The 144,179-nt window shown below is 32.5% G+C and overlaps 1 protein-coding gene across 1 annotated transcript; it reads left to right on the top strand.

Moving 5' to 3' along the window:
• The first annotated feature begins 34,999 nt into the window (after window positions 1–34,999).
• On the top strand, window positions 35,000–91,536 carry LOC128992806 (uncharacterized). The gene is made up of 2 exons (XM_054416547.1): window positions 35,000–35,038; window positions 90,499–91,536. Exons 1-2 carry the CDS (start codon window positions 35,000–35,002, stop codon window positions 91,534–91,536), a joined length of 1,077 nt encoding a protein of 358 aa, XP_054272522.1.
• The last annotated feature ends 52,643 nt before the right edge of the window (window positions 91,537–144,179 follow it).

A 144,179-nucleotide genomic window follows, 5' to 3' on the forward strand; every position in this document is an offset into this window, starting at 1 on the left:
AAGTGTAACTTACTCAAGTCAACTTTGAGTGCTGCATTGTGGGAGCTGTGTCTCATACAACCTCTTCAATCGCTGCCAAGTAAGTATATTATCAACTTAAGCATAATTAAAAACAATACTATTAAACTTCTTATAAAAACAAGGCTTTTCCAAATCAACCATTCAAACTTGCTAAGACATTTATTATGTAACGCAAATTAAACAAGCAACAATATTAACTAAAACGTAACATCGTGTCTTTAAATACCAGCTAAATGGAAACAATAACTCAGTAAATAATATTACCATAAAACTAAGCGTATGTTCATAATTAATTACTGAATGTTAGAATATGTATTTAAACGTTAAGCAAAAGGTAATACTTTGAACATGAACATTGCACTAAAGTAATATTAATAATTGTTTACATAAAAATTTATTTCGTTGATTTGATTGATAGTATCTTTCATTATAATGCACTAAAGAATATTGCAAAAATATCAACAGTGCACTTCCTCATCGAAAGTTCCCCCATGAAGCCTTTACAAGTAACCTGTTAATCGTGCACAAATGGGTTGTTTGTCGTAACCCAATACTGTAGTTCCTGCGTAACCTTGGTCCGTTTTCCCGCCAGCGTGGGACCTCTCCCTCCAAAACGCCGCCCCCAGCAGCGGTTTTTGCTCCCCTACTTAACCTCTGTAAGCGGATATAGCCGACAGTAAAATTTCAATCTTTTGACCATTTATCAGTGGCCTGACTAATGTTTCTATAAGCCTAAGCCCTAAAGGCGGTGAATAAATTCTAATTTGAAACTAAACGCTACATAAATCAGTCATACTAAGTACTTGGAGACGTTATGCTCTTGATTACGATGTTATTTATCATTTATAACGAGTTTTATCGACGTTGACGACTGCTTTTGTGATGCTTATCGTAAAAAGGGTGGTTCTAAATAAGGAGCACGTGTGAACTCTTGGGGAACTTCACAGTAGGAACATCCCCTAATTTTATTATAATTAGCGAAACTGAACCTAATCAATCTTTGAAATCCTATAAACTTCACTAACATTTAGGAACGAGCTAGTCTAGGTGTAGAGTGCGGGGCTTTGGTCTCAAAAGTCTCGGGTTCAAATTCCACTAATCACTGATGTATTTTTATCCGTGTTATTTAAATTTATCGTGCCGCAACCCCTGGGCCTAGTCTGAAGTGGAATGAAAAACCATCCCGAGGTTAAGCCAAGTAAAAAAAATACTTCACTAAAATGATTGAAATTAGATAGCCTTTGAAATTGAATAATCATTGGGCATTTTGAAATGGGAAAGTGATGTAAGTAAAGACTTATTTGTAAAGACTCTCGTGTATTAAAGTTCAGTCGCGGTGTTTACTTATAGTTTCGGCAATCATAAGGGTTCAGGTAAAATTCAAACAACAATAAATGTCTTAACAATGCAGTAATATGAAAAACTACTCTCTCATAATGAGTCGTCTATACTCTACAAAAAATGTCACCGTTATCTTCAGAACAGAGTCTGGTAATGTAGGAAACCATAGCAATCTTGTCCTGTTTATAAGTCCAAGCACACAATTAATTAAAATTTCAACACAAACTCGGCTAATCGCACGACAAATAGCATCCTTTGTTCAGGATTAGCGAAATGCGGGCCATTATGGTTATAAAATATTTAAAATAAACCAATTTCCTGCGAACCCTGTTATTAGGCTAATGGGCGAAAACGTCTTAATTTTATAATGATATATTGGACCGAACAGTAGCGCTCGGGCCGAACATCTCGAAATTGCTCGCCATCTGATGAATACCCACGTATCAAGGGTTAATAGGCCAGGTGGCTCACGCATGGGCTCGCTTTGTAGGTTTAGGAGCGCTGTTGTTATAGTTTATTTGTATTTCTGTTTGGTTAATTTTTAGAAAATTATTTCTAAGGATGAGTAATGAAAGGAAGAAAGAGTTGAGTTAATATTCAGATTAATTTACATGATTACACAATGGCTACAGGATAGTGTTAAAATTATATTGATTCTAGTGTAAATGTTATTTTAATCTTGTGTTTAGTTGCACTACACTATTGGCGTTCGCTTTTTTGTAAGAGAAAGGTCTCAAACCTGAGTTCCTTTACAAACGTCTTAGATACTAAATCTTACCGTATTTAGACCTTCGGTATCACAGTGTTAATAAAAAATAATCCTTGAATGGCCCTAACTGTGATATTTTTCTTTGAACACGATGTGTATTGATTATCAATACAAATTTAATGGGACACAAATGTAAAATAACAGATAAATGTTTTTTTCGAATCCAGTAATTAGCCACTGGTTTACCAAACGCTCGTTCACGTGTCTCTCTACCTCCAAAACTATCGGAAATATTTTACATGCCAGAGCCAAAATATTGCATTTTTAGTTTCATTTGCTTTTGTACCTTTTGATGGAAACTATTTTTGATTAATCTTGTAGGCAAATATACTTTTAAATGTCTTAATTTAATTGTGTTTAGCTATTATTGTGGCTATACATTAACTTTTGTTATGGGTCAAAAACGAAAATTCTGTCGGTAATTTACCTTTAAATAAACTCCTCAAAATTAAATTTACCCACAGCAGTTTCACATCAGAGTTTTGCTATCTTTACTATTCTATCACATTATTCAACTCTACTTTGTGTTACACAGTTAAATCTACCTTTACATCACATATTGAATTAACACCTCAGCATAACCTTTACACAACAATTCACACCCCGAGTTCAATGACCCCGGGTGTTCCACTTATTAATGATCCCAAACAGCAGAGTCACCCGCCAAACCAATGGTTTTGGAGGGAGATCGCGACTCAAATGTCAAAAATCGCGGTCGCAGCCAAGTAGGTTAGGTTAATTGAAAAGCCGTGTCGGAGCCGTCGGCATTTCGCTCATTCCTCCATATGGCATTGTCCCACCACTTTTATTGATCTTAGAGATCTCACGGTCGGCTAAGACACTTAAGAGTTTGGCATTTCGTCTGTAATCTCTGTGGACTGTGCGAACAGTGAGTTTATTGGGTCAATGGGATTAGTGATATTGGCGGTTTTTAAGCGCTTTGAAAAGTCAGTCTGCGTGCAAATACGTAATTGATATTGTAGATAAACAGATTGTGAGGTGTAATTTTTCTAATTTTGCACTCTGGTTTTTATTTGCTTATTAATTACTTGCATAACAGTTGTTAGCTTTGACAAACTAATCGAACAAAATTAATTTACAGAGATGCAATAATTTTACTAGAGCATCACCTTGAGTCATATGTTTACTGAGTCATTTGTACAGTTACGTATTTTTTCATTGTCAACATATTAGAAATATTTAGCTCTATACATTTTTACTTTTTTTAAATGTTCCCTCAATTAAATTATTAGATTTTAATCTACTCAAAATATTTCCTCTTGATTAAAATATTGTATATATGAGTCATCACAGGCATTTTATTCCCATGCCATACTACACTGCCCTTACCAGACTAAAAATAATACTGAAGCTCGTCAAACAAAAAATTCTGTAACTACTACAACAATCAAAGTCAAGTTATATTCAATAACCACCCTTAAAATCACACAACTAATAAAACCGTACTAAATGTGTAACTTGATTTACATAAATATAAAACTCGTGAAAAACAATAAACAGGGACGATATGGCGTGGCAAGCTATCAACACATACACACATTTGCATGTTCACGAGTACGAGGCGCGTATGAAAGCAACATGCGAACTTAGAGTGCACAGTGCAAGAGTTTAATAATTGAAAAACTTCCCTTGCTGGAGAATTCATGGCTCTTTCAAGTACGAGCGCAGCGCGTTCTCTAGTGCCGCCTTTCAGACAACACGTTCTTGGATGAATTCGCCATGGGCCTACTCATTATTTTTGTGCATCAATGGAAAGTATCTTTGTGAAGTGCTTTTATCATTAGAGATCATCTAATGACATTCTCACAATACATTCTCTGGTGTTTCCCATACGTTGTGTTAGGATTGAAGGATTACTACTAGATTTTTGGATTAATTTAAATCGTTTATTAAAATACAGTAACCAATACTAATTAGAAATGTGATTATAAACCGAATATTACAACTCAAAACTTTCACTAATTATTTTACAAGTAATATTTAGGAATGCCTAAAAATGTGAATTTTCAAATCTTAAATAAGGTACTGAACACTGTTCATAATAACATGTAAATTAATTTAAACAATTTTAACGATTGGTGTGAGCTTAAGCTAGTGGAAGGTAGTTGGAATTGAATTAGGGGAACTGCAGTTTCGTTTATTCTAGTGTTGTCCAAAGACTTCTAGGTAAAAAAACTAGTGACTCTAGATCCATTAGTTTCATCATAGGCATTGAATTAATTAATATCGTAGTTTTAAGTTTATTCCAGGTGTATTGCCAGCTTTTTCTGTAATGTACTTTGACGTTTATGGTGGCCAAAAAAAATAATCAATGGTAAAATATTTCAATAAAATGCCTTCTAATAATGATAAATATTTTATAGAAAGAATTTGGGTAATAATCCTGTCATACGAGTACATAACGAAATTAATCAAACTTATAACGTCTAATCTCCAAGGGATATTACTCCACTTCAGTCCAAATACAGGTTTCTTCACGTAACCGTTTAATAGCTTCCATTTTTCAAAAAAATTTCTAAACCAGCCATTACTACTTCCGATCTACCTGTCCCGCCTTGATGCATTAAACCGTCGATTAACCCGTATCAGGAATAATTTGTATGTAAAGGATGTCCACAAAAAGACGCCTAAACTCCAACAAAACCAAGATGTTTATTGTGGCTAAGTGGGGAAGCTGATGTTTGAATTTTGAGTATAACTGATCATAGATGTGGTTTAGTAGTGATAAATTAAAATTATTTTTGTATTTTACATCTTAATTGACCGGTATTGTTGACACAATAAAGCTACGTGAATACTGAACACTTTTTGTAACGATTTAATAATAAGGCCAATACGGTACGAATAATATTTGTACCTACACAGTAAATGCTAAGATTGACACATGTTTAAAGTCTACAAATCTTCTTTATCATTATGCTTTTCATTTACGATCTTGCCTTAGCACCTGGCCTTTTTCAGCAGCAAACAGACTTATCCAATTCTGTAGTAGTATGCAGAATCACACTTCAAACACCAAATCCACAAACTAGGACACCACTCACTCAAAATTTCTAAAAGAACTGAATAAAATATTAGTCTTAAACATTATAAACACATTTTTACACATTTTTCGCTTAAGGGTGTTAGAGAAGATAATATTTTCTAAAATATATTTAAATCTATGAGAGTTTCCAATAAAATCTTTTATCAATGTAGTAAAATATGTTTTGCAATCGGTAACGACTGAATGCTAATTTGACAAACTTTAATTATTTACAGTAAAATGAAGTTTACGTATCAGCAGTTTTCACACTTAGTACAGGGAACATTTTCCGTTCACGTTACCGGAGTTTACCATAATTGCATCCGCCTCTACTCACATGCTGAGACCACATCTTGCAGGAGGCATCTTAATTGAAATCTTTTCATTATTATTAAATTATGCAACTCAATTGCGACTTTTTATTAAATTACGGAAACTAAACACCTTGTAAGCCGCCGAGTTTGTGGCAACAGCGAAAATTAACTTTGGAATAGTAGTGGTATGCTTAAATGTAACGATTTGATCACGTAATTGTACCAAGAGGCTTAGTGTGTATATTTTAATTTACTATAAGATAGGGTTGATTTAGCATATTAAGCAGCTATTGACAGACTATTACATTTTTTGGCTGCTTTTATACCAAATTATTTACGTAAAATGGAAAAAAATTACACTTCACAGTTTTTAAAGCATAAAGATTTTCTGACCAGGCCATGGTTGATTCCTTAGGACGATATGTACTTAGAATCCAAATAGTTTGTAAAAAGTTACAACCAATTAGTTGAAATATGCAAGAAGGAAAAGCTGTGCTTCACCCTACATTTCCTGTTATTTGTCAAAATATTGATCGGCCTTTTGGTTATAAAGAACGAAAAACTCTTTGGTAGCAGAATATTATAATTTGATTTCACTCTTAAGAGTCTTCATCAGTGGTAGCCATATTGGATTTTAGGCCCATAAGAACAATGTTAACTTTGTAACAGAATTAAAAAACCTGTTGTAATAAAATAATGATTGAGGATTTTAGTTTTGTAATTTTTCCTCCACCTAATAGGCCTAAGTCAATGATTATTAATCAAGCCTTTAATTAAATAGTTTATTAACAAAAGACAAATTAAAATATTTAAAATATCATTACCTTATTCCCTAGTACTCTATGTTATTAACCTAATAACTATTCAAAACTTTATATATAACACCGACATGCAGCTTAAAATAATGCCATGTTCTGTCAAATTAAACATTGCTCTTATGGGACTAAAATCCAATATGGCTACCACTGATGAAGACTCTTAAGGATGATTGTAGGATAAATAGGTTTTGGGTTTTTTTGGAATAAAAAATAACAAAAACTATTACCATCAAAAATGTTTGTTTTATATTTGTTTAGACCGACACGAGTTTTTGTAAGGAGCATTATGAAAAATCTTAGGTCCTTGATTTTTTTGCAGATATAATGATACGAAAGTTATACATTTCTTGAATGTCCCATTACTTAAAACCGACGACATTATACAGTTTTACTGATTCGCCTAACTGAAAATACTAAATGATAATCAACATATCGTTTACTACACGATTCACAGTTAACAAAGATTTACTTAATCCAGGTACATAATCTTTCTTTAAATAGAATAAAAATACATCTATTTTCTACGTAAGGACATTGTCCTTTAGTTTCCATTTTGTATTCACATGTACCTGGTTCAGTCATGGTAATTGGCGTTATCTTAATTGAAATCTTACCGTGGATATTAATGTGTTTTTAAAATGAGAGTTATGAATTTAACACCTTGTTAAGAGGTGAAATGCGTGCTTTTTGCACAATTCTTGTTATAAACTGTTAATGCAGAAAGTAGAGACTTCTAAGCTATTTGATGAGATTGGAAATTTTTCAAAATAGACAACACAAATTACTGTTATTTACTTTACTTAGATATTTAGAGGATAAAAAAATAATTGTTAGTTTTTAAACAAAATAAATGTTAACATTTACTTTCAAACTTTTGTCGTAAGCTTATACACGTCCTAATATAATTTAATGATTGTAAATAATCCTAGAAAAACCCATCCAAGTTATAAATTAATTTATAACTTGAAATAGTATAATAAATAAAAGAAAAAAGAAAATTATTTTGTCAAAAATTATGATTAGCCCAGTTTAAATATTACAATAGTTTTGACCAGAGTTTGTCAACCACGTTAATATAAAATTATTTCGTTAAATAAATCATTTTTATTTATTGAATTTATTTGAAAATATTTTTTCATTATGTATTTACTAAGTCCTCATTTGGTGACAAGAAATAAAAATAAACAAATAAATAAATCCAGCAAATAGATAAAAATATTTGCTTTTGTTCCTTTCCTTTCTTGACATCTGATCATTCAACTTATACACCTTAGAGTTTAGAATCAATGGAGGATTAAATTTTAAGAGAATTAATTAGGGTAATACTGATTGATAAAAGTGTCAATAAGAAAACCCTCCGAGCTATAAATAATCAAGCAAGACCTAGTTAGAGATCAATTAAAGACTTGGCCGAATCAATTGACGTAGTTAACATTACTTCTGCATAACAGGACTAATTACTGAGTGGCTACAGTTTTATAAACAACTAAATTGCTTAGTAATTTGCAATGAAACAATCAGCTTGTTGTCAAGTAAAAATTTTCTACCGAAAAGAATTGGAAGCTATACTGCCAAAACTCTAATTTGGGTGACTATAATATATATAACATATTTAGTAACTTATATTTTCTTAAAAGATAATTATAAATAGCTTAATTTTCATATAACTCAAACGGTTATGTATTAATTGAAAATGGAAGAAAAAAACCCCGTCTTTAACACCTGAAACATGGTCAGTAGGATATATATAAATAAAAATTATAGAACTGTTTTTATGTTTTGCTTCAAATACTTTAACGTTTTTGTTAGGCAGACAAAAAAATCATTTACCTAGCTACAAAATTATAAATAAAGTAATTACAAATATACAACAGTATAAAGATATAGCCTCTGGATCGTTATTGATCATATTTAAATCCAAGGCTTACCTTACGATCCAATTTATAATTTTAGTGGAGACCTAGGTCCAACAATAGCATTCTTAACAAAATCAAATCAACTAGTATATTAGTCTACATTTCAGAATTCATCATTTGATTGTATATTGGATAATTTTTTTTTTTTTTTTTAAGAAACAAAATAAAAACAATTTCAATGATTAAATAAACACGAGATAAATAAGTAAGATGTTTGAAAAAAGGAAAAACATTTACAAATCGTGATGGTTGTAGGAAGAGCTAATTAACGTATTGGCAAGAAAAATCAAAGTGTTATATTTGCTTTTTTGAGTCAAATTTACTTTATTTTCGTTAGCTTCAGAAAGCGTCGGTGTAGCGCTGGCCTTAGGCCGCGTGGCCCTGGCACGTTAGATGTAGATTAATGGTCCCAGCTCTGCACCTTACTCGCCATTTTACAAAGTAAATAAAAAAGTAAGCTTTTTTCACAAAAAAAATATATTTTAAAAAAATCTGTAAAATCAATAGAGTCAAAAAATGTATCTAATTTATTTTGTATTGGTAATCTTATTCTAAGACATATTTATTGTTAATTGAAAATGGAATAAGGAAGATAATGTGATGCTTTTTACAATTTACAAATTGTTTATACAAAGGAGGCTTTGATTGACATATGCTATGGATTCATAGAGAAATGCAATCATTAAGTACTTTCCACTGACCACTACTTCTACCTATTACCTATTACTATTTATCTGGAGGTACTATTAAGCAACTCTTTTCCAGTTGTTTGAGATACAAATTAAAATTAAATTAGGCTACGATCAAATTTTCAAATCTAATACAAATTAAGTTTTTTTCGGATTCTAACACTTAATTGGCTATCACTATATTATTTTTACCTTTATTCAAATAGTACAGACGTTTTTAATCTGTTAAATTAACTTTACACAAATCTAAGTCTATGGTTGTATATTTAAAGTCAGACAGTACCTTAAAATCCATATCAGCACTTTTCAGAACTTTTTTTAAACTCGACCAAAATAATTTATAGCAACTTAAAATGCCTAAAAAGTCACAATAACAGCTGCACGTAATTTTTTAACAATTAAGCAATTTAAATGAAATTTTTGGTTTCATTGAAATAGTAAAACATAATACCCACAAATAAAGAAAAACTATCTTCAGCTTCGTGCATTCAACCAGTGCTAAATATTGAACTGGGACAGCTAAAGCACAGGAATAATCTGCATATATTTATGCAATATCTCAGCACTAAACAACAGAATTGGGTACGTGTGTAGTGGACATGTGTTATAGTGCATATTGTAATGCTAAGTGCAGAAGCACTGAGCTTAACCTCATTGCCATTGCATACATTAATTGGGATTTTATTGACAATGTTAAATCTTTGAAAAAATAAAGTAAAAAATAGCTCTGCTTTGAAATTCCTACAAAGTGTCAATATGCAAACCCTAATAGATTTTTCGATTACAGTACTATTTAAATCTATTATGACATTTGAGATTGGAGTGGGTACCAATTCACATACATAAAATGAGAAAATCGTATAGGTAAATCATATATATATTGAAGTCAAATAATAAAACATGGAATAGTTACAACAGCATAATTATCATTAGATCACATGTTTTAAGTCAATTCCTGATTACAGTTATCATACTTCAAATCCCTTATCACTACATCTCATAGTTGAAATTTTTTATTACGTTATATATCAGCTATTTGGTTACTATGTGAAAGTAATTTAAATGTATTTCAGGTATACTCAACAAAGAGCACAGCATTTTTAACCGTTACATGATATTTTAAATTATGTGCTCTTTGTTGAGTACACCTGAAATACATTTAAATTACTTTCACATAGTAACCAAATAGCTGATATATAACCTATAAAAAAATTGCAACTATGAGATGTAATGATAAGGGATTTGAAGTTTGGTAACTACAGTATAATCAGAAATTGACCTAAAATATGTAATCTAATGATAACTATGCTATCCAAACTATTCCTTTTTGGTACACCATGTCTTCTTAAAGGTCGAATCCTTCAACATCTACACAAACAACTTCTAAAAAAATCCATTTATCCACTAAAAATACTCCATTGAATCCCCGAATTGAGCAAAATCATGAGTTAAAAAATGAGTTAATCAAAAACGAGTTATATCTGGAGGTAAATGTCCACCCCTACACACCATCAACGCCATCTATCCTGGACATTACCACTGTCAGGTCCCAGTTTTTCAAGAGCTCTTTCACCACACTTGCCCCACAATATTAAGTGACCAGTTTTTCCAACAAAGGTCCAGCAGGGGTTAGGTAAGTGCAATTATGTCGTTTACCCCCTTGCAGCCTAATGGACACGTGTCGCTGAAGAATCTGTATTTTCTCTTCTGTTTCCTACCTCTTTGGCCATTTGTCACCATTTTCTTCAGCCGTATTTGTTGAAGATTTCTAGGGAATACAAATCCAATATATGAACTACATACAGAGTTTTTTGCATGGGGAAATATGTACAGCGTGTGTGCACTGTTTACCGACCGATAAGTTTTGTGAGGGTAAAACGGTTATTTTTAATTACCCTGGTACCCTAAAGATTGTCGCAAATGACAAATTTCAAATTTATATGTTCAAGTGCGAATTCCTACACAGCGTATATTATCATTGAGTGATGCGTCAAAATGTAAAACCCTAAGGGGTCATTTTATTCAAAACTCTTAAGGTATTTTGTTACATAGAAATACTTTTTTGTTTGCTATTCTATTTTATAAGATTTTTTTTGTGACTTGGCTTTGAAGCAAAGTTGGGAATAACATTGAAGTGTACAACACACAAGGTTAAGATTTTGTATAGTGTGCCTCAAGTAAAAGTCCATATTCCCAACGCCACTATTTCTGCCAATTGGTTTTACTAAACTCTAGTAATACAAGTTATTGTGTGAACCAAACCAGTGATACTTATATTAATTTAAAATAAGGTTTGGTTACGATATTATGAGCTAATAACATCAGAACAACTTTTTACACTTGCTTCTTACTTCTGAAGTCTTCTCCGCAATCGGGTGATTGGGGAATCGTCAACACAATACAATACATTGTTTATTAAAATGTCAGAAAAAAGTTCTTGATCAGCATTGTACGTGTTATTAAATTTACGGAAAGTAAATAAAAGAAACTTCTAATAACACTTAAAACATATATTTACGCTTATATTGTTACTCAAAAGACGGTAAATATACAAAAAAGATGTTAAGTGGTGATCGATTTCGATTAGGCACTCCAATCATCATCAGACCCAATAGGCGAATGACATTGATCGCCCAATAGGCTAGGTCATTTGCCTATTGGGTCTGATGATGATTGGAGTGCCTAATCGAAATCAATCACCACTTAACATCTTTTTTGTATATTTACCGTCTCGTGAGTAACATTATAAGCGTAAATATAAGTGTTATGAGACGTTTATTTTATTTACTTTCCGTGAAAAATCAGAAAATGCTACAAACGTCTTCAATGAATGTTTTCTGTTTTACAACCACTTAAGTCGAAAAAGAAATAATTAATTGCACTCATAAAATAGTAGCAATATACATTTAAAAATACGCATCCTTTTTGTTTAAATTTAACGAAACTGCTATTATAATTTAATAGATTGTTGGAGAATTGCAACGCGGAAGCAACGACTAATTGGCGAGTCGTATCAGTGCACTGAGTTGTTGATTGGTTCAGTCACTGATGTTTAAAGTTAACCAAGTCAATTGGACAGTAATTGGAGTCTGCATCATCAGCTGGAGAGACCAATCAGACGCATTGTTGCACCATTAGCGCCGGGGTCACGTGATCTGGTCACGTGATACGGTCACGTTCAACTCACTCTCACGTCGTTGTTATCTGGTGCAGCGTTGGATTTTTAACATTGAAATGGCTGAGCATTTATTATATTCAAATATGGTTCTCTAGCATATTTAGCATTACTGAACTAAATGTATTGTTGTTTCATTTACTCACCAACAAAAACGTCCCATTTTGTGACATCTAGGTTTTAAAACAGGTAATCCAAACTTTTAAAGAATTTCCAATATCTATATCTATGTCCATGTCTAACAAGACTTTTTAACTGATAAAAATACCTATTAGTGAGACCACTTTTCACTGTACATCGAAAAATAGAAGAACATTTACCTCTACATACAGTGTGTGAAAGAAGTCCTTTTACATAACAGAAGGAAGATTATTCTCAGTCTCCGAACGCAGTGTCCATTTATCACCTTGATACGAAATCCATAAAGTATCGCAGTGCGTTACGTGCCAAGGGGAGCGACGTACCCTTAGTTACAATCTTGAGAAAAATAGGGACAATCTTCTCAGATCCATCATAAAGACACAGTTAGAAATCCTTAGTTTCCGCGAGAGTTATTCAAATTCTCTTATAGATTGGCTGAAGTCAGATACAGTTACTGCTTTTCTTCAATGTTATGTCTATGACGTTTTACCGAATTTCCTATATATAGGAATGATCTAGAATGATCATTTAGCACGATAACTTTAGTCAAAAATCATCCGGTTTTTTAACGAAATCCGGTTCAAACGTGTAATAGTGTTTATAGAGCAAAAATTATGTGTCCCAATTTTATCACTCAACATATAAAATTATGCAGTTTCATTCCAAAACATTTTGTAGAGTAATGAAAAAATAATAATTTAGAGTATCGTAGCATCGTTGTAAGTATAATGGTTACGATGAAGGTTACCAAAACTAGAAATAAAAAATACCCATTGAGAATAAGTAAACTGTTGTAGGTTAGATTTTATGAAAATATGTGGATCAAATTTTGTTAATATTTATTTGTTACCAAGCTATTGACATTTTAATGGAAAACAAATTTTATATAATTTCTTGTAGCAGCAAATTTAGGTAATTACTTTAAATGATATTATTTAATAAATATAACATACTTAAGGGAATATTGCAGTGAAAGTCCTAATAGACAAATATAAAATCGATTTGACACCATGTTTGTTGTGGTGGGGTTATTTGTGCTTGTCACATGGAATACAATTATTCTTTTTAAATTCTTAACGCTATCGTACAATGTTTGTGATAGTGAATTTTAAGTACTTTTAATTGACTGTTTGGTGTAGTTTCTTCAAACAAAGTTTTGCGTTGGAAACAAGAAAGATTAAAACAATCCTAAGTCTTGAGATCAGTTGTCAAACGCACAATACTCTGAAGGCATGAGTTTCAGTTGAAGCCAATTAAGTAGGCAACCAGATCTATTGACCTTGTTAACACTAATTTGCATTGCTCATCCAATCGATCTAATACGGAAAACAATAAACTGACTAGAGTCCTGGGAAAGTTTTGAGCTCAGTTGCTGATTGTCTTTGGGCATTTAATTAATTAATGATACTTTATAGCAATTTTACGATGCAACAGAAAACAACCGAACTCTTACTTTGGTGCTTAAAACAGCAACCAACACTCTACAAAAATCTTATACCTTTTATCGATTATCTTTCCTGTTTATTCAATGTAATTTGAAGTTAAAAAACACGTTATATTTTTACATAGTGTGATCAAACTTAAATATTTTTATATTTATTTACTGGTTAATACAGGATGAAACCCCTTTTTTGACATATTTCAACTTTAGTTACAACAGAGGAGAAAAATTATCTATGGAAACTGCCATAACTGCATACAATAAAAAATCTATAAAGAGCAAAAATTTCAATTACTATTCGAATTAGTTTAAATGCATTTTTAAATTTGGTTAATCTTATACGCATTTACAGAGATTTTTACGTTACAATCAATTAAACAACTCAGTGTTTTCTCATATTAACTTTTCACACTTATAAATACACCTTACTATTGTAATGCAATTTTATAAGATATGTCTTGAAGAAATCCACACTATCGACTATTTAGACAGTTATTTGGTATGTGTAACTACCAAAATCTATTTGGGCTGATTTATTCTAAAAAGGTTATGGTTTTTAATGGTGTCAAATTATATTGTCAAATTATATTCTTCAATTTGAGTTACTGGAATTAGGTTAACGAATTTTATCATAGCAAATATGTGAAAAATCCCATTATTGTGTGGATATTCAACACGAAGTATAATACACAGTGGTATTTCAATGTAACGTAAGAGGTATTGTTGCAAATGGAGTATATTACAGTGTGAAGGGCCCTCGATGATCCACGAATGATAGAATCATTTATCAAACAGACTCCGAATCCCTAATATACCGCATAACATTTCACTTTGTTTTTCAACTTACGTAAATGTTGGTAAATCCTTCTTTAAACGCGTTTGTGATTTTGAAATGTCTGTAATTTTTCAGGGTTGGAGTAGTATATTGTTAATCGTATTTTCAAATTGTTATCTTTGTATTTTCAATATTAATTAACACTTAATTATTTTACTAGGAGGGTATCACCGGTTTGAGCTTCAGTCAACAGTTTTTTTATTGTTTGACCCAGCTATTGTTATGCTTTTAATTCTTGATCTTGAATTGCGACCCAGCTGATCTTAGTCAGGAACAAAGCTAAGCCTACACAGATCATTTCATACCATTCCACACTCACCTTGCGTTCTAATTCAGTTATATATACGTACAAAAAGTACGTTCCTAAAGTAATGAAGTGACGAACTTTAAGCATTGTAAGTCCGTTTTAGGTCAATACGAACGTACGATTAGTTTAAATGGACCAGATGATCTGTTTAGCTTTGTCAATGAATAAAATCAAATGTTGTTTTAATCATATTTTAATATTACTACACATACATAACGTTGTAGTTTTTAACAAAAATAAGTAAGTTTATTTTTTGTTTATGACAAGATAATAATCTATTTAACCACTTAGTATCTTATGTTTTTATTAAGTAACTTAGTTATTAAGAGTCCATAGAAAATGTCGAATATCTATCATTTATAAATTTTACTGAGTTCTTTTATACATAGCGTATGGAGAAATTATTGTTTTCGTAAAAGTATCAGAGCATTCGTTTTTGGGAGAAATATCCGTTTTGGGACCCCCTGAACCAAAATAAGAGGTTTTCGATGTCTCTGAGTATGTGTCTGTATGTGTGGATGTTCACAGAACTTCAAATTTTACTTGTGTTTCGATTTAGATTAAATTTTGTTTGTGGGTATCTCCAGTTTACCATTTACTTTCTTGTTCCTAAACTTTGATTTCTAATGGGGATTTTTCAATAAATCAACCCTATAATAATTGATTGAAAAGAAAAACCGCTCAAACGAGTTTGAGTATATTTTTATGGTATTGTCATTTAAATTCTTGTTACGACCCCCAATTCTGTAAAAATTACAGTTTAAAAGTGTTGTGTTTTAATAAAAGAATAGATAATTTATTAAAGGTGTAAACAGAAAACTAAACTGTAAAATCAAAACATAAACAATCATGATAAAATAATGATCAGCTGGTATAGCAATCCTCCCCCTTTATTTTTCTTCATATATTTACAATCTTATTATTTGTTTGTCTTAATAACAGACCACAAACCCCTTGTATCCCATCCTCGTCGCCATTTGTTGTGTTTTAATAAAAGAATAGATGATTTATTAAAGTTGTAAACAGAAAACTAAACTATAAAATCAAAACATAAACAATCATAATAAAATAATGATCAGTTGGTAAAGCAAAATAGTTATTGTAATTTTTGTGGGTTAAGAAATAAAAAATCATAGGAACTCCCAAAGCATACTCCCAAGCAAACAAATTTGAGAAAGTGTACATCGGTTTGCTCATACCGTTCATTAAATTATATAAAAACTTCACTTAGTAGCTTGTTTATATGTTATCCGTGTAGCAGAGAATATTATACACTATCTTGGAAGGGGTGGAAAAACACCCGCTTGCCGTGGGCTACGCGCTACGCATTGCGATATTTTATGGATATCGTATCAAAATGACAAATGAACCCTACGCTGGGAATTACGAGAATTTCTTAAAGAAAACTCTCTTAAAGATAACAAACTACTGAAAAGTTTTATTTCTTTAATCCAACCCAACCATGTTGATTGGAGTTGAAGTGAACAAATCATTGAAAAATACTGAGCTGTACTACTTTTTATCAATGAAAGTATTTTTTTTTTTTTTTTTTTTGCTTGCATTTGTAGTTGTGTTATTCAACGATCGGATGCTGAGAAAATAATAGCAGTGTAAACAAACATCTGTCAACTGTGGGAAATCGATTATAAGAAACCCCAATGGTGATTATAATCTATTATATTATAAAGCGATAGTCAAATTTGTTGTCATCGTATTAGGCTTTTTACCAAATAAAAATTTATGCATTTGACTTGTCAAATCCCAATAAAAAACCGTAGAATACTACTGAAGATGAAAGCGGTCAAAAATTTTATATTTTAAAATCTTTACTCTATGAACGTGTCAATATTAAAAATCCAACGCTGCACCAGATGACAACAACGCGAGAGTGAGTTGAACGTGACCGTATCACGTGACTAGATCACGTGACCCCGGCGCTAATGGTGCAACAATGCGTCTGATTGGTCTCTCCAGCTGATGATGCAGACTCCAATTACTGTCCAATTGACTTGGTTAACTTTAAACATCAGTGACTGAACCAATCAACAGCTCAGTGCACTGATACGACTCGCCAATTAGTCGTTGCTTCCGCGTTGCAATTCTCTAACAATCTATGAAATTATGATTGCCCTCGTTACATTTCTTTGTTTTGATCTAGCTAACGGAAAATGGTAATTATGAAAAGAAGTTTGTTGGAGCATTTTAAGGATCGTGATAACATCATAATTTGTCTCTTCTATCTTCTATTCTGTTCTGTAAGAGTAGTTCAGGATATCAATGTTATTTCATATACAGAGATCTCTAATTATTAATTCAAACTAGAAATGTATCTCTTGAAATTAAAGCTGATAGCTTAAACTTAGATAAAATAGAATTTGCTACAGGATTGAGTTGACACATGATTTTTAGCGGTTTTTACGTGGATTCGCGTATGTGTCAGCCCAGAGAAGTAAGAAAGTACTTTTCTGGTGTATTCGTAGATTACATTACTTATCTGTGGTGTCACTTACACAAGTATGGTATCCTAAGAAGCATAATATCTGTGTAGAGTTTATTAGTCTGGCTGAGTGCTTCTTTTACCACTTCGTCGGAAAATTCTTCGACAAATTATCCACAGTTTTTGGGCTAAAACAAAATGAAAAATGTAAATACAAGACAATATTTGGATGAGTTATGGTATATTTTTATTTGAAGATTTTTGTGTGAATAAAACATGCTAGATACTAAGGCTGATTTCGATGTAATGGTCAAGCAGGCATGAGCCTGACCACATGCATGAGCCATTTGCATGAGCATGGGGTGGACATGGTTCAAACCTTGACGATCACCAATTGAATTTGCCTCTGCCGTAATGCCCATTGGTAACTTATCAAAAGTAGAATTAGTTATGAAGTCATGGAGAACCCTTTAAATTCGAAAAACACAAAAATCGTACCATCAACGTAAGTGTGATTTTTCAAAGCTATTGTGCATCCAACACAAATATTGTGACGTAGCCTACGCGTCTTTTTCAAGGAGAATGGATTACCGAGCAGACTCGTGTTTTATGTATTCAGACCCTGTTGCCGCGAACTCTAGGGAGGCATTTATCAAGTTATATGAAACCCATATCTCACAGCTGCATTGGTAGCTACCTGGAGCCCGACTCTACTCTGATTTGGCTGAGAGAACGAAAAACTGTTTTGCACGGCAAAAACAACATTTCGGACGTATTGTGTGTGATGAACATTTTTTGAACTATTTTCAGGTTTGTAGGTTTTGACATGAACAGCAAGAAAGTTCAAGATATTTCAAGCGATTAATAATTTAAACTTGCAAAAAAATATCACAATGCTGAAAAACTTTTGCTACTTTGGTTTTATACCGACTACACCTAACCTAACCTAACCTAACCTAACCTAACCTAAACTAACCTAACCTAAGGCTTACCTATGTTTTAGGCTATGTTGGGTTAGGTTAGGAAGATTTTGTCATTTTAACTACTAAAATTCTTATCTGGAAGTCGATTTATCGGTCTAGTCTGTATAATCCCAACGTTTAAATAACTGTTATGTGTTTTCTGCTTAAGGCCGGGGCCACACTCATCTTATCTCGCTGAATTTTTTCCACGGGCGTTACCCGTGGGTTTGAGAGATACATTACGGTATATGGGGCAGGCCACACTAGAGTAAAAACGTCGTGAACGCGTTTGTCAGTCTCGCTGGTAAAACCAGCGAGACTGACAAACGGAATTGCACGTGTATTCTCTACTAACATTCCACGGGCGTTGCACGTAAAACTAGTCGCGGGGCATTGCGGCTTATGGCAGTGAACACACTCATCTTATCTCGCTGAACTTTTTCCACGGACGTTTCTAGTTTTAACCTGTACACTGTACAGAGAGCGTGGAAGGGGGGGAATGCGTATCGTATCACGGACACGGACGATTTTTATTGCCAGTGTGGCATGCTCTGTCAGTCTCACTGGTTTGCCCGAAAAACCTATCTCGTAAGACGAGTGTGGCCACGGGCAAACTGTTTCACGTGCGTCGCACGTGAAAACGGAAAAAACAGTCTCGCTGGTTGAAAATTACAAGTGTGGCCCCGGCCACACATTACTTCGTAATGTCAACACAGGCCAAACAAACATACCGTAATTTTCAAAACAAGCGATCTAATGTTCATAATTAAATTTTGCGGTATTCTGATTTGAAACCTCTAGCATTTCTCAGTTATTCGTAACAGCAAATGAAATTATTGTCAGAATGAATGGTAGGAAACATATGGGTTTGAATTTGTGGATAGGACGTTGGGGGGGGGGGGGGGGGTGCTCGCATCCAATTTTGACACGCTGCGGGCAGTTTCAATAATGGAATTCCTTCAACGACATAATGCTCCTGCTACACTTGCTTCTGATTTATTATCGTTCAAAATTATACGTTTGGAAATCGATGTGATTTATTTTAGTATTTTCCTATGTAAATGTGAAATACATATTTACACTTTTCTTTTTGAAACCTTGGGCATGGATGTTTACAAACTAAAACAAACTTCTCATTATGTCATTTGATTATTTTTCTCCCTCACATAATTTTACTCGTAATCGCCACATATCCATGCATTGTTGCACTGTTTTTACTCTGTTGATACTTTTAGTAAAATTGAAATGGTTCAAGCAGAAAAAGCAGGTATAAGAAATGACGTAATGGTTATGGTTACAAAATAAACTACTGAAGTTGATGATTAACATACTATGAGTAAAATACTGCTACAAGTAAGAGAAAACAAATAAAGGAAACTGAAACAATTAAATGGGATGTGTGGATTGCAGTTAACCCCATAAGAAATGTTAATTGCGCTTGTAAGTGTTGTAGGCAAATGTTGAAATATGGTAATGAAGTGTGTGGAAAACATTGACAACTTTGCAAGCATTACTCAAGGTGTGTGTTTTTACGGGCTGTTGAGCCTTAGTGCACAGTGCACACATACGTGGAGTACTAAACAAATTAACTGCAAGAGCTCGTAGCCCTGTAAGAGCAGGAAATACTAATTTTTTACTGTATAGCCCATACAGAATTATTATCTTTACAATATCTACCCCAACCCTAAAGTGGTTTAAAGTAGTCACTAGAAGTCGTACATTTATTTAATTGCTACATTGATACCAATGATTAGTGTACAATTCTATTTCAATGTGACACAGAAATATAGATTGTAACGATGTATTCAACATCAGTGGGTATTTTCAATTTGCGTTTGATTAAAACAGTTTCATACACAACTGACTTGTCCTGTTTGTGTACTGTTTTTGTTTGCACAATATTTCTTGATTAAATCGTCTCAGTAACGCTATAGTTATACAAACAACATCTTTAAAACATTGAATGACGAACTGGATATTTTTATAGTAATTTTTAAATATTTTATTTTTGTTGCTACAATGACCTTATAAAAAATAAGACCTTAAAAATCCAATATTTGTTCAACAATGAGTTCTAAAGTGATTTATTTTTATTTTCAGTGGAAAGAACTATAAATATTTGAAATATTGTAATAGAAACGTTTATTTCTATAAATTCAATGACAATGTCTTTATAAGATTTTCCTCTGACGTAGGCAAAACATATGATCAATTATGAGTTGAGATGATGACAGACATTTGGTAAAAATAGACTACGATTTTAGAAAAAAAATCTGTAACTAAGTTCAAAACATCTTTCTCTCAGAAAAAGTTACATTTTGGATTTACATTTTTTGCTTACGTTTTAAAAGGGACATTTTGCAAGTAAAGTAAAAGTGTAAGAGCCTAAATACATGCATGGTAAACTAATATTTGCTGCCATGACTTCTTACAGGTTTACCATCGTTTAATGCTGCAAGCTGAGCAGAAACTTGGTTAGTCCTGAGACAAACACAATCCTCGTAAAAACCCGGACTTGTCTTACCTGCAGTTCATTATCATATTTGAACATATTGTTGACGTGTTTACTTTCAGTTGACTGGATATAGTTCATTTAAATTTATTGTCTTACTTTTAAAGTTCATTTCTAGCTAAGTAATCTGTAAAATAACAGTTTATGATTACCTACGTAAATAAGCTCATTAAGAGAGGCGAAATAGTGTTATACAAGTTTATATGAATGTTGTTTGGATTGAGAATTATGGAAATCCTAATTTTTCCATTTATTGTTCTAGCTATTTACCTATTTAGTGTTTTATTTTATATTAACTTTTTACCTGGTGATTTATATAACTAACTTAAAATGCATGTTTATCTAATGTTATTTCCCATTAGATTAATTTATTAATATTTTTACCCTTTATGATTTTAATTTAAGACTATGATTTTTTATTCCTATCGTTATTCAGATCATAAAACATGTTAAGTAGTATCAAAGCCATTTTGGAAGTTTAAAGAAAACCACTTCTCATGTTATTCCAAGTCCATTAATCTCATTAGCTATTGCAGTAATTTCATAATGTACTTCATCCGACGACAGTTACCATAAATAACGTCACAGGAAGTTTTTGTTCTGAGTTAGTTCAGCAAAACTTCCTCTCGAGAAAAGATAACGAACAACAAACTTAGATAGGGGTTGTCTTCATAAACTACCCTTCATCGCAACACTGGCTGAGAATGCTTTGTATGACTTGTTCTTATTCATTCAATAGCTGTTACTATTCAATATCTGTTCTCATTAAATAACATTTCTTATTAAATAACATTCCTTATTAAATAACAGTTCTTATTAAATAACAGTTCTTATTAATTAACAATTCTTATTTTATAACCGTTCTAATTCAATCAATGACTGCTCTTATTCAACAACCGTTCTTATTAAATAACATTTATTCTTCAATAACAGTTCTCAATAAATAATAGTTCTTATTAAATAACAGTTCTTATTAAATAACAGTTCTTATTAAATAACAGTTCTTAACCGTTCTTATTCCATAACCGGTCATATTCAATAACAGTTCTTATTGAATAACCGTTCTTATTCAATAACAGCTGTTATTCAATAACAAGTCTTATTCAATAGCCGTTCTTGCTCAATAATTATTAGTTTTATTTTAATCTCTAGTTAATTATTTATTTGATTGCAGTAACCTCAAAAATTAGCATTTGGTGTAAGGGATAAATGTAATAAACGGATTATTTTTATGTAGCCTATTATAAACGTTTAGAAGTAAAAAAATGTTTTTGTAAATTAAGCCTTAAAACCTTTCAATCAGGCTATAACTTCGTATATCCGCTCACCTAACTTTAGTTTTGTACCAAACTTTTTTTGAGGGTTAATATTATGTATTGAAAAAATCCGTAGCTTCAAATTGCTATCATTAGTAAATAAGACTTCAGAATTGTCAACAATAAAAATATAATCAAGCATGTATCAAGAAAGTCATAACTAATATAACCTAAAATGGAATCATTTTGTTTTATTTTACTACGAAGGGCCATGGTCTAGCTAGAAAACACTTATTCGTTGTTACAATCTCACTTATTCGATACTAAATTTTTAGATAAAACTTCTTAAATACAGTATTTTTTTTTAAATAGTTATTTATTTATATCAAAAGACAGTAAGTTGAGCTTTGAAATTGACATGGAAGTTTTCACAACATTAGTCAATACCACTTAAAATTTTATAAAGTAAAAAAATACTTTTTAAATACTTGATGATTGACGAATGAGAGAGAGTTGGACAAATGTATGGACACAATGCCCATAAGTTCTCCACTGGACGTGATTTCTGGGGTGTTGTGATAAATGCGGGTGGCCGGCAGCACACTTACCGACATTTATTTCCTTGTTCCTTCTTATTGTGTTCATGTCTCAAACTGACATCCCGACAAAACTTATATTTCTTACCAAAAACATCTTGGGGCGAAAATAAGCTGTCCGGTTTAGACAGGATAAATGGTGACAATTGTGTTAAAAAAATATTTTGTCAGATTTCATGAGTAAAGAAGAAGTAGGTTATACTCGCATTATTTTTCATGTCGTAAGAATAATAAGGACTGTACTGTATGATAAGTGTTGCAGTCAAATGTCACCTATTTATCTTTACGAAACAAAATAATTGATTGTTACCTAAACTTACCTTTTAGTACTAATTTATTTCACTCCACGCATAAAAAAGCGAATAGTGACCTGCTTACAACATGACTATTTTTCTAATTCAAATTTCGTAACAGACTTTCATGTTTGATTTTTTGTAATCTCAATAATGACCACATCGCAGGAATAATATTTTCGCTTATCATGTTAGAGAATGTAATCAATAAAAGAATAAAAAGTTTTTGTTGATATAATTATTATTGAAAGAATTTTCATTGTATATAATATTCCTGTAAAACAGCATTATGTTTTACACTAGCCACACTTTACACTAGAATTGTCAACATTTGGTACTATCTGTATCTTTACAAATGTTGCAAACATTAACAAAGTAATTGTGATTGTAAAAAGTAATGCAGTAAGGAAATCTGAAATTCCATGGGGACTTGTAATAACCGACTTCGGGTGTAATGAGTGTATTACAAGATTCTTAGGAGCAGTTTCTGGGGTAATCACCTCAGAAAGAGGCAGTTTGCCTCGGGCTACAACATTAGGCATCATTTCTATATCTGCACATCTCTAACCTAATATTATACTTTTGCAAGGTTCTAACTGTTTGAGTGGTTAAACAACAAATATAATTGTCATAAATATTTGTCTTTATTATTCTTTCTAAAAACTAAGTACAAAATATGAGCCAAGTTGTTTACTAAGAACAAAATTAATAACACTTTGAATGTGCATAAATAAATCGTTTAAAATATGTAAAACGATGAAAATCGTAACTTGTTAGTTATTATTGTTATGTCTTGAAAACTTTACTCAGTTATTTTATTCTATTTTGTATTGAAGAACTGTGGGGTTTCATAGCTGGAAAACGCAAGTTTTAGTTACATCATATTTCTTTTGTAAATTCCACATTGGAATTGGGATTGAAAATAATTAAATAAAAAAAAAACACAATTTACAAGAATAATTGGCAAGAAGTGTTTGTTAGAAACAATTAAAAACGTTTTATTGTGCTGCGAACATATTTTAAAAGGATTGCAATGTAATATAAACAATTAACAAATTGGTTGTTAACCTAATTAAAAATAATTGCTTACATATTAAGTTCCATGGCTTAATTGAGTTTCAAAGGTCACTTAATTACGTTGCATTTAATTACGTGAGGTATAAAATATGACAATAGCTTAGTTGTTATAGTTAACAGGAAACTATGATTCTTTCAAAGGAATCAAATAAAGAAACAATAGCCACTTTATCAACTATAATTGACCACGATTGATTTACTGGTTTCGCCTACCAAGAACTATAGTTTAGTAGCCCTCTACACTGTAAAATTATTACACTTTTATAGTATAAAACTTTAGTATTATTCAGTGCAAAATTAAATTAATATCCATTTAGAAGAATTAATTATAACTATTTCTAAATAATGGTATTAAATGACTTCTAACCGTAGTAGGTGATTTTGGGGGAGCGAGCTGGCGTAGTGGTTAGAGCGTGAATAACAATCCCAGGCTTGTGCCTAGCGTCCTAGAACAAAAAAGTAGGTGATTTTAAATCGACTATAGAATTACTCTAGATCCTTGCAAATCAGTAAGAATCTGCACATAGATTTTAGGTAAGCAGTGGTTGAAGGGGTATTAGTAATATTGCTTGGCGTTAGTCCAAATATGCTCTTAGGGATTTAACTCCCACTCTAGATTTTGTATACTAAGTCAGAATACATTGAATAATCTTTATAACGAATATCCATGATTTTGACAGAAGATAGTATTTTAAACATTTTATGAGACAAAAATATCCTATGATGTCAGCAAACTGGCACACACTTTTCACAACAGTTGGTCAATAACTCTTGTAATAGTTGTGGAATTACCTATGGTATTTTATGGAAAATATCGAAAAAATCTATTTATTTTAAACCGGAATTTTTATAGCATTGATGCTCATGCCGTTTTGTTTAGAACTATGTTAAGGGTAAACCCACAATGGGTATAGGACTTCAAAAATTGTTACTCTGTGAATTAGTTTAAATAAAAATAAAGAAAAATCTTCAAAAATTATGAACTTTTGAAACAGTAGCTTTATGGGTAATATGAATGTGTCTTTGTAATTTGATGGTTAAACAGTTCGGTCAATGCTGACAAAGAGAAATATCTTTCTCTCCCTGGCGTTTATTGTGCTGTGTTGAAAAACTGGACAATCAGTTACCCTGTAGAAATATTACAGTTGGGTGTAACTCATAATTATAATATAAGGAATTGTACGGGCTTATCCGTAGTATTTTATGGTAAATTATTTGCAAATACATTCTTTTTAATGTGATTGTCTCATTCAGTTTTCTGAATTAACAAGAATAATTAAAAAAAACTCAATTTTTTTAAACAATTATTTAGTAATCTAATTTTAAACTAAATCAATACGTCTAATAACATTTCAAAAACACTTTTCGACATACTGTCTTAAGAAGTAAAAACAGAAGATACCTAAAAGGCGAAATTTTAATTTCACAGACTCACATAGAAACATCTCAATGCGTTTAATTGGACTAGCTTAGTCAAATAATCATCAAGCTGTAGCAATATTGACATAATGTCATCAATTAGTTAACTGTGTGTTGAGTATGGATATACGAATCAATATGGCTTATGTACGTACAATATTATAGGCCTAATTGAAAACATGCGGGTTATTGGACTATAAACATAATGTGTTACACACGAATCAAATTGCTACAAACACTTTAGTGCAGGAAGATTGATGTAGAATCTCATGGTAAACATATTTGGTGTAGGAAACTATTTGTTCATTTATATGTTGAAACGAATTCGATCGATTGGATGTAGTTCATGTTTGTCATTTACTTAGGCAAAACTTATGACTTTCACAGTCCTCTGGAAAGAATCCTCAGTCTGGGCAACAGTGATGTCGACTTCTTCGCCGACAGCTACACCTCCATAAGGCCTACCATACACGTTCCGGTTTTCCTTCAGTCCCGGACTGTACAGTCCTGGACTGAAGGAAAAACTGAACGTGTATGTCGATTCCTTCAGGCAGATCGTTGGCCGGACGGCTGGATGTGAAACACATCCGCCCAGGCCCGGCCTTGAGGCCGATTTGAACGTGTATGGCGAATCCCGCAGTCCAAGACAGTGCTGCTTCCCCCTCCCCCTATAAATTTTAAGCATTATCGCATTCGCATCCTTTCTTCATTGTGAGTCAACTACTGGTGAAAGCATAATCAGGAGCTGTGTTGTTTGTTGTTTTGCTTGTATAGTTTTTGGATTTTGGCGCTGTTGTGTTGTGTAGTGATTTCGTTAGTACTTCACATTAATCATGTCTACCTGGTCAAGAGACTTCACACTGGAATTCATTGAGAAATACCGAGGTCACGAATGCATCTGGAAAATTAAAAGTAAAGAGTACCATAACAGGGAAATGAGGGAAGCAGCCTATCAACAATTATTGGATTTTGCGAAGAAGGCGGACCCAAAAGCCACAAAGGACACTGTGGTTAAAAAAAATAAATAATTTAAGAAGTGCGTTTTAGAAAAGAGTTGAAAAACTCCAAACTGTGCAGTTCCGGACTGAGCGTGTGTGGGGAGGTCACGACTCCGGCCAAACTGTACAGTTCCGGCCTCAAGGCCAGGCCTTGAGGCCGGGACAGAACGTGTATGGCAGGCCTAAGAAGGACAACCGAAGCCTGGTGGAGATGTTGGACTAGCCTTGCCGCCTTCTATTGTTATATATATTCTTGTTAAATATTTTCTATTGTTGTATTTGCTCTTTGTTATATTTATTATTGTTATATCTATAGTCTTCGTTTAACTTTATTCATTGTCGTATTATTTATTGTATTATATTGAGTATTTAATTATTGTTCATCTTGTTTTTTCATCTATGTATTGGCTTAGCCGTTGGCATGTATAAATTACAAAAAAATGTTTTAAGCTTTGAAAACTGATTTAAAATCATTGTAAGAAATGAGGTTCTAGATGGGAAAAAAACTTAAATAACAATAACAGTCAGATGTCTGTTGAAAAGTACGAACGAAATCAACTGATACTGGTAAATTAACTCATAAATAGAACCAAACTGTGCATATATATATTAGTCAAAGTGGCCATAACTCTTTTCCAACACTAAGTATATATAGCTAACATTATTTAACCTTTATTTTAACACTGAAATTTAAATTCATTTAATTTTAAATTTAAATGTATACATAAATATAAGTAAGTTAGCAAGGCAAGCTTTACTCGTAAAGTAAATGCAAATGAAAATTCTTTTACTGAGATACATTATAAATTTATTGGTTTACATATATTTAACATGGATCAATCAGTAATCAGTATGTAAAACATGAACCAATCAAGAAACAGAACGTACGCTCCATTAGATGGAATTAACTGCTGGCTTTCGTTGTTCAGATTATTTTAATGCATTGATGATTTCACGGAAAACACTCAGCTTTAAATAGAATCGGATTACACTTTATCATTTAAAATTAATGGAAACAGCACTTAAAATAAACAGCGCCGGTAATAAAATGCTACGTCATTGCGAATTTTCCTGTATTAATGTTATGCAAAACAATATTAAAATGCATTATTGAATTTCTTTTTTCAAGGAAACTTTATAGGAAAAATGTGCTACAATCATTACGACGTGTTTATTTGTAGTTAATTATTATTTTCTGTACCAGGAAAATTTAGTGATACATATTTCATGTACCAATAAAAAAATTGGCGTGTTCGTCTTTTCAACGTTATGGTGCATAAGATCACATAGCTAACTAAACCAAACACAACGCAACCTTTTTTTAACTATAATCCATAATTTCACAATAATTAGCATAAGTTTGAACGACCATATAGCTGAGGTACAGGGTTGTATTCAAGAAAGATTTAGTGTTTGTTCCCCAGGTCAAAACAATAAAAGAAACATAGCATAATCTTGGGTTTTAAGTGCCTGATTTTCTGCCTGTCTGCCTGTACGTGATTTTACAAATAAACCCATAAACTTTAACCCCCTAATGCAATTTGGCCCTAATGCAATTGTGTTTACAAGCTTGGGAAAAAGTAGTGAAGTTTAGGGCAATCTTTGCTGACAGTATTAAAATAAATGTTAACAATTCAAAATGGTGATTATAAAAAAATATTCTATCCCAAATATCTTAATACTTCGAGGCTTTAAGCCAATCGCTTTAGGGGTTCAATAGTTATTGATACGTTTGTAAAAATTACTTACATACAGACAGTCAGAAAATCTGTCATTTTATACTCATTTGTATGCGATGTTTTTTGTTGACCCAAGGAACATTTGCACAACATCTTTCCAGTCAGTTTGTATACAAACTGTACAAAGCGTTTACATAATCAAATTGTCAACTAAGGTTTCTCCTATTAATTACATTGTTATCATCCAATTAATACATTGTTGGAACAAGGAGTGGACCATGTTACTGTTCATTGAAGAATACCTTGGAACAATAACAATATTCGGCTGACTACAGCATCTGTGTTCGACAGGGTCATTGCCTGTAATCTATTGTGTTACCTAAAATACTTGCTCAATAACCAAGACTATCAATGATTTGCGAAAATTAAATATACTTAGACTTTATGGATAAAATTATGTGCTAGTGTTAACTAAAAACAAAATGAATTTGTTAAACAATATTTTGGTGCTTTTGTTTGCACATATGGTAACTATATTAACAGTATGCATGAGGTTTGTTGTTTATACCACAACATCTGTTGTTTAACCTACAACATCATTAAATCATTTCAGTTACAGCAAAGGCTTTCTGATTAAACAACAGGTAATTAAAATGGTAATACAGCAATTGTGCATCATATTTGTTTAAGGTATGCATAGTTTACATAGATAGAGTTTTGCTACATTAGGGATGTTGTAGAATAACTGGATAAGGCTAGATTGTAAATGTACTTTAACAGACAAAAATTACAATAAAAGATAGTAAAAATATATGTATAATTTTGATACAAATTTATAATTACTACAATAAATCTATGAAGCATTATAACACTACTCTTGAGGTAGATTCGCAATTCACTAGAAGACATTCCTAGAATACAACATACAACATTACCATCAAAACTTTTTTATGTTATATATTTTCATTTTTATACCTTATCTCTAGGAGCTATACACCACTCTCACACGTTTTTGGCTTATAAATAATAATACTCTATATATAAATACTCTATGTATAAATTCTCTAAAGAGTAAATATAGACTATTTAACATCTAAAACTCACTTAGACAAAACATAAAAAGTTTTAAATAAATAAATAATCCCCAAAATCGTTATTTTGTTGGACCAAATGCGTTAAAATTATTAACAATTAAGTGACAATGATGCAAAAGTTTGCAAATCCCGTAAGTGTGTTTGACAGCCATCCTATAAGTAACCGAAGACATGAGTCGGGTAACCGCGAGTGACGTCAGGTTGACCACACTACGTTACCTGACAGTTGATAACTTTAACTGTTACAGAGCGAAATGTGTTTTGTAGCTTTGTGGTTACAAACTTTCGAGATAAGTTAGGTACAATTTATGGGTTGACGCCTCGAGAAGATTTGATAGGTTCCTAAAATGGATGTTGATCTAAAATTGTTTAAATTGTTTATTAAAGATGTTATTGGTGTTTTTGACATTGCATTATTGTGGATTTAACCACGTTTTTCAGCAATAATAAAGAGTTTTGTTTCAATGGACTAAAACATGTTTATAAAGCCAAAATATTATATAAACTTTTAAACGAATCAAAGCACTGTTAAAAGTATCAACAAAAGGTGAGTAGGTGGCTCAGTCGGTAATACATCGAACTTCAGACCCAAGGCGATGTCGTAGGTTCGGATCCTGGTCACTACCACTACCTTTTACCATGTACTGTACCAGATCATCCCTTGCTTTGCTGGATACGTTTCATACACAGGCTTCTGTGACCCATGTGGACGGACCAAAGGAGGCCTCCAATCTTAAAAATTTGCAAAAACCGGAAATCTGTTCATTGCAGTGGTCTTAGGTGTTCGGGTTCAAAATGCCATTAATGGTCAAGTTTACTATTTGAATGACAAGTTTTCTACTACAAGATAAGCTATGTAACGCAATGTATTTCCCTCTAAGCAGACAATCGTCTGTGCCTTTAAGCTCATATTACTTCAATTTTCCCTTCAAAGGAACGTTGGTGACGTCATTATCTGGCTCTTTATGGGTTTTACGTTTATTCCACCATAAATTTCATTCACGTGTGATCTCATTTAGGTAGTCCAAAACTAGTTATGTAGTACAAAAGATAAGGTTGGAAAAAACTATGTATAATTAAATAGTAGTATAGTTACCTTTACAAATAATTATGTGTTAATACAGATTGTCTTTTTGTTGTTCAAACGACACCTTATGTGTTACCTAAAATCGAATAGTAAAAAACAAATTAGTGACAACTTTCGCAAATAGATTTCCAAAATACTGCAATACATGCCTAAAACATTGCTATACAGCAACTAACTTTAAGATACTGTACATCAATAGCCAATTGTTTTCTGTCCTACCTTTCTAGTGTCATGTGTTAATGGCCGACAAACGGAAAACTTGTCTCCTGGTTTATAGTTATAAATATGTTTGTCTCAACCTAAGGAAGAGTTTTGGTAATACGTTCCAGAGAGTTCGGGACACTCTGTATTTATAAACTTTAACACATGGTGTTTCAAGCTTCTGGGGCTTCAAATAAAATAAGAAAATCGGTCCTGGGTGTAGGTCGACCTACAGTAATAGTGTATTACCCATTTGGGAAAGTCGTAAAAAAATCAAATTGGTCTAAATGACCGAAATATATTTGGTCCAACGATGAACCAAATTTCCGTGGTTTCCCGCTCATGGATATTGAGCTCGGTGGTATTTTGTCAAAGCGACCAAAACATGAGCTAATCCCTGATATGACCACACCTAATGAGTTGCAGTGTTAATGATGATCCGACACGGGGGATTTGTAGCTCAGTTGGAAATGTAGCTGGAATTGTATGATTTATTGCCTTGCATTGTGCCCACAGTATTTTGTAGACTCAGACAGCTCATCAGAGGATAATGACATGGTTTTAGTTCAAGAGGTTTTGACGTGTAATTTGTATGACTCGGAGGTGGACTAGTTTCGTTTATACTTGTATTTGAGGATTTTATCGCTTAACCTTCCCTTACGTAACACAAAGATTGCTAATACTACTACTTACCTACCTCCTTGGCCACTCAGACCTAAGAATGTTTTTGGCCTCGCCAACAAGTTGCCTTAACTGCTGCCTGTCTGCCGCTTGACAGATGGTGGGTTCTCTGTAGATCCTTCTGGATTTGGTCTTTCCACCGCAGCTTCGGTCTTGATAGCGGGCGAGTGCCTCTTGGTTGTAGTTAATCATTGTTTTTTGTTAATAATAATTGTTAATAATAGATGCCTTGTAACAAAATTAAAAACATATTCTTAATAGTGTAGAATCAATTTTTGGTACAGGCCAAATACGCGAACAATCGTATTATATATAAAATACTTATTTGAAATAAAAATTGAATCGGAATATGCCCTTGAGAATTATATAAAATTAATTTTATAGCAATTATTTAGGTTAATTAAAGCAATTGATGTGGTTTAAATATTACATAGATATTTGAAAGTGCCGAAAGATTGACTTTTTTATAAAATTACCCATTTAGGACGCTAAGCATGAGCCTGGAACAACGCCCGGCATCGTTGTTCACATTACTTCAGAAATGCTACAGGGAGTAGCTGCATTATCACTTGAATGAAATCCTTTAGTGATTTGGTGGGAGTGAACCTGGGACCTCAGGGACCGAGTATACCGATGCTCTACCACCAGACCAGCTCACTCCCCCAAACATTCATTTTGTATACCAATTTTTTAAATACATGGTGCTATTTTTTATTCAGCAATACACTTTTTTTATTTATTTTATTTTGTTTTTTTCAGTTGAACTGGCAACTGACACAAGGCCAACTGATACATCGAGTGTTACCGCTGGTAGAACATGTGGTAAATATTAATCTGACTTAAAAATTTATAATGAGGGAAAAAATTACCTTCTTTTCAACATCAACACACAAAGGAACAGTTTATAAAATCTCTCAACAAGAAGATCTTGGTCTTGACATAACAAGGAACAAGACACCTCTTTCTACAGCAACAATTATCCTCTAAAGGGTAAGTCTTATTTAATTAAACAGTATTTTATGAACAAACACTTTAATTATAAGCTTCACTTAAAATCATGATGGCTGTAAAAATATGTTCTCATACAAATATTGTTATAAGTAATGTACATAGAACAGGGCATTTTTGTTTACAGGCTTGAATAACAGTTTTTTTAACAAATATCATTAGGAAGACATTTTGAAAAAAAAAATGTATACTTTGATGAAGAATGTATTCATAAATTTCATTTTTGCTTGGGTTTATGACATAGTAATTGGGTTCAGAAATCTTAATGGGACTTTGGACAAAATATTTGAGACGATGCGTAAGAGTAGATTTGAAGATTATTTTCAATAATAGTTACAGCGAGTAAGCGAATGTAATCGTTTGAAACGAATAAACTCAGACGTTACAAACGTAAAACACGCATAACAAATTTAGATACAGTATTTCAATGGAGATGTCTAACTAAACCAATTAAATTATGAGTCATTGCTACAAATAGTTACCATGCTTAGAGTTTGTCACATTTAAACAAGCATGATTCTTGTAAGCGATTAGTACTGTATTTCTGCATTAGACGAACGTAGAAGTTGAGATGTAATCGGCTGTGTTATTCTGAACAGCATCATTAAGGACACTTTTGTCTCTGTACCCTCATGTCGACTCTGTTCGATACCTTCTAAGTATGGCTCACAAATAACGAATACAAATGTGTATAAATAGACTTTATTTTGTATGCTATGTACTGCGTCATTTGTTACATCATATCCAAAGGTGTTTAGCTTTCTATTTATGGAATCCAAACCGAAAAGTGCTTAGAACGGTGAAAATGTTCTAAATATAAATATAATTTTAGATTAATTTATAAATCATGACTAAAGTTTGTTTAGTTTTTTTGCTACAGTGCCCATAGTCAATCTAGTTCCAAATACAAATAAACCAATTGATATGGTAAAATGAAGACAAATTTACTACTTTTGATTGCAGAAAAATATCACCGCATGCATTAGAGTCAGAATAGGTCTAATTATTACTCCCATACGGGAAATTTGGTTTAAAACCCTATGAATGATACAATGACACAACAACAACACAAAAACAATGTTTAATAAGCTGTTATTGTTACTTTTAAAACTCTAAAGAAAGACAATTTTTCACACTTCTTTCTTCCTTCTACTGTATTTTATTGAAGGATGTTTCCATTCAATTAATCGTTGTTCAATTAATCTTGCAAGTTCATGTCTCAAATATATAGTTTTAAGCAATTAATGTAAATAGCAATTATAAATTTGTATTGAACACACCAGACGCATTAAACTAATCTCTCTAGTTCATCAAAAAACTTACTTGCCATTTGTATACGAGTTAAGTTGAACTTAGGACTTCAACTTAACCATCTCATGTTGCCGAAAAGCGATTGGAAAACCATTGAATGTTTAGTGTATTGGTTACGTCTCCGGGAAACTTTGGGGAAGTTTTGTCCCTCCGGCTCTCCCTGCTTACAACTTGACGAATTATTCTCTCTTACAGCTTTTATTGATATTAACTACGTAGGACTTGAATGTCCGGATATGAGCGCCAAATATGGACTTTTTCAAAAAAATTATATTGCGTGGGTTAAAAACAATTGCATCAAATACAGAGTTTTAGATATTACAAAGTTTTCATAAAACCGAAGACGGAAAGGTACGATTTTTAACGACAACCCTTCGATGGACGTTGGCAATTCGGGTCACTTATTACAATAAAAATAGGTACATTACATTCAATGAAAATTGTAAATAATTAAAGTGCAAGTTCAATAAATATACAAATTTAAAAGAAGGATGTTTGATGTTACTATATGTTTTATCCAAACAGTTTTTTATCAGGAGTTTGGAAAAAAAATATATAAATATTTCTCCATGATTTAAGAGATAATATTAAGTTTTACGTAGAAACGTGTTTTAATACCTATTTTTTTAATGAACCTGTTCTGTAAATGGACAATTGCATTATTATTATATTTTTAGAGCATCATTTACTGCATTTGCATGGTATTCTTAATTTGTTATTGAAGCAATTTTTGTTAACTTTCCAAATTGTACTTACATTACATATTTTGACAATACAAAGTAGGTACTTAGTTTTTGAATCAGTCTTCTGGTAAGTTACGGCGGCCGTAACGGTTTTTAGTTGACACATCATAACAAGGCATGGTACAAGAGGCTTCGAGGTACAGTAGTAGTAAATCATTTTTTCCGGTTCATTTTTGTAGGAAGGCAGGCTTTCACTGGAGTTTACTGGGCAAATTGGAATCTTTCTGGGGAAAGTATTCTGAAGAAGCCCTCGAAGAGAAAGGTATAATCGGTATTCGAAGGAAAGTCGTTGTATTAGAGCGTAAAGAGTTTGAGAGATTGGGTGTACTTTAAGTTTTCGGATGTTCTCTCTTTCATTTGTAGGGAACCAACAACCTTTGCTTTTCCGTCTCAAATACTGTACAATTCTTCCACAGTATACGTACAATTTACGTACGTTGGTTGGCGGATAAGTGAATAGAATGATTGAACGTGTAAGGACTTTTAAACACAAGGTTGTATTTATATATAAAAATAATAGTGATAAAAATAAGTAAGTTACCCAGTGGAGGTAATCTTTTCCGTACTTGGGAAATGTTCCTAAATTAAAAAATAAATAAGTTAATTTCAAACAGGGGAAAATGTTTACATATTCACATATTCGTCATGTAATAATCCTCCTTGTGTATTTGGCATCTATTTCCGCAATTTTTTGAACGCTATAAGCGAACCTTCTTAGAATTTCAAAGCTAAATGGAACAGCTGTTTTCATCCGTCACTTTTCGTTTTCATCTAAACTTAGCTTTTTTAACATTTACTAATACCTTACGACCAACAAGCAAGTTGAACCAAGATGGCTGCGGATATACACAGTCTCAAGGTGGCGTGTCATGTAATGGCTTGATGATTTATCGCTGACTTAATCATTTTGCAAAGTTCATCAAGTCTGGTCGCCATTGCACCGGACTGTTTTGTGGGGGCGGGTCCAGCCGGCGTCCAATTTTGACGCGCCAGAGGCAGTTTCAATAATGAAAATCCCACAGACAAAGTGCAGTTCAATAGGCTCTTTTTTACATTCATGAAGCTCCCTTATTATTGTTTGAATGCGATGAAAATGTTGAGTTTTTTTTATGAGTTCACAATGATGTAAGGATATTTCGTTGGACTTGTGGTGTATTGTTAATTTACAAATCTAATAGTGTAAATTTTAGTGAACATAAACGAACCATAAATATAAGATTTTTTTAATAAAACGAGTAATAAAGTACGATAGAATATCTAAAAAAAGCGGCAAACTATTATTTAAGTCTTAACATTTTTTTAAAAGTATTTATTTGTTTTTTTCTCAACCATGCTTTTAATACAATAATAATCCATTAACAATAAAAAAACATTATATTGTATTACGTCGAAATATTTATTTAATTTCAACTATTATGTTTACGGATGAAGTTTCAAAATAATAAAATTACAATTTTATGTTGAAAAAATGTAGCTACCTTAAGTAATTAAAATACGTTTAACAATAAAAACAATACTAATGCTAAAAGATTTTATGTACTTATAACGTTAAATCAGCTAAAAGTAAAAACAAAGCCACCTGTTTCCATCCCTCGACACGACGACACAAAGAAACAGCTCAAAACAACCCTAAGGAAGGCAGCGACTTGTTCTTATTAACAGGGAACATGCCACTTCTTTTGCCTGCAGCAATTATCTTTTCATTTAGGAAGTGTTTATTCTTTATTTCTAGCTAGTTATCTCGTTAACATGTTCATTACCTTTGACAGAACTTGTAGAAATGTTAACAATTAATGTTACCCATTTCATATTTAAGAAAGAAATTTATTAAGGAATGCTCACACATTTTAAGAATCATTGGTTTTGTTTATTATACATGTGTAGTAAAAACATGAAATTTGGTCATAATGAAGATATAACTACTATATTATTGATCAGAGTTTGGCATTATTGATTATTGATTCATTTGGAAGTATACAAAATACATAGCTGATAGCTGTTTATGTTTTCCAACAATAAGACATTAAACATAAACATTACGTAAACAATAATAAATTCAGTAATCGTTTCCAAGAAAACTTTCACATAAATCATATACAATTTGCAATATTTATGAAACTCAAATTTCGTCCTTCTACCTTCAGGGGTTTTTCTAAATTGGTATAATATTTGGAGGTAAACAGAGTGTTTGAAAACTGCCACGGGCGTCTTTCCTTATTTCCATATTCTGACATTGATTTTTAATATTTGCTTGTCCCTTATGATGGTTTATGTTGCCAAGAATATCAAAACATTAAATCGAATATTGGTATGAAACAAAATTATATTTTGTACACAAAATAATATTTTATTTAAATCGAATAATTTTATGTTACTTAACTTAATTTTTACACCCATTAATATGTATTATATTTAAACTTATATAAAACAATATCTAAGATACGTTAATAGTACTCCTGTATTATTCATTGTTCCTTTTTCCGACTGCATCAAACATATTACCGACTTCCTTACACGGAAGTTTGTCATGAATAATCAAAAGTAAGTAAAAAGGATCCAACAAGAAAATGTTCGTTTCCTTAGATAAATTTGATATCTGAGATTCGCCTCCATATCGAGTTTCAAATAGGAATGGGACTAAAAGCATTTCCTGGTAAGCATTAGGTAGGCTGAGCAAATGAGCTCCTTCTCCTAGGTGCGAAGTGTTGTGAACTGTGTTAAGATCCTTTGACTTAAGGATGCATTTTGTGTATTTTAAGCTAAAGTGAAAACCTTCCATTCAAGATTCATAAGTCAATCAAGGAAAATGTCTAATTTATTTGTATATGTAAGATAAATTTAACATAGTTAAATGTGATGTGGATAGTGGTAATTTGATTTTGTTTATGAAGACGATTTTTTTTTCAAATGATCTACGAATGATAATAAATTTTATTACTATTTTTTACTCTAAAAGTATTTTTATTTGCATAAAGTACATAAAATGATTTTAAAAATAAATACGTTCTATAAAATTTTATTTTAAAAGATTAAAATCAATCCGAGATTAGTATTAACTATGCAATATGTTTAATTTATTGTTTGTATTTCAATCATAAGAAAGCATAGGAAATTCTCTGTTAACTGTAAGTTCAACTGAATTATAAGCTTATCTAGCTTTAGATTCAAGAACTTCAAAACTTAGCTTTAGAACTTCAAAACACATTGAAAATCTTAATTAGCACAATAAGATTTATTATATTTAATTATTGTTCTGACATTTCAACCTAATGGTACAAACATTGCATTAAATGAATACACTACACATTATTACAGTATTAACAGTCATAAAACTATGTTAAGGCAACAACTTGTTATTTAACATGTAAGCAAATAGTTTGTTAGTGTTTTAAAATCAATTCCCGCATTGTACAAAGCAATTTTACAGTAAGTATTTTTACAGAAGGAAAGTATAACACAGAACGCAACACTTTTGTGACACGGTCCGGCCAAGTTCTGTGGTACATTCAATATTTAGTGTTTTGGATATTTGGACCCAAACTTGGAAAGTGTTCTCAGTGTCCGCAACTTTTCTATCTTGTTTCCGACTCGGTCTGCAACAATTTATTAAACCTTTATGGGAAATACTTTTACAACATGGCTTTAGGATATTGGTACAGTTTAAATATTGATTTAGTCGTATTTTAGGTATGTTAAAAATTTATTTTTAGACAATTTTATTATTGATTTCATTGTCTTTATTATTAAAATATCGATATATGAACCGTATTATTTACATATCTAAAAACCTCTTTCAGTCTCAACTAATAAATAGTTATTGGTAATATGTACCAAAAGAATATTTATATAAAGTATAAATATAGGCCTACTAACATTTAAAATAAAATAATTCATTGCACTGCAGCCTATAGCCTATTACAATCAAGGACATAATATGTACCCAAGTACAATTTTTTTCAAATATATTAAGATGTTGATATTTTTTCTAAGTTTGCATCATTGTATACCTAATTGTTATATTGATTTTCTGACCTTTTAAATCATTAACAAAATGTTTAATGGTATAATATCAAGGGATGTGATTCATTTTTTTCACAACGTTTCTTCGTATTAATGTTTTAGAAAACAAGGACAATACTACAATACTGTATATTTACAGCGAAGCACTATCCCTCGCCTTTTGCGGGTCGGCAACGAGGTCGGCGCAGTGTTGGATTTTCACCGTTCCAGCGTGGCTGCTTTCCGCTCCAATCTGTGTCGCCTCTTCTCTGTAAATAATTTGTAGTTAATGCTTACATCATGTTAACGGCACTGTGTTCAACCTTCGATCAGCTATTTATTTTTGTCACTTTAGTATTTATATCTGTTTTTGTCATGTAAGTCTTGCTTAGAGGATTCCAAACCGTGTATTTATTGTTTTGTTAAGTCTTGTTTTGTTATTGTTTTAAAAAGTTTATCATGGTTTCCATCTTCATTGTTATGTTTTTCTTGTTCTTGTTATTGTAATTTATTCAGAATAGCCTTTATTTGTTGTTAAATTTGAGTTTGATAGCTACTACTTACTGTACCTCTTGTAAAAATTGTGTTACCGTGGAAATAAATGAATTGAATTGAATTGAATTGAATTGAAGGAGGATACGAGGCTGCACTTTGGTTTACGTCCTACACTCATTCGAATGAAAAATATCGATACATACATTTTTTCGATATATCGATTATTTCATTCGGTTAGCTAGGTAAGGTTGACCTAATTAACCGAACATGATATATCGAATTAAATAATCGAGATATCAATCGATATATTCATTCGAATGAGTGTAGAATGTAAACTTAAGTACAGTTGGATACGATCCTCAACCTACATAGATGGTTTTGGCAATGTTAAAATTTGTAAATCGGATTCATTACTTCCACAACAATAACCGTCCACTGACCAATAAACTCGACACGCGAAATCAGTCTCGAAGATTTCTATTCTAGATATACTACGATTTATCAGTGCGAGGGTTGATTTATAATACACCCTTAAATGTGTTTCTTGTGGCTCATCCCTCCTAAAGGAAAGCACATCCACAAAATGAGCCCAATAAAGTTGTTATGACTAGGGCGGCAATAGCGGGGGATAGATGCCGAAAAGATTAGATAGGGCGACACTTCGTCGAACGCACTTTATGCCCGGGAAAGTTCTAAACAGGAGCTCGTTTCGGACTCCATAAACCCTGAAAATGTGCTTATCCGGGAAATTGCCAAGGGTCCCTCAGGGTCAATAGAGGCGAATCCAATTGATTTGAATGCATTTGGGAAAGTTTACTGTGGGCATTTCCCTACTTCATGAGGTTTACTGGTTCGCTCGTGTCTTCCTGTTTTCTTTTAGTGATGTGGTTGGTGGGAAACGATGTGGATATTTGTTTCGTGTTACTGTGGTGCGTTTCAGTTGGAGCGTATGACTACAAAAAAAAAAAAAAAACATAAACTTTAGGCCCCTTTGTTGCCATTAGCTGTATGGGCTATTAATTAACAGCTGTGTCTAAGGAAAGTGTCGGCCTTAGTCACTAACAAGATTACAAGATCGCGCCACTTATCCTACAATTATCTTACTTCATACTTGCCTTTAAATACCTAATTTGTATGGTCGCCGTTTCATAGTAAAGTATTAAAGTATAAAGTTTTAAGTTGAGTTAAAAATTACAATACAAAATTTAATCTACTTTGATTAAAATCAATTAATATATGATTATTTATTACTATACAGAATCACAATTGATACCAATTGGATGTGTGTATATGATTCTACATCAAAATTTGTCAGGCAATATTATAGCCTAATATGCCAAAGAAGCCTGACTTTTATAATCTACCCTATTATAATTTAATACTTTAATACTTTCTTATTAAATGGCGACCATACAAAGTAGGTATTTTAAGCCAAGTATGAATGGAGATGAGTGTAGGATGAGTGGCGCGATCTTGTAGTCTTAGTGACTAAGGCCGACATATTCCTTAGACACAGTTGTTAATTGATAGCCCATACAGCTAATGGCAACTAAGGGATCTACAGTTTACTGTGGAATCCGAACATTTTTGCCTTGGTATATACGAATTGGTCTAATTATTAGGATAGTACTGCGGATTAACCTTATTCATGGCCCTGTGTATTTAAGAAAGATTCCAATAGATTTACTGTACCCGGATCCGTTGTGAAAAATGTGAAAATAAAGTGATAAGTCCCCTACGTTAAGCAGAAGGGCTTATTAATAAAGCCACATTTTCTGGGATTACTCTTTTCCGGACCCTTTTTAAAAGTTAGGTAATTTTGATCTCTTTAGGGTTCAGTAATCCTCTTAAACTCAAAGAATACGGTGGATATTCTCTTTTTTTGTGACGCATATCTGCTTTGTACTGTAATGCAGAAATATATACTTTCTGAAATTTTCCATATTTTGCTGTGATATTTACGATTTTTAACCACTACTAGGTAAAACCTTTAAAAGGTACAATTTTTTGCTACCTCTTTACTACAAAGATGATTTCTTTACTACGTTACGACAAGTAATGTTGATTCTCTCCATCTATGAAGTGGTTGTTTGATTTTCTCTGTCATAATTTTTCATTTATTTGACAAAAAAATCTCTATAAATTATGTAACCTTTATTCTAAGCAGAGCCATTTAATTACATTTTTCCGCTTGATTAAGATGCGATTAAGTTTATTTTAATAGCTCTGTATCAAAGGAATTGTCGTGACGGCTTAAATACCCTGACTGAAAAGCTCCTTTCTTAGTATCATTTTAGTACAGTTTGTCATTTGTGGCTGTAGCTGCTAAAGAGGCCTAAGTCGAGATGGGCCCTAATGGTGACATTTGCTATTTCGCTTCCTTTTGTCTTCTAGTATAATCTTTGATCACTTGCAGCAGTGTATTTCAGTTATTTGATTGGTATGACTCTGAAAGCCAGCTGGTGTCACTAGGCGCTTAGCATGGACGAGTACCAACGCTGACAGCAGCCAAACATAGCCTAACCAAAGACTTTTGTGTAGGACTTTAGGACTATCAATGAAAGTTTGATCCATTTTTGAACCATATAAAGGCTACACATTTTGGACAAACAACGCAATAAACAAACACCAACACAAACTCACGAAAGCTATTTATAACCAACCCGAAAGGTGGTAACAAAAGCGAACTGGGTTTCATCGCCTGTAAACAATAATAATTTGTAACTATACCAATAAGATTTACTTCATCTAATCTGTAATCAAACATTTCACAATTTGATACTTTACCACCTAGTGTACCCAATGAAGACCCTTCATAACCTTAAAAAATCCAAACAGGAGTCAGGCTTACCAACACATTCAACATCATACTAAACACAGTAGACACGTGTACTGTTGTTATGTTTACACCACTGTTTTGTAAGCGACAGTCCCTGTAATGAGCCATTGATCCGAGTCTATTCCGGCAACAACAAATAGCCACTGGTCCAACAGAACAAACGGTTAGTTTACAGCACGTGTCGCAACTTGAAATGCACGTTTGTTCGATGCCGGTGTAAGGTGTTTAGTAAAACAGACAGTGTTTTAAACGTGCCAAGGCATCTTGTTGTTTGATTATTTCCATAGAAGGGACCATTGTTGGAAAGGAAATAATTGACAACACTATGATATAAATGCTAGTCACTGTTTTTGGATACTGAGGTCGACAAACCATCTACATGAACAAGCTGTTGCAATTTCTTACTTTGAACTATGTTGAATAAGCATTTATTAATAAGCCACTAAACAAGTTCCAATTTTTTTTTATTTCATCCAGTGATAATCTTACCAATATGTACGTATAATAAATGGCAAGACACAAAATATACTACTTAATTCATATTATTGGTAACATTTTGAGTTAATCACAATTAGAATAACTCATGGAAATGATGATGAAACGCGGTAATTGAACAGAACGATTACTTAACAGTTTATTAAAATTGTATTACAATTGGTAGCAAATTTAAATTAATTATAAAACAGTAAATCGGTGTTGTTCAAAGGTTTATTGAGGAAATTTTCCATCACAATGGTAAAAAACAATACACAACAACTCGGGATATGGAATCTGATCCCGCCCTCAGGTGAAAAAAAACTTAACCAACACATACCACTGACAATACACAAATCAGAAATCGAATTGCAAAAAAGGGGGTTTCAAGAATATATGATATTAAAATAAAAATAATAAGTGATACATGGATGAAGTTTAGTTCAAAGTTTTGTTGAAAGAGTTTAATTAATGGGATACATATAGTAAGCGAGTTAATAAACAATCCAGTTTGTTTGACTGTAGTGGAAAGTATAAAAAGAATACCATCAAAAACCTTATGGTAAAAATTACGCTTCCTAACATTTGTTAAGTTAATAATGTACGGTGAACATTTTAGGTAGACAATAACTATAATGTATCGAGATGAGTAGAAAGTGTTAAGTTAAACAACGGGTAAATATAACAAATATTGAAAAAAATAATCAGTGAAATATGCATTTTTAAAAGAGTACATATTATAAATAATAGAGTTTTTTTTTTTAATAAACATAATAACTACTATTTTAGAAATAGATCCAAACATTTAATAGAATATAATAACATCAGTTCCCCAAACCCTTTTATTATTCAGCGTGAAGTCAACAAGACATTACGCTAGTTTGCCGAAACGTTTGCCAAACTGTTTTAAAATGCAAGAAAAAGTAGCAGGTGTTAGGAAAGTGTCTCGAGCATTTGTTTGCGAGTTAGCAATAATTTGCGCTGAGAAGGATGGCAAACACGTTTCACTCTGTTCCCGCGAATATTTTCCCTCTGAAGGGTTTTGGAGGGTAATGGCTTCATACCACACCACTCTATCTACGCGCCCTACTGTAGGGAGGGGTAGTTTTTGCGGGCCGCGAAGAACAGATGCCCGCTTTTTGTCACCCTACGCCCTTCCGTTGGTGAAATAGTGAGTTAAGTACCTGTTCTCCAAACACAAACCATATTTGACAAATTAACCACTTAAGTGTAAATGTCTTGAGGTTGTTTTAGGATGATTTTTTTTGTTGGGGAGGGGTTGGGGGGAGGGGGTTTACCACCAAGTTAAGCTATGAATATTTTTGTCCTTAATTTTTTTTAAATAATTTAGACAGCATTTGATCGCTCTTTATAGCCTCAAACAAAATAAAATGTTAGTATTATTTTATTCAAGAACAGATAGTTTTACCTCGTGGTAGTATGGAATCTGAAAACCTTCATTTTCAACATTCCAATGACACTTTGTCGTCCTGTAATCCAGCTACTAGAAGGTCACGAATTGTGGATATTTATAGGCATGCACTGTGGATGCAATACTCCCTGGTGTGGATTAACGTCCACACGAGTGAGTACTACGACTACCCGCAGTGCTATCCTGATAATTAGACCAATTCATATATACCAAGGCAAAAAAATGTGGTTCGGATTCCAATATAAACTGTAGATCCCTTAGTTGCCATTATTAATTAAGAGCTGTGTCTAAGGAATGTCGGTCTTAGTCAATAACAAGACTACAAGATCGCGCCACTCATCCTACACTCATCTCCATTCATACTTGGCTTAAAATACCTACTATTTATGGTCGCCATTCCATTAAAAAGTATTAAAAGTATTAAAGTGCTTTATGCTACAGATTTTACCACAGAGAAAGAATACTATTTAGAAATATATTCCCTGCAAAGAGAAATGCGGTTTTCAAACGTCACATGTGTCTTTTGTCCCATCTACGAGAACAAACCCTGCTTATACACCAATTACGAGCATAATGCTCCCCTAAATGTTTGTCAAAAGACGAGCCCCAAACAAAACGACCCAAGATGATTCAGTCTTTAAAAACAATTTTGTGACAAATGTCAGCTTTTATTCAAGCAGCTAATTAAAAGGGATTCGCTGCGAAGGTGAAGCTACAGAAACACCGCTTCGAGCCCCAGGCGTGCCAACCCTTTGGAAGCTAATCCTATATAATTACACTCATTCTCCTTCTGCCCTGTGGAAATGTAATCAGGTTATGTTCTTTGGGACAATTGCTGCAGCAGGAAATATGTTTTTTTCTATAATAGGAGGGGAATGGGATAGCGGTTGTAGTACAAGTGCGGTTGTAGTAGTCTTACCCGCTCCACTAGTGTCTAGATGATGTATGATTGTGACCTGTAAAAAAAAAATAAATAGTTTCATTAAACGAATTTACCTCACAGGCAATAAGCTATTACCTTATTGGTAAGAAGTACCCGGGTACTTCGTACTTTAATGAACATTTTTCGTTTCGATGTCCCCAAACGACAAACTATTTTTCCATTCAAATTCATTTACGTTCGTTAACACTATAAACCTAGTATAAAAGATCCAATTTTAATTCAATTAGGTACAAAAAGTATACAGCTATCTTTATTTGGACTATAAGAACGAGGTATGATGTGTTAAAATAGGTGTTTGCTCTAAAACCCCATTTATTTCCATACCATTTTATAGAGATAAAAAACAAGTATTTTAGTAGGCCTATATTGAAGCGTTACTAGAAACTAAATAAAAAAAAACTTTAAAACTAACTGTGCCATTGTTATGTACCTACGAGTAAATGGTAGTAGTTTGTTTGTTTATGGATATGATATATTTTGATGAACTGTAGCCCTGAACTCAACTTCAGGAATTTCGGAAACCAGTGGGGTAGAGCCCAATGTTACTGTCAAAATAAAAAAAAGGTGCATGTCCATCCCTCGGGAAATATAGGCTCTATTCCTGAATAGTTTTAGCCAAATTAGTCCAGTCGTTTTCACGTTGACCACAGGACCAGCTTACAAACATCCATTCTTTCACATTTTGAATAACTAAGTAAGAAGTAATAGTACGGTAATTAAGATAAGATAAGATCAGCTCCCATTTCCTGTTTTTATAGCTATAAAACTAATTTAATTTCATGTAATTAGTATAAAAACATTGCATAGTTTATTTACAGTTATAATTACTTGGAATTGCAGTTCAATACAACAATAATTACAATTCAATAATACTCTTCTCATAATAAGGAACTGTATAAATTAATACATTGAGAGTGAATATTAGTAAAAAATAGTAAAACTAAAAACTAAAGGTTATTGCTGTAATTGCATAAGGAAAATTGATTTTCCTGATCAGTTATTGAGTTATCCTTACATCTTGTTTATCTATATTCAAGTTATAGTATATTGTAGCGTATACACATGTTGGCTAGTGTACTAACCAAAGACCATTTTTCCTTAAACAGCTGATTAGCAAGTCACCTACTCGCCTGACATGCTAGCGTCTCATTGGTTCATTGTTGTCTTTGTTTGCGTCGTTGAACGGTACAATGTATTTTCATGTTACTACGCGTTAGTTATGGTCATGTGTAGTGAGTGTAGAGTTTGCCATTATAATCAATCATTGATCTTTCGTGATATATTAGTATAACTATCGTGAGGTGTTCGTGAGTGTGTGTTGGTGGACATTTACTTAGTGTTGTGAGTTATTTCGTGGTATTTTTAGGCAGATTTTCCTGTGAAAACATGCATCTTTGTTCTGGAGATTCACTGCAGTTTGAGGTTTGTATTTTCAATTACTACAGTTTGCTGTTATTTACCAGGCTTATTGTTTTTGGAGAATAACTGATTATGCAATGCTCTAAATGCTATAATCCGATAATACAGGATGTCCCACGAAAAGGCCTACATTTTATCTTTGGTCTACATTTTATATTATTGTCCGTATATAGTGATAGTTTTGAAAATGTAAACGATTTATAAGGTAGGTTTCAAAGGCCAATATTTATTCATTTGTTGTTTAACTATAAGGATAGACTATTCCCATTTCCTTCGTAAGATTCTATATATAAAAATGTACACTATCACCAATAATCTACAAACTAGATTATCATCTGGGTTTGGTTAATCAATTGCTTTGATTGAAAACCAAAAATGGTTGTTATAAGTCAAATCAAATTAAATATCATTTATTCCATGATAAACAAAAATTACAAAACAGTACCTATTCCTATTAGTAATGGAACTTCCCCACATAGGCGAAGCCTGTGCGTGGGGAACGAGTTATTATCAGACCATCCATATTATACAATTTAACATCGTTTTAATAATAATTGTTGCCCTAAATAATAATTACACATTTACCAAAAAGGAAAAAAAACAATTTTACCAGGAAGCCACAGCAGATAACGAAAGTACCTATTATGGAAATATCTGAAAAGTGTAAAGATAGAGACAAATCTATTAAAACAAAGAAGAAAGTAATAATAATAAATAAATGATAAAAAACTAGTAAAAAGGGTACATATTTAATAATATAAATGAACATTTAATTTAAGTGTATTTAATTTAAGTGTGATAAATGAACAAATAAGTATTTTTTTTATTAGTTAGAAGATAAAATATGATAACACAAATTTTAATTCACTTTCAAATTGATTTATTTATTCATTTCCATCGGTAAACAACATTTTACAAACTATACATAAATAAAAGTGCAGACATGAAAGTGAACTAGCAAGCAGACGGCAAAGGTAATTCTAAAGTATATTTACTGTCATTAAAATTAATTAAAAATGGTAACCACCTAATCCACAACGTACTAGTGAAAAATAAATACGCTGTTAAACGTTACGCATAGCAAGTAATGATCACGTAAGGACAAGCAGAATGCCCGTGTATCAAATGACCTTTGAATATTAGATTTCTATGAGACCAACAACTAATATAACCAAGAGAGTGTCGGGCTATGTTACATAGCAGAGTGTTGAGGACTTGACAATGGATACTGAAGTGTTTATGTAAAGGCTTTGAGGCCGACAGGCCCGACTCAAATTACATTCTGCTCCAATATCACAACGACACGTTTTACTACCTCTCTCTCTAACCTATCTATCTCTCTCTGCATAACTCTCTAGTCTTTTTACTCTCACTAGACGTGAGATTCGAATATTGTCTTTCGATTGCTAGTGAGATCGGTGAATAAATGTTTATTGTGTTTTACAAGTTCGTTGGAAATTATAACTATTTTAATTTTAGTTCACGGACGTTTCCTAAGCGAATTGTTTCAACTGCAATATGTTTTGGGATGTAAGGAAAATACTACCGTTTTCAAGTGAATAAGCTATTTACCTAACTACACTATCCAACATAACCTTGCCTCGAGTTTTTTTCTTGACATGGGTTACATTATATACATAACATACCGTAACTTAAAACTAAACACAACTATAATTAATTGTAGGTATTAGTCTGAAGCCTCCATTCTGGTCTGGAAATACACTACACTCGTGGACACCACCACTAGAACTAGCCAGACAAGCCAAATATTTAGCAGATCTTTTGGAAAAATTTTTGATACATCGGTAAAAATTGTCAAAATTCAAACACAAGTTCGAAAACATCTTATAAAATAAAACATATGTTTTGACAAATAGCTACTTCCCTATGGGGGAATTCGCTACTAAACATGCATGTAAAAAGCAGCGATACGTGTACGGGGAGTTTAGTATAATAATTATAAACAAGAGGTGTGACTGGAGTGTCATAGCCGCAAGCTTTTCCCATAACATAAGTGACAATGCATGTGAACACGCAAGCCCGGTGTGAATGTAACCTAAGATTATAGCAATTGAGCTGTATGATATGTTTAAAATACGCTCAGTACGACTTATATGTTAGGAAAATATAGTTTAGTGCCAATAAAGCAATATCAGAACACACTCGCTAAGATTCCAAATTGTTTCAAATGAATTAAACTGTTGAAAAAATGACACAATTAGTCATCAATGGCTAAAGAGCATCAATAAGGCATCTTGAATTGGCCATCAATACGGTTCATTTAACTATAGCTTACCTGTCTTAACCACTATTTTAACATTTATGTAGCATTTTGGATTTAGTTTTACCCTACATTTCTTTTGTTACCATTCAATGTTTCGGCAAAATTTACGTTTTCTCCTCCTAGCCTACTACTTTTTAGCTTATTTATTTTTATTTTTGGGGTATTGAAGGTCATTGACAAAATGTTAAATCACTCTAAGATTGTAACTAAATTTTTAGAATTCCTCCCTAAAAGGTCTTAAAGGTTGAAATGGACCTAGCTAAAAATATATAAAATAAATACAAAACAAAAACTGATAAAAAAACTTAATAAAAAACCTAGCAATATCTAATTAACATTTCAAAAGCATTGCTTGAATACCTAAGTCATACGTCAAAATAAAGTCCGTTCTGTGAATATGCAATAGCAATATTCCAGACTGACGCAAAGGATGCGTTTCAAATAATGAACTACTAACAAACAGTCTTACACAAACACCGTTCTACCCTGTAATATCAGATCTTCTTTCAATGTGAAATGTTTTTCAAAAGGGTATTGAAGGTTAAAACATTTATCGTGTTTGTTAACATTATACGAAATTAAAAATAATATAATTAATTGATTGATTTTAACTATTAATTACTCCCAAAGTGAAATTTTACCAATAAGTATAATATGATGTGCCGCAGATCCTCACTAACTTTACACTCTGTACTCGGTGCACACAAAAATAAGCAATTTATCCATATCATTTGGTTTAAATTTTAATTAGACATTTAATATTCAACATTTCTTAGGAAAATATTCATATAAGTAATAATTTTATATGTAGAAATTTGTCCGTTATAAATTAATTTATTTAATCCATTAAAAATTTCAATGTTCTGAACAACTTGACAACACCCAAGCCCACAAATAGTCGAGTTAGTGAGTTTTTACTGTGCATGATGAGGTAAAAGCGGTATATAATTACATATTTCCAAGAAAGACATAAACACACAGCTGGTACAAAGCCGGAAGTGCAACGTTAAACGTGGAAATAGCCGCAGGCATGAGGCGACTAGGCTCTTTGTACAGAATTAATTGTTACCAACTTTAGATGTTAGCTGAGAACTGTAGTGATAATTACGAATGCTTATTATATGTTGACAATTTCTAGAACTAAAAGATGGCACTTGAAATTCAAATTTTTTTTGTATTGGACCATTTAATTAGGAGTAAGTACATAGAGGTAAAATGCTAATTGTGTTTGCTTTCATATTGTGACATTTCCTTTCATAAATGGAAAATTTTGGCATTTTATCAAAGAACCTTCTTAAAAACATTAGAAATTAAATCTTTATGTCTACATGTGTATAACCTTCAATTTTAATTTTTTTTTAACATGACTTACAACAGTTATTGTGCCAAGAGGCTTATTCTGCATGGTTAATTTTGAAATATAACAAATTGAATAAAAATCGTAAATTATAATGGCACTTTTTAAAAGGTCGACATAATTTCCTATATAGTAAATTCGGTAACGTAAATTATTAAGTTGAAAAAACAAGAGGTATGATTATTACAATATAATATATATCCCCTCCTTAAAGCTACACAGACTATTATAGGGAAAAGCTAGTAGTTTCCTTCAGAGGTAAATGGCAAAGAGATATTTTGAAAATCGAGACCAATTTGTGAAATCGAGCAATCTATTAAATTCTACAATTTAAAAAATCATTACAAATAAAGGAAGTTCAACTCTCAAAATTTAAACATTAAACACGGAGTACCACAGGGGTCAATTTTAGGACCTTTATTGTCTCTGTGTTACGTAAAAGGGATTCTGAACAAGGATGGTTGAGAACATTAAAATAATCATCTAACAACTTAAGAAACCTGTGAAATTTCCATCTTCTAACAAAATTTATCGATTTGGGCACTGAATAAGAGTAACACATAAACATGTTTCCCAAGAAACAATAAAATACAAATTGGTCTTGAGCGAAATTTAATACCAGTGTTTTACATTTATCAACCTGACTTAGCCAACACGCAGAAAGAGAAAGCCGAATGTTTCACCGAGTACAGGGTAGTTATTTAGCGAAAAATAAACATTTCCAGAGCGCAAATGTAAGATATTTTCATCACCATTCGTGACCGTAAGCTGAAGTTCCATTAATTGTGACATTATCACGAAACACAGAAGGAAAGTTTCAAGTTTCGTGTGTTTCATTTCCTAAAAGGATGAGTTGAAAGGTTGATGTGATTAGGGATGTTTCACAATGTTTGATTTAGCTTTGTGTGATTATCATTTGAAATATATTTTTTGATATATTAACAGATTACATGATTTAAACGACCGATTTGATTCATTTATGAGTAATGTATATTTTTAAAAGTGTCAAATATTCGTAATATAAAATATACGCTATGATAAAAAATTTTTAAATGCCTACTTCTAAGCAATCCTTTCATTTGCAGTCACAACTAGTTTCGGCTCCTAGGTAGAGCTTTCATCAGGCTGTACAGGGAAATCTCCCTCCTTCATAACAAGAGTGTCACATTTAGCACATAAATAAATACACAATTACACACGATACGAACACGGAAAAACATTTATATTAACTGATCGGTTATAACAAGTTTAAGAATCAAACTCCGCCGGGTTAACGTCTTCTGTTAGCTATGAACAATTTAGTTTGAATCGCAATTATCTCCAAAATAATATTATTTTGCAGGAATATTTTCGTTGCTTTCCGGTTAGAAGAACAATGGGTACTTTCTCTCAAGGTCATCAAAATGTGTTATTAGACTTGGGTTTCACTCTTCGTTGGATCTTCATAGCCAGTTCGTATAAGGCTAAACAATTTTGAGACTATAATTTTTGTGTACCATTGTGCTGTTAGTATTAATCAAGTAAAGAGGAAACAAGTTGTAAGAGGCTACTTAAGTTTGAGTTCATGAGCTACAAGGCCTCAAATGAAATCAAGTGCATTATAATAAGACGCCTGAAACCAGAGTGATAAAAAACAATCAGAAAATATGTTTCAGAATGTTTTAGGTAAACTCCCATGTAATTTTACCGGATGTGTAGCTTGCGTGGGCAAAGTAGATATAGAACGTTGAGATTGGATACAGAGTACGGCGTGTAGCCAGTTTTATATGTGTTTAGGGATCAAACTTCCGCTGTTTTATGCTTCAACCAAAGTCCCAAACATGCCGGAATACCTCTCTCGGTTGTAGTATTTTGTTAATTTAATCAGAATCATAATTCTAAATAAAACGATGTTTTGTGCCAAAGATTATAGAGGTCATTTTAGAAAAGATAGTTTATTTGTATTCACAAGTGTTAACTTGTATGTCATAAATGAGTTTGAATATGTATAAGTTTAGTAACCAACTAAGGGATTGTTAGAAATACTAAAAGGTTCAAATATAATTTTTTAATTGACTGTAAATTCACATAAATTAACTTATGATACATAAAATAAGAAAATTAATATTTTTAAATAATATTACAATTAGTAACTACCGTAGTGCCATACTTTCTTATTGAGAGAATATATTTAATTTTTTGTTCAATTTATATTCTTTTAAAAATACCCATGCGCAGAGTAAAAACAAAAATCATGATTTGTCCTATGTCCTTAAACGTTCATAAAAATACTATGCTGTAAAATGGTATAATTCTAATTGCAATCATGAGAGTGATTTAATTATTAACGAACTTAAAGAGTAAAATAACTGCCCGGAAAAATAACAGTATATATATTATATACTCAGTACCTTTAGAAGTAAATGTTTTGAAACATTTTTTTTTTTTTTTAGAATCTTAAAGAAGTAAAATAACATGTAAGGGTAAAAATACGTTATTTCAGCGAGGAATTTCATTTAAAAAATTCTGTTTGTAATTAGCAAAGTCAGTCCTGATATAATTAACATAATCAAAGCAGATCAATATCAGCTAATTTAAAGGGGCTTTGTACCGGAAAGCTCCTAATAGTTTATCTCTTTGATTTAATTCTGATCAAAGCAAAGAGTGAGTTACAGAGAATTAAATACCGGCTCATCAGATTGTACATTTATTTATATTTGAATGGAAAGCAAATTGTAAACAACCCACAATATTTTGTTTGAATGATTTTTCTTAGAAAACTTTGCATTAAGTATAACAAATTAATATAGCCTAACTTCGAATACGAAAAATTAAAATGTTACAGATTTTTATAGGAAAATATATTTTTATAGTTTAATATATTAGGATACTTGAATTCTTTCTGAAAATGTACACAAAATATATTGTACTTTTTAATTAGTGTCTTATAGGTGTAGGATAATTATACATCCACCGTAACTTACCGGTCATTTTTCTATGTTTGTAAAATTATTAATCAAAACAAGTTAGTTCTACAAAACATGTTAACCAAGTTTATTTCTTCTTATAATCATATTTTCTCATTTTCAACACAAAATAGTTATAATAAAGCGTTTAATCAACGTTGACATTTTAGAAATTAGGTTTGCATTAACCCCCTCGCACTAAATGAATATTTAAGTATGAATTATATATTATTTTTTTTTTAAGTGACAGTCAGAATGGTATGATTTAACTTAGATCTTAAACTACAAAATCACCACAGCTACAAATTTACCGTGTTAAATTTAAATTACAGAAAATTTATTTGATACTAATTAACACTTATGTGACTCATATAGTCACAGATATATTAGAAAAAACTGAATTTCCATTTAATAAAGTAACAACAGGATAAAATTGTCAATTTCGTTGTCACACGCAATATAGTGTTAGTGTTATGATGATGACCTAACTTGGGTAAAATATCACTTTGGCACAACAAAGGCCTTTACACCCTCCCAGGCCTATTGCGGTATTATGAACGTCCTCACTGCGACATAACACTTACAAACACTAAATATACTTTTATTTTGATACAAAACATTTATAATGTATTATAAAATCAGTCTATGGTATTGTCTAACCTCTAATATTTTCAAAGGGCCATAATATGACTATGTGAAAGTAGGCAACTTCAATACAGTATATTTACCTATATACGTTAGGTGGGATGACATATCAAATTAAGTTTGTCCTACAGTAAAATATATTAATATATTAATCTGCAATTCCATCGAAAAATCAAACATATTCATCCAAGTCTGTATATATTCAATTAAACATGATGAAACACAAGCTGTAAAATTAGGTACCTTTAGTAAAATTTATTTCAGAATTTTCAATAAATGATAAGGATTTATGAAGATCTCTAAATCTGAATTGAATAATTATTAGGGAAACTCTTTGATGGGTTTCTAATGGATTCTCATAATATTTTAAGATTTAAATGAGATATTTCTTATGTTCATCGTATTCGTATCCATTTACTAAACGTTTTTTTTCCGAAATACAGTAGGTAGGTTTACTAAATCATTGTTTAACATTGTTATCACGAATATTCTCGTAATTATGTACTGAATGTATAAAACAATAATTGAAAATATACAGATTATGGACATATTTTGACCCCTTCGTTTTTGCGCACAACTGTTTGATGGATTTAATTTGAGATTCCCTATGTAAATACAGTACTTTGGTAAGTAATTAATCTAAAGTTTTCTTACGTGAAAAAATTGATCATCAACGAATCATCAGTTAACATAAACATATTTTAAATTCAAAGAATCAACAGAGGGATTAAAACTATACACAAAAACACAGTCCATTTGTATAAGTTATCTGGAAGTTGGTCCAGTCTTTAACATCAGCTTGTTTATTGGCTACTTGCCTGATTGCATCAACCTAACAAGGTTTACTCTCATGTGAAGAGACTTTCAATATCCGTTTCCCTTTCGACTTTGGTCTTTCAAACCAAAACTCTCTGTTACCCTGTTACAAATCGATAATATACTAAATTCTAGGTTATGGTGTTGAAGATAAAATGAAATAATTTTAGAAGGATGTCCGTATTTTCTACGTTTCCGTATCAATGAGATATATTTGTTATGGTGTTAGACGTGTTTCTAAAACAAAATTCAATTTTTAGTTAATTTGTAACATATTATTCATGATTTTAAAATAAGCAGATTTGACTCCGAACATCAAGGATCTGCCACCACCAAACTTATTTTTTATTTATGCTAATATTGCTTTGTTTCCTATTTTAATTTTAACAGCATTTATATAAAATAGAAAGTTATAAGAGATATAACAAAACGTTAAATTGTAACTGCATTGGATTTTTTATTTAAAAAACTTTGGTCAAGCTGAACATATAATTTTATCCGCCATTTTTTCAATATGACCGCCACCTTTTATTTTCTTATCGAAGACTTTATTTTCTTAGAAGGCAAATGCAATTTAAAAACGTATTTATTCTTGACACTTTTTCTCTAAAGCTACTCATTTAGGAGTAACAGCGTGTTACATCTAAGAAAAAATGACTCGAGGTGTACATTCTGCATCATGTAGCTCATGTAAACGAGTACGTTTGGAGCGAAAATGCAAAGAGTAAGATTTGAATAGGCTAGGTCAAATACGTTTATTTACTTTTATGGTGTTAAAAAAATACACCATGAGAAATAGTATACTGTACACACTAAAAAAGCACCACATAAGGATATTTGGTGCAATGAGCCCATTGCAACTGACTTTGCAAGAGTCCACTAGAGTAAAGTTTAATAATTTCGCAATAACCGTCCTTAGAGACAAAATTAGTCAAATTATTTTTTAAAAGCTATTTAAAATTAAACAATTTACAAACCTAATAAAGACTTCCTTAAACTTGTTTTATTGACGTAATTATGGTATATTTAATTAACTGGTGAGTAATAACTATCAAAAGTTTCTTTACAGATAAATAAAAAAAATATTTATCAATAGCCTACCTATAAAAATAGTAGGGGATCAGTTGAGTTCCTAAACTTCCCATGAAAGCTATCTCATCATTTATAACAGCAACGAGACTTCATGGAAAAATATTTTCGAAAATAAAAGTTATACTAAGAAACGTATGTCTTAAGGTTCAATTATAAATATGATAAGGTTATATCAATTATATTCACCTAGTTTATTCGCAAAGAAACTTTTAACGGTAGACCAAGTTTATTTACTTTTTTACATTTTCTGGTAAACGAACTGTTAATCAAATTTTAAAAGAGCTTACGAAATATTGGCACAAAATATATTCCATAAAACAAAAATACTCTAAAATATCGTTTCTTACTTTGTTTGGCAACATCACAACAAATCAAGATTTTGTGACTTTTTAACATTGCAGTTCATATGCTTAAAGGAAATACTAACCCTGTTGTTAAAGATAAGAGCTGGGATGGCGTGATAATGTCACTATCAACAAAACCCCAGAAACAGTCACGAGAGAAATGTAATTGCCAAAACTGTTTGAAATGCTTTTTAACACGAGTTGGCACGATTAGTTTTTTTGTCAGGATTTAATTTATTACGGTATTTGAAAATCAATAGTAAAACTAATTTAGTTTTTGTTTAATTGACCTTTTTCCGGTGATAAGTATCATTGATTCACAGATAGTTTAAGCAAATATTCCCAAATGTATCAGTATCGTGAAATGGTGTTATTTTACCAGAGACAGAAAAACTTGATTTTTCTAGGATTAGTAAGGGATTACAAAGAGATGCAATATTTACAAGGAGAAATAATCCTTACACATAACTTAGTCATTGTTTAAATATTCATTAAATCCGAGAATCACAAGACCAACAACAAACATTAATGCAAATTTTTGCTGCGTCACAACGTTGTTCCTTTCGTTGTTATTTATAATTCCAACTTTATTGTTCTGGGTGTATATGTTGTATTGTTATTACCTGTTCATATGAGTTTTTGCTTATAAATTAATTAAATATAAATTAATAAATGGAGTAATGGGTCATGATGTTTTTAATAAATTGTATTTATCTATCCATGTCATATACAATAGTGGATATTCTTTGAATAGTATAAATGTAAATGGTTAAAGTAAACACGTTTAAAAATGTCTCCTGTAATAGTGTATTTATTATCCGTATTCAAACTACTTGTTTAGATTGTTAAACCTATTCAGCTCAACTAAATTAACATAAAGTGTCTTTTTTACGGTAGGACGATTTTAGGAAACCCTGGAATCAAATAAGATTTTTTTTTCTTTGCCATAATTATCCAAATATCCACTTCGAAGGAAAATGTATGAATAATAATAATAAAAATAAAAATTAAAATTTAATAAATGAAATATTTCTGTTGATTAATTTGTATATTTTGATGATCAATTAAGGGGTTTCCTTACGTAAAGGAAATTGAGATATAACATTAATAATTTCAAACTATACATTATATATCTAATTTATTCATAATTTAATGAAAATGTCTGTCAATAGGCTTCTTAATGATATGTAAACCAAATACGTACTAATATTCCCATTATGAACCCACTACCACAATTTCTGACATGCATAAAAATGTTATAAAATTCTGACGAATTTTGAAAGTGCATGTAGAGGAGGAGAGGGAGGTTACCTAAAGCACCCTTGAGGTTTCGTGAGTGGGGGGGGGGGGGAGGGTGCACTAGTCACTCTGTTTTGAGAGTCTCTTGTAACGTTAGATGTAAACTGGCTCATTACCTAACTCTTTCATGTGTTCCTTTGAGAACTTAGACCTAATTATTTAGTTTGCCACGACAATATACTTTCAGAAATACCACAGAATTCAGCCGTTTAGTGTACAATGTTTTAGAAAAATTATTTTTGAAAATTATATGTTTGCCCTCGATAAATTATTAGGTACTTAACAAAAAAATTAAGTAGTTTCACAAATAAAGTGAAACCTCCAAGCCATAGTGAGTAAAATCTTTCCATTTCACAAAGCTAAACTAAGTTGCAAGCACAATTTTGGCCAAGAGTTGTACAGTTATGAGGCTATGTAATCCCAAAGATACTTCGGGTGAAATTTGACTATGAAATGCAGTGTAAACAATGTTTTTGGAAAAAATAGGTTCGCTGCCTCTTTAACCTTGCATTTGCCCATCTATATATACTTCGGGCCTGTGCGCCGGAACGTATTCAGTGAAGCAAGGTGTCAGCCGGTAGATTTCAAGTGTGGACTTTGTGATAAAAAGTATGATGGGGAGTAACCAGGATTCGAACCCGTATCATAGCTGTCTAGGCTTTAAGTCTGTGGCACTACCGGCTGAGCCATCGGCTTATCAATCCGTACCTTAGCTACACACTTTAGGAAAAATTCCCTCTTAAGAAATAACAGGTTTGGATTTTTTGTGAGTACACGAAGTCAATGTCACCCACATTGATTAACACATTAGAGTAAAAATATGATAAAAAATACCAAATGCCCTTGAGATTCATTTAAATTTTAAAGAAGAAATATTTCTTCAAAGCAATGTGTAAACGCGTCTCATTTCATTTTAGCCTCCTCGCACCCCTCAATCCCCCTTGATTGAGTCACTGTTAACTATATCAATTCCTCACTTAGGGGGTCTGGTAAATTATACTGGTTATTGAGTTACCCTGTTCAATTTACAATTTTCTCATTTTATACTTTAAAGCTGATCCAAGCAAATACTGTTTATGACGAAAATGCATTCAATTTTGAGTTGAAGTAAATGTTTACTCGGAAATAAATTTGAAAATATCTTCAACTCTCATACCATTGTGTAATAATTGGGTTTTAAATCCCACCTTCACATTATGGAACGCTAACCCATAGCCTGGAAAGATGTTGACCATTACTTCAGTCTAGGACTATCAGGTTGCGACTTATTTAATTAAATTAATTTTCTTGGTTATTGGAGGGATTTGAACCTATAACCTCGGGAAGTCCCATGCTTTACTTACCACTTGACCAGCTCGCCTCCCTCGTAATGGTAACTTGGTAAAATAATTAAGACTGCACTTTAAAGACTAAGATTTCAAAATCAAAGGAGATTATTTTTAGACATTCAGAATATAACTACATAATTAAAACCGTCAAAAAATATTCTCTTAGAGCTGTCAATCTAAAAGTGCAATACAATACAATAGCATTTTGCCACAACGCTCCTTAAACCGTTACTTTTTTATATGCCAACAAAATAAAATAACATTATTTCGATCTTCTTACAGTCATATAGGCAGTTTTAAAATGAAAAAAAAAATGTGGTGGGACATATTATACCAAAGAGAAAAAGATAACTTGATCTTAAGGATACGCATGTTAAGTGATTAAGTGTCAACAAAAAACTATTACCAAAGAAGTGATTTGAGATTAAACAAAGTTATTGAAAGCGTAGTTCATAATTTAAATGAGGCAAACGTATAATATAGAACAACTTAATGTCAAAGAATAGGGATCTCCTGGTCTAGGCCTTTCACTGACATCGCCAACACAACCACAAAAAATAACAAATGTTAACATAAAACAACAAAAATTAAATTAAACTGAGTTTTTATTATATTTATAAAAATATATAAACTTTTCTTATAAATTCGATGGTAAAAATTAACATTTGCATCGTCAACAAATCTATCGCAAAATAATACAAAAATTTAACCCTTGAAAATATTAAATTTAATATGTGAAATTCCTTCAATTCTGGAATCATTACCCAAGATTTTGCCACTATAATGTCTCTGAAGGAACGTTTTTGACGACAAAGAGTCTCCGGATGTCCAGATTAAGTTTTCCGTTACATTAAGAAGCCTCTTTAGAAATACATGTTTAATGCGGCACTGAGTGTTTACTTTCAGCTTTTAACGTTGATAAACCTTCTCAAACTAATTTTGTTTTCTTCTCTAAATGTTTCTCTTAATTGTTTTACGTTTGGGCTACTTTAAGTAAGAGCCGTCCGTATAACTTTTAGATACCAAGGTAAAGTGATTTTCTAACTACCTTTTTAAAGGGATTTGAATATTAAAATGCACATTACTGTTAAACTCATAAAAATATAAAATTCCTAGATGAATTATTGAATATTTTGTCCTAAATATGTGTTCTTAAATTTATTTTTGATGTGATGGCAAAATATTACTGCAGTTTCGTGACTAGTAAAAGTTCTTCGATAGGCATTTTACAGAAGAGAGCTACACTCTTTTACTGCAGAGGTTAGGTTAGGAATTTAGGCTAGGGCTAGGAAGGTAACCTTAAAACAAAGTTGCAACCTTGTATGGTTTGTGGAATAGAAACTATTACAAATAAGTCTTCTTGTTCTCCGTTATGATTTGTAAATGCTCCCATGTTTGTCTTTGTTATAAACAAAATTTTAATATTCTAAGGTAACTACTGCAGCTCACAGCAAAAGATGATGGCGCTCTTCTTCAAACGGCCTCCTTGATATAACTAATTAGATTAGGTGAAACAATTTTAAAATATTAATATTAACTTAAACCGGGCACTCGTTTATTTTTATTGTCAGTTTTAAATCTTCGCATTAACGTCCACTAATTTTGTACTTTTGGGAGGGAAAACGAAGACTCACAGTGTCAAATGATCATTATCATAATGTTATTTTTGGTACTTTAGTACTTTACCGACCACACCTAAATTGGTAAAATAAAAATCTAAGGTTAGGTTAGTTTAGTTAAGGTTAGGCTTGGCTAGGCTAGGTTAGGTCAGGTTAGGAAGATTTTCTAATTAAAATCTTATTTGGAAGTCGATTAATCGGTGTGGTCGGTATAATAATAAATACCCTATTTTGAAGGATTTTATGTACGTCAACTTTCATTACTAAACTTCGTGTATTATATAATTTCTTCATACTTAACCCTCTCAAACCACCCTCACAGTCAAGGCTGCGATGTATTTATTGAGTTAACACTAATGTTATCAACCCCTACACTTGCTGGTATCTTGTAGATTTCACCGGTAATTAAGTTACTTACTGCCTTTCACCCAATATAGGGTTAAAGTTAATGCACTCTTGAATTGATTGTCTTTAAACTGTCTGCAAGATTGCTATGCATCAATGTGATTTCAAGTAAAAAATTAATCTTAACTTACTCTGCATTTTTTCAGCACTTTTTCTGTAATGAGGAATTAATAACCCTTATCGCTGTTGATCCATGAAATACAGACATAGGAAGAGTAGAAAAATAAAATAAATAAATACAGATTTCAGCAATTGTAAAACGATGTACTTTTAATGTAACACAAATGATACAGAGGTGAATACAGAATATAACATACAATTAAAGCTTAAATTTATTTCTTAGGGAAAAAATATTGTACGGTATAAAAATGGGGTGGTATTGGTACATGGCTGTAAATACATAACTACTTGTCCCAAGTCACCCATAAATTGGAAGGCCCGGCCGTCGTGGTCAACTGTTTGTCCTATCTTCAGGAAACACTCCTGAAAACATCCCGCAAGAATTTACCCTTTTGATGTTTATGATTTTTCCCTATTACCCCTTGGCAACACTCACTGTGTAAAACGGACAGGTTAGGTAGTATGTTTTCTTAATATTTTATTCAAATAATTTAATATCCAAACAAGAAGAAATGAAAAACTATGAACTTTGATTACATTAATTATTAAATTTCTTTTGAATATTAATTGCAGGATTTTTCTAAAAAACATATCGAACCTATAACAAATATTTAGAATGCTCTTTTAGCTACCAAAAATGTTCAGCCAATAAATCGTTAATGCAATTTAATCAATTATTTTGGACGTTTTTCATAATGCTAAATCCATTGTAAAATACAAATACTTCATTACGTTTCGGGATCCGGAATCTTATCCCGTCCTCAGGTAAGAAAATATATAAAACATAGGGAGAAAATACACAAACCCTACAAACAAAGAAATCCTACCTACTTTCTACTTTAAATACGTAATACTACAATCATATTATTTTATATTATTCATAAAAACAATACATACTAAACACACTGTTGACACTCAATGATTACGCCAACCATACTTTAAATGTTTGGAAGTAGTACCTACAATTGCCAAAAGCCGAATCATTGTTACTTGGTTGAAGAATAGGACGCAGTTTTACACTTATAAAACCAGTAAGCTCATTTCCAATAGTCTGCGGGAAGGCCAGGATCAGAGATGTATCAGCTGTTCAGAGATCTCCCATCTGCTATGAATCTCTCAGCGATCTTTGTTTTACAATTTAAATAGTATCTCTTCCAGTCTAAATTCAGTGTATTTATGTCACCACTACAGTTGAAAATAATAGATGAAAGAAAATGATAAATTTTTAATAGCACTACATCAAGTTGTAAGAGGAATGGATATACATGTATTCAACTTTTGGAGTACTTCCATGAAACGATATTCGGAAAATTCTTGTAACGGTAATTTAAAAATAATTTAGTGTCATGTGTATGTATATTGTATATGTATATTTCATTACAAATATTTTCATTTTATAGCAGTTCTAAGGCTATACTTGGAACGTTAATTAGACAGTTGCCTACGTCTTGTATACATATTTTACTATTATAGTTTTATAAAGTAGTATTGACTGAGGTATTTTCTAGAATCTTAAGTAAAAAGAAATGATATCATTACACAAAAACCATGCAATTCTCAAAGGTCTTTTTGTCAGTGTTTTTTTCCTAAAAAGACGAACATAAAGTTCAAACGTCTAGTGGACCTTTTCACATTTTGATAATCGACACTGAAAGAGAAAAATAAACCTTAACACGTTCGCTACTGCAATAGTACGAAATTTTCCATTCACATGGACCAGCGACGCACATATGCGACGGCCGGTTTCTACCCATAGACTGCCGTCGCATATATGCGACGGCTAGTCACATTAAAATAGACTGCCGACGCATATTTGCGTCGGGGTTCTAATGTTATTAAAATGCTCATATCTTTGTAGTGGTCTATTTGAAGGCACTGAATTCCCTGCAGTGGTCTACAGAGATGTCTGACGCACAACTGCGTCGCTTGGTCTGTGGATATGATGATTGGTGACGTCATATAATAGTAGGAAAACTGGTCTTTACTTTTCTGCATCACTGTATGTATGTATGCAGTATGTATGCTGCATTATCCTATGTAGCTTTTATATTTGTTCAGTTGTAAACTGTTCTTGAATAATCTGTTTATTTTTTTACTTACTTTCACCTTAAAACTCAAAAAAATGAGCCGTCGCATATATGCGACGTTTAGTCTATTTCAAGAAAACTATGATAATTTTCACTATTGTTTTCGCTGTAGACCGGGCGTCGCAAATATGCGACATTACAAAAGGTTATAAAAAATACAAAAAAACAAGAACAATTTATTTACAAACACGATTGTAGCGTATTACAATGTAAATGATCACTGTTTTACAGGTTTTCGCCCGTGGTCTGTGTGTACTGTTATCCAAGTGACAGCCGGTCTATGTGTAAGATTGAAATGTATACCTCGGTCTGTGGCAATGACCGCGGCGTCGCATATATGCGACGCTCAGTAGCGAACGTGTTAATTACTACGCAATTCGTATGTAATAAGGTACAGAAAAATAACCAAATTTATGGCGAGAGTAAGAGAAATAATTATTGATTAGCACATGTTAATAAATATAAGTAGTTGTAGGGATGGTTAGTGTTTTAATGTTGGTTTGTCCTAATTATTTCTATCAACACATATCAACTTATAACTGCATAAAGGTAAATTGTATTGTTCGTTTTACCCCGGAAACATGTTTTCAACCATATAAAAGTACATAATTTACACAAAAATCATAATTTAACATAGAAATCACTGCAGGTTTGAGAAGGAATTAATTAAAAATCCTGAACATGTAGTGCAGCGAATCGTGGTACTTCTGCACTCCACAGGCATGCGCTGACATGCCAGTCTATGTCCCGGTGCTGTGCAGTGTTTTGCTGTGGTTGGTAACGTCATCTGAGGTCATAGGTCAGTCACAATCTCCGGGGAAGCTGGGTAATAAGGTTTCACTTGAGATTAAGGTCGAAGTAACTACCTGCAGTTGACCTCTGGGTGATTCGCTGACTCTTGGTTGGAACTGAAACAGAAAACCGAGTTTGAATGGTTTGCATATATATTTCCACGGACAACATAAAGACAGATGCAGTTAGTTTTTACAGCTAAGATTAATTGGCAATAGGGTAGCAGTAAGAAAATTCCTTACAGTGGAAAGAAAAAAACATTTTCTAGGTAAGTGAGTGGTGCAAGTCTTCACCCTCAAATCTGAAAGCCACTGGTTTGGTCCTAAGTGGTGTCAATTTCTGGTTATAGATGATAAAAAAAATTATGTAAGTAACAATACTAAGGATTGAATCATTCAAAAAGACTTGGTACCTAAATAAAACTACCGTAAACGACAGAAAGTTTTTTATTTGTTGTTGTCCAAGGACGAGCCCGGGGTTGTTTTCACATTACTTCAGGCTAGAACTAGGGTTCATGGCATTATCACTTAGATGACATCCATTGGTGATTTGGCGGGATTTGAACCCGGGACCTCAGGGACCGAAGTCCTATGCTCTACCACTAGACCAGCTCACTCCCCAAAGGCAGAAAATAAATCCCACACCAATTAGAAGCAATAAAATTAGATTTTGCATATTCTATTTTCCCGATACTCCTTCTATGTTTAATTGTATTTCTAATGTTAAATTCAAGCAAGGATGGTATTTACAAATTAGGAGTTGGAATATAGCTTATTTACTGTTGTAGCCTAAACATGTACCAGTGGACACAACTGTCGTTGCCCATTGAGGTTTTAATTAATGGTTCTGGCTAATAGAATCAGCTACACTTAAAGCTAGTGGTGCTGCATATGCCTTTTCTGTACACTACAATAATTTAACGTCCATATCATACTAAAAATTCGCTTTGCTAGTTCTTATTTATTTATATTTAAATTTACCGTTAATTGAGCGGCGCGAAGCGAAGCGAGCGAAGCTCTTATACTACACTCCTGCTTTTGTTTTACAAATACTCCTCTTGAACGGCTGAAGCGATCTGCACGAAAATTAGCACAGTCATAGTAACCAACCATGGGAAGGTATAAATCTGAAATGGTAAAAATCGGACCACACGGCTATTCCCTACGCGAATTTAAACTTTTAAAAATTTAACATGGGCCTTATGGGTTAATTGGTTACCATGACATTATTTGCGAGAGATAACAATAAAAAGGTAAACAAGAGTCGCAACATATGTTAGTCAACGAATCCTCTAAAATAGCACATTACGAATACCGTATAGAGAAAAAGGTAAGAACAATCGGATTAATACCATTGAACATATCTTACTACTAATTAGGCTGATGCACCATTGACTTTAAATACTCCAAATAGCTATTCCATTTATGTGTTCCAAAACCAAATATATGCCTACCATTGAGTTTGGATACTGCACAAGTAGACTTTCCATTTACATGAACCAGACGTACCATTGAATTTGGATACTGCAAATAGGCACTCCATTTATGTGAATCAAATTAACCATTGACTTAGGATACTGCAAGTTGACAATTCATTTACGTGAACCAAATATGTACCATTGAGTTTGGATACTGCAAGTAAACAATTTGTTTAAGTGAACCTGGCGTATCATTGACCTGGGGCCTATTTCATAATAAAGTACAAACTAATATTAATAGTAAATCAGCTGATCGCCCAATGCAAATCTAATGGAAATTACAAGTTACAAGTTGTAACTTGTAACTTGTAGTTTATTATGAAACGGGCCCCTGGAATACTGCAAATAGACATTCCATTTAAGTGAACCAGGTAAGCCCACCATAGACTTTAGATACTGCAAATAGACATCTTATTTATGTGAACCAAATTTATCATTGACATTGGATATTGCAAGTAGACATTTAATTTATGAGAACTAGATGAAACATAGATTTTGGTTCCTGCAATTAGACAATTAATTTACGTTATCCATACTTTGGATACTGCAAGTATATATCTCATTTACGAAAAACAGATGTAGCATTGACTTTAGAAAGTTATTGGATTAATATAAATGCTCATCCGCTCAATATTGCAAGCAGACAACTGCATTGTACACCTAGTTAATATAACAATAGTATAATAAAAATTATTTGGAACTCATTTACATGGATTGTTTATAAGCTCTGTAGAATATTGTGTGTAGTTTTAATTTCAAGGATTCAGTTTTCTAGAGAGCCCTTAGAGGTGTATCTATTGCTATAGCTTTAGCCTACAAACAATATTCTAACCCTGAAATTTTAAATACTTTTGTACAATCTGCAATTTATACTACATGAAAGCGCAACTCTAAGAACTAAGTCTTTGCCGAAATCGAAGTTGTATTTGCTTGGCAAAGTAAATCAAAAGCGCAAACATGAGTTTGGTTCAATAATGGTTGTTGGTTCAGTTATATACAAATTGCTGGAACCTGGGGCAATTGGTGGAACTTATGTATGTTAATGGAACATGTAATATGTTATATACGATATCCTTCATGTAAAATTGTATAATAGCTGTAGCTGGGTGAAATATACCTGAAACATTAACATAAATAAATTACAAAACTAAAAATATACACTATTATTATTTGAAATAAAAAATTTTTCTCTGAAAATGTAGATGTTTGGATTATTGAAGTTAGAGAAAGTTCTTAATTTTTGGATTGAATGATTTACAAAATTGTTTGAAGAAATAAAGACGCTCGAATAATACCATACTGTAATTTGTGTTGCAAAAGTTAATAAAATTAAAAGAAAATATTATTTCTGATGTTTAAAACGAGTTGCAAACATTTGTTAGTAGAAGTTTAGGAAGGAACCAAGTAAACTATGGATCACCAAAGTCGATGTCGTTAACCTAAGCACCAGTAGTCAAGTTAAGTCTCAAGGTAGTTAATTCGTCCATTCGCTTACTCCTTGGCCAATTGAATTGGCAGTTAAACCAATGAACGTCAGTTTGAGGAATGTAACATAATGCTTTCACTTTGGTTTCCAAAATATTGGTTATACATCGTTCATTTTCAGCTTTGTTTTCGTCAGAATGGTCGAGTATGAGTTTTGGGTGGAAATGCCTGTTTTTGGAAATTCTTAACCCCAAAAAGTGGTTTGTGCGGATGTGTACAGACTATAAGTGTGGTCTAATTTTAACGAAATTTGGTATATGAGTACGAATCAATGGTATCTCCAGGCGAGGTTTTATTATTTAAATTTTAATTTAGATTTTTCCATAAAATTTTAAAAAGGTCGGGGTTTTAAGAAAACTCGGTCGAGCTGATCGATTTCAATTGAATATTATAATTTAATATTTCTTTTAACTCCAAGCTAAATGATAAAACCCAAAATGTTGGATTAAAAAAAGGTACGAAAGTTATTGAAATTTTTTTTATCATCCCCTTAAAATATGTTACTCTCTCGATTTCAAATGGCTACAGGTATTGGAAGCGCTAACTACTTTTATGAATGAATATTTACGATTTTCCCCCCGTAAAACTAGGCTTACATAACATTTAAATACATAACCAAAGATGTTTTTTATGCCAATTTCCCACAGTACAAAATTATCCTCAATTATATACTACCCCTTTTAGCTAATTTTACATATTTTGTAAAAGGTTTTACACAGCTCATATAACGACAAATGGATTATATTCTGTAACGTATAAAATAAAGGGATTTATTTTTCAAGTATCTCAATGATTGTAGTCAATGTAAAGAAAATGGCACACTTAGACTCTAGTTTACGTCACAACATCGTGCTAAGATACGAGTAAACCCAACAAGGAGGTTGCAGCCTCGGCAATGTACAGACCTCACGCCATCCAACAGGCCTACAAATTGAGGATTTGTCAACATAAAAAATCTAGAATAGGTTTTTCTATTAACTTGAAAGCTTTTGACCTCGAATTTTTTAGTCATTGTCTGAAGTGCACGCTTATATTTAATTCAAGTACTACAATGGGAGTAGTGATTTCTTGACTCGTAGGTTTTGTCGTAGCTCATTTATTCGTAAACAGAACATTAAAATCTTTGTGTTAATAGACTTTTATATAAATTATTTTTTTTTTAATTAAAAATTTCACCATCGCAATAAAATTATCAAACTTTTAGCAAAGATCTCAGCTTGATTGAAAACATTACGAAGTAGGCCTATACTATCTCAGTTATGATTTTTTGTGTATTGACTCTCAAGGTTGTTTTTACGCAAAATATTTTGTCAAACGTATGTTATTATTCAATAAATTGTCTATTCTTATATTATTGCATTTATCAATTTGTTAATTTTTTTATGAAAGGAATTAGGCCTACTAGGAAATATGATAGTGAAATAATTTTTAAAATTGTACCGTATTTATTTCAAACAGTAACACCATTTTTAATATCCCCCCAAATTAAAATTAGATAAATACAAAATGTTCTAGTTATTTAGTTTAGTCTAATAGTCTTCGAATTCTTTCGTTCTTTGAAAATATGGCTTTTGTTGGTCAGGACTTCATACTGAAAACATTATGTAAACTTTAGTATATTCGCTAAACACTATTTTCATGATCTATAAAATATTCCGTGACCTCACTCTCTGGGGGATAGCGTTAGATAACAGAACATCACATTCTCCATTAGTAAATTATGAGCAACTCTTTCTTCTAAAAGCCGGACAAAGGTTCGGATGAAAAGTCATGCAATAATGTATTTGAATAAGTGCCATGGAAAATGAGAGCAAAGATTATTTCAAAATCCTTTAAATTAATGTAATCCCTTAAAAAAGATAGTGGTTTAAATTGGTAATAGAAATTAAGTTTAACTGATATTCTTGCGTTGTTACATTGACAAAAATTAGCTATTTTTTTTTTTGTTTTTTTAAGAGGTTGGCGGCTTCTTTATTAAAATACTACAAAAAAAATTATCCAAAAAATTATTAGAATACTACAATTATAACACAAGCTTCTGTAAAGGATACACACATTTATCTCGTAAATGGGTAGTAAAGTTGACATAAAATGGCGATTTGATCCCACAATGTACAAACATTGGAGCTCCGATGTATCAAAGGCCTCAATTAATCTATTCATAACATCGGTGTTCATTATGTACACATATATTGCAGAATAGCTTATTGGCGTTTTGTGTGACAAATACACTTATATTTAAAACCTCAAATAATAAGTAGTTATAGCTATTTATTTATACATTCGTATTTTTAATTTTTTGCTAACTAAAAAACCCAGTTTATAAGAGAAATTAAATTTCATTCTTTTAATTTAGTTAGGTATTTTGTATTAGTCTACCGTTTTTCAGTAAACTTGAATATTTTGTTTTACCCTCTTCGTATCACTTAAGAATATTTGCTCAGAAAAATATATTTATTGTAAAATGTTAAATAAAAAAGTAAATAGAATTGTTTTTTAATCTGTTGTACCTTTTTAAAAGTCTATTATTTTATTTTGTCTCACATTATATTTATAATAAAATTACACCCCCTCTAGTTCTTAGAACTATTTATCATTCATTACCCTTTCAGACTCTCAAACTTTAACTTTAGTTTTAGTACTTCGAGCCCGGACACTAAATATTAGTCCTTCTTCTGTAATTGTCTGATAGACCTATATTCTACCTTGTAAGTTTTCAACTTTTCAATTAGAACGCCATTTTTCGTCAAAACGATTCATAAATAAAAAATAAAAAACATAATAACCAAAACATTATGATAAGGTCCAAACCACTGGGGAACGATATGACTAGGCTACATAACGAAATTCTGATTAATATTTACTATAGGCTACTTTATATCGATCAGGGTCTCAAACTACATACTAATAAACGTAGATTCTAACCAGACTACAAATCATTCCTTGACTTAACAACCTTAAAATATTTTGCCCTTAAACAATTTTGCACAAATTTCAAGACGAATTAATTGAATTCATTTTATAAACGAAGCAAAGTGCGGATGGATATTAAGACATAGATTTGTCATGGTAACAATAAATGACTTCGCCTGTGACAATCCGCTGGTATAAGGGACCCTATACAATAATCACTAATACCCATAATCCTCTGTTTATTTATCGTTGCCCCTAATCACCACTTCTAATCTGGGATAATACCACCTAGCTTATATTCTCGATGAACACCCTATAAGTCCCGTACCTGCCGATATATTCCTGTCTGTGAGATCTATGTTAGTTATGTTTTACTAGATGACTTGGAAGTATTGTTTTTAATTATTAAAAACTATTTTTTTAGTTTACCAAAAGCAGCCTAAACACATTTCCAAGTAATTGATGGGCGAGTTTCCCATATATTCATACTATACCATTAGACCGGTTGTGCATTTGTATTTTTATTTCGGTAACGACGTAACTATTTTGCTCATGTTTTAAAATAATTATAAGGACGATTTTTAGTCATTTGAAAATATTTTTACGGAAAAAATATTTATTCAATTGTAAACGTAAAACATAATCAATTCCAGTGAATTACCGAATTATAAAAAAACATTTAAATTGTTGAAAAGATCTTTTTAAAGAACTTATGAATCTTAACAATTACTTGTATTGGTTCCGGGACTGTTGACTTTCTGCAACGCGTCCCTTGTATTTCTATTATTATTCCAGCCTACATAATATTAAGGCATTTGAAGATCCATAAGAGTCAAATAACCGAAATAATAACAGGTACAAGTCCTAACTATTTAAAATTATTATGATTCTCCTATTTCAATTTTGGTTTTGTTTTATAATACATTAATCCTTATAGCTGAGTAAGTAAAATTAAGTCTCGTCTTATTATTAGCTTGCAAGTTTCAAATAGTAATCTTAATAAGAGACACAATTCAAATTACACTGATGCAAGTTTATAGGCCGCGTAAAGTTTGATTTATGAACAATTACTCCCAATCTTCTTAATTAGTTGTTCACTAAAACCTCTTTCGAATGACGCCTTGAAACATAAAAACCAATTGTGACGTCTCTTCTCAATAAACCTTTCATTTAATTGACTTGATGTGCAATAACTTAGAGTTGTGCCGGGCAGTCAAGATAATGGTAGTTACAGCTCTACGTACTATCATCTTAAAAGCCTAACAAAATGTTTAAAGCTTAAACATTATAATTGGATAGTAAATGCACAAGAATTAATTTGAAAAATCTGTGAAAGTATATTGGAATAGTGAAAATCATTTTAGATAAACTGTGTCATTATTTGTATTTTTTACTGAGTTTACAAAGACGTAAGTATGATTTAATATTGATTTTTCAGAAACAACCACCAAACAAATTAGGTTTTTTTTTACTGTATATATTTTTATCCATAATTTTATTATTGTTTGATTGTTGATCTTTGCATAAAAAAATCTCTGTTATGGATTTTTTTCATATAAAAAGTACACTTACAATACACAGTAAAATTTAATGAATGTTTTAGTGGGTGTTTCTTTCTTGGATACTCATGAGTTCGCTTTTTTATTTTAGGTAATTATTTACAGTCCTTTTATTTAAATATTTTGTAATGTCAAATGCCAAGCAATGTTTAGTTGATTCATAAGAAAGACAAATCTATAAGTGATTTGGTTCAATCTATGGCTACATTTTAAGACAGATTTTTTATATATTATTAATAATTCTGGTTCTGTGTGACTTACTTCAAAACACGGTTCGGTCATTTGGTTTTGACGTAACGTGAAACAAAGTAATTTTTTTTTACTTAAGTATCAATACATCGTAAGATTACGATTTAATTTTTAAATACATATTTTCCTTTAACTCTTGGCCAATATTGTATAAATTTTATTATCTCTGTAACGAAACTATTCACAACTTATATCTCCTGTACCGATTTACACTTAGCCAATTTATTCCTGGCCAAGACCAATTTCTCTATCGATTTACCAAAGGTCAAGTACAGGTTGTTATCTTGTGCTCCAAGTGAAACCTTATTGTCCAGTTTCCCCTTGAACTTTGACCTGTGATGACGGTCAGCTCGACCACAACATTACGCCGCTGGGTTACCTAGCTACCAATGCTCTTTATGCCCACGATTACTGGAAGATCCAAACTACAATGGTTTGAGTTGTATAAGTAATACAGGGTTATTGGTACTCAGTGTGACAAAAATGTTTGGTGTAAGTACGAAGTAAATGAAGTGTGATGATGCGTATAAGAGAGGTTGTGTTTATTTTATTTTTTTTTTTTATTTAAACCAAAAGTTTTGGTATCCTAACCTACCATCATTTCAGCCAACAAACTACTGCTTTTACACTCGTAAGTACTCAGTGTGACAAAACTTTTTGGTGTAAGTACAAAGTAAGTGAAGTGTTATGATGCATATGAGAGGTTCCAAGTCTAAAATATAGCTTCCAAAAGAATTATTTTCAGTTTTTAAGTAATAACCATGTTTTTAAACTTAATATAGCAATTTCCCAATTACCTTTAAATGGATTTGAGTAGATAATGTCATTTTCGTGTTCTACATTAAATTTTGAATAAGAATAATAGAAAATGACGGAGAATCAGAAGTAAAAACTCCATTGTAAATAGTTTTAAAGGTAAAAATTAAGGCGTTTGATGAACGTTTAAAAAAGCATTGGTCTATTGTATTTTTTACACCCTGTATACAATAAGGTGGCCAAATATGCTAGGTAATAAGGAAATTGCTGTATTAGGGTAAAAACATAGATATTTTTTAAAAACATAAAATAATTCTTTGGAAAGCTAATTTTTAAACTTGGAACCTCTCATATGCATCATCACACTTTACTTAATTTGTACTTTTACCAAAGAAATTTTTGTCACACTGAGTACCAACCACCCTGTATAAGCAGTAGTTTGTCGGCTGAAACGATGGTAGATTAGGATACCAAGAGTTTAGGCTAAAAAATAAATACAATAATCTTAAAACCATTTAAGACGTTTTCATTTAATTTAAACTATTCTAAAAATAAATCCGATGAATTAAGTGGTAGAGTTAACGCCACATTTTCATTTTAAAAACAAACAGGTGAACTAATTCTATTATAATGCGCTTTAAATTAATATCACAACGTAATGTTTGTTGTAACAAACTAAAGCGGAATCGTCTTGGGTATTACATTAGCTGATTACGGTCAGAGATGCCCCAGAGTACGCTAGTTACATTGCATCTCGTTGAACAAATATGTCAGTTTATAAACAAACATCATTTGAAACATTTACTGAAGTCGACAACCGTGAATCGTATTACATTTTCATATACATATAGTTGTAAAGTGGCAAATGGTATTTTAGTCAAGATTATTTTTTAATGAACATTATTTGTTTAGGAAAGCAACCCCACTTAAGGTTATAGCCCACATTCCATAGTAATATCTAGGTCTGGAACCTCTGTAGTGTTGTGAAACCCATGAAAGTCAAACGCATAAATTATTTTAATCATTTAACAAATATATATTCACATAAATATTGAGTTTTGCATACTTGAAGTAGACATTAAATTTAAATGAGAAAGTTGAGGCGAATTTTACTTTGATAAAATAGAGTTAAATAAGACAAATAAATTGTACCGATGTCATAATAACTTTCTTAAATTCTTTAGTTCAGTTAAATTCTTATTTAACTTTCAAGTTGACAGTAAACTACGATTTGTATTGTAAAACAATCAATGTTTACGACATACATTGGTAATTTGAACCAGTTCACTTTTAGGTATTGCCTTGACTAGCTCAGCTAAAGTGATTATTATTCAAGCAACGGCTAATTCTTTACCAAGGGAATGCGGTATTTAATTATACCCATAATAATATAATTATCTCTTAATACTAATATACTCTTACAATCATAGAAATGTATTATATCGTTATCAATAAAAAACATCAATGCCTTTTTTTAGCAATCAGATATATTTGCTAATTTATTATTTTATTTATTCGTTTACTCATAGGGCGTTCTCTGCCGTATTTTTACGCCCAGACAATTTCCATTTCGTCACCCTGAGGGTGCCTCCCTTAACACATGGGTACCGTCCCTTTAGGGCCTGATTTGAGTAACTTAATAATGAAGTATTTTTATTAACTGTCTCAGTACTAGGGGTTGATATAGTTAGACGTGTCCCAAAGGAGGAGTATTAAGAGAACACTCCTGGGGCAGTGACCTGGTGAACGAAACATTTTGTATACATTTATAAGTTTTAAATGTTTTGATCGCATTTTTAAAAATTATTGTATACCCCGTAGGATAAATTAAATTAACATTTCACTTACGGGTTGGTTTTATAGATTTAGAATTTTACTTGAATATTTCATCCATTATATATGTTTATCATATATATATTTTGTACCTAAAATAGCGTTAATTTAAAACTTTGATGATAAATTATTGTCTATAAACTTAATCAAAATGTGAAGCACAGTAAGATCATAATAAGTAATTTTTTTTAGTAAGATGATTAAATTCTCAATCAAGGCATTAATATTCTTTATAATTCAAATACAAAATTATAGATAAGTAGTAAATGAATAGCCATTTTACATCGATTGTAGAAAGCAGACACGATAACTAACATGTCATGTAGTACAGAACCTGCTTCCGTCGACGTTCGATGCTCGCAATGAAGTCAAAATGTAGTTTGGTGTTAAAGGAAGAGTGGGTGGGTTAAATATCCTTAGAGAAGTAAAAACACTAAAATAATTAGTTACTGTGGTATGTCCGTAAGATGTTTTTATATCACAATTGTAAAGCAATTTTAATTGCTAAAATCACGACGTAAACCTGTCATGGATAGCGGGGATTTAAAAAGTCTTTACACAGATATGTGTTTGGAAACATTGTTTATCTTTTTTTTATTATTCTTCATTAAGGTATTATTGTTAAAAGACTATGAATGGTATTCACAAATAAATTATCTGTTAATTTATTTTACATTGGGAAATTAAGACTCTTAGCTGTCAAATCCCTGAACTACAATAGTTTGAGATAGTTTAAAACCTAAATTCCTAAAGGTAGCAATTAATATTCTTGAATTTGATTAAAATGGGATGAGGACAGGTGAACAAAACTTTCGCATTAATGCCACCTTTTTAACTTCTATTTTACTCATAAAATATACTTAAATGACGAACATAGATTGGATAATATAATTATACCTACAGTCAATTGACTATCCGAACGAATGGAATCTTAATATAACATTACGGTACTTTCCTGTTAAAGGGAACATTCATTATTATCGATGATTTTTTTTCGATATATCGATATTAAACAACAAATTTAACATACAAACATAATAACAACAAATTTAACAAACATAATTTAACAAATTTAAACATATCAGCTGACAACTACGATAAATTTTGTCCAGTATCAACAAACAATAATACAATGAAACTGTTCTAAAAAAATAACCTGACATATCTAACCACCAAACTTGCTGTAACATTTAAAAATTCCGTGTTTTACTTGACTTTACTGTTACAAACGGAATTTTGAAATGGTACAGCAAGTTTGGTTGGTTATGTTAGGTTAGCTTAACTTACAACAGTTTCATTTCTTAATCCATATATAATAGACTTTTAGCCTAAACAAGATAAGTTGTCAATTTGTAATATAAATCGATATATCGAAAAAAATCATCGATAATAATGAATGTTCACTTTAACAGGAAAGTACCAAAATTACTTACTCATAGTTATCAACACATTTTCACGCATTCACTTAATAATAGTAGATTAAAATAATTCTTGTATATATTTTCGCTTTTTTCAAATAATTCTTGGAAATCCCAAAACTAGGTCGGTACATGGGATCTAAAAGCTGGTGATATCAAATCCCCGTCTAAGCGGATTAGAACTTAGACGTTTGGGATGTGTCCAGATAGTTGATGACCATCTGTTTCCTCAACTCTTTCCTGATGCTCGGTGACAGTTAACAATTAAATTAGCGTTAAACACATTTCATTATGTTGAAAGGTTAACTGTTATGAAAGAATAAATAACATAGGATATACTTGGAAATAATAAGTCACAATAAAATGGGTGTTTAATAAAGCACAAATCTTCAAAGACTGCTTGAGATACGAAATATTTATCAAATATTTTTTCTAATGCTTTAAATGAATGCAGGTTTAGAATGTTAAATTTATCGTTGATTGATTTTACCTTTTACCTTAAAATCAGGTTCAAAGATGCTTAACCGATTTTGGCTGCTTAAAGTGTCTCTTTTTTATGGAGTTAAAAAATACTCATTAACTGACACAACGGTTTTATAAGTTGAATGTTTCGTCTTCTTAAATACAGTGCGAAATACATAGCTGTAACTCAAGGAATAAGAAATAATTGTTGTTGAATTTTTATGCTGTACAATACAAAAAGTTATTTATAAAACATCGAAACAATATTTCAAGTTTATAATTTGATAGCTTCTTTGAATATGAGATGAATTCTTAAGATATGTAATTCCTCCCTTATATTTCTTTAATCTATTGTTCTATGAGTTACCAGGATAGTTCTATAATATTTACAAAATTACAATATGAGTCGCATAATACCTAACCTAATTTGTAAAAGTAAATTTTATGAATAATTAACGTAATACATTGTCTGAAGATGAGAATGGAAGTGCAAAAAGATAATTGTCACTATTATTGTTGCAAAATATGAAATTTACTGTAAAGTATATCAACTACACTCCGAACATTAATAAAACCGCATTATGAATGTGGTTGTTGTAATATCGCAGTCCTCCCTTAGATATTATATTTCTGAGGGACTCTAAATTGAAATGTAATATGACACATTCCTTAATGGCCTCAGTGCGATGAAAAAGGAATACAAATTCAGGGACGGTCGGAGCCATATCGCCGCCGAGACTTTATTAAGGTCTGAGGATTCCTGAAACCCAATACTCTTGCATTTGGTTTGAGCGTATTTAATTTCATATGCAATTATTTCACACGTATTATTCCACTGAAAATGTTAAACACCTAACAAAAGTGACAAAAGTGACATTTTAAAACGGTTTTGTTTTAGTTTTGTATCATAACAGTTATGTATAATGATGATTATATATAATATCAAGTTATAATATGTAAGTAGCCAGCAGATGATTGAATTTACCTTAGTTAAAGTATTCCCGTGCAAAATAGATAAAAACAATTATAAGAAACTGAATATTTGTAATTTAACATTAATTTGATTTAGTATCCATGAAACAAATATTTTTCTAGGTTCTAGCTCTGATTTGGTTTCTACATTACTTTAGGATAGGTCTAGAGGGGTCACAACTTTATCACTTATACAAACGTCATTTATGATTCGCGGGCCTATAACCCATGACCCTTGGTACCGAAGTCTACGCTCTATCACTATACCAACTAAATAAATATATCTGATAATGCATTTTAACATAAGTCGAAGCGACGATGCTGTTTAAATGTGTAAAATATATTTATATCCAAAAAGGTGCTCGAGCGCATTTAGTTTCAACGGGGAATAAAACGTAATGCTAAGTAAAAATGTCAAAATTACCTTTTGAGCAAACTGCAAATTGAAAAGTTAATCGGCAGAAATACGCACAGAACACGTAAAAATTACTTTCGGAAACGACTCTGAAGATATTTAGAAATCAGTTGAATCAGCAGTTTAATCGCTTTACTCTTTTCCATAAAAATACTTAACTTAAATACTTCGATCCTGGTACTTTCCTTATATACAATACTTCCTATTCAATAAAAATCAAGCGTCTGAAAAAATCCAAAAGAATGCATGATTTTAAGTGAAACTTTAGAATTGGATCACATCAGATTAACTTACGCAGATGAAAGAAATATGAAAACGTCCTAGCTAAAAAAGAAGGTGCATCTGAAAATAGTTTTATAGTTTTATTTACTTTTACTTCACATTTTGCTAAGAGGTTATGGTATTACAATTTATTTTAAAACATCTGAATAAAATAAGGTTTCCTTCTTAAATATATGTATCGAATTCAAATTTATAATATTTAATATTACTGACAACATAGTATATGAATTAAGCACTTTTTGTTATACATTAATAGTAGGCCTATAGGTTTTGAAAATGTAGATTCGTTCGGGAAATTTTTATTTACAATTTGGAAGAGTGTTGGAAGCAGATAAAATGAGAGGTCAATATACAGAACTGCAAGGCCACCAAAACCCATCCCAATTTATAGTTTGGGCCTCTGCGTCTTATTTCTCTCGACGAATATAAGAGAAAAACAAAGCAAGTATCTTAAATATTTATAATATTTTACTTACCATTTTACAAAGTTATATTGTTTAGTGTATGAATTGGATCAATATATTGACACAAATATATTCCTTTCTATGTTTTGTATTGTTGTGAAACCTGTAAAGTTGATATTTTCTTGTTATGCTTGTGCAAGTAAAATGAAGAGATATATGGAGACTAATTTTAAAATGATGTTAGGGGTTTGTGAATTCAATTAATTTACTTTAATAATTGAAAACATGTTAATATATTCTACTGATTATGTATGCAGAACAGCTTAGTTATCCAAGTATCTTCCCTAATCTTAACCTTTAAATATGTAGATATTCTCGTCCCATGTTAATATGAATACTTCATTACCACAAGTGCTACCTTAAGAGCACATATTCCTTTACCAGATGACATTTTTTAATGATTGGTTATCTTAAAAGAGGGTAATTTTATATTTATTTTATTTTATTATTTATATTAATTATTTAATTTAACAATCAAATATTTGATAGTATTAATACGACTGGAGTTTGATTTGTCTCTTTGACAAATTCAAAAATATTTCAATAGTTTTTGCCTCTATCATATAAACGGTTTTATATGAAAGAGCAATATACATAGAACAATTACAATAGCAATGTACATTTTAAAATTGTATCAAATTATTATAGTACATCTAAAATAATATACACTTTCCATCTTTATAGTAAATAAATTAATATCTATTCTTGGCATTTAAATGTTTATAATTATGTTAGTTTGCAACATGTACTCAACGTGTTGGTTAGAAATTTACTTATAGTTGTATAAATTTGATATTTTCAAAGTTTATTACAGATATTTTTCATCACGATACGAATAAAGCAATTTTTAAGGTAATGGCGAAGTATTATAAATTAATCTGTTGATTAACTACGAGGTACCTGATAAAGCAACATGTTTGTATATATTTATATGTCGTGCGAGTGTTTCAGTCCGATAAGGTCCACGAGGGTCGACTTGAACGATATGGGGTGACTACTGACCATCCCTGTTTATGGTTCCCTAGGGACTTTCCGTCGTATTTTTATACGGATCCATAGCACATTCTGTGGGTACGCAGGGAAAATATCCAGTAACCTAACAAAATTTAGAAAATATACCTTTAAAGTTTTCTTACTGGCTGGAAATTTAATTTCCAAATAAAAAGGATGGTTTATAATAGTTTATGAATCTAAGGTTAGGCTACAATGAGTTGATTTAATACTATTTTAAAACAATTAATCATTGATATTTCACGATTGGTTAAAATACAAATAAAGATTGTTTTTGGTTGACTATTTTAACAATCTCGATTTTCCTCCTTTCCAACTGATTATTCCCTAACTGTTTGTCCTTGTTGACCAGCTTAACATGATTTTTTCCTTTTTGATTTTTTAAGTATTTACTTAGCGGTTTCTTGCTATTTGCAAAACGTGTAATATGTTAATAAATAAAATGTTGTTTCTCAAACTATTGATCGTCCTGATATTATAGCCAAAGAATATATTGCTTACAATGTTCTCCAGTTAAAAAATATTAGACCGAGATAGGTACACTGATGTGTAACCAAAGCACAAATAACAATGTCATTAACATTTTACAATAAGATGAGAAGTCTACTTTCAATCTTCAAAGTGGTGTTAAAAAAAACCCGTAGGCCTACAGTATTGTAAAACTTAGTAAACACGTTTTATTGATTTTTTTATTTTCTTTGGATAGGCGATGTGTTTAATAAGAAACCGTAAAAAGCGTTAACAATTGCTTTTATATCAGTCAATTTTATGTGAACAAAAAAAAACTGACAAAAGACCGTTGATTTATTTTGGTTTGTTTACAGTAGAAGTGAACTAGTTACTCCAAATCAAATAATAAGAAGAAACCTGCTACGAGAGACCTTGAGTGAAATTATAAAATGAGTCCTGCTGAAGTCTGTCTGGAGCAATAAGTGTGTCAACAACTCACTAGCGGGGTTTCCTGTACAATTAATACTAATCCCTTATAAGACTATTTATTTACTATTTACTACCGTGTTCTTCTCGTTATAATCTTAGATTGTAACTCGTGTATGGCTTACCAGATTAATAATAAGCTACTACTTGTACCAGAACAAAATAAACGATCGTAAATAATGATCGTACGCCTATATGCAAAGTGTAAAAGATTGTCTTTGTGTTTTCATAAAAAAATATTACATGGCTTTTAAGTAGAGGATACACTGTAACTTGCAGAAACTTGTGTTGTGGATCTTGCCTGATATAACACGGATCCTTTGATTTTTGTATAGATCTCTATATAAAAAATACGTTGTCTTGAAGTGGACTCAAACCAACCAGATTTAATCGTACTATTGAATCGTCTACTTCCGGTTTAACAAAGAATTGGCATACTTGTAATAACATTATCCTAAATAAAAAAATATCGGTTTTCAATTCCATTACCTAATTAAAATATCACCAAACAATATTTTTATTCCTTAACATAAAGGTTACAATAATTCTAGGAAACAATTTGTTTGCCTAATGTATTTGCATTATCATGTTTGCATATAACGTTTAAAACAAGCTGTTATTAAACGCCCACTGGTTTCAAATGTTATTGTTATCCCTATATTGTTTAATTCCTTGCACCTGTTTTTTAATACTTTTGCGTAGGGTTATGATTTCAACGGAATTAAATTATATTTATGTAATGGTGGGCGTAAAATAAATTTTGTGTTACAACAAACAAAATCAGCTAATTAAAATAATTATTGCTGCCATTCCAGTGAAAGCCTAAAGGGTATTTTATCGAAATATTTACACATTTTACTTTAAAATACCTTTTATCCTGTCATGTAAGGAAATACGTCTAAAATTATCCTTGCGCCGGTTTCTGTAGGTGGTTATAAAAATAAAATATGTGCGATTGAAATAAACCAGCTGGGCTATATTTTAGCTATATTTTGAAAAATTGACACTCGTTTCATGTTACCCATTTCCCCAAATTCCAGTTCATTAAGTTTTTGTGAATGAGTTAATTTCTTTGACTTAAAAGGATGCCAGCTTTCGTTACCCTTTCCTGGTTTGAAACTTTTTCTGATCATAAAGCTATTTAAAGGAGCTGGTCTAGTGGTGAAGCTCTGGATTTAGAGCCGGATGAGGTCCCGGGTTCAAATCCCGCTAATCACCAATGGAGTGTATCATGTGATAATGTGTACTTAATTGCTATGTATTTATAAAAGTTCTCATGAGAGTAAAGTTCTTGGTTTGAGTTAAGGTTAAAGGTTTCTTAGAAAGATTAATCAATAAAACTATAACTGCTCAATAGAGATAAACTAATGAAATAAATACGCACTTCATAGATTATTGACTAAAAAAGAATATTGAAAACTGTGTATTGATCTAGCATACTTTATATAAGCAAAGCAGTGTTCAGAAGGAGTATTTACTTTGAGTTTATAACGGTAAAATCTCAAGTAAATCTCGTCAGATGCCAAGTTTTACGCCTGGAGGTTAGATTGGATCTGAGCGCGGAGGTCCATCTGGTTTTATGTGTGTTGGGGGGATTCAAGCCGTGTTGTTTTATGCTTCAATCAATGTACCCCAAAATACAGGACACCCTGTACAATGTTTCTTGGAGTTACGGGGTGTTTTCAGGGATTGTTATTGTGTCAGATGTATTTCTCGCCTGTGACATTGTTTATAGAGGTTATCAATTTAATCTTATCTCGAATATAGTTGTCGTATATTTTTTTACTATAGAGTCCAAACCCTGGTGTTGTTACTTTGATATTGATCTTTGCTAAGTAGAATACCCAATTGATAGCTAATGACCAGAACATCTGGTACAGAATCTGCTGGACAGGGCCCAAACATACGTTAGTCGTAAACAGTTACTTCACGTAAAAAACTGTCTTCGAATTCTAAAAGAATGACTAGATATCAGAAGTTATTTTAAATATGAATGCAATCATTAACATCCGTTATACAGATTTAATTGCCTACAAGCTCTATCCAATGAGACGTCAATGAATAAAATCGGTTATGAAATGGCGGAGAAGTTCAACCGACAATCTTCGTAGTCGCGAATTAATTATATAGATTTTTGCCTAAATGCTCACTAAACAACCTTTAAAATGAGGTACAGCATTGGCTGACCTTCCTTTGCATTTGAATAATTTCAAAAAAACCCCCTGCCCCTTAAAATCCACCCTTTTGGTGAGTTTAGGAGATTTCAAAATAATTTACCCAGATCCTACGGAGTAAATATAGGGGGGTTTAGGTTGCTACGAACGATCAACCTAGATTGGTTTGGCCGATATACATTGTTTACGGGTTGTCTGCCTCACCCTATACAAAGTCAAAAATTTACTTTATTCTCAGTGCATAACATTCCATGAGCATCATCACAACTAATAATTTCCCTTCAGACATTACAAAGTTAGCGTGTTATAAATATTTAGTAATTTATCTGTTTTATGATGGAATATTACAAAATATTCTATAATTTTATTGCAAATTTATTTACAAATTTGCACAATTCAAACACCACCCACTTAATTCGATACACTAAATCACTATCCTCGCACAAATAGTAAATAACAGTCAATTTCAAGTCTTCTATGTCCTTAAAAATAATAAAGGATAATCTAGGATATTTTCAACACGCTGTTATCTCACGCTTGCTTGTGTAACAAAGCAGTTATTGTGTCCCGAGTCTCAACAGCCAATCGCAGCCAAGAACCACTTCAAGTATTGTTCAGGACCGAACATAAGACGCAGTCGAAGGACGATATTAGGACAGCTTCTGATACATTTCTGATCCTCCTTAGAACGGATTGTTGTATTCTGTTGGAACAAGCTTGTTGAACAATTGTTAATACTGGATTTATGTTTATCTTTATGATCCTATATTTAGATAAAATACAGAAATTGGTAAAATATTTAGTCGAAGTAATTTCAGTTGGTAATATGTTTTTAATTTTGTATAAGGAACTTTATACATAGAAATGAAATATACAAATATTACAGTAAAAGTTTTGATGTAAAAATATATCGGTTCAATGTAAATGTAATAGTATTTGAAATAAAAATGGCCTATTGTAGGCTAGAATTGATAAAAGGACTTCGGTCTCTGGTTCAAACCCTGCCAATCATTAATTTTATATAATTAATAATACCGTGACCTTAAGGTCTAGCCTGAAATAATGTGTGATAAGGTTCTAACCCATAGCCTAGATTCCTCAGTGAAGATGGGAAAAAATAAATTCATTTAGTCATCTACGATTATTTTTGTTACAAAATCATTCGGAAAAGTAATTATCCGCGATGTAACAACGCTTCGGTGTGTTTGGAATGGAAGATCCAGTAGTGGACGAGAGCTTATTGCGTTGGGATCAGAAATGTATCAGCCTCAGCCTCGTATCAGCCGTCAGCACGGATCTGGGCTTTACACAATAACAGCTCAACGATTCTACATTGTGCTCCACCTTGGCAAGCAGTGTATTTATCTGTAAACATTGCTGTGACGTTTTGAAAGAAATAAGATTGGCCAATATTGATTTCCATTATCCATGACGTGCTAGTTCATACACAGTCAATTCTAAGTTATGATTAACGCTTCGAATTTGGATTTTCAAATGTAACTTACCAACTTGCCTATTTGGTCTGATGATGATTGGAGTGCCCATACTTAACCAATATTTTATAAACATTTTGTGAGTCAACAGTATAAGTGTAAAATTATTAAAAATATATTAACTATGTTTAAGTGTATTGTACATAGTATACCAAATACCTCTAATTAGAGGTATTTTTCACTTTCAGATGTATTTTTAATCGACCATCGGCTAGGTTTGCTCTTAGTTAAGCCCATAAACCGTACAATGTGGTTTGTAAATATCATCTTTCATAGCAACGTCAGACAAGAAAATAATACAAATTTACTGGAGTAGAGTGTTTAGATACTTAATTAATAAAATTTAAAGTAATTAATACGAAAATTCTCTCAACAAATGTGTGTTTTTTCTAACATTAATGTATGGAATATAAATGTACTTTCTTCAAAACCTAAATTAGGTATCTAAAATCGAACATAGATTTTGAATGGGAGTGGAGTTAACAATTCACAAAAATATTATTTCTTAATGATGTAATTCACCCTTCAACCATTATTTAGGATATTATAAATCTAAAAAAAAAATTGAAAAGTCTGAAATATAATCTTGCTAAGTTCACTCCAATTTACAGTAGGCTACTTGTATACATTGCACTAATTCGCAAGTAAAATCAATTATTTACATAGTTTATCATCTTAACTTATCGTCTGAGTGGGGTTTGAGTAAAGTAATTTATGACATCATACAAGTTTTATTGTAGTTTAAGATAATTTTGTGTCAACTTAATTTCTAAGAACACATTACACTATGCAAGTGAAATATGTAACTAATTTAGTTTATCAACTTAACTTACTGTCTGAATTGGGTTAGAGAAGAGTACTTTATTTTAATCTGAGGAAGAAAACAAACAGGTACAGCATGGATCACCTAAGTCGATGTCGTTACTTTAAGCCCCAGCAGTCAAGTCGAGTAGCAAGGTAGTTAATTCGTCCATTCTCTAACCACTTCAATTGAACTATCATTGCAGATGTTATATTAGGCCTACATTTCCCATAACTGTATTATATGAGATATCATTTTTTTGGAGTAAAAAAAGGATTAACTTTAAGTCTAGTTTACATAAGTTAAATAAACAATAACATAATAGGGTGCTTACGATGAAATCTGTTCAAAGTCAATGTTTAGATTTGAAACATTTCTAGCCTTAGTGTTGATGGGTAGCTGGGTGGTTCAGTGCTCGCTTGGTAGTTGAAATGTCACCGGATTGAACATGAGAAAGTATGTTTTATCTATGGTGGTAGTAGCGGGTCAGCGAGCTGGTCTAGTGGTTAGAGCACGGGACTTCGTTACTTGAGGTCCCGGGTTCAAATCCCGCCAAATCACCAATGGATTTGATCTAAGTGATAATGTCGCAACCCCTAGGTCTTGCCTGAAGTAATGTGAAAAACAATCTTGGACTCGTACCTAGTAATGTAGGACACAAAAAATGTGGTAGTAGCTTCTTGAGGTTCAAAAATGGGCCCAGCTATCCTTGATTATTGGGCTTTCAATAAATTATCTTGACTAATGAAACAGCGGATGTAAAATGTCAGTAAATATTTGACACAAGGCATCTAATTTAATTCTACACTAATCCTTCATATTTGGGGTAAAAAACGCACCTAGGTGGCGTGCCCAATTGGTAATATCATTATACCCATTTCAAAGTCAATGTTTAGGTTTTCAATAGTATATGCAAACTAACATGTCCGTAGTGATAAAGTCAAAACCAAATTTTCAAAAGAAATTTTAAAAAGGTAGGATTTTAATTGTTTCAACAACTATTAAGAACAGAAAGCTGTATGAGCTTATATCGTCGCAGAGATTTTAAATATTTTTTTCAAAAAGGGAAGGTCCAGTTGTGTTGTTTCCTGTGAAATGTCGTGCTAACTTTCAAACAAGGTCTTAACTGGGTGCTTACTTCGCTTGGATAATGCTGTGTAACACGACAACCCCAAACCACCCTTAAAACTACCTCAATGTTACAGGTTCGGATAAAAATCTAAATACAAGCTTTCAACGGGGGTTTGTACCACACAAACATTTTAATATACTAAATCTAAAATATTTCGTTTAATTTATATTTGCAAACATTAGGAAAGTGCTACTGATTAAGCGTGCTAATTATCATTTTGTGTATTAATATTCACTAATATAAGTATACCAGTGTCTTAAAGGATCTTAAAGCTTCAACAAGTAGAAAATGTTATTACTTAAAGACGTCTGTGCTTATTTTTTTTGCGAGGAATTGTCAAATATTGCAAACAATTGCAAATATAGGCTGAAAAAATCTATTTTCTACCCAAATGTGCTGCTTATTTACACATTAAACTAAAACATTATAGCATTATCTAACGTAACAGTAAGAAATTTTGTTTATGGTCTGAGAATCAAAATTTGCTTTCGTATAGCCTACAAATATGTACAAACGTTTGCATTGTATGTGGATTCTAATTTAGAAAAACAACTGTATTGTTGGTAACAAATATGACTTATTTAAGTGTCGCTAAAGCGAAATGTAGAGAACCTATCCGAGCAACCAAGTAAATGTTCCACTATCAGAAGAAACGGAAGTATGTTGTAAAAGTAGTCGCACATCTTAGCACCTTTAGCAGTCGGTTGTATCGGACCATGTTGACTTTAGGATTGACGAAGAATCTTTGTCGTGTCCTACGCTAAGTTTTACACACTTGCAAACTGATTTTACAGCCTGACTAGGCTGTTTGTTATCACGATTTGGCTATCTCAATGCTGTAAATTAACCACTTCGATAAAATTAGAAATTTCGTTTCGTAAAATATTGTGTTTATTATGTTTATGCATGGCGTTGAAGTAAATGTTTGTAATATGATACTTAGACAGTTATATATGTATAACAAGCATAACCAATTTTAGCGTGAAAGCATTTTATTGTATAAATGTTTATCTACGGATAAAAATCATCAATAATATTAGTTAAAAGTTATATCCACATTTTGTTTGAATGAAGATTTTTTACTACCACTCATGCTTTCAATTAAAAAATACATTTTAAATTAGTTGACAATTTTTATAATGATACTAGGGCACACTGAAAATATTACTAAGATATTATGGAAAATATCCCAAAGCTGTAAATAAATATATAAGGCATAACCTAGCTGAAAGATTTGACTATTGATTCTCAGATTTCAAATTAGTAGTAGGTTCATAGACCAGTTGTATTCAAGTTCTTAATGAAAATCATAGAAAATGGTGATTTAAGGTGTACGAGTAGTATTTTTTTTTTTATTTAGGCATTTTATTGTATGCATAACCGAAGAACAAAATGATGCCATACCACAACCACTTAAACTGTACAGTCAATTTGCAATTTGAAAAGTCTGTTTTTAATTTAACAGTAAAACGTTATCCAACACCATCTTCTTCTCTTTAGTAACAATATGGTTGCAAATTTATTTAGCAATAGCGACATTGACTATTCTACTAACTGCGGACTCGGAGATCAGAGGTTATCGTTCGTTGATCTTAAACATGCGCTCTAAAACCCACGGATCTCATAACGTTACCCTCCTACGACCAAATGTGGGACAAAGAAGATATTGCAGTGCAAAGAATAAGGTTAACGTGAAAAAAAAATATATATTTTTTTCAGTATAAATAATACAAGAAAAGATTATGGGTTTTAAAAACTCTTAATACAATTTTTATTCTGAAACACTTCGTAAAAGACTAAATTTGGAATATACCCTGCATCGGAATGATATATGTATAAAATTTTTACTTCAGGCGATCCTCAACATGTTTCCCATATTTAACAGTAAACCTTTTTCTTTACCAGTGTAAATGAGGGTATCACAGTGTAAAGTGGTAATGTCTTGTTACGACATAAAATCTTTAAAGAGATTCATTGAAATAAAATCCATGTTTATAGATAAATGTAAAAACTAATTTTAAAGTAACATGGTCTGGGCAAAGCAAATATGTCAGTACTTTAATAGCACAGAGATTTACCCAGTTTGGCTGTTCCAACCAAATAAAAACTAGGGATGACTAGGGAACTAGGGACTCATCTAAGTTTTTACATAATCATCCTAGGTGAGTAATAAAATAAACTATAAAGACTTGTGATATATCTTGTTTTCTTTTTTAATAATATAATAAAGAGATTACTTTCAAATATATTCAGTAGTTACATACACTAGTACACTACTTAGTATGCACTATACATCACATGTGTACTCTTAAATATATTTTATTAAAAAAAAAATGGATTTGTAAAATGTTCTAAGGAATCACAAAGCATTATTTAAAGTTCAACAGGCGATAAATATTTCGCCGAAACATGTGGCTTTGAAGCAAAATCAATCCTTGACTTATGAATTCTCGTAGGGTAATTTTCTCCCTTCCCCTTGGACCAGAAGCACTCTTAGAGAGGAAATAATTAATTTAACTTTTTACCCAAGGGGTCGCTTTAAATAATGGCTCGTGATGGTAGAATTTACAGATAAAATCAATATATGTTAGCGAAAACATTTCCCATCTATCCATATGTAAGACATGATACACTGTTAGATTTTAGAATATCTCACGTTCGTAATTGAGTAGCAAGTGCACAGTAAATAAATTAAGTATTTATACACCTTAATGGAAAAGCTATCTTCAATATAGATTTAAATATTTTTATATAGCCTAGTATTATAAGTTACAATCAGACATGTTCTTAGACACCATGATATAAGTCTACAATCATGGAGAAGTCTTTTTAAAATGTTATAATCCTCCAGTTTTGTAATTTGAGAAATCATAATTAAGTTTTTAAAAAAATATATTAAAATTTGGTAGCTTATGGTGTAAAACGTATTAGAACACATATTTTTAATATAACCCTTTAAATTAATGACAGTTTATCTTAAGCTGTGTTTCTACCCTTTAGATATCACTGTTATATAATATAATTTTAGAAATATATAAGGTATTAGTATCAGTTTCCGGATATTCAATCGGCTTCAAAAGGATCTCGCAGTCGGAGTATTACTGTAATAGGTTTATTCAATATGGAGCTAGATGGATTAATCTTTTAGTTTTCATGAGATCTTAAGAATTTTATATGTGCATGATACAGTTGACGTAGTGTAATAAAAAACTTACCAAACTAAGCGAAATGTCTAATAGTTATTTGTGCAACTAGTGAGCAAAGGGAGCAATTGACTCACTCGAGAGAAATACTTACTCACAAGCCGTAGGCGAGTGAGGAATGATTTCTCGAGTGAGGCAATTGCACTTTGCACTCGAGTTGCACATTATATTTTTCCTTCAGTTACCATAAAACAAATAAATTGGTAAAGAAATGTAACATATTTTTACACAGAAGTAAACTTTTAATATGACATTTAATGATACAACAGTACAACAGCTGACCAGCCGATTTACAGCCAGTGCTGCCAACGTATTTCGCGCGCATACGACCTTGTCTGCATGTTACGTGTTCACAATTTCATGCCTTCACGTTGCAAATCTGGAGTGAGACAAAGTAATTAGAGTGAGACAATGTTAACATTGTCTCACTGATGAGCGAATTGGCCACTTTGCTTTCTCAAATCAGTGAGAGAACATGTACACTTTTGGGTAACTGTAGGAAAAATAATTTACCATTTTACGTCCTACGATTGGAAGTTAAGTTGCATTTTCTAAACATTCTCTTGAGTAAAGATATAAATAAAAGCTCTCACACAACAACATTACTAGTATGATCAACTAATCAAACCGTACAAATAAAATAAAGCTTGTTTTACAAATAAAATCTTAGAATAGCTAACAAATTCAGCAATTTTCTTTTTCAAACATTGGAGTTCAACACTTACCACACTTTAAATTTATCTCTGACAACTCAGAAGATAAGGATATAGACCATCGTTGGTTGGATCCGACCCAACTATCCTAAATCCAATCAGCTTAAGAAATCTAATACCAATCCATTGTTGGACATAATTTTCAAATATATTGATAAGAAAAATAAGATTAAGTTAATTTATTTTTAGGGACAGTTTCCTAAAGTATTTGTGAAACTTTGAGGAATACATACATCTTTCTTTTGAATATCTTAGAAAGGTGAATCAAACATATATGCATTGAAATTGCATGTCTATCGTGTTAGTGTTTTGTAAAGATGAAAGAAATTAACAGGAATCCATGAATATATATGGGGGGATAAAACTGCATTGTAAAACCTAAATAGATTTGAAAAGGAGATTTACCTAACTTACAAAATTATTTCAATATAAGTTTGGGTCAAGATAAAACAAAATAGTAGTTACTGATCCATACAAAATTAAGGATGTTCAGAATATGGTTCATAGTTCAGTTGTTCATTCAACATTTAAAGTCTTTATTCTACTTTTCCGAAAAAATACACTTAAACATATATTTACACTTATATGCTTTTGTTTTTTACAAGACGGTAAATAGACTCACGAATTGGTAAGATAAAAAGGAGTTGATTAAGTAGTTATTTTTTATTGCAAGGGATATATTGATTTTGAATTCCTTAAAGCATTTGTGTCGTAGTCACCCCATCCCTTAGGCTACTTGGGGTCTTGAGGGAAGAATTAATTAATTCAACTTTCCGACGAAGTGAACCATCTGGCCTAAAGAAACTTTTAACTTCCTTTCAAATTCATTAAAATAAAAAGAATTATTTGTAGGAGTTTTAAGCGTTAAATTAATAGATTTTTCTGAAAAGATTTCGTACGGTAACAATAGAGTGCAGTAAAAATTCTCTATGTTAATGCTTAATCCTAAAAAAGGCTATTTTATTTACTTAGTAATGTCCAGCTGTTGATTAATAATTACTATATCAATTTCACAAATCAAATCTTAATGAACGATCTTGATAATAGCCGCAATAAAATACGTGAACTATTGTTTTAGTGGCTGATTCTATTGCATTCTGACAAAAGCTTTTTATGGCTAGTGTAAATATTTAAAATAGTAAGGTGTCACAATTTTCATCTTTAGGTCAATGTTTTTAGTTGGAATACTAACTATAACAACAATGACCACTGGATTTTTACACGCAAACCATACACAACTTCAGGTAGGAATTTTTATTACAGTATAACATTAGTAGAAGAATATCTAATTGTCATTGTATGCAACCGATAAAATACCAGCGTAGATATCAATGAATTCATTATTATTTGCAGCATTCACGCGTATGTAGAAATCACATACAAAATGTAAACACATTGTTAAATTTTACAAAACAGATGAGAACACACAAAATACAATCCTGTAGCGATAACTAGTACAAAATTACTTTTTTTCAATGTACTTTTTTCAATAACTGGTAAGGTGAGTGTTTACATAGCACGCTAAGTAATCAAAAGGTAGCTGGTAGGATCTTGAGAAATGTTAGTAAAGTTTTGAAAGCTTGAAACTTAATCCAGCTGTTCTTAATCATTGGGCTTTTGATAAATGGTTCTGGCTGATGAAACAGCTGATCTTAGTAACTTAAAAGGCTACTAAAGGCATCTAACATAATTCTTTACTATGCTTAAATTAAAACGATCACCTATGTCCTTATCTCAATTGCCACATGAAGTGGTAACATTTGTTACATTTTAATGTATTGGTATGTAATTTATTTTTTATTTTTACTCCTAATGTTTATTATTGATTGCAACTGCTTTTGTTTTCAGAACACTTCCACAAGTAACTTCCTTGACGTTGTAAACGGTGTGTATTTCATTGATAAAACCTTATTGATTGAGGATTTACTAACTGAACTAAACAAGAGGAAATCGCCAAAAAAACAACGATATATTAAACTGTTGGCACCACGGAAATTTGGAAAATCCACTAACTTGAACATGATTAGGAGATTTTTTCAAATACCAGTGGGTGAAAATGGTAACTTATTGAATGTAAATAGCTCGCTAAATTTCCAAGTGTTTGCCAACAACAACTTGAATATATTTAGAAGAAAAGAATTGTTTATTAAATATTTCGGAACATACCCCGTTATATTTATAGATTTAAAGGATCTAATAAATATTACAAGTTTTGAAGATCTACTGGTTCGTCTAAGATATGTGATAAATACATCATTTAATGAACACAAATATCTTTTACAAATTAACAGTCTGTGGGCGGAACATTTTCACAAGGACAGTTTTTCACTGTATTTCAATCCTAACAAAACAAACCTTCATCAATACAGCATATCTTGTTCATTTTCAGTTTTATCAAACATTTTGCATCATTATTTTAAAAAGAAAGTGATGATTCTTATAGACGATTTCGACTCGTTTGAAGATTCGGTGGCTTGTAAAAACGAAAAGGAGAAGAATAAAGTCAATACTTTCATGGGTATATTGTTTAGTGACATTTTGTTATATAACAAACATTTATTCAGAGCAGTGCTATCGGGATCGGTAAATCTTGGAAGATTATATCTGAAAAAGGTTAGTAATAGTGAAAAGCCTTACATTGATATTGCGGACGAAACAGAGCGTTATTCTCACAGCTTGTGGAAATATTATGGAATATCCCGTGCAGAACTAAGACATATTTTGCAAAGATTTATGAATGAAACAGAAAAAATAACAGAAGCAGAAGATAAAATTTTAAGCTCAAGTGGTTGCAACAATGGATCTTACAATGAAGCAAGTCATCCATGTAGTGTTTGGTCAGTAATGCAATACTTCAGCAAATTAAAACCACAAACAAAAATATGAACTTTACATGTATTTGTATTGTATTGTCTATGTTTGCATTTCTGTTTTAAGATGAGTTTACTCACTGATTACATTCTAAAATAATAGGGTTTAATTATAAAATAAGAAACACTATTTTATGAGGTTTAAGAAATGTTTATATCAAAATTAAACTGCAATATTAATTATATCAGGGTAATAACTTGCATGTTAGTTACAACAATTTAGTTATGTTGGTTTCTTTTGTTTATTTTAATAAACTATGTATGGCATGTCCAAAATCTTTAACGTGAATCTAAATAGTAAACAGTCCATCCATATGTTCTACTTTCTGCAACTAAAACATTTTTACATTAGTAATAAAAAAAACTACAGTTTTAGAATTTCCTGTTGTTAACTCTGAAAATATGTGCTCAGAATACAATATTTATCAAGTAGTTTTTCAAAATTTTTTATCTTCATAATATTTAAATGCATGCACTATGAAAAATAATTAAAATATATTGAATATAAAACCAATCCACTCACATTGCTTTTAATTTTAATTGATGCACATCATAATAGCGTGGTGGTAATGACATACACTGTCATTTCATATATTGCTGTTCGGTCAACTACTATAAGTGAAGCAATAAACTTTATATATGATGATGATATTAAACTCAATCAAATTAACACTTGCCATTACATGATGGAATGCAAATTGTACCTGTCAAAACACTGTAACCAATAAATGTAAACTACATTGTGGTTTACATAATTTAACATTATTTATTTTTTACGAAGAAAATAATGATTTACTAATGCTATCTTTACTTTTGTGTCCTAATTACATTTATAATGGCATTTCTAGTATGTTAATATTATTTTTTAACTACTAAAACTTCTTTCTGCGTTTTCTTTATTGCTGTCCGTACGCAATCCTGCAAGAAAATAATTTGATTAAAAACAAACTTTATACAATAACTGTGTATCCAAAATGATTAATGGAAGTACGATTTTTTCCTTTTTCCCTTTTCGATCAGCATTAGTATTATCAACACTTTTATATTTTCTCAAATTTGCCAGCATATATTTACAGTAATAATACATTTAATTTAATAGTTGTATTGTCATCACCTATTTACCCATCAATCCGTCTGAAACATCTATTTTTAAATACTACAAATACTTAAACGGCTTTCTATAATACCAGAAAATATTTATTACTACATCAATTTGACGGATATAACATTATCTTTTACATTTTAGATAATTCACTCTTATTGATTACTACAGTTACCAATAACATGGGATTTGGCTCAGTTCGAATATGTAGTAAATGGAAATTTATGTATGATGGTTTATGGATGTTTTATGTATGATCATTTTTGGATAAGTCTAGTATGAGTATGTTACCAGAATCAATATATACTCTATGTCAGTTTTCTATTAATTCACTTCCATAAAAAATGCATTTGATTGTTGAAGTTGTCAGCTGTTTTAGAATTTTGACTATTTCAACTGAGCCAGCTACGGTCAATGTTGATAAGAAACACCGTTCAATTATTTTATACACCACTTTTGAATCTTACGGAACAGTTAAAGGAATTAAAAAATGTACCAACTGGTATGACTCGATCAACTATCTGAGAAGGACCAACCTTCATAAAACACCGAACAAAACTACACACTCCATCCAAATAATCTTCTTAATCAAACTATGTTCTCTACGACGAATTATCTGGCCACATTAGGTCTATTCCTCAGAAAGAGAGGGTCAGTCTTCTTCGGAGCGCGGCATTGCTTCGAAAGGCATAAGTCCAAAAGACACTGGTCCAAAACGAATGCAAGGGTGAGTGACTGGTCTGAAAGGCCCTGCTTCAAAAAGGCATTGGTCCGAAAATGAGTTTTGATTCAGTGCTTTTTGGAGCAGTGCCTGGATCTCGTGTTTTAACAAAATCACAAATCAAAGAAATGGGAAAACTTTAAGCTCTATCAAACTAATTCTTGACCAAATGCATGCTTATAACAAAACAAAGACTCTCAGAAGTAGGCCTAGAATGGTTCTGTTTTATGATTAGATTGAGGTATCTCCCTGGTCACTTAGGGCAACGACCTAGGGTAATGTTAATGGGTCTTTGACAGCTCCTTATGATGGGGAAACGATGAAATACGACTGTGAGAGAGATAAGCTTGTATGTGACACGAGTTGACCGACCTGTCCGTAGAACTAACAGTTTTAGAGGGATTTTCGTGTCTGGATTCCGAGATTGTCGTCGCCTCGGTCTTAAGTGAGCTATAAAAATATACAATGGTATTGGGCCCTATAAAACGTAATGGAGTTTTTGAGTTAGAGTTAATGGTGAGGTTTTCTAAAGCTATCGTGTGATAAATGTATATCAAACATAGTTGGCTCTATAGCTTATTAAAAGTAGAAAATGTTTTTAAATATTCGAGCATATAAGAATTAGGGGTTACTCGTATTAGTCACAATACCAACCCTTAAAGTTCAACATGTTGCATGGTTATGATGATGGCGGATTACAAACTCATATTACCCACAAATCACCCAACATTTTTGGGTCACTCCCGGTTTCAAAGTACGGTAGTGAATTTTGATTTAAGCTTTTTCTATAGAAACGGAAAAATTGTATTTTCAAAAAACGACTCAAACAGTTTTAATTAAAATGTATCAAGTCATGGCCCCTTTAACTCTAAAAAACCGATACAGTTCCAAATGCTGTAAAATATAGGCCTACAATTAAAAAGTAATTTAATTTTTTGTAATTTTACCGAGGAATATCATTGTTACTACCACTGCTAGTCCGTTATAAGGGTTGTTGACAAGCTGATAGGAGAAAGTATGTGCCAGTTTATTACAACCGTTAATTGTAATTTGTGTTGTTGCTGTTTACATTTCCCTACCGTGTGTTTGAGTACACTCAAAACTTATCGTCTTTTAATTCTGTTGATAAATTAGGTATGTGGTCAAAATACAAGGGAAATAGGGATGATTTAATCAATAAATCATCCCTGGGACAAAGAAGTAAGATACTAGCAGGAATGCTTAATAAACGTTATTTGTCTCAAAAATTTCCAACTTATTTATTTGGTCCTATGAGTTGTTAAAAAGTGAAAACTCAAAGCATTTTTAATATCTTCAACGATAAAAGGTTTTAAATGTAAAATGTAAGGCCAAACCATTATTCAATATACAGTATTTGATTCTGAAAGAGAAAAGAGGGGACGTTTTATACAGCAGTTAACTAAACATTTAAGTTTAACTTTCAACTTTAGGATTCAGATGGAAATCAAAATAACCGTAACTGAGACTTTAACTGGTCGTCATTGATTTTAAACCGAGTTTCATTCCTAGTTACGACCTCTCAAACGAATTTCCTCTTCTGAAATTCCTTACGCCGATCGACCTTTTATTGAAAATGTTTAATGCTAATGAAAAACATTAAATAATCTTCTGATTTCCCTGAGAAAACTATAAAAACAAATTGGCAATTAAAATGAGTACATACAATTTATTGAATTAATAAACGATTTCATACTCAAATAATAGTAGTTACTTACGTAGTTAAAATATTCCTAGTGATATATTTATTGGATTTGTTAAAATATATTTTTGGTCTGTCAGTAAACATAAATTACTTAGGACGTTATTTCTGTGATTCAAAACAAAAAGTTATTGTACGAATGTTGAGCAAAATTGTCCTTTACAAGTTGTGAACAAATATGATTTTTAACATGTTTACACCCATCACGAAGAAAGTTTCCAATTTACAGTAACATTTATTAAATTCTGATAAACTTTTAAGGACAATAACTGTTTGTACTTTTTAACGTTAAAAATACACTATATACTAAGTACTAATCTTCGGAAACAAAAATAAACAGACAATCTCAATCAATCACTCTAATCTTGCATTGATATTTATACATACGTAACTACTTGGCGTACAAAGTAATGAAACTGATAATGGCCTATGTGCAGCAAAATAACTCCAACTCAAAATAGTTTTAATAAACTACTAACCTTATTGCAAATTCATGAATTTTTTTCTGGTGCAGCTGCTTGTTATGTAAAAGATCATAGTCCTACATAAAGATAACTGCATCTACCTTCAGTTTATACAACCCACACACATTGAGAAATACATTGTGCTGGAGATCATAACTATTTGTAAGGGTTTACAACAGCTAGGAGCTAGAAGCGGCTGGGTCGTGGGTCCGAGCTCCGTGACCCAAGAAACGCCGCTGGGTCCGCGCCGCGCCGCACACGCCAGTCTAGCTGTAATAATCCTAAACACTGGCTCAAGGTCACCCCAACAATTACATCTCTGAATAAAACATATCTCACAGAACTGTGGTGTGATTTATCATTGTGGAACTGTTTCGTTTCGTTTGTTAATTGTTTTGGCTGTGATTTGAGTATGTGATTGTGTTGAGTTTGGTTAGTAAAAATGCAATATCGTCATTTGTTGAGGAAGAGTCGTTTGGAATCAATTTTTAATATAAATTTCAAGTGAATTATCGGTAAAGGTTAAAAATTGCACTTTAAAAGTGACATCAGGCAGGATTGTTTCAACAAAACTGCTACCTATCATGGTAAAGGAATTTCTTTTAACAGAAAATCGTGGCCTATAACTGTTCGGGATTCCAAGCTTTTAATATACGTTTTATTTATTTATGGTTTCCCAATTATATGGTTGTTCTTGTGCAAGATAGAACAAAACATCCATATTAAACAGAGGTAATTTGTAAATTTTGTATATTACGATATTTTGTATCACTTGGAGTAAGATGTAGCCTTATGAATCTTGTTGTATTAGCTAACATTTTAGTGTCACGTCTAAAACTAGCTCCAGCTTTTGAATACACTGGATCACAGGAAAACCTTTCCTAGAACTTATTTTCTCTTGTAGGATACTAAAATTATCAGATGCTTTAGTATTACTTTAATGTTTTTCCAACATAAATTTATGCTAAACCCTCCTAGATCCATAAGGATATCGTGTTTCGTACTGTGGCTTCCATCAAATATTTGAGTGACCAAAAGGAATTCAATCAGAACTATTGTTGGATGAGTTGGATACAGGATATGACTCGGAATACTTCTTACCCTGCGTTAGCGTTTTACTCGCTTCTAGGAAAACTTCACTAGAGAAGCCCGGTGTGTGGCCCAGAGCTCTATGATTATCTTACAATGATTTACCAGACTTCTGCAATCACCACATACTTCAATCTGAGGACAAGAAAGGAAATGAGCAAATAGTTTAGCATCAAACCAACATTTCTTTGCTTCGAACAAATTTCCTCTTAGAGATATTGTTGAAGGTTTCTTCCATTTGAGAAAATTCCAATGTCATTGATTCAGCTAGCATTAAATACTTGCTGACCAATAACTGTATTAATTGTAATTAATTGTAAGCTTGAAATCCTTCCAATATTGAATGCACAAGCTACAAACGCTTCAATATTTTAGCTCTGCCACCTCCTACTAGCTACTGTCCATATAGCTCAACCCAACTATGTGTTTGGTATTGCAAAGTAAAAGATATTAGGAAATTAAAATGATAATAATGTAACAAAAAGATTACCTGCAATTACCTAAAAAAAGTTTTAAGGCCCTCATGTGATCATTGTAGTTGAAACACTTTAAAAGTAAAAAATTATAAACTACCTCAATATATGCAGATTTTGTAGTTTTATTGGAGAATTTTGGTGCCCAAGGCTTGGGTTCGAATCCTGCCTTTCTCTAACTGTTTTGTGACATTACCTACCTAGACCAACAGTTTGTAGCCCATATTATCATTTAGGCAAATCCAGAAATCACTAAAAGTAACTCTCTTGAATAGAGAAAGATGTGATTCTATTTCTGTGATCTTCCTTTATGACCCACGCAATTCCTTATCTCCGATGTTGGATTCCTCAGGTCGGTCACAGGAAGACCCGACCCTGGACCACGATTGCTTTATCGGATCCGTTATTTATGTTGTGAAATTGGACCGCAGAGATAATATTTTGGGCGAATACCGCCAGTGAATGGGTACAACCACGTCACCCAATTTAACGGGGGAGACCTCACGAATGTCGTATCTGGGACGTGCATCTCCCGCGGAAAGAAACGGACTTGGCTGCATCCGTACAATTAGGACCGCTGTACTGGTACGAATGTGTACCATGTTACATGTACTGAGACATATAACACTTCAGCTATGGCAAGTACATCTTTAGGGGAAAACATACGGGCTATTGGAAAAAAATTGAGCTTTATCCGTTATTAAAATTAGAGAACCACTGTTGCATCTAAAGGAATCATGTACTATGTTACATACTGCACTTCATCTCTTTCAAGTACCTTCAGGAGAAAACATATAGGGTATTGTTGACAAGGGAGCTTAATCCGTCAGTAAAATCAGAGGACCAATTCACAGGTACATAATATAATGTACCATGTTAAATACACCATGACATACTACACATGTCATACAAGTACGTTTGCAGTAGGCAGAACTAACAAGTATATCACCACGGATAAACAGTCATAACTGCATTGGACATTTCATTATACTTAGTTTCAGACCTGTGTTAGTATTTTTAACTTATCGACTTTTTTAAAACACCTGTTATGTTTGTTTTTGATAAAAAGAATGTTCTTAGTTAATTTTCACACAGGTAAGAAGAACCCTGATTCCTTATTTAAGCAACAACAAAATCAATTAGGTAGTCATTTTAAAATTATCATTATTTTCCTCGCATATAAAATATTTCGTCCTTTGTAGTACATTATAACACGGATTAAAAAAAAAATCTCTTAAACGAAATATCTTTCGATCCGAACAAAATGCTGTAAATGCGTTCTGAAAAGTTAAGCCCCCGGAACAATCCATGCAAGATAATTTATCTGCAAGCTTTTAACATGTGAGTGCATTAAACTCACTTCATTAAACCGACCATTTAATGCAGCTTTTAGACAAAGCCCATTAGGCCATAGATTAGCCATGTAGTCCATTTCGTTCAATAACCATCGCTTGTAATATAAATTAAGAGTAATAATATTTTCAAAACCTTTTTGTTTTTGCAAATGTTCAATAAATAATTGGAATTGTGTACTTGGTCTTATTTTGTTGCTTTCCATTGTTTGTGTAATCGAATTTCTACCGTAATTGTCAGATACAATTGTTCTAAGCAATTGTTGTTGTTATAGAAGCCAATAGGTTTTCTAAAGTTCCATAAAAATATGTTATTTTACACAAGTTAGTATTGGCAAAAGTAGTTAATAAATAAAAGTTGCTAATGATAAAGTAATGTTTATCGTATAACCGACTTTTTTACTCTTCTGTGAATAAATATTTTATTTTATTTCTTTAAAGGTTTTTAATACTTAAGTCATTTTTGGGCGGAGTTTTGTCTTGGAATTATTACTTGATGGATTAAACATTTGTTGAGACTCAAACAATAACAATAAAACATTTTACTAGTGATTTTGTTTTTTGTTTCCCCCACACAATATATGTTTACGTCCCTAACGAAGAAACTAATTCCTTCCCTAACCTTAGACTAATTATAAATCTATCTCCAGATCAACATACTAAAACCTAAAGCGATAAAACCGAACACAAATAAACAATTACCCAGAATTCAACAGTCGTCAGTTATCCGTTATATATTTGAAAGTAGTCGATTTGCCCAATTAAATAGATGGTATCGGGAACTGGTGGCAGCGTATGGCAGGTACACGGACAGACGGAAACTGTTATGAATGAATTATAATTATAAATAATGAATGAGCAAGTGGTCCGCAATGGCTGCCCTGACCTATGAAGTAGATATCATGAGTACATTACTTTATACACTTTATGTGCTTGGAAAATGAAACTTTATTTAGATTTGTTTACTTGAGACGTTTTAATCTTAACTTAAAAACTGACTGTAAAATATACGTATTATAATAAAAATAGGAGTAGAAGATCATAAAGTATGCCAGGGACTGTATAAGTATATTTTATATGAGTGCTGAAAGATCGATCTGCATTGATACTTGAAGATACTTGAAGTACAAACTTAATTTCAAATCTTTGTTTTGCCATATTTGTAAGAAAGGTTTGAATTTTTTCCCATTACCTCTTCACATGTTTGATTGTAAAGTATCTCAATTAAAATTCAAAAATTTTCTTCTCAAATACTACATAACGTTGTAATTTCTGCAGTTTTAGTTATATGAAAGCAAGACTACAATGACATATTGTATCGATAAATCCTTCATTTTCTCGGCTTTATGTACTGTAACATTTAAAACAATTGCAATTTATTTTTACATTTTCACACTTACAATCTTTACATATTGCTAAGGACTATATTTTAAGTTACACTTTGTCAATAAATATGAAGTTTAGATTGTCCTTGGAGTTTTGGCTAACATTCACAAAACTACTAAATAACCTGAAGACCACTTATTGTAAAGGAAACGCTACAATATGGTGTTGTAAGAAATATTGATTGGAATAAAGAGGAAAATATGTCCATAAAGTTGGGTAACGACCGAAAGAAATACACAGTGATCAGTTTTATGGCAAGAAAGATTTTTATGAAACTTCAAACCGAAGATAACATAAAGCAGGCACGGCCCATCGGTTGTGCTATTGCCGGAACCAGCGTTATTTCGTATAACTTGGCTATTGAGCAGAGCACACCCTACGAGGAGAAAAAACTTAAATCCTATAAAGTTATACGGTTTGTAAGGATACTACAATATCAAAACTCTAGCAGCATTTGTACATCACAAAAGATTGTGAACAGTTTTCGGCTCAGAGTTTTTATATGACTCCTGTCTTTGAGTTTCAAATTCCACGTATGATCTTGGATAGTGCATATTGAGTATATAAAGTTGACGTAGCTGATGGTAATCAATGACTTTTTCCTACAGTTACCTAACAATGTACATGTTCTCTCACTGATTTGAGAAAGCAAAGTGGCCAATTCACTTTCTGTAAATCAGCTGGTCAGCTGTTGTACTGTTGTATTTGTCACTTCACATTAAATGTTATATTAAAAGTTCACTTCTGTGTAAAAATAGGTTATGTTTCTTCACAAATTTATTTGTTTTATGGTAACTGTAGGAAAAGTATAATGTGCAACTCAAATTCAAAGTACAATTGCCTCACTCGAGAAACCATTCCTCACTCACCTAGGGCTCGTGAGTAAGGATTTCTCTCGAGTGAGTCAATTGCTCACTTTTCTCACTAGTTGCACAAATAACTATTTTACATCTATATTGTATAATATTTTTTTTCCAAATATATGTGAATACAGTAAATATTAGTGGTAATATAGGCATCCAATTAATTAGTTGATGCATTTTTTTTGTGGTATTTATTATTATTATGCACTTGTATACCCCTAAAAAAGATGAAATGTCATGATTGCCTTACTGGACATTTGAATGTAATATAATTGAACATTTAACTAATCTTTTGACTGATCAAATCAATGTATTAAATCGTTGTCATAAAAAAGATTAGGAATGGATCGAACAAATTTCACGAATATTCTAATAATCTTACTGAGAAAACTACATACACACTTTATATACTCTATTGACAATAATTTGACCTACCCTCAATCCATAAATATAAAAAACTAACCAAACGTTAACACTTTAACAAAAATAAAACCATTTACGTCCATTCATAGACTCGTCAGATTTGCAAATACAAAAAAAGTTTTTAATAAAATAAAGTTGTAAAGTGAGGGGTAGTGTAGCAGTGGCCTCGACGTGTATCGGTGTATTCAATGTCCCACTGAACAATGTCGTTGCTGCTCTATAAATAAATGTAACAGCCAGTTGGGCGTCCTGCAGGTCCGCTACATTTTATCTTTACTCTTTGGTCAATAATTTATTGCAATTAAACAAATAAAAAATGCTTTCACATACTTGTGTGTATTTAGGTTATACTAGTTTGTTAAATAGTCTATTAAATTTATATTAATCGTTGAGAATGATTGGTCTTCGATGAATCCTACTTTTTGTCTATGAGTTTAAGTATTTTAAAATCGTCGTTATTCATAATTTGTGTTTTTTTATATTGCATTACAAATTACTATAAAACAGAATGAATCTATATTACTAGAAGCTAAGGGAGGAAATTTAAACTACACAAACCCCTTCAGAACTACGATTTCATTCTGAGTTGCAAACATCTTCACTGATTTTTATTGTTATCGTTATTCCTTGTCGCTTTTGTTATTTTTGTTATTGGTATTACTATTCTTATTGTTATTCAAGATTGTTATTAGTATCTATTTACTTATTACTTGTTAATTGTTATTCATTCTATTATGTTCTTGCTGTTGCCACTTTACCGTACTACTTTTACTGTACCACTTTTACTGTTGCATGAATTTTGCCATCTTACAACATTGTATACATTCTTGTAAACTGGTGTAAACCGTTGGGAAATAAATAAATAAGTAAATAAATAAACCATTTCTCGGTTACACCTGCCTTTAAAATTGTATGCAGGCAAAGAATAGTTACAACAATCATGTGTTTTTTCAGGTTCAGATGTTTACTGTATATTTCAAATTTTATGTAAGTAATGTTTTTCAAACACTTAATTATACTGCTTAAGCATAATCAATTCTTGAATTTGAAACAAATGGTTCAGCCAAGCATTAATTTACACAATTCTTAATTTAATTTGAGCTTTTTTTTAAGACAACTTAATCATTATTTGCCTTTATTCATTATCATATATCAAAAAACAATATTGAATGTGACAAGATTCAAACTTAATTATTATATTTTGTCCATAATTATTATTTTGTTCTAAACGTATCGAGGAAAATTGTATATATTAATAAAACTCATCATGCTCATGGGATAATTCGAGATGGTAAATTTTAACCTATAATGAATTAGAAACGTGCAACGGTACTTTTACACACCTTTAACTAGAACTTTATATCTATCGACAGAAATATACATCCGTAAAACAATATTTTCTTTATTAAACGGTGAATTAATTATTCTAATACTAGAAATTACTTATCAGAGTCTGGTCCTTATAGCACACGTGCCGGCTTAAGTGAGATACCAAATATGGGACAATACGTGTAGAATGAGAGGGGGGGGGGAGAAAGAGAGATAGAGATAAATGGACAGAGGGAGCCAATCTGAGGGCATTACTCATTGTTTTCACATTGTCCTTCCTTCTTTGTCCCACTCACCTGGCCTACGATATGTGATTTTTCTATTTTTACTCCTTATTTATTTATCTTTGCAGGCAAATATTGATAGTTGTTCCATACAGGTTTGATCAAAATAGTAATAAATTTGTGAAATGTTAAAATTTTTTACACATATAGATTTATTTGTATTATATTGCAATTATAAGTCATTTATTTGATAAATGTATTGTGTATTTTTTAAATTTCTTTTGGTGGAGTTTTCTGCCAATATGCGTCTTCAGGGCATTCAAGAGCAAAGCAAGAGATGAGGTAACACAGTATAAGAATACCCTTCACTGATGTAACCGGTACACAAAACTACATCTCTTCATTCGTATCTGAGACCTTTGCGTGCTCCCAACAAAGCCACACATACGCAAAACAAACTTAACATGCCAATTTATTATACATATGTTTTGTGGATCATCAAATATGAAAAGAGTTGTTTTACTATAATTACTAAACAATATATAACATATACCTATTATAATACTGAACCTATATAGCAACTTGTTTTTGAAAGTGCACTCAAAACTACAGCAATAGTGGCTGTCTGGATATGTTAAAAGCACTGGCGAACAAGAAAACTTCACTACAGTGAAAGACGAACTTTACCACTCTTTAGGTTGAAGAAACTTTTAAAACGATTTTATGATTCACAAAAGTTAAAAGCTTTTGAACTAGTAACCCTGAATTTAATCAATCATAGCGTGTTCTGAGCATCTACAATTACGTTCCTATGAACCAATATTCCGTATGCAGCGTCTTGCGTCTCGAGTTGAGTGTAATAACTCACGTGCACGTCTCTTGGGAAACATTGATTGCAATATAGTCGTGATTGATTCTATTACACCATATTGCATTTAATTTACACATCTACAATATGCAGAACAGAAGCAATGATTTGTTATTGTAATTATACTTTAGATTTTAATATAAGCACCAAAGATTCTTGAAAGTTTCTTGAAATAGTTTCTAAAAGGTTTTTTCGAATAAATTAATTATTAAAAATGTAAAAAGTTAAATTGGTTATGCCTTTGTCATATGATACTAGCAGTGTGACATTCCAACAGTCTAGCTTTAATTAGTCGAATGGAAACATTTGGTATCTAAAAGGTCCTAAACTGCTATGGGTATAACAATTACGTGGGCTTCGTACATTTAGTTTCTGTAGGGGTTTAAGATGATTTCTTTTACTGGATCTACTATTTATTCGAATTTTAAATAAAAAGTATCTTTGGAAGTTTGGACAACATTTTCCCAGAAGAACTATTGTATTATATCTAATATCCACCCTATATATGAATTTAAAAAGTTCCCTGATACTTAAACGTATTGTACAAACTTCAACTTACGAACGGTCGCGAAGAATATCGTCTACATCTATTATTCTTGACCATGCACTACTTGTTTAGAGTACAATGTTTACATCGGTGTTGGGTAAATGTTCCTGCGCAACTAGGTGAGAATATGTGCAAACAACCAGCAGCGTGCAGATATATGAGCAATCAAACTGCAATCAGCCTTGTATACCATTGTATATTTGTATAGCTCACTGCCCAAGGCGTAAGGCGCTATCAGGCTGGTATACAATGGTATTTGTATAGTTTCAGTACCCGGGGCTCAACAGATTATTCGAACCACACCCGTTTGTATGTTTGCTTTTATCTGGGCTATACAGTTGGAGAACTAATACTACTTGGCTCAATTAGGTAGTACTTATGTTTATTTTCGTGTGGGTAATCAATGTTTTAATATAGTTAGGTTTCACAACTTTGAAATTACAGAATCTATAAAAAAAAGAAACAGTAAGATGCATGTATATTTTACTATTATTTATATTATAAGACCAATATGCAAAAATTTAATACCGTAAATGAGAAAGATGGCTACAATATAGTATTATGTTATTTAAAATTCCATATAATAACTCGTTAACATACAACACACTGTGATAAAAAAGTTCTTAAAATAATAAATATTTAGACATTAGAGTATAGAATTGAATATGATTAATACAATGTGAGCAATATTTAGTGTAAGGAAATAATCTCAAGAACTAGAAACAGGAACTCTACAATGAAATACAGAATTTACCAGATTGGTATTTTATGTTCCATGTACGATTGTATTGGACAGTGAATACACACAATACATTGACATTGGCTACACGAGTACAGGGAGTGTCATTGTTGTAGTTAATTGTCAATGGTTTACTCTGTTACACAACATTGGTTGAGTCAAGGTATATTTTACATCCTATGTACGATTGTATTGGACATTGAATACACACAATACATTGACATTGGCTACACGAGTACAGGGAATGCCATTGCTGTAGTTCATTGTCAATAGTTTACTCTGTTACACACCGTTGGTTGAGTCAAGTTATATTATACATCCGATGTACGATTGTATTGGACGTTGAATACACACAATACATTGACATTGGCTACAAGAGTACAGGGAATGTCATTGTTGTAGTTCATTGTCAATGGTTTACTCTGTTACACAAAGTTGGTTGAGTCAAGTTATATTATACATCCGATGTACGATTGTATTGGACGTTGAATACACACAATACATTGACATTGGCTACACGAGTACAGGAAGTGTCATTGTTGTAGTTAATTGTCAATGGTTTACTCTGTTACACAACATTGGTTGAGTCAAGGTATATTTTACATCCTATGTACGATTGTATTGGACGTTGAATACACACAATACATTGACATTGGCTACACGAGTACAGGAAGTGTCATTGTTGTAGTTAATTGTCAATGGTTTACTCTGTTACACAACATTGGTTGAGTCAAGGTATATTTTACATCCTATGTACGATTGTGTTGGACAGTGAATACACACAATACATTGACATTGGCTACACGAGTGCAGGGAATGCCATTTTTGTAGTTCATTGTCAATGGTTTACTCTGTTACACAACATTGGTTGAGTCAAGGTGTATTTTACATCCGACGTACGGTTGTATTGGGCAGTGAATACACACAATACATTGACATTGGCTACACGACTACAGCGGATGCCATTTATTGTTGTTGTTCATTGTCAATGGCCTAGTTTGTTGCAAAACGTTGGTTGAGTCAAGGTGTATTTTACATATGATGTTTGATTGTACTTGACATTGAATACACACAATACATTGACATTGTCCATACAATTAGGGCGAACGACTTCGATGGTGAATTTAAAATTACAATATTGAAATATCTTATAAGAAATAAATTTAAAGAGCTTTGATAAATAATGTGTTGCTAATTATGAAATTATGATATAAAAAAGTTAACAAGGGCTAACAAAAATTTTGACGTGCTACCTTTTATTTTAATAGATAAGAAACCAACATGTCTTATTAATGAATAGACTTTTTTTACTGATTTATGTATATATAAATGTGTATGCTTAATAGCGTAACAAATAATTTAATTTCAATGTAATTGGATCCCGGAAAAACCTTCAGCTAGTCAATCCCCATCAAAATTCATTTACTAATCCTCTTTTACTCGTTAATCCTTAATCATCATTCTAAAAGTAACATCGTGTTTTTAAATTTTTTGTAGTTCTGTCAATACTACTATCAACACCACTGATCTATAGTGATATTGTTCTATCAATATCACTAATCCTTTTCAACAGAATAATAAAATTAAAAATAATAATTTAAACTGTAGTGGATCTTCCCTAATGTTTATTTATCATTATCAACCCTTATCGGCCCTCCTTAATCCTCAAAATTTGATAATCCTTTTTTACTTATCTTCACCATAAATTCGTATTCTCAACTGTATTTTGAAGACTACACCTATTAGAAGCACGTTAGTATTCGTGCAATTTACGGGTGCTACCTTGTAAAGGATATTGTAGAGGAAATTTGTCAGTTCCGGCGCCAGACCCTTGAGGTACGTCCACACCGAACGCGCAGAGCTGCGCCGCGCTGCGCAAAACATGTGCGCGCCGAGCGGCGCACTTGGTGTGGACGGCGAACCGCGCAGCTACGCGCACTCGAGAACATCCGCGAACACGATCCGACTGATGGCGGTATTTTGACGAACATCTTTGAAGTTTGTTCGCCTTTGCGCGCTCAGTGTGGACGGGCATTTGCTCAGTTATTGCTGCGCGTCGTTTCGGCTCGAACTGTCACTACCTGTGTATGATCAAAATGGCTTTTGAATGGAGTCGTGAGTGCATCGAGACTCTGGTGAATGCATATCGAGTTCGAACGGAGTTATGGGACCCAAAAGACAATAACTACCATATTAAAAATAGAAAAAGTGACGCCTGGCGTGAAATTGCCAGTGAGGTGGGTTGTGATCATGGAGAGGCGAAATCAAAAATGACATCCCTGCTCTCATCCTTCCGGCGAGAAAATTGAGCATGGATTCCCCTCCATACGATTCCCGACGTCTCAGTATGGGCGTCACCCAATGACGACGTGGTTTTCTCCTTCTTTTTAACCGATCATTATAAATAACAATAAAAACCGAAGCAGCTATTGCAGGGTCCATTTTCTACATCGGTGTGATTGTGTAGCCCGCGCAACACGGATCACAGCCGCGCAACTATGAACATGGCGCTCTGTTCCGCCCAGTTTAGCGCAGTTTCGCGCAGCGCAATATGCTTTGCACAGCGCGGCGCAGCTCTGCGCGTTCGGTGTGGACGTACCTTGCAGTAACGTTCTTCTTCCAACAATAAACATGCAACAAGTTGTTGCATCCAATCACCTGGGCTATGCAGCATAAATAGCGTCGACAATCAGAGCTGTAGCTTTAGATTTATCTGCATAAAATTTCTTTTCAATATAATTGGTTTAGTATTTTTTTTCTTAAGTTGAAGTATTTTGGAAGTGAGTACTTAATTTTAGTGAATATTAGAGTCTACCGGATTTAGCATCTGCTATTATTCCATAATTTCATTTATAATTTTATCTCGCATAAAGGGAATCCAAAAATGTTCCTGTATCTATAACAGGATTTATTGTTTTGTTTAAATATCTTTAACTTTGTAAGTTGTTTTACAGATATAATATAACACTGATTCTAGCACTATAACTTTACCTAAGCCATAGATAAAACATACTCCCTTGTGTTGCTTAGTCTATGCTTAAACTTTAAATAGATACAAAACTGTACATGAAAAGATCTTATATATTTAGATTGTTTTGTGTAGTAAGAGTTAATATGTGTAGGTGCCAGAAGACGTGTTATATCATATCAGAAAAAGTAGTACTACAAACCCTGCAAATATAGTAAAAAATTTCAGATAGTTCAATAATTACAAACATTAAAATTTTTATTTTGTGATTCATACCTCAAAAATGGAACAAAACTAAAGCATGATTTATTTTGTAAACGTTTGCTATTTGACACTGATATATATTCATACCCCTGAGAAACATATTTAAAATTGTTACTCGAATTTAAATGTGTTTATGTAACTGTGTGGCACAATCTATACATATTTCACAACCTTTATCTAATTCTGCATCTACTATTTCTGTATTAAAAAATGATTACTTTCAGTGCTAACAAAAATCATCCTGAGTTGGTCGAGCTTATGTTTTTACCGTTAGTTTTGGTAGCAAATATTTTACCTTTCTTAAATCTGGTGAATGAAATATTTTTGCCTACGCTTTTTACTGGACTACATTTTCATTATCTCCAGTATTGAACTAGGAAGCACAGTTAGGAGAGTGATCAATACATCAAAGGGCTGGGTTCTAACCCGTTTACTCCAATAAACAAACCAACTCTCAACTGATAGACCTAATACAGCTCCGGATCGGCTTTGAAACTTCATTACTCTTTCTTGGTCCGCTTAAGCTTTCGATAGATTAGTAAAACATTGACTAAGGAAATCCCTTGTCTGTGGCACAACACATGTTTTGATACATTTGTACAGTTTTAAACCTGTTGTATCAACTAATTATGTAGGACACTTTATAAACAACCGACGACACTTCGAGTTAAATGTTACTTTAAGATTGAGGATGCCAACTGGTCAGTAAAGATGGTACTATAAAAAATTAATCGCCCAAACTATCCATTCTTTATTCAAACAAGGGAATTGATGTCGATAGCATTCTGTCAATAATCGATTCATTTACAATTGCCATTGAGTTTTGAAATAACGATTCGTCTAATACGGTAATAATGTATCATAGGTAAGTGTTGGTTGAAAATAATTCAAAACTGTTTATTTTAAATTAAATATGTCACGTCTTTGGAAGGTATCTCCAATACATTAGAACATTTTAGAACGTACCTTTCATGGTACAGTGTTACACGTGAGAAGGTTGAAATACGTATAAACTATTTGCATGTTCAAATCCCACAATTTACAACTAGCTTTCAGCTTCATAGTCTAACTTACTGTAAGTATGTACAGAACAAATTATGGGTATCCCAGACAAGTAGAGATTTTCTGTATCCGAGATTGTTTCTCACATTACTTCAGGGTTTGCGGCATTATCAGTATCACTTAGCTAAAACCAACTGGCGATTGGTAGGTTTCGAACCCGAGACATCAGGTACTGAAGTTCCGCGCTTTGTCAAACTAGCTGCTGTTAACTAAACATCCTCGAGAACTCTCTGTACTTAAAGCTACTGATAATTATTAATCTGTAGGAAAACAATTAGAATAATTATAAATCAAGAATATTAAAAACCTTTTCTGTTTAAAACCGTTCTAATTTCGTTCCTAACCTATCTGATGACTCTATATTGGCAGAACGCAGCTGTCGAAATCAAACCTCAGTTAAACCGTTCCGGACACTGAATCTTTTAAGGATTTCATAAACTTGTCTGGCCCAGTGGTTGCTCCATGATCGGAACGAATGTCTGTTATTAATATACCCACCCACCTCCCCCCGGGCCACCCGCCCTTCTGAAACGGTTTTCTGGCACGGTGTGGCAGACACGTTGTAGTACATGAAGTGATATCCAAATAGATATTTATAGTAAAGTTGCGTACGATAATACATGAATAATTCCAATCAATGCTTCATCTTCCAACCAAAATCTTATCCCTCTTGCAAACTGCCTGATGCCAATTTTTGTCTGGAAGTCAAAAATGCATTATCATCTACTGATAGGCCTAGTTAGTATATTTATGTGATTATTCGTGTCTTTAAAATTTACTAAGGTATATCAGTAATATACACACAACTCGATTTTTTGTATCATTTTACTATACTGTGTATATTTGCTGTTGTTTGTAATAAACACATATAAACATTACAAAGACGTAAAGTAGCACATTTAAACGAAGCTATAAATATTGACTATGTGCAGGATATTTGTAGTCAATAGTATAATATTATAATCTACCATCTTTTGTTCAAAGAAATGTGAATGCCTAAATTAAATGTATTCTTACCATCAAAACGTTCCTTATCTTCAACTTTTAATAAAATATAGTTGAGAGTAAATAAAATATATCAATTAAGCAATCATAATCGACGGTTAGTAGTAACTTGTAGCTAGGCCTTCATAATTTTATAAAAACTCAGTATGTGCATCGAATTGAGGTTAAAATGTGGTGAAGATTTTGTATTAACAATGCAAAGGAACTTCCATAGTGTTCAGAGATCATAGTACTTTCTTGCAAGACTACTGATGAATAAACCTATTAGTTTAAAGTAAGGCTGTTAGCGGTCTGAAACACATCAAGTTGTAGGTTCTTGCTAGAAACTACAAATAGAAAGGTTTACCAGGGGAGGTAACACTTTTTTTTCTAGAGAGCTCATTATTTAACATCATACTGCAATCAATTTCATCCCGATAAATGTTCAAATATTTTCAATGGCTCCAGCCTGGACCCACCTGTTTTTGATCATAGGTCTATTCATAATTTGTCATAGCCAAAGAATCAGCTGATTTTAGTCAGTAAAAAAAAAAACAAAGCTGACATCAGTGTAAGCCCATCTGTTCAACAATCATCTTCCCTTTACGTCCACGGTTATGTCGCGTTGTAATAATCTCTGTTGGTATCTATGTATATCGACATGTCTACAGCTTTCTAACGTGAATTATTATTACAAATCTAACTTTTTCCCACCTGCAACTTCCCTGGACGTTCCCTCGATCTGGTAGAAAGGTTCTTTCCTGGCAGATCACGATGGGCATCTGCTACGATCACGGCCCCCACTGAACCATGACGGTTTATGAAACACTAAAACAATCCACGAAACCCCATTACCACGGTAACTCCAGCATTTGTGGCCATTTGTTACGGCTAAGCTTGTACTTCATGGCCAACAGACTAAGTGTGGTCGCGGTTCTTGCAATATTTTTGTTGCGGATATTTTTGAGATCGTTCTAATTGTTTTCTTAGTTTTTGAAACCACAACGCCGATTAGGTGTGCATTTTAGCCTTAAATCAAATGCAAGATTAGTGTATACTGTATTTAATGATAAAGCCTAGTTTCGAACCATCAATAAGCTACTGAGTTCTTTCAGGGACCAACCGGTGACATTTTGATTTTTTGACGATGACTCGATCATAATATTATATCTAAATGTATTAAACAATATTGTTAGATGTAAAATTTCTCTCTTTATGGGATTTAGTTATTAAGCTGACCTCTATTATTTGAATAGACCTGTTTAAACTAGAAGGTATGTTTTGTAAAAAGAATTGTATTATATTTGCCTCAGTAGAATTGAATTTCCATTATTATCATTTATATGTAAGTGGTTGTCAAAAAACATTAAGTTGCATATTGTAACAGCCTTATATAAAATAATGTCCAAGGTAAGAGAAGCAATAGGCATAATTCTTATACTTTAATAGTTGATTTAATTATTCATTATATGAACCAAACTAAAAAATTCTATTAAACAGTTTTTTTATGTTATTCCTAAATACATTAATTTAATTTGAACAATTTAGTTTAGACTCGGGTGTAAAAAGTATGAATTTTTTTGTGAGTTCTTATTGTTAAACAAATCCAATAGAAGAGGATTTACAAAAGAGGAATAACATAATTTATGTAAAGACGTAAATAATATGAAGAACACAATTCTAAAAACTACCACATTCTAAGAATACATAAAAGCTTTTGAATATTCAATTCAGTGACAAATATAAAGAATGCTCTTGGAAAGGAGAACATAATGGATAGTGGTTCAATATACGGAACAAAAAGGATACACAAATCAAATTCTATGTTAAATTGAGAGGATACATTGTCAGTGGTTGGTGGCCAATACATGGGTTTGGTCCTCTAAATTGTGAACTTCACTCGACCAACCTTTACAATAGGGTTGTTTGTTTCAACAAATACAATTGTCGTCGATTCTGGTAGATTCAAGTATGTGTAGCATCCAAAGTAGATTATTTTTCAATATTTCAAAATTCAGGTCTTACTTTAAAAACTTCATTGAGATTGGGTTACCTTACCACTGCTCAATTAGGTATGAAATGTTTGTAAAATTAGTTTGTTTTGAAAGTTTTGATTATTTTACATTTCTATCCTAGGTTTTGATGAAAAGGCCCTTGTTTTACACACATATATATACACCTTATTGTACATTATAATTATATATTATATTGAAATACTATGTGTTTCTTTGAAATACATAGGATTGTTTGTACAATCTAGTTGTACTAAATTAAGGATTAAGTCCAAATGGATATTAGGATCAATAATAAAAACATGTCAGTTAAATTCCTAAGGGAAGTTGTAATAGCAAAACCATTTTTACGCTTAGGCTACTTTGTTGATGAAAATACTGTACCCTACTCTTTTGTTGTACCGATTTGTACAGATTTTTCTGTTATACGCACCACATCAGGCTAGGCTATTAAAAATGTTTAAGTTACTTAACCTAACCTAACCTAACTGGGTGTGGTCGATACAGCAGAAGAGTTACTGCATTTAGACAAAGACAGGTCGTAATTCACAAGTTTTCTAATTGTGAGAATTCAGTTTTGATACGTCGCTATGTTTTTACAAAACCAAGATGTGAGATGGCCAATTTGAAAACAATCTCGGTAAAGGCGATGGTTAGCTTTGGTTGAAGACTCGGTTATCTACGATACAGATTGCAACAACCTCCCTTTGATGTCGAATTATCTCGCAATCCACACAACCCCTGACGTGCAACTATCTTGTTCGTCGAAAACATAATTGGTTCAATGATCGTGATTTCAATCCACTAAACAGTATGGGAGACTTTTTTCAACAATTGACGATTGAATTCTAGTCAAGGGGTTCTCGGAAATAGGAAATAATTTCCTGTTAAAAAATTATTTTCCCCAAAAATGTCTACAAATCCGTTTATAATGTTTTCGAATTACCAAATAGTTAAATTTTACAAAAAAATGTAATTGATTATCTTTATCCAATAACTTAAATCAATGAGATCAAAATAAAATCCTATTTTATTATTAAAGGGTCTATGATTCGCTATGTTTAAAATATTTTTCCAGGGGTTAAAAAAGATAAAGGTAAGAATTTCTAAAGAACCCAATCTCTATTTACTGGACGGTGTTGTCATATCTTCCAAGAGAATGTTGGGATCAATGAAAACTGTTATTGGACGGAAGACTTTACCTGCGCTTCGAAGAAATAGAATTTTGTAAAATAGTGGTTTGAAAAATATTTTGTGTTCGAATTTTATTTTATTTTAAATATTTATTCCTACTTTTAAAGCAAAAGCAAGAAAATTGATTGTCAAAGCTGGCCAACTTTATTTGTTTGAATGTTTAAAAAATGCAAAATTATAGAAGAGGATTTAAGTGGGTTTCCAATTATTACACGTCACACCAGCACCGAGCTGTTTGGTTAGTGATAAAAAAAACTCGAAGATATGGCCACTGTTAACTTTATCATTCCACTATAAGACTAAAACATTAACCACAACATAAAATGTGTAAACGTATGAACCCCCCTTAAAACTATTTATTAGGACCCAACACCGATCATACAGTGACATTTCATCATACTAGATCTATTTAGGTGTGATGCCTAGCATTCCCTACTTCAGATAATTAATTACTCCAAAAATTTTTTTTTTCGTAAGACTCGACAAAATGAAGATACTTTCGTGGATAATCCAGGCAATGATTGGCCCATCTGTGCAGTTTGTTACCGGTTTAGATTGATGAAACAACCCGCCTTTGATGCAGGCTAATGGAACTAATCTCTCTGGCTTAACAAAAACTCGATACTCCCTCTTGCCGCGCTTTTGTTTAAATTTGCTAATAACTTAAATACCCGTCACTGTCAATCTGTAAATTGGAGCTATTTAGAGCAAATTTCTTGAGGAATTGCAGTATGCAGAAAACTTGTAAATATTTTATCTAAGGCTTTTAGTCTTAATTTAATTTTAACACTATCTTAGTATGTTTATTAAATTTTTACAAATCATTTATAAACATGTTTGTGGTGGTTAATTTCCTTTCAGTTCTCTGCTAGGTAAATATTCTATGAATTTTTACATACATTTTTAGGTAATTTTTTTGATTTTTTAATTCTAGTTTGACAAAAACTAAAAAGTTGCGAATTTTAAGATCAAACATTCATCATTTCTACCCTGATACTAAGCAAAGATGAGTCTGTGTGCAAGATATTGTTGATTTAAAGTTCGGAGGCTTTGGTTTAGTTTCAGAGCAGCTTGTGTTGCTATTTTTTACTTATGTTCAATATTCAGAGAAATTCAATTGTAAAAAAAAAACTAATCGTAAATTTAAAGTTTGAATAAAATTATTGACACGTTTTGAAGCTTCATTGGAGTTGGTTGAAATGCGAAACTATTACTGATCATTTAATAAATAACGTTAATAAAAAAAAATACGTTAATATTTTTCTTTTACCTAAACTCTGTATAAAAACCATCTTAACTTAATACACATGTTATACTTTGATACCTAACGACACCACTGTCTTAAACAGTCGAAGCCTCAAGATCAAAACGTTTTACCTCAAGTTATTTACACGGCGGCGACACAAAATTTATGGTTACGGCACGCAGAATAAAATATTTTATGTTATTCGGGTCCACGCAATTTACTTCAGGCTTATGTTAGTTTTACGTCCCACGTAAAGTGTTTTAGAGCGCGTATATTCTGAGATGTACAGTTAAGTCGCCTCAGAGATGTAATTGGACATTCGGAAAGCATTATGTTAATGGTATTGGATCACGATTGAATCCGCGTAAAAGTATGCGTGTTTTGTAAGACATATGCTAAGGTTATGAGGGAATATATTTTTAAGTTTATACTTTTTAGTTTTAGATCAAATAAATTGCACGGAGCTAACTCTGAAACTTAGTGGTTCTATTCCACGGGACGACGGTAAAACGATGTACATTTACCTGATGCAAAGTGTTTAGAATTTGTTCAGTTATACTACTCCATGAATATTTGATAAGTTTCAAACAGCTATGTACATGGAATCAATCAAAACTATGAACAATAACAATTTGTAACTCACATAAAGCTACAAAAAAAAAAAAAAAAAACAAATAGAAATCTCATCTAAAATACAATCCAAGAAACCTCGTCCAAGAACTACTGAATCCATTCAGTAGGGCCACTGACAATGAAAATACTGAGAACGAGGGTATTAAGACTTTGGTAGATACATTTTCGGATCCAAAGCGAACAAGTATACCTATGTGGCATACCAAAAGGAAACTGAAGTCAATGCCGGTAAGCTATAAAATCTAGATATTTTTAAAGTTATGTGGACATAAAATATGTAAATCTAATTTTGATAGGATCCCACACATTTTTAAAAACCCATCGCAACAGAAAAATCAACCATCGATTCCTCAAAGTAGCCATCGTTAAATGAAATACATATTTGATAAGATCAGAAGTGATGTCGGTCTGGATGACTGTTCCGAGGACAAAAACGCTGACATCGGCGCCGACGACGAAGGCGATGTCGGATTAACGGGGTCTACGGAACGCGTCATGGCTGCCTGGGTTTGGCGCCAAACAGGCTTGAAATCAGCTGGGTTGACTCGCGGAACTGAAGCAGTCATCTCCAGCTGGTCAGCTTCCAGCTGATCCATGAAGTGTGAACTTCGCGCCGATCGCGGCGAAGCGACGGAAACCACTTAGGTAATCTGAGTTAACGGTGCATCCACATTGCTGTCTCACTGCAGTTGCTGCTATGCATATTTAAAACTGGTTTGCATTAATAGTAAGCTATTCGGTATGTTGATAATTAAATAAGGCCTACATACTTCTTTGGACATTTTGAAGGATTCCATAGTGTTTTACATTTATAGTAAAAAATATACATTTGATGAATTATTTTAGCCCACCTTGTGTGTGACACCACTGGTTACGCCACTTTTGATAATTGTGGCAATTTAGGTTTAAATTTGAATAAACTAATTATTCTTCAAGATGCTTAGCTATAGAATTTTTCGTCCAAACTTAACAGATTCGTACATTCAATTTCGAGTACCAAAAATGGCATTTGCCTGTGCGCACTCAAGTTTCTTGTGAGACAGCAGAACGCAGAAATTTCTCGTGCAAGGCGAAGTTGAGCATTCGCCTCGTCCTGGAATAATTGGAGCAGGTGTTTGATTATCACCTTTGGTACAATTTATAAACGCTAATTTACCAAGACCTAATTCATATTCCTGTTTGTAGTTCAACAATAAAACAACTGATTCAAACTTTAAAAATAATAATTTCAAGGAAATGCTACTGCGTGTGACAAACAAATGGAGAGCTAATTAAAAGCAAGGATAAATTAGCTGATCGTTTTTACCTTGCTCTATTTGGGAAACATTCATGGTCCTGGCAAATCTTTTGACTAGAGTGTCATAATGTAAATTCATTATGAAGACAATTAAATAGATTATTAACATCAAAACCCTCTCGCTAAGCCATTCTAAAAACCTTTTCCTCTCTTCACAATTCTCTTTCCTCCCGTACATCTTCCTGCAGTCCTTCCCAGCTCCTCTAGATTATGCAGCGGCCGCTGTTAATCACGGTGGCAATTGTATTTAGCCGGTGAAAAATAGAGTAACACGGTGACACAACAAGGAACTCGACAAGGAAAACCACACCGACAGACAAAGAGGGCAGCAAAAACAAACAGACTAACACGCAAGAATCCGAAATAGTTCTTTGTGAAGGCGACGCGACGACGGTAGCGGATCAATTACGAGACTGGATTCTCAACTTTGTTTTATTTGCTCCTCATTTCATACATATTTCTGGTGGCGGTGGCCCCCGAGGAGCCCAATTATTGCGAGTAGAATGTTTCAATCGCGTTTCGTTGGAACGACCTCTTTGTTTTGATTAATTGCGGGGAAAAGCATTGTTCAAACGGACGTTATAGATGCCTTCCGCCCAAAATGATCCTCAAATTTTCGAATAAGAAATAATATTTGGTCGTATGATGAGGAATTTGCAATGAAGTTTGCGTGGTTATGAAGTTTATTTTCATAACTTTTCAATCGTAATATTGTGGTAAAATGGGTTGTAATTAAGTATGTATCAACGTATAAAAGCTACGAGTATTTTTGGTCTATATGTTCATTAAATTTCATTTTGTTAACCTTTCTTAAAATGCTTACATCAAAGACAATATTCTTTCCTTAGAGTCTCTATCCTTTAACACCACTGATGGAAATTGAAACAGATAGTTTTTGAACTGAATTATTTTACATTTTTTACTACCACATGTTCGTTCTGATTTCTGTATAACATGTAAGGTGCCCATCACCTTGTTACCTTATCTAGGATGAAAGAGATTTTTAATATGAATTGGTGTTAGTATTGTTAGTATCCCCTTATTTTATGTATCCCCTTCTTTTCATGTAAAACGCCGATACAATTAACACTATTTACTCTTGTATTAAATTTAAACCAAGTTAATACTTCTACAACAGAGGTATCACTGCAGAAGATTGTCAATTGAATAATCAACCATATTTGGTAACTAACACAATTAATATCATTATTGTTTTTACGCTTATTAATCTTTAAACAAGCTAAATGCTCAAAATATGTATAATTTTACTCAATTTATCGCAGTAGAGATATCACGAAATGCTTGTCAGCTAGTATTAATTCCATATATTTTGCAGCTTTACCACTAAGCTCATGGTAGTGAAGTAATCTATCAAACCATTCTAGTACCATCTGAAATATTGTGATATTCTAATTTTCCAGGTAAAATACTAAAGATCTTTCCAGCTTCTTTGCAAGCGGTTGGTAAATGTATCCATCATAAACAGCACCACTCCAGAAGCTTCTATAGAATCAATCCGCCAGTTTTGACAGACCGCTGGTTATCCACCAACGCGAATGGACGGCCGTGACGTCACCTAACCACCCATTTCCTACTGCCAGGGGAGCTGCGCCCGATACTTCTGCCAAATCACTTTCTGCACAAGTATAATCTGCAGGGTAATTATTATAATCATTCGGCCCAAGTGTGACCCGAGCCTTGAACAGGTTCTGCGGCCCCGGCGCCCACATTACCCTGTATAAATATTAATAGATCATCTCCATATTTTCCAGCGGGTCACCGACTACACTCCCCCCCATAAATATCAGCTTCCGTTACATACATTCGCGTCTCCTCCACCGGTTATTGGGACACAAATGGGCCCTTTCTGGGTAAATGTACGATGATGACGGTCAATCTGGTATGATATATGAAAATTTCAAATTTCATTGAAATTCCAAGGCGGCCGAGCGGGATTGAAAGAAGATTGGAAGGTTGAGTTGATATATTTCTACTCAAATTCCCATTGGATGTGACGGTAACGGAATGTTTTGAGTTTTGGAGGAATATAATTTAAACCATAGGATTTATTGGAAGGTATGTACTACTTATGTTTGGGTTGGTTTACACTACAAATTCCGTTTGTGTTGAGACAAAGTGATACAACATAGGTTGGGAATTTTGCTTATTCTGCTGTTATGCTTCACTATCGTTCCAAAAGCCATAGTATTTGTTCAAGAGTAAGATTGTATTTTTCACATGGACTATTTAGTGTACTCCATAAATTGTTCAACAATGTTTCAATTTTCGGAACCCATTTAAATGCTCAAATGGTTTCAACTATCCGCCTTTTTCCTACAGTTACCTAACAATGTACATGTTCTCTCACTGATTTGAGAAAGCAAAGTGGCCAATTCGCTCATCAGTGAGACAATGTCAACATTGTCTCACTCTAATTACTTTGTCTCGCTCCAGATTTGCAACGTGAAGGCACGAAATAGTGAGCGCGTAACATACAGGCAACGTCGTATGCGCGCGAAATACGTTGGCAGCACTGGCTGTAAATCAGCTGGTCAGCTGTTGTACTGTTGTATTTGTCACTTCACATTAAATGTTATATTAAAAGTTCACTTCTGTGTAAAAATAGGTTATGTTTCTTCACCAATTTATTTGTTTTATGGTAACTGTAGGAAAAGTATAATGTGCAACTCGAGTTCAAAGTACAATTGACCCACTCGAGAGAAATCCTTACTCACGAGCCTTAGGCGAGTGAGGAATGGTTTCTCGAGTGAGGCAATTGTACTTTGAACTCGAGTTACACAAATAACTATTTTCTGGACACTTACTTTGTATTGCAATTTTATTTCCGATCCTGAATGGTGTGATTGATAAACTATTAGCACCTACATAAACCCTTATTACTTAACATAGATACATTGTTTTCATCACATAAATGTGTCCATAATCAAGTAAAGGTTATTTAAAGATTACTTTTTATCCTCAACCAAAAACTCTTGATAATTTGTTTCCAAAGAAAGTGATAGTGACCTGAAGGGCTTAAACACCGCCAAGAGCGTCATTCATCTTCTGTACGTTATCCGAGTCGCGGCTTAACACGATGACGTCACGCACCACACGACATCTTTAATCGCTCTTTCGTTGCGGATCACCAACTTTTCCTCATTTCTCTCAGCTTGAATCTCTTAATTTCTAAGTTTGTCAAGAGGTTTTTTGCATCGCTCAATTTTACTCTTAGAAGAAATCGCTTAAAGTATTTTTAAAAGTGAAAAAAGATTTAATAACACTTTGCGTTCGGATGCATTTTGTTCTTCTAGAATAGTTGATCATTTTATAAGTACTATTCATACTTGAAATGTCGAAAACACTTTTCCATGACTTAGTATGTGAGTGACAGGATTGCAGGATCATTGTAGGTCTAAAATATATGCGTTGTGTCCTCCACATGACGTGCGTTTGGGTGTTCTGAGTTTATAATTTCGGGTTTAAGAACTCAATAAATTTTCAATTTTTATTTTCGTTGAGTATTAGTATGTTTGTGTAATGACACTTACATTTTGATGAACTTAATTCACTTCTGTTAGATGCCAGATTCGTTAAAGGTTCTCTTCCGAAACTAATAATCAACCTTAGTATTCAATCAGACTGAATACCGACTACGTTAATCCTTATACATACCAATTTACAAGTCATGGTAGCAAGATGTTTTTAAGTATGTAGCTCCAATCCTAAATAAAATCTGTTTGACAGTGATCATGCATACTACTGAAGCTAATTTCTTGTCTGCTAAAGAAAGACAGTTGTAACGTTTTTGCTAATTTATAACGCAATTAGCTGTTTGTCATATTAACGATTTTAGTGTGCTACGACCAAATAGTACCATTTTTATTTAAAACTGTTGCCTGCCCTTTAGCAGTTTTACTAAACTCCGAAGTGCTATAATTTCCCAAATTTTCTACATCAACGAACTTAAGCCACTGGACAAATACACATCCAAACAGATCTCATAAAACGAGAAGTCTATGAGCATCTTTCAACGTGTATAGGCCTAGTGTAGGTAATAGCATATTTCGTACCTAGGTCCGAAAATTAGGTTTTGCCGGCTCGAGATTGTTTTTAAGTTCGAGACGAAGTCGAGAACTTAGAACGATCGAGAGCAGCAAAACCATTTCGGTCCGTGTACGAACGCTATTTTTCACCACACTATTTATTACCACTATTCACCACGCACACTAATAGTCAACACAACTACAACTTTATAAGGTTATTATAAGGTTATGTGAATAAATAATTTGAGTAATCACCAAAAATAATAATAAATATTTGCTAGGCAGTGATGACAATAAAACAATTCTATTGCAATGCTATGGATACTGATTGTGTATATAATATACATTTATGTTTTAAGAAAGTAAGCGGACAGCTGATTTTGCGGCCCTAGGGATGTAAAAACCTGCTCGGTCCCCAAATGACGTTTACAGCTGGCATGGCCAGCAAAACGTAGCTTTCAGCCACCAATAGTATGTAAAACAGCTAAAAATATCATAGTGTGGTGAAAAGAATATTACATTAGGTCACACTGTATTCTTTCAAGTTTAAACCACGTATCAAGCCAAGGTTGCCACAGATTATCCAACGGACAACCAATGACAAAAACTCGCGCTGAAACCCAATCAGAGCCAACGTGACTGGCTATTCTACCTGAGGATTATAACCGGTAAGAGTATTACAGCTGTGTGGCTGTTTTTATTCCATCATGTTTTGTGGGTTTGATGCGCGGCAAACATTCGGATGCTATTAGTGTTGTGAAGACCCCCCGCAAGATTCTAAAGCACGAAGGCTGCTAAATAGTCCCCGCTAATCCACCCTGAATTGTTTTTAATGAACGGGAAAGTTTGCTTACAAGTAAAAAGTTAAGCAAGCATAAATATGCCGGGGCACATTCTCTTTGCTCAGCGGGAAAAATGTTTTTGAATTAGGAGCCCGATTATAGATATAACCTGAGATAAGTGCGTAATATTGTTAGTTATGGTTTCTACATTTTATACGAGATAAGACAGTGTTAACTGGCGGATTTATAACTGCAAATATATTAATTTAAACAACACAAACTATTGTAATTACGATCTAGTATTTGTCATGTAATATTCCATCAACTTGCAGTATTAATAACAAAATGATAAGCGAGTAAACATATTTTACAGTATTTTATGGTTTCCCATTTTTAAACACTCCATTTCATATAAACTACCTCCACAGTATCATGGAACAAACTCATGTATTGGCATAAACTAAGTGTACCTTATTACAATCTAGTTTAAACAATAAGTTAATGTGTTATACTTGAACGAACTAACTTCTGCAGTTTATTTTGGGATTAAGCTAGTAAGAAAATGGTTAATCGCAGTGTCTTCAAATAGTGCTCAAGTCTATTATTTATGAATTGTTTTACTTTGAAGCTTTTTTCCCTTGGTACCGAATAAATAATACAATAGGTGTCACCGATTGATATGGCTCTTGAATCATATTAATGTAACAATATGGTAAATTCATAGGACTAATAATATTTTTAATGTATTGCAATTTTTCCTTAACAAATGACTATGCTTATTATTGATCCAAACTCAAATTGAAAACTTAAGTAAGCTAGAAATTACAAATTGAATGAAATAATTTATAATTTATTGTGAAATGTCAATTTTTAGAAGTGTTTGGACATCTAGACATGAAACAAAAATTAATTTGGATCCACTGAATTAGACTTGACAAAAGGTATTACAATGTTCGAAATGTTATCTGTAATAAAAAATCATTATACAAGGTTAAGAAAGTATTTTTGGTTTTAAAGAAAATGTTTAAATGTAAATATACAGTGTGTCCAGAAACTCTCTACCAATATTTTAGGGCATTGTTCCTTAGTAAGAAACATATCTAAATATAACATTTAAATTGTCCGGAAGTCCTTAGTTACTCACACAGCCAACATTATGTTTTTTCACCTATTAACTCTTTTCTAAAAAGTGGTTAAAGAAACGATATTGAAATTTTCCACAAACATTTATGACAACTAGACAAAGCTACCAAAGAATTCTTTTCAAATTCACAAAACAAAATGGCAGCCATTTAAAATTTTGTTTCTTTAATAGCTTAAAACCCGTCGATTTTCAAAAATTTTAAACGGCCGCCATTTTGTTTTATGAATTTGAATATTTGCCATAGTTTTTTTATAGCTTTGTCTAGTTGTCATAAATGTTTGTGCTAAGTTTCAATTTCTTATCTTTAACCACTTTTTAGAAAAAAAATTTAGTAAAAAACAAAATGGCGACTGTGTGAGTAACTAAGGACTTCCGAACAATTTTAATGTGATATTTAGATATGTTTCTTATTCAGGAACAATGCTCTAAAATATTGGTGGAGGCACAATGGAATAGTTTGTATCCATACCAACAGTTATATTTTTCACATAAAAGACGGGTAAATACATAGGTTTTCAACCAAATCAAATCAAATCAAAATATCTTTATTCGCCATCTTCCGCTTGGTACATTCTATTCGTCTATTTTATTCGTCCATGCTTGGTACATTGAATAGTGTCAATGAATAGCCTATATTACATTTAAAATATTTGTAACATAGGCCCTAAAATTAAAAATGCAATAAAATAAAATTAATAGTACAAATTCTTAAAATATCGAACAAAACTTAAGTCACAGACAATGGTTTTAAACATCAGCACATTAAATTAAACTAACAACAATAGATGTTGTCTAACTTTAACTTAATATTATCCAGGAAAGTTTTAAAACTTCAGTAGTGAAGGGCTACTTGCTTCATATACGAGGAAAATTCTCCTACATTTTTCCCATTAGTTACGTGCAAGAGTCCCGAACTTTTAAAACTTTTAATGGGCTTATTTCCCTACCAATAAGCGTTACGTTGCACGTTCTCGCCTTAAGCGACTATTATAAAACAGTTATATTACTTTTAAAGTTTAGCACACAGTTAATACAGCAGTAACATTATTAAACGTTGTTTCGAATTGGTGTAGTATAAACACAATTATTAAATGGTAAAGTTCTTGAAGCTATTGTGGTTATTATAAAACGTTTTACCAATTTTAATAATTTGTTTTAGTGAGGGATATTATTTAGTTATTTACACATCTAACTTATATAATTTGTAACATTTAACATAAGAAATTCCATTAAAAATATAAATCGGACAAATTTAATTTTGTATACAGATTTGTCGTAAAACAATTTTGTCTCGTTTTACACGGAAATTTACATTTGTTGATGCTAGAGTTTATCATTTTAATTTTACGAAACCTAAAAGTATTCCAAGTACCCAAGAAAGGTTCTCATGAAATAGGTATTTGTCAATTAGGTATACCTCTACCTATTTAAAGAAAGGTATAGGCCAAAAAATTCGTTGAAAAGTTACGGGAAAACTAAAATAAGCTACTGTTTATAGTTTAGTTATTTTAGACTTATAAACAAATACTGTATCAATAATGATTATTACTCAATCTAATTTCAATTGATTGACTCGTTTTAACTAGTTTGTAAGTATACCTAAAAGTTAACAGTAAATTTGTATATACCTTTTCAGCAATTAAAATCAAGCATTTAATGAAACATAATGATACTTTAAAACTGAAAAGTCTTCCCACCCTAAAGCATAATTTACCCTGATTGTAGTTTTAATATAAGTATTTAAAAAATTTTGAACACAACCCTGTAAACCAAATTTGGCACTCAAAGGTCCTTTCATTTTTTTTTTTATAGTGAGAACGTTTTCCAAATCTACACATCAATACCAATGTCAAAATCTAATTTTAACTCGTAAATTTTATTTATTAACACTATCAAATAAAAAAGAAAATTGATTTGATCTCAAATCATCCGAATATTAAAGAAACTTAAAGTTAAAGCAGTCCAGTTGTTAGCCATTGGCTTATGGCTAAATAAGCTCATTAAAAGTTACAAACTGCTCGAAAGTTGGCTCGCCATGTCAGAAGCTGGCTGCTCTAATGAGAAAATTGTTCTGCCAGAGTTATTTTTACAAGAACAACACTCCTGTGTTCCCTTCGTAAACTAAATACTTTGAAAGTGTTCATCGATTTATTTGGTTTCGAGGATCAAGTTCGAAGTTTTCGATCTAAGTAGATGAGGTGTAGGTAGGTTTAACTTAATCTTTTTCATGTACTGATTTCATTGATCCTCTGTATATTTGTTACTGTATAAGTTATTCCACATGCAAATTATGGCTCTGAAATAAATATTGTGAAAGACTTTTATTAAATTTTATATTATTTAGACTGTGCTGTTGCCAGTTGATGATTATTTCGTGCAAGTCGATGGTTTTAGTCCATTTGTTAACGAACTAAAATACGGAAAAAATAATAGATTTTGTTTAATCAACATGCAGTAGGGGGTATACTGTTAATCTAAAAAAATAAACTAGGAAACTGGCCTCGCATATGAAAAAAAATAGTTCGTAAGAATGTTAACCAAATAGCTTTGGTAATACCATTGACTGTTGGATACGTATTTTCGTCCTAGGACACTAGGCAACAGCCCGGGATAGTTTTTCAGATTACTTTATTCTAGACCTAGGGGTTTTGGCAATATCACTTAAATAAAATAAATTGAATCCGGGACCTCAGGGACTGAAGTCTCCCGTGCTCTAGCCACTAAACCAGCTCGCTCCCCGACTAGTATACAGAACAACAATATAGCAATAGATCAGGAACACCAAATACAATTATGCTTCGAGACATCACCAAACATACTTTATTGTGCATAAACAATCGCATTGATACATATTGTTTTCACATAATCATCAAAGAAGCATTGAACCCCTTGGTCAGCATTTACAGGTTGACATTTAAATGGGATCGTCACCTCTTCGCATTCCTGGGTAGGAAGCTTTCATCGACGCAGCGTTATCTTAGTGGAGATGGCGGCGAAGTATCCACAGTCGTCGGTGCTGATTCCAGATATCAGATGTGAATCCATTATGGGACTTGGCAAGGATTCCTTCTACATTCCTTAATCATCGATATAGATTTCGCGATTGCCGTAGGGAATGTAGGATTCTCTTTGCTGATTCGATAATGCGTATATTCGATTCGATCCGGTATGGGAGACACTTGCAGTTAGATAGAACCGGATAGTTGGTTATGTATTGCCGTATGTATGAAAAACTATAGCAACATTAGCAAACATTATACAGTAGGTTGGATTGAGTTTTGTGCCCCTAATGGAACTGTGTGTATATACAGAAAATGTTTTTTTTTATTATTATGACATCTGTTAGTTTTGAAAAAATAATTTTTGTTAAATATCATTAGTTTTGACATAACCAGGCGTTTTTCCAAACTGTTCCTTAGCAAGGTCCTCTAAATAATTAATTTCTTTTTGAATAAAGGTTTAATATTGACAGATAAATAAACAAATGTTACTTGGGTGTAAGTTAACAAAGTTTAAAATCTTCTCAACAATAATCAGCGAGTTCCTTATAAATGTTACGTCTTTAAATTTGTTTTTTATCCTCTCGCCCGCATTCTATACTATACCCGCTGAGGTTTTAACGGAATAACTATTAGGAAGTAATGAACACCGGTTTCGGTCGGTAATGGCTTTCTAAAAGGGTCCATTGAGCCGAATGATCAATCATAATGAACAGAAGCTGTCTGAGTTATCAGGGTTCGGCCATTACCCCCCATTACCTTGCTACTAATCGACACGGTCTGCGCCGGCGCTGTTGCTGGTACTGGCACCTGCGACTGGTACCAGCTATTGGTGATGGCACCTTCGACTGGTACCAGTTATTGGTACTGGCACCTTCGACTTGTACCAGCTATATGTACTAGCACCTGCAACTGGTACCACCTATTGGTAATGGCACCTGCGACTGGTACCAGCTATTGGTAATGGCACCTGCGACTGGTACCAGCTATTGGTAATGGCACCTGCGACTGTTAACATGTAAAGGTAATGTCACGTGCGACTGGTACCAGCTATTGGTAATGACACCTTCCACTGGTACCAGCTATTGGTAATGGCACCTTCGACTGGTACCAGCTGTTGGTAATGACACCTGCGACTGGTACCAGCTATTGGTACTGGTATGTATTGGTATTGTGAGTGGTAATAGATATTGATAAAGGCCCCTAGGGGTGGATATTGGCACCGGCACCAAAACCTATTTATTTTTTGGGGATTTTACAAAACCACAACTGTACCGATTGACACTCATACCTGTTAGCAGGCACCTGCAACTGGTATGGGATATTAGTACTGTTACTAAAAGCAGGTACCATACATCGCTAATGGGACATGCAACTGATAAATTATTATTGTACTGTTACCTAAAATTTGTAAATAATATTAGCACGTAATAAAATCGCATGATCACTAACGAATACCATACAATGGCCAGGCACTAGCAGGGAGTTTAACTAATAACAATTGCATGATTTAAAGTACAGGCAGGGTAAATATACACGCATTTCGAGTATTGGCAAATTAACTGAGTGATTGTAGTCTACAGCCAGTAGGTGGTAACGCTTCAAGCAATGTCCAAGGCGTGAGGTTAACTCCATCCACTTTCGTTTAAGGTTTGTTGAAGAGGATTGGTTCTGTTTAGGGTTCTAGTTCACTACAACTGTTCCAATACAAGAACTACAACTTCCTTTACTTGTTACCATTCCAGCCACACAACCGCACACACATTAAATCAGAAGTCATCGACGATACATCTCTGTATACTACTGCGATAAACTTAACATCTAGACAAAATAAACTCCTAAACTCTGCTATAAACTTCCGCCAATAAAAGTTATAGAAGCCTCAGCCGCATTAATAGGGCGATTTACAGCCATTGCTGGATGGGAGGGTAATGGTTGATCATTTGACGGGTAAGGCAGCAGGGAAATAAAAGGGATTGTTTACCCTTTAACGATCCATAAGAATAACGACTGCCAGTTAAGTGGGAGCGGTTGGCTCAACTATATGGCTGCATGTAAACGTTCCTTTAACTGATACTTTGACATAGGCCTCTGTAACTATCCACTCTGGGTACATCTTGGTTATATCGTTGTGGAAATGGCTTCGACATTAGCTGTGAGTCTAGGTTTGAGTGGTTTTGACAAAGTTAGTTCCTTAAAAGGGCTTATTCTCTACTCATTTGGTACCTCTGGCAAAAAAGACCATCTCCATATTTAAAAATACATTTTTATTTAATAAAGATGGTACAAGCGGCTTGAACCATAAGGTTTCATGGTTTTGGATAATGACAACCAATTTGATGGTGGACCACAGACTCTAATCTGTAGGTCTTACCTACGGATCTGTATTGTAGGTGGGGGTACCTTTCAAGGAGGTCTTTCAAATTGCATCTACTGTTGTTCAAATTGTTGTATGTAGCTTCTACCTCGCACTCTAATAACAAACCCAGAATTATCAGATTGCAGTATGTAAACATATTGTTCTAAATTATAATGTTCAACAATTAAATTATAGGTGCAAAATTTTACTTTGAAGATTGGTACAACTATGTCATGTATCTTTGCAAAACAACAGAAATATACCAGCTGCAGTGTTCATAAAAATTTCTTTACTAGTAACGTTCAAACCAGCTAGAAATAAAATCTGTACCATTATTCTGCTCAATGTTATTCCTAACCAGTGTTAAGGTTGCTTTGGGAACTTTCCCCCTATTCTAATCATTTTCGGTGCTATGCTATTTCGGATTAGAGATGCGCATTTTCAACAATGCACACCCAGTTTTCTCGCAGCCTTGTTATCCTCCCATCAACTTCTCTCATCGCCAATCACTTTCTCCTTTCACTCTTGTGAATTATTATTGAAAGGTCGTCACACTTTCGGTCCAGGAGAATTTAAATAATGCCTTTTACCTTGAACGCTATAATTTTAGATTCTTCAGTGATGTCATTATAGATAATTTTGTGACTGGTTTTTACTTTTACTTATAAGTATTAGGAACTTAAGGTAAGGTTTTGAGTGAGTAAAATTGGTTTTGGGAGGATGTAGGCTACTCTAACATATGTGGTCGAAAAATATTTTCTGAAACTTGGGTGAGAAATACGTTGTAGGTGTATTAATGTAACCTTAGGGAAGAGTTTATAGATTTCTATATTTAATATGACCAAAGCAAACTCATCTTACAGACTGAAGTACTCGAGTTTATATAAGGTATTGTGTGGACTTCTAGATGTGCTCTAACTAATGTGGTTGAAAATTATTAACTAAAACTCCAGTGAGAACTACATTTTTAAACGTGTTCTAGGAACTTTGGGAAAGGTTTTATGTAGAGTTCTACATTTACTCTGACCGTTGCGAATGAAAATGATTTACTGTAGCTCGAGTGAGAGACATTTAAATGTTTTCCAAGAGTTGTAGTCCGTGATATGAACTTGTCTAAGGGAAGTACATGAGGGAGTTCTGAGTACTCCCTATTCTAACTCGCTGACTACTCGGGACTCACAAAGACCAAGTTTGCTCATCAAGTTGTACAATCTCTCAAGAGTTCTCTTTCTAGGATCTCTTGTCTCTGATCATAATGTTGGCCACCAATTCAACTTATCTCATTTAGCATGCTAATTTGACCACATTGTGACTTTACTTGAAAAGGTGCTCAAATGTTTGATTTATTCTTTTGCAAAATGGTTAGTGAAGTTCTTGTTGAGAGAAAACTGTTTATGGTATTTGAATTTGAGTATTTTTTACATTGGTTATCACCAAAGATTTATAAGTGGAAACAAAACAATCTTTTAGCCTTAATATTGACAAATCAAATTCTGTCGAATAGAATAGTGTCATTAAATGTATAACCATTATCATACATTTTAAATAAACCTTTTAGTTTACTCATAAGAAGGTTTGTCATCATATATTACCATGGAAAACCTTTCCATTATAAATCTATCATCCCTAAAGATCACCTAAATATAATTTCAAGGATTTTCGATTTTCCGTTCTGCATGTAAATGTCGTGAGTACGTTTGGGTCTTAACCACTTATTTAATTTAATTTTACCAGTTACAGAAAAATGCGTAATGCCTTTTTTTGCACAATCCTGTATTCTCAGTTTGAACCTAAAAATACAATGGAATAGTTATTACAATAGAAACAACAGAATAGTTCCAGGAGTGAGAGAAAAAACTACGCCAGCGCACTCAAACGCACTTCGAAACATGCTTCAGATTTCACAATAAGTTAAAATTGTATTTGCAGTATTCGAAGTCAATGCTCACACGGAATCTAAAAGTATTTTAAATAAAACTTTTTTTTACTTGTATTGCTTTAATTTTTACATTCCAATTTCCTTATGTTCACGTTGTACTTTAATAGATTTTGAAAATTAAAGTCTTCTCTAGTCGATAACTAATATCCTATGTATTCAACCAAACTAGTCACTAACCACTTCTCATACTCTAACAATTCCTCACGTTATGTTTTGCCTTCAGTGTATCTGCCAAGTATGAGTTATGACGCGACGCGCTCATGTTCTGCTCCTCAGGCCTCGTATGATTTACACTGTAAGAACGCGCCTTAATACTCCACCTGATCGCCACTTGTAATCAATAAATTGCACCGACGGCTCGCTACCGCTGTAGTTGCACGTGGTGGATACGCTAACACGGGGCTTCTTAATTATCTATAACGGGAGACTCATGTAAGTTATAACTGGTTTGGTCGATGCAACTATGAATATTGGCACTAAAATAGACTAGGAGTAGCTAACACGGCTATCAGAGAATTAGGAAGCCCTGTTTATTGTATAACATTAGGAATATTGTGTGAAGCAGGTAATATTGCCTGACGCAGGGAATTTTGTCCGACACAGGGAATATTGTCTGACACAGGGAATATTTTCTGGCACAGGTAAAATTGTCTGACGCAGGGAATATTGTCTGACACAGGGAATATTTTCTGACACTGGGAATATTTTCTAACAAAGGAAATATTTTCTTACGCTGGTAATATTTTCTGACCCAGGAAATGTTGTCTGCCACAGGTAAATTGTCTGACAAAGGGAATATTGTCTGACGCAGGGAATATGGTCTGGCACAGGGAATATTTTCTTACGCAGGAAATGTTGTCTGACGCAGCGAATATTGTCGGACAATAAAGTCAAAATTTAAGGGAATCCAATTTTACCCAATTAATTTTAATATTAGAATACTCTAAAACCCATATTTTTGACGCAGATGGTATTGTCTGATGTATTATTGACTAAAAGTAGGAATTTTGGCTGTGAGGAATATTGATAAATGCAGGGAATACTACCTATCACAACGAATATTGAGATGACATATAGATTATTGTATGACATGGAGATTATTAACCGAAACAGGGAATATCGAGCGACTAGGGGAAAATTTATTGATGCAGGGAATGCTAGTTTACATAGGGAATATTTACTGAAACAGGAGAAGTGATACAAGGTTATCTAACACAATGATTGTTAAATGTCACGCGGAATATCGAATGACACAATGATGTAGATAATATTGACTAAGAAAATTGTATAAATAAACCTAAAGTAAGTTATATATCATTTTATTTTTAATCTTTAGAATTTTATTGTATCGTTCCTTTTCAATGAGGTAAGTACTTTACAATATACAAGCATCACAGGAATAGTTTAAAAATATTTATATATATACAATATTTGTTGAGTAAATAAAATAAATACTATCAAAACCAATGTATACATATTTTATTTTTAAACAACATTTCATTTATTAATTCAGTTTATGATTTATATTTATTATTTGGGTTGTAAGTTCCAAACCTAAGAGGAAAAATTCATGTAAAATGCCTCTCCTCGGTAACGCAACACGTAATGATCCATCCTCAACTTTTCAACAGCCTCCCACATTCAGCTACCAACAACAGAACTCTTCAAATCTGCATGTTGTTAATGTTTCCTTAAAACATTGTATCTGAAAATTCCAAGCTTAAGCTTCTTAGACCATTAACAAATTATTGAATATAATGCCTTGGGATTTTAATAGTGAAAACGTTTTATATTTTCAATAATAAACTGATAATTGCATATAATTGTTGTAACACTCATTAACATAATTAAATCAACATTTCGCAATATTTGCAGGACTTATAGCAGTAAAATGTTATACACATAAAATCAAACAACTAGATAATGTAGGTTGTTTAGCCGCATCATGGAATTCATTTATTAATTCTACGTCACATATATCTTTGGCGTTTTCATATTTTGAAAAAAAAACACTATAATTAATGTATTATGACCACAGTTTAGCTACACCTGCAACAAACTAATATGCTATTTTATAGTCAAACATGCTAAATTTGGAGTCCGCTTCAACCTACTGTACGGGTTTAGCGTTTGACTTTACAAATACACAGTTTAGTAATACGTTCAAAGGGCAAAGTCCAGAAATTGCTGCCGAGTTAAACACTAATGATTCAACTTTTGAACAAAAGACAAAACAGCTTCAAGTTGTTGGATCCCAACAGTGTCCAACCTAATGTACTTTATGGGAGGCGGGGAATAGCTCAAAAGGTACCATGAAGATATTTAGGCATTTGGATTTATTGTAAAAAAGTGATTTTTTGATCATTTTAAAGTAGGAAATTTTACAACTAACAGTTTCTTTTTTTTAACATAAAAGTTTAAGATGTATAGTTGTAATCTTAAGGGTCGATTTCAAAATCGAACCCTTGATAAAACTTTACATAAGCCGTTACTTTTATATCTTATATTATCTAAACATATTGTTTTTAATTTCCTCATGTAAATTTAACTATACTATTCCTTCTATAGGCTATAATATATTTTTGTTAATAAATCGATAACGGAACAAAATAGATAGTTTCTTGTTATGAACGCAATTGCAACGATTATAAAAGCTGTAAGACTTGTTGGACATTTTCAAAACATGCAGTGATCAGCATCAGATGCTATACTGCACAGTAACCGAAGTCGCAAAGAACAAAGACTATTAAACAGATAAACAAAATTAATTAAGAATAACAAATGAATACAACAAATAAAAAGGAAGTACTGTAAAATACTTCAATTTATTATTTATTATTTTTTTAGTGCTTCGTTGTGATTCACCTCACAACTATAACATTATAGAATTCAAATATAGTTACAAGAAAAATAATATCAATCCTTTGATAGTTTTCAAAACACCACTTATTGGACCAAACCAAGAGATCCCATAAACGCGAGTTCGTCACATTTTCACTGAGTCCCAGGTGCAGCTCATGCACATGAGTTGGTAAAAGTCTCAGACGAAGAGCAATGATTTGGCTCCCACCCCAAACTACCCGTACACTCCAACCCCTATTTTTATTACTAATGTCATCAATTCTCATTATATCCTTGTATTTGGTGCATTGAATTAAATCCTGTGTTACTTGATTTGCATAGTGAACAGATTTTCGGGCCTCGGGTGGTTAATGTGATATAATCGGTTTAGATATACGTAAAAAATAGTATTAGCTTAGAAAAGAGTACTAGGTCTATCATAAATTATTTTTATTTATTGTGTGATCTTTTAAAGAAGCTAACGTAAAGGTTAAAAATTGTTTTTATTTTGTATGATTTTACCTCATTGATATTTAATAAGTTTCTTTTTATGGGAATGGTCCAAATTCTGGCCAAGTTGCTACCTAAAATCGATATGTTTTTTATATAACTTCATTAATTGATAGTCTAAAAAAAATTGCATCTGGGCTTAAGATTTTCTCATAGATTTGAACCTGCAACTTCCAGATTTGAAGGCGAGTACTAAAATTATCCGGCTACCCAGACAATTGAAGAATATTTAAATGATCTTAAGAAGACGTTTAAATTAAAAAATGAAATAAGAATCTGTATTATGTGTAGGAAAATGACATTCACCTTCGTGGAAATGCTTAAGTTCAAGACCTCAAGTTATATTTCGTTTTGGGTCAAAGAAAATTGTCGTTATAATTGATGTACATATTCGTACACACGACAAATCTCATAAATAGTCTCAGGTTTAGATTGAATTGTTAATCGAAAGGGAACGACATGTTCTATGAAGCTCAACCAAGGTTGCACATTAATTGAAACAATAATGTAAACACAGACGATAAATGTAATTTCCAGTTTGTGGTTTAAGGAATGAAGTAAACGTCACAACAAACTATTTTGTTCTATTCAACCGGTGAAAAGATAGATAATTCTGCCAAATGATATCCTGTACACATCAATACAGTCAAAATCGTTCGTGACTACAACATCTTACGTCATGTCAGCTGTCTGCCCACGACCTAAATGCGAATCGCATCTGCTTACAAAGGACCGTGATAATTAAAAAATTCTGAACAAAGAACCGATCGTCAATTACAGTCGATGTGGGCAATTAGAATATTTCGTTCAGATTGTGAAGAATGCGGTTCCTTTTGTCCCAACTGACGGGCTAGTCCGTCAACGTGTCGTTGGACGTCAACGTGTCATACCATTGTTCTTACGTCTCCCACGCCAGACTTGTATCAATGCCTTGTTAAAAATGCATAGCTAAGTTCTTTGAGTCAACTTATCACTGTTAATGCTCTTGTTGGGTTGACGAGGGTGACGAGGTATAATTCATAGGAAGCTTACATTTTAGTGGTAGCTATGGTTTTCAAGTGTTATTTATTTAATTTTAGTTTGAACCAATAGGAGTTTACACACACATATATTTCTTAATCAGGTATGATTCTTCGTTTAGACTGGCTTAATATTGCACGTATACTGTTTGTATTGTATTTGATGCTTATATTTGCAATGTTGTAGCTAGAGTCTGAGGCTATAACATGTTTTAATATTTGGGTTAAAAAAAGTTTATATGAGTTCAATATTGGGTTCGTGACTTGTCTAGGCGTCCAACTTATCCATGTGATACGGTTAGCAAGTAATTGTTGTATTTCATTTCAGATTAAACTATACCTAAATGTTTGATTTAGCTCAAAATGACCTTATTATAGTTTAAAAGAAAACTATCTCTAGACAAACCAACAAAAGACATATTTTATTTACTACTATTTATCTACAATATTTCATTCAGTCGATATACTACTAAATTTGATGGCACATTTTTTAAATCGTGATATAATAATTTGTATCACCAAAATATCATTTCGGAACTTTCAACTATTAATTTAGTATCTTGAATCTCTGAAGCCCAGGACCGATCACAAGGGTAGAGAGTTCTCCAAACTTGTCAAAACTCAGCGCAAGACTGAATGCTAAACTTGGCTAATCCTGGTTATGCTTTCAAAGCGCAAGTTTATTCATTACAACTTGGTACAATATTAGGTCGGTTGTCCGTCGGTCAAGTCGCTGCACATTGCAAGGAGTCTCAAACTAGGGATATTATCTTGCCAATGGATAAGTTAGACAATCTGTGAAAGTGCTTTTGTAAAGTGCTATTTTAATAATCTAATTATCAAACTAAGGGGAAAATTTAAAGGATTATTGCCTTGGCAATCCATCTGAATGTCTAAGTAGTGTAAAATAAGTAAACCTTTCATTGGCACTAAAATGGAAACGGTGTAAACGATATTAAACAAATATTTGTTTTAAATTGTATTGAACTAATTAAATAAGACTAAAAGGATAAGTAGGCCTGAGAGAAATACATTCTTAAACTCTTTAGAGAAACTATCGCATATAACCTACAACTAATAACTTACAAAGACCAGTAGGAATCCCATAAAAACTGTTTCGGTTTATAAATGTCTTCAGAGTGTTGCTGAAATCTTTTGTTATTCCCATTGTATAACTATTTTTTTATTCTTAAAGAAATTACATCTTACGAATACATCTTTTTTTTTATACAGTGTAATACTTATGTAAAATCATTAGTAAGTTATGAAAATAATGCAAGTTTATGTTGTTAAACAATTCTACCTCTAGAGGACCAGAAGTCCAAAACATTTTATTAATAAGTTTAAAAACCAATTCAATAACCGGAGTTTTAATCACCAAAGTAATTCACACTAATGTAATTCAATAAATGTAAACTGATTAAAACGCATGAGTTTCTTCTGTCCATAGACTCATATATAAAAAAATATGACCTAAAACTTTACTTGAATCAGTTCGATGAAACTTAACACCATCACTGGTCCACGTAAATATATTCCGAAAATATCTATCTCGTATTTAAAGGCAAGCATGTTTCTTTAAAACATTTTTTCTCAGCTCGTGTGCATCATAGCGAAAATCTACGAATACTGCTAGAAAGATATTTTCCTGTAGGTTTGCAGAATCCCTTTATAAATTAAAATAGGCTCAAAAAAGCACAAAAGATAAATTATTTAAAATTTAAAAAAAACAACATGGGCCTTATGGGTTGCCCTGGGGGCGAAATAACAACGAAACGTAAACAGTAAATAAAAAAATTGGAATACATTCCAATCAATTTTTTTACAGCGTGGGGTGAAAATAGAGAAGTCTGTACATTACATATTTTTGGTCAAGGTTTCGACCACTGGACGACCTCTAGGTATTTAAACGGATCTTACCAACTGTTCACATTCTTTACTGTACAACAGCTAATAAGGAACAACAAGAGCGTATAAATCAGGCGAGAAGACGAACTCCTATTCCAATTATTAACGATGATCTATACAACAGATGTCAGAAAGGGATGGTCTCTGCGCTGCCAATTTCCTGCACGTTTGATATATTTCCTGCTCTGTTCAGAATCAATTCAGGTCTGAGTTGTAAGACGGGCTTGCTCCCCCCGAGTCGAATTACAGTTATATTTTGAAATACAATACATGTTTGTCAATACATATGAAACATACTTGTCCTTTTATGCGTTTTAATGTTATTTTATGAGTTTGAGTGCGTTTGTGGTTGAAGTTGGTTAGTAAATTTATCACAATTAAAACATTCGTTTTTTATTTGATAATCTTAACCCCTATATGGTTTGTGGTTTTTAGTAGACACATTGAATTTGGGTTCTAAAGTTTATACACTCCCATATGTGGCCAATCTGTTGTCAGTTTATTTTTTACTCAAAGATTGTTATGTCTTAGTTTAACTTAGTTGAATTGGCTGTCATAGGAGGTGCCACTATTCAAGTAGGCCTGCTACGAGTATATTCTCTTTTAGTTCTTCATGCTTTCATAGTGAACATTAGCTATTGGAGTCACAGTTTGATATTTTTGGGGGCAAAACATAAGCAATTACACATAGCTCACAATAAGCCATTAGTTGTGAGGCTGACAATGAATGCAGGATGAGTGTTAAAATCTCTTGGATTGCTGAGTCCAGATACAAACTTCAGGAAACTACTGACCTCTGGATCGAACTAGATACTACTTCTTGATTTGACTCCTAAAAAATGCAATTGATTATGTAGCCATATTTCCAAAACAATTATCTGAGACTTCAAATAAAGTATTTTTGTGCCAATTGCGTCAACATTTCCAACAATAGGTTCTTGACTAACGGTCGGTAGCAATTGATCATTGATTCACGCTTTCTTTTTTAAGCATACTTCTTCGTGAGATACGTGAAGAGTCGACAGCCCCACAGTTTATTCAATCAACAGCTTGAGTCTTCGCTATAGCTTTGGCTCAAATAAATGACACTACAAGTTACAATTCTCACTATACGTAACACCACAAGTAGATACGGTATAAATTTAATAACTTATTAGCAACCCGGTCCATCTCTAGCTCTATTACCATAGGGTATTTCCGCAATTAAGATAAGTAGGAATGTATGTCGGACGAGACGGGCCACTGAATAAAACATATCGGCGATATCGAGTCTAACCAAATTAGACGGCAGGGAGTGGGAGAAACGAATTAACAGGGCCACTGTCTCTAGATAAGACGGCATAGCCCGGGGACCAGTCAAAACAATATGTGAGAAAAGCGGGATCAGAGGGGGTGGGGAGGGGGGAATGGCCAGGGGCAACTGGGAGTGGCGATTAACTCGACACTTGACAGGAGATGTTCAGATACAACCAGACACCGGGTTTAATTAATGCAACCCTTCTTATCCCGTTCGATTCTCGATAGCGATATCTGGCGATACCTCTCGCAATTTGGTACGCCTTGAAACGTGTAATTTTCGTATGGACCGATGACAGCGCTCCTCGCGGGAACCATTGTCTGGACAAACAATGGGCTGACCGGCTGCCGGCGACTGCTACTGGACGACATTCTCAAACCCGACTACCGGACACGTGTAGACCACAGGGAGCAATTGTATTTGCTCGCATGATCGGTCAAGTACTTTTCAAGGGATACCGAGAAAAAGTAGAAATTTTTTGAATAATTTGAAGGTGATAATCAAAGTCTCAATATTTTTATTCTTCGAAAGTTACATATACACATATATACACGCATTGGTTATAGGAACTTCAAAAAAAAAATTAAAAAAAAAAAACAGAAATACTTTACAAAACTCTTTCCAAATTTTCCAGGGGAAATTTAAATGCTAACCGTAAGTCAGAAGTCACGGACGCTGTGATAATATTTATCCTCAAGAAATGGTTTTTCGTTCCTTTTTAATTTCAGGTCTGACTCGTCTTGGAAGATTTTTAAATATATACTGTATTGTAAGGGAGATCTTTATCTTTATCTTGACGTGTTACTAAGGCGTAATTTTGCACGATGAAAAGTCCAAAGTGAACCTTGAGTTTGTTAAATTGAAATATTTCAGACAGAAAACTAATGTTGTTTGATATAAAACAATGATTCCAAAAAGATACTCCTTATTGAAAGATACTCCATAGTTTAGCTGGTGTGCTAATTTAGTTTGAAAGACAAGATATGAAAAAAAAAACAGTTGGTTAGGGAGACTAACATTGCTGTACAGACAAATATTATTCGAACCGCTTTTTGAAATTGCTCCAACACTGGAACTATATTAGTTTCCTAAACGTACATTATTCAATCATTCTATTAGTAAAATGTTTAATCGTACGATAAAATAACAGCTTAACAAAGTAAACAATCATTTCGTACAATCTTTCTTTGCTTTATACGTCTACAATATTTTGCTCACCCATTTCTTTTCTCAAATCTATTAATAATACTAGTTACAACCTGGTAAATATATTGATAAATATTATTTTCCTTGCCTCCGATCAACTATAATTACTTTCCTGTGAAAATTCTCTATGCAAGACGGCTATGCATAAAACATCAACAAATCCTAAACGAAACAAGCGAGTCCAATATTGCCTAACGTGAACAAATTGCCTGTTCCTAGAAGGGGATCTTTGTTTCTAGACGAGCGGATATTAAAAATTCCATTTCGTTCATTAGGCCCGCATTTACTTTCGTCTAAAACTGTCAAAAGAATATTTATGAATTTCATCAAGGTGACGAGGGTCTGGGCCCGCGGCTATTCCCATAAATATTAAAGCCATATCGTCGCCGAAATTCTCAGATTCTGCAATTAAGCTGGCTATTATCTTAGACTTCGTTTGTGGCCTCGGGGACTAGTTGTAAATCGCCTAAAACAAACACTGGCTGTATAAAAGCGTTATAGGCTTGCCGCTAAAATAGAGCTGTAAAGCCCGCTAAAAGCTAACAATAAAGACTATAATTGGCTGCTATTTCACGATAAGAATTTAATTATCCGGTCTATTATGAGGTGACTTCAGGGCTTCGGATAAGTTTGTAGGTGAAACACCTAAGTGAAAAGATAAATTAGTAAACAGGAGAAACTGAAAATTCCATAGTAGCTCAATCAATAATCGTGATGCTAAAATGCCCTTTGCATAGGTCATTGGTTTCGGTTTTACATACTATTCTGGTTCAAAATGTAATATAATGAATCAACGATGATTCATATGGTTGACGAGTTTATGAGTTTATGAGTGAATGAATTTTACCATTGGAGTTCCCATTGGAAGGAATTTTAACTAATTTTGTAAGGAGTTAGTTGACTAATTTTACAATTTTCTTTAATTTTCTTTGTTTGTATTTTCAAGGACACGGCTTTCATAACTGTAAGTACATATCAATTAGAAAAAAATAAAAACGAAAGATAAATCTTGTAAAAAACATGAATGCATTTTCATTGGATAATTGATTAGTGGGACAATTATTAATTTTAATTGTTGAAATTCAGAAATAGTTTTTTTGGACTGACATACTACTATTAGTTGAATTCATACTTATTGTCTACTATCTGTAAATTTTTAATTTTTGGTCTATTATTAGGTTTCTAAGTTATTTTGATCAGTTAAAAACTTTTATAATGTTAGTAGACACAAATTCTACTAACGTTCAAACGTTTTTTTTTAGTTTTGGAAGAAATTCTTCGAATTACCCAAAAGTGTTCTTGAAAGTGTTTAATATAAAATATGTATATGAGAGGGTTAAGGGTTAAAATCTTCTACCTGCAGGGTTAAAGTTCCTGCGGCCACCCATGATTCAAACAAATCCACACAAACAAAAACTCCACGTATAGTTCCGATCAAAACCATAAATGTGAATAACGCAAACACCAATAAAACAATAAACCCTTGCTAAGCCAGATGTAATTCCAGTATTATTTCACCAGGAGGGAACAGTATTCACCGGTGAAGGTGAGTATTTTATGTATGTGTCGTAAAGTTGGTCCCCTGGGGAGAAGAGTTGTGGCCGTTACACTCTCTATCAAACCTTGACTCTGGATCTACTTTCAACTACTTTACTTGTCTGGGGAAACGTCACATCAAACTATATACAGTGGAAAACATGAAGATGTGGAACGAGAAAACAGGTATTAGTCACAGGTTAGTGTGAAAGTTGCAGCGTAGCACTGTTTGGAATTATTTTCTTGTGGATAATTGGTTCATTAACACATTTCATAAATCATTTTCCATACTATAAAAAATGTATAATTTTATTCTATACTCGCCTGTAAAAGTAGAGAACAAACATATGTAAATACAATGAGGATTATAATAGTAAAAGCCAAAATGTTATTATATTCGTATATGTAATGTTAAAGATTTGCAATATATTTAGTTTTCAAATAATTGATATTACTATATCTCGTACAATTGTATACCTGTAAGATATAAGACGTTGTATTCGTTAAATGATAAGAATGTGCGGAAAATAGATTCTGTAGTTGTAAAATACTTGTGCCAGCCTCATCCTGATGGTAATTAGTGTAAAACAAAACTGTAAATACATTTTTGACTCTCAAGTGTTCGTCTTCCAAAATAAATAATAACCGCTGTTCAATCCCAAGCAGAGGCGATTTTGGAGACAATCTGACGTTGGACTATCAATTTTATGCATTCTAACAACAGTAAGATATAGTTTGGACTGTTCCTATACAACTTCGAAAATGTCAACAGAAAGACCCAAAAAATGCTCACAATAGCTTAGGAAATCATTATAAGTCAGAACCAAGGGTTAACAGAAGACTCATTGATGGGACAAATGCTTGGTCCCCATTTTCATACAACCACCATAACAAATGAAACCTCACAAAATCCACTGTAGTATGCATTACAGTTTCGACAAAACAATAAAGAAATGGGGACTCCAAGTGTATTTTAACCCAAATATGAATGGAATATGTAACGATATTGAGTTGAGTACAGTAAGCACGCTCAATGCTCGCTCCCAGACCGTGTCACCCAGGGACCAGGTGACATCACAGCACATTTCCGTTTCCTGCAGTGTAGGTGCTGGGAGCTGCTCGGTTATGAACTCTAATGATACAGTAAGGCCTCATAAAACATATGTCCGCACCATTACCGGTGTTTAGAGGCTAGGTAGCGATTACGATAGGCGTGTTTGCTTGGCCTGACGAGCCTCAGGTTTAGGCCTTAGGCCAATTTGGTCGCAGGGCCTTGTCGGTCTCCTGATGACGATAATTCCTGATTTTCTGGCCTCGTAATTCCCGTCAAATTGGGATGTCTTCGAATAAAAAACTTAACGGTCGTAATTTGTCTACCCTCTGTTAGGCGGTGAATCTGCGATGGTGGATGTTGGCGGAATTGGGAATTACTTTAGGTTTATTTTTAGAAGTGAAATTTTTTCTATTTTTTCGATGTTTGAAAATTTGTTCATCTAGGGAACCATATTTTATTAAGGTGGTATACGCTCTTCTTGGCAAAAAAATACCACAAACGATAAATAATAAGAGATAAACTTGGATTAAATATCGATTCATAATTATTTTTGGTTGTATTCAATTGAAATAAAGTTAATGGTGTCATATTTAATTAGGTAAAACAATCCTTAAACATTTGGGATATGAATGCAACACACCTATGTTTTCTAACTGAAACGAAACATTATTGGTGAAGGCAAAACACTGTCCAAACAAGAATCATCACTCAAAAAGTAAAAATAGAGAATATTTCACAAACCAAAATACATAGTAAAACTTTCTCTTTAACCTTTTCTACGAATATTTAAAACAGGGAAAATCCCTTTCGGGAATTCACAAATCAGTCCTTGAGTCCGGTCTAAAATACAACACCTCTCTTCAAATTTACGAGGGACACTTTGGTTGTAATTTACAACACAATCAAAGTTGGGCAACATTACGCCAATTTGGTGAAACTGGACCGGGTACTAATTTGCAGAACAACCAGAACGTTGGTGACGACTGACTGGACAGTCCAGAAGTATTGTTTGAGGATTTACAGCCCAAAGCCGGTGTATTGTCACAACCATGGGACCAGGTCTGAGACCGCGCTCTCTCGCGTGAAGCCTAAACTAAACTGTTTTTTGCCCCAAGTGTCACTCATGTCAGCCATTGTTCGCTTTTTGCACCGTGTCAATCACGATCCCATTGTTGTACAAAGATTGTATTTATTTAGCGTGAAGTGTAATTGACAGATTTATTGCGTCGTTGTTTTGTACGTTTTCGTCGCGAAATCAAGAGTGGGCGAAACACGGGTATAATCACTGTTGGATTGTGGGAAAACCTCTTTGGCGGCTTGGTGAATAATTATACCGGTTAACGTAAGCCTCCGAGTTTTGGACTTTGGAAGGGTTTGACTTCCATACTTGCAACAACTACTAAAGCTTGTTAATTCAAAATGTAGACTCCTCAAAGTATAAACAAAACTCTTATACACTTTGTTTTGTAACTTTACGTTTAGTGTTTTGGAATATGCGAATATCTTTATAGAGAAATGTAATTACTCTATCAATTCTTCCTCACTCTCAAAATTTCGTATTTTTAATTGAAATTCTTATGCAGATTTTAATGTAATTAATTGGAACATCCTTTAAAATAATGTATTTATTTTATTCGTTGAGATTTCCATAAATCATTTAGTTATTATAAACTTTGCATGTATTTGTCTATCGACTTGTTTGTTTACAGGAAAATAAACATTAAGGACATATAAAACCCTGCTAAAATGTAGAATAATATATGTTACATAGGCTTTAAAGAAATAATATAAATAGCAGATAAAAGTTTAAAGTATTTTTTATTTTGTAACAGTACAAGATCCGTCAGAAACAAATACACTTGAAGATTTAACATTTTTATAAAACGAATAAGTAAGTCGGAGAGACAGAAGAATGTCACTTCTCAAATATAAAAATATTGTTTTTATTTCACAATATTTTATACAAGCATCGTGTGATAGGTAAACTTACTTACCTAGCATGTTTTCATTCTAGCTAATATTCTTTGTATTAAGTTAGACGTTGGGAACAGTTTTAACGATAAATAAAAATGTGTTTCTTACAAACAGAAAATTATGACGACGACTGCAAGATGATTGTTCTTAGTGTCGGATTGGGATTTTTTAACGTCCAAAATTTTAAGTTTATCCATAATCCTGTCCTCCTGGATTGATAAAGAGTACTTAATATTATGTTAAATATTTTTTTACGTCTTCAATCCTAGTCATATATTTCTGACTATAGTTTCGGGGCCATCTGCCCCATTGTTAAAATCTGTCAGGTTAATTACTGTTAAAAGCATTGGTCTTTGCATTCCACGTGTAGTTCCTACACACACTGTCACACGAAGCATACAAGAAACAATTTAATTTTTTTAATTTTTTAACCGGTCCACACGTAGTTAGTAATTTGTTTAGGCCGGCCAAAAGTATTAAATGTTTAATTATTTCGTGTAAATATATATTTTTCGTGTGACAGTATGTGTATGAACCACATGTGGTATGTAACGACCAATGCTTTTAACATTAATTAACAAGACAACACTTGTTGTTGTTGTTTTGTTTTGGACTTGACAATGGGGCATATTGCCACGAAACTATTGTCATCAGATAAAGACGACTAGGATTGAAGATGTAAAAAGGCATTTAACCTATTATTAGTACTAAACTTAAGATCTGAAGATACAGGTACAGGTTTTCTGGCCTTAATTTTCCGATAGAAACAGTTTTGTAAATAAATTACCATCAGGAATACCTTTTGAAGCTTACAATATTTTCTAAACGAAATATAATTTGAAACTTTTAGAATAATAAACTACCCAAGTTCACAGAAACCCAAGCTCAATAATATTTGTTTGTTATATTAATTGCTGTGTGTTTTTTACAATAATCTAAACTCTATTTTAAATGACTTTCACATAGTGACCTCATCAAAAGTATCACTTTGGACATCTTCTTGGAAGACAAAACACTATTTATTACAACCATATAAAAATCAACCATCAACCTACATTTACTATCAAATTCTTTCCGAAGTTGCA

This window comes from Macrosteles quadrilineatus, unplaced genomic scaffold (genome assembly GCF_028750875.1).
Source record: "Macrosteles quadrilineatus isolate MER2022 unplaced genomic scaffold, UCM_ALF_1.0 Scaffold_4__1_contigs__length_99947679, whole genome shotgun sequence".
Lineage (NCBI taxonomy): Eukaryota > Metazoa > Arthropoda > Insecta > Hemiptera > Cicadellidae > Macrosteles > Macrosteles quadrilineatus.

Bases quoted from the DNA above. Each gene is read 5' to 3' on its own strand.
- LOC128992806 (XM_054416547.1), top strand. From the start codon at position 35,000: ATGGCTGCGGATATACACAGTCTCAAGGTGGCGTGTCAT. The intron at 35,039-90,498 runs GTAATGGCTTGA...TTTTGTTTTCAG, and splicing joins GTCTCAAGGTGGCGTGTCAT to AACACTTCCACAAGTAACTT.